General features: G+C 43.2%; 6 protein-coding genes and 1 pseudogene across 9 annotated transcripts; 4 read left to right on the forward strand and 3 right to left on the reverse strand.

Annotated features, from left to right (window-relative positions):
• Positions 1 to 9036: 9036 nt before the first annotated feature.
• LOC110510130 (RNA-binding protein 4) lies at positions 9037 to 17285 on the reverse strand. Of its 2 annotated transcripts, none has more exons than XM_021591476.2 (4): positions 17142 to 17285; positions 16134 to 16503; positions 14475 to 15372; positions 9037 to 14389 (listed from the first exon to the last, which is right to left on the reverse strand). In XM_021591476.2, exons 2-4 carry the CDS (start codon positions 16489 to 16491, stop codon positions 14104 to 14106), a joined length of 1542 nt encoding a protein of 513 aa, XP_021447151.1. In that variant the 5' UTR covers positions 16492 to 16503; positions 17142 to 17285; the 3' UTR covers positions 9037 to 14103. The 2 variants fall into 2 exon arrangements, with proteins under 2 accessions (XP_021447151.1, XP_036823352.1); XM_036967457.1 differs by lacking the exon at positions 17142 to 17285 and adding an exon at positions 17111 to 17135.
• A 425-nt stretch (positions 17286 to 17710) lies between these two features.
• On the forward strand, positions 17711 to 26296 carry LOC110510132 (annotated as a pseudogene). The gene is made up of 10 exons (XR_005040405.1): positions 17711 to 18292; positions 19972 to 20166; positions 20398 to 20512; positions 20626 to 20698; positions 20789 to 20880; positions 21190 to 22254; positions 22382 to 22690; positions 22817 to 22948; positions 23044 to 23210; positions 24778 to 26296. The product of XR_005040405.1 is annotated as a ras and Rab interactor 2-like (transcript).
• Positions 26080 to 41069, reverse strand: LOC110510131 (dipeptidyl peptidase 3). Its single transcript, XM_021591478.2, has 18 exons — positions 40970 to 41069; positions 35736 to 36066; positions 35355 to 35444; positions 35123 to 35260; positions 34906 to 34980; positions 34557 to 34650; positions 34307 to 34437; positions 31312 to 31442; positions 31152 to 31210; positions 30848 to 31042; positions 30173 to 30285; positions 29851 to 29943; positions 29528 to 29590; positions 28036 to 28160; positions 27792 to 27912; positions 27385 to 27564; positions 27090 to 27252; positions 26080 to 26901 (listed from the first exon to the last, which is right to left on the reverse strand). The coding sequence occupies exons 2-18, from the start codon at positions 36003 to 36005 to the stop codon at positions 26759 to 26761; spliced, it is 2184 nt and encodes a 727-aa protein (XP_021447153.2). The 5' UTR covers positions 36006 to 36066; positions 40970 to 41069; the 3' UTR covers positions 26080 to 26758.
• Positions 41070 to 48219: 7150 nt separating this feature from the next.
• Positions 48220 to 58889, reverse strand: il2rc2 (interleukin-2 receptor gamma chain-2). Its single transcript, NM_001281317.1, is given in 8 exon segments — positions 48220 to 48986; positions 49113 to 49197; positions 49348 to 49447; positions 49546 to 49717; positions 49853 to 49989; positions 50149 to 50315; positions 50555 to 50648; positions 58801 to 58889. Coding segments are annotated over 8 exon segments (1047 nt in total). The 5' UTR covers positions 58871 to 58889; the 3' UTR covers positions 48220 to 48764.
• Positions 58890 to 70015: 11126 nt separating this feature from the next.
• LOC110510134 (sodium/hydrogen exchanger 6) lies at positions 70016 to 80958 on the forward strand. 2 transcript variants are annotated; one of them, XM_021591480.2, is made up of 16 exons: positions 70016 to 70459; positions 70722 to 70921; positions 71302 to 71379; positions 71491 to 71567; positions 72383 to 72495; positions 73406 to 73511; positions 76303 to 76444; positions 76696 to 76801; positions 76917 to 77005; positions 77149 to 77262; positions 77394 to 77505; positions 77625 to 77778; positions 77904 to 77934; positions 78113 to 78201; positions 78873 to 78978; positions 79047 to 80958. In XM_021591480.2, exons 1-16 carry the CDS (start codon positions 70189 to 70191, stop codon positions 79401 to 79403), a joined length of 2145 nt encoding a protein of 714 aa, XP_021447155.1. In that variant the 5' UTR covers positions 70016 to 70188; the 3' UTR covers positions 79404 to 80958. The 2 variants fall into 2 exon arrangements, with proteins under 2 accessions (XP_021447155.1, XP_021447156.1); XM_021591481.2 differs by having other exon boundaries at positions 70021 to 70459; positions 78116 to 78201.
• A 9330-nt stretch (positions 80959 to 90288) lies between these two features.
• On the forward strand, positions 90289 to 93751 carry LOC110509380 (four and a half LIM domains protein 1-like). Its single transcript, XM_036968117.1, has 5 exons — positions 90289 to 90441; positions 90566 to 90740; positions 91317 to 91489; positions 93314 to 93488; positions 93583 to 93751. The coding sequence occupies exons 1-5, from the start codon at positions 90292 to 90294 to the stop codon at positions 93735 to 93737; spliced, it is 828 nt and encodes a 275-aa protein (XP_036824012.1). The 5' UTR covers positions 90289 to 90291; the 3' UTR covers positions 93738 to 93751.
• Positions 93752 to 119584: 25833 nt separating this feature from the next.
• On the forward strand, positions 119585 to 126145 carry LOC110510136 (pinopsin-like). The gene is made up of 4 exons (XM_021591483.2): positions 119585 to 120341; positions 121176 to 121504; positions 124864 to 125097; positions 125233 to 126145. The coding sequence occupies exons 1-4, from the start codon at positions 119924 to 119926 to the stop codon at positions 125395 to 125397; spliced, it is 1146 nt and encodes a 381-aa protein (XP_021447158.2). The 5' UTR covers positions 119585 to 119923; the 3' UTR covers positions 125398 to 126145.
• The last annotated feature ends 2415 nt before the right edge of the window (positions 126146 to 128560 follow it).

Consider the following 128560-nt stretch of genomic DNA (forward strand, 5'->3'; position numbering starts at 1 on the left):
GCTGCTCTTCCTGGGGTCCAGACAAAACATGAAACATGACATAATACAGAACATTAATAGACAGCAACAGCTCAAGGACAGAACTACATACAATTTTTTAAAGGCACATGAAGCCTACATATCAATACATAAACACAAACTATCTAAGTCAAATATGGGAGAGGAGAAGTGCCACGAGGTGTTGCTTTATCTGTTTAAAAAAAAAAACAGGTTTGCTGTTTATTTGAGCAATATGAGATGGAACGGAGTTCCATGTAATAATGGCTCTATGTAACACTATACGCTTTCTTGAATTTGTTCTGGATTTGGGGACTGTGAAAAGACCCCTGGTGGCATGTCTGGTAGAGTAAGTGTGTGTGTCAGAGCTGTGTGTAAGTTGACAACGCAAACAATTTGGGATTTTCAACACATTAATGTTTCTTATAAAAAGAAGAAGTGATGCAGTCAATCTCTCCTCAACTCTTAGTCAAGAGAGACTGGCATGCATAGTATTTACAATGAAGAGCAAGACGTGCCGCTCTGTTCTGGGCCAGCTGCAGCTTAACTAGGTCTTTCCTTGCAGCACTGGACCACACGACTGGACAATAATCAAGATTAGACAAAACTAGAGCCTGCATAACATTCTTTTTGGAGTGTGGTGTCAAAAAAGCAGAGCATCTCTTTATTACGGCCAGACCTCTCCCCATCTTTACAACCATTGAATCTATATGTTTTGACCATGACAGTTTACAATCTAAGGTTACACCAAGTAATTTAGTCTCCTCAACTTGTTCAACAGCCACACCATTCATTACCAGATACAGCGGAGGTAAAGAACTTCGGGCATGATTTGTACAAAATACAATGCTCTTAGTTTTAGAGATGTTCAGGACCAGTTTATTACTAGCCACCCGTTCCAAAACAGACTGCAACTTAGAGGCTTCACTGACTTCATTAGCTGTGGTTGATGATGCATATATGGTTGAATCATCAGCATACATGGACAGACATGCTTTGTTTAATGCCAGTGGCATTAGCGGAATTACTTAGGCTTCCCTCCAGGCCCGAGGACAAAGACTTCCCTCTAAGGCTCAGATTAAAGATATGACAGATAGGAATGGCTATAGAGTCAGCTACTATCTTCAGTAGCTTTCCATCTAAGATGTCAATGCCAGGTTTGTCATTATTGATAGATAACAATAATTTTTCAACCTCTCCCACACAAACTTGCAATGCTTTTCTTTCGTTACTAGTTTTTTTATGCATGATTACGATGGCTCACTGTTCGTTGTTGGCATTTCCTGCTTAAGTTTGCCCACTTTGCCAATTAAGTAATCATTAAAATAATTGGCAACATCAAATGGTTTTGTGACGAATAAGCCCTCTGATTCAATAAAAGATGGAGTTGAATTTGTCTTTCTGCCCATAATTTCATTTAAAGTACTCCAAAGTTTTTTTCCATCATTCTTTATATCATTGATATTGGCTTCATAATAGTTTCTTCTTCTATTTGTTGAGTTTAGTTACATCATTTCTCAGTTTGCAGTAAGTCAGCCAGTCAGATGTACAGCCAGACTTATTAGCCACTCCTTTTGCCCCATCTCTTTCAACAATACAGTTTTTCAATTCCTCATCAGTCCATCTAGCCTTAACAGTTTTAACAGTCAGTTTCTTAACAGGTGCATGTTTATCAGTAATTGGAAGAAGAAATGTCATAAATTAGTCAAGTTCAGTGTCTGGATGCTCCTTATTAATCACATCAGATCAACAAATATTTTTTACATCATCCACACAAGAATCATAGCAAAATCTTTTGAATGATCTCTTATACACTATTTTAGGCCCAGCTTTTGGAACTTTGTCTTTCCTGGATATAGCCACTACATTGTGATCACTGCATCCAATGGGTCGGATACAGCTTTAGAACAAAGTTCTACAGTATTAGTGTAAATGTGATCGATACATGTGAATGATCTTGTTCCTGTTGTGTTTGTAAACACCCTGGTAGGTTGATTATTAACCTGAACCAGGTTACAGACACTGGTTACAGTAAGCTTCCTCTTGAGTGGACAGCTTGATGAAAACATGTCAATATTCAGGTCCACAAGAAAGTAGACCTCTCTGTTTACATCACATACACTATCAAGCATTTCACACGTTATTTAGATACTGACTGAATGTTCGCACTTGGTGGCCTATAGCAACACCCCCAAAAGAAAAGGCTTTAGATGTGCCAAGTGAACCTGCAACCACAACACTTCAATAACACTTAACATAAGATCTTCTCTAAGCATTACAGGGAAATGGCTCTGAATATACACAGCAACACCTCCCCCATAAGCATTTCTGTCTCTTCTATAGGTATATCCTTGTACTGCTACTGTTGTATCATCAAATTAATTATCTAAGTGAGTATCAGAAATGGGTAATATATGAATGTTATCTGATATTAGCAAGTTATTGATTTCATTAACCTTATTTCTAAGGCTACATATATTATTATGGGTTATTTACTTTCCTGGGTAGCTTATCAGAGATAGACATAATACTGGAAACAGCAAACAAAGCAAAATAAAAAATATATACATTCAGCAGTCCATTAATCAATTAGTGTGTGTGTGTGTGTGTGTGTGTGTGTGTGTGTGTGTGTGTGTGTGTGTGTGTGTGTGTGTGTGTGCTGCGGGGTTGAAGCTACAAACCCATAGGCTTGGCTCTCTCATTCCTTCCAGGCTTCTGGGAGGGAGGGTGGACAATGAGTCTGTCATAGCAGATGTAAGCAATGTCTCCATGTGCTCTGGCAGCTTTCATGGCAGGAATAAGTTCTTTCCTCTTCTGGCGCACAGCTTCAGGATAGTCCTCGTTGAGGAAGATATACATTCCTCTCAAGTTCTTGGCTCTCTCCAGAACAGCTATCTTGTCCTTGAACCTCAGAAACTTCTGAGATTCTGAAATTCCGTCCACAACCATGTTGTTCCGCCTTGATTATCCCTTGAAGCACTCTCTCAATGACTTGCATATTGCTGTCATCTTGCCGTTCTCCAGTTTCAACTCATCGAGCTGACCCTGGTAGAACAGCACACTGTTCTTCAGGTCCTGGACCTCTCTGGTCAGGTCGTCCATTATTTTATTAGTCGAATTCATCAGTGTTTGTACAAAACACTTGAAGCTGTTTTCTTGTTGTTGTAACAACTGATTGTAGAACTATTTTTGTTAATTTAAAAGATCCTTCACGTGTGATAGACACCACTGCCCTCAACAGTACTCCCACAGGCTTTGGCCTTTGTCATGGTAGCTAGCAACGTATGTTAGGCTGTTACTCCTTGCAGTTCCAGACAGGGCAGGTCACAGGGAAGATTGAAAACAACAAACAGCAGGGACCTAGACAGCCACAAACCTGGGACAATCCACAGTCCCAGCCACAATGCCTAACCGCGTCGCAGACAGATCAAGCCCTCAAGAAAACCCTGCTAGTTTGATATGCAGCTAGCTAGCAGCTAGGCTTGCTGCAACGCCAAACAGCTCCTCAGACCCATCCTTGGTAGGGAGCATCACTGGACAGAGACTAGCAGTCCCCAGCAACTGACCAGCAATCCGGAGTCGCCTCTTCACTGTTGACGTTGAGACTGGTGTTTTGCAGGTACTATTTAATGAAGATGCCAGTTGAGGACTTGTGAGGCGTCCGCTTCTCAGACTAGACACTCTAATGTACTTGTCCTCTTGCTCAGTTGAGCACCGGGGCCTCCCACCCCTCTATTTATTCTGGTTAGAGCCAGATTGTGCTGTTCTGTGAAGTATGCAGCGTTGTAAAAGATCTTCAGTTTCTTGGCAATTTCTCTCATGGAATAGCTTTAATTTCTCAGAACAAGAATAGACTGACGAGTTTCAGAAGAAAGTTATTTGTTTCTGGCCATTTTGAGTTTGTAATCGAACCCACAAATACTGATGCTCCAGATACTCAATTAGTCTAAAGAAGGCCAGTTTTATTGCTTCTTTAATCAGAACAACAGTTTTCAGCTGTGCTAACATAATTGCAAAAGGGTTTTCTAATGATCAATTAGCATTTTAAAATGATAAACTTGGATTAGCTAATTAAGTGATGGTTGCTGATAATGGGCCTCTGTACGCCTATGTAGATATTCCATAAAAGATCTGCTGTTTCCAGCTACAATAGTCATTTACAACATTAACAATGTCTACACTGAACTTGTGATCAATTTGATGTTATTTTAATGGACAAAAAAAATGTGCTTTTCTTTCAAAGGACATTTCTAGGTGACCCCAAACTTTTGAACGGTAGTGTATGCTGAGCACTTGTTGGCTGCTTTTCCTTCACTCTTCAGTCCAACTCATCCTAAACCATCTCAATTGGGTTGTCGGGTGATTGTGGCCGGGTCATTTGATGCAGCACTCCATCACTCTCCTTGGTCAAAGAGCCCTTACACAGCCTGGAGGTGTGTTTTGGGTCATTGTTCTGTTGAAAAACAAATGATAGTCCCACTAAGCCCAAATCAGACGGGATGGCGTATCGCTGCAGAGTGCTGTTGTAGCCATGCTGGTTAAGTGAGCCTTGAATTCTAAATAAATCACAGACAGTGTCACCAGCAAATCACCCCCACACCATCACACCTCCTCCTCCATGCTTTACATTGGAAACCACACATTCAGAGATCATCCGTCCACCTCCTCTGTGTCTCATAAAGACACGGCGGTTGGAACCAAAAATCTCAAGTTTGGACTCATCAGACCAAAGGACAGATTTCCATTGGTCTAATGTCCATTGCTCGTGTTTCTTGGCCCAAGCAAGTCTCTTCATATTATTGGTGTCCTTTAGCAGTGGTTTCTTTGCAGAAATTAGACCATGAAGGCCTGATTCACGCAGTCTCCTCTGAATAGTCGATGTTGAGATGTGTCTGTTACTTTAACTCTTTTTGGGGGGGCTGCAATCTGAGGTGCAGTTAACTCTAATGAATTTATCCTCTGCAGCAGAGGTAACTCTGGGTCTTCCTTTCCTGTGGCGGTTCTAATGAGAGCCAGTTTCATCATAGCGCTTGATGGTTTTTGCGACTGCACTTATTGAAATGTTCAGTATTGACTGTATTGACTGACATTTCATGTCTTAAAGTAATGATTGTTGTTTCTCTTTGGTTATTTGAGCTGTTCTTGCCATAATATGTACTTGGACTTCTACCAAATAAGGCTATTTTCTGTATACCTTGTCACAACACATCTGAATGGCTCAAACGCAAGAAATTCCACAAATTAACTTTTAACAAGGCACACCTGTTAATTGGAATGCATTCCAGGTGACTACCTCATGAAGCTGGTTGAGAGAATGGCAAGAGTGTGCAAAGCTATCATCAAGACAAAGGGTGACTACTTTGAAGAATCTAAAATCTAAAATCCATTTAGATTTGTTTAACACTTTTTTGGTTTATTATTTTTGTGTTGTTTCATAGTTTTGATATCTTCACTATTATTGTACAATGTAGAAAAGAGTCAAAATAAAGACAAACCCTGGAATGAGTAAGTGTGTCCAAACTTTTGACTGGTACTGTATGTCTGCCAGCATTTGTGAGGGCTCCAGAAACCCCAATGACTATTTATAACTGCTAAAGGGCTAACATCATCAGCATAATTAGTAGGTATTTTGGTGTCCAAAGTACAGTGAGTCTTCTAAGACTGTACAGACAGACTGAGGCTTCCATCCAGTGATGGATGACGCTTCATGGTGTCTACTGAAAGGTACACACGGATTTATAAATGCTGCTTACAATGTCATCCATTTCGTATTGAATATTTTGTTTGTTATTATAATCATTTTCTTGCAATTCGTATGATATGTTACAAATTCCAATTCACACGTTACAAATTGGTAGACAGTCCTGCAGCTGTCAGGATCCAGAGACCACAGGCAGGATCAGACAGCCCTCCATAAACATTGACTAGGCCTAATCCCTGGACTACACCACTGAGCCAGGGGAACACCCAACTACGTGTTACATCATCAAACAGAAGGCTAAAATAGATAAACGTGGCGATCTACAGTACATACAGTGGGGAGATTTTCTGGATTTTTGTTTTAGATTCCGTCTCTCACAGTTGAAGTGTACCTATGATAAAAATTACAGACCTCTACATGCTTTGTAAGTAGGAAAACCTGCAAAATCGGCAGTGTATCAAATACTTGTTCTCCTCACTGTACATAGTGGAGTGGGCTCCGACAGGTAAATAAATAATGCCCAGAATTATTTTTACAGGTAAATACCACACAAATACCATTGCAAAAGGTGACCATACTCAATGCAATGAATTCTCAAAAGCCACAAAATAGGGGGCCCTAAGTGTTTACTAAGTGCAGTGTAACAGTCTATGACGATCATAGCTGATTTGGTTCTGGGTGCTGAGAACAATGCATTTCTATCCGAGCATCCTGACTATACAACTGGCAGCAACAACAAACAAGGATATTATAGAGCCCTCTGTGACAATAATTTCCCTTGGCTTATGTGGAGTAAGTTAGTAAGCACATTTGTTCTTGAGTATTTGGAACTTCTAGTCTTTCTGGTCAGATGCCTGCACTCCAAAATCAGGGATTCAGGCAGCTGTTCTAGAGTATTAAAGCTGTATGTTGTCATACCAACAAATGAGAAGAAAAAAAAAAAAAAGAAAAAAAAAAAAACTGTCAGAATCTAGAGGTTATTACCTCAAAAGTTTTAGGGCCATTTTTGGATAAGACAAGTCTACCATGGTGTACTCTCATAAAACCCCAGAGAACGATGAAGAGGCAAAATACTTGCAGTAGCAGTGGGATTGATGGGCTGTAGGAATATTATATGGTGGGCGGGTTAAGCATGTATAGTTCAATAGTCTATTTGGGGGTCTGAAATACAGTAAGCTCTCTTGCCACTCTACATCTCCCTGTCTTGGTGTTGTCATCTTCTGCAGTCTCTGCAATATAGGAATTGAGAGACTTATATTTGGCTCAACTACCCTCACACTGATGGGAAACCAATGTAGGCTAGGCTACCCCTGTCAATGACCACTGTAATACAGACAGACAGTTGAAAATAGGTTGAAGTACATATAAAAACTGGTATGTGCAATGAATCTTCCCAAATCAAGCAAGTGAATGGCCGGTATTCAATTAGATCAGCCAAGTTTAAATGTGATTCAGGCATCCTCCTTCCTACCTGTAGCTGGTCTACACTATAATGACCATTTTACCCATCCCCAAAATGGAATTGTACAAGCAATCATTTAATCAATAAGTTCACTGGCAACTCATTCAAATTGTTATCTGAGACCTTAAGCGGTACAACAGATATACAGTGTACAAAACATTAGAACCACCTTGACAGATTGACCAGGTGAACCTAGGTGAGAGCTAACATCCCTTATTGATGTCACTTGTTCAATCCACTTCAATCAGTGTAGATAAACGTGAGGAGACAGGTTAAGGATTTTTAAGCCTTGAGACAATTGAGACATGGATTGTGTGTGTGCCACTCAGAGGGGGAAAAGGCAAGACAAAATATTGAAGTGCCTTTGAATGGGGTATGGTAGTAGGTGTCAAGCACACTGGTTTGTATGTGTCAAGAATTGCAAGAACTGCAACTCTGCTGGGTTTTTCAGGCTCAACAGTTTCCCCTGTGTATCAAGAATGGTCCACCACCCAAAAGACATCCAGCCAACTTGACACAACTGTGGAAAGCGTTGAAGTCCACATGGGTCAGAATCCCTGAGGACAGCTTTCAACACCTTGTAGAGTCCATACCCCCAGCTCAGTTGGTAGAGTACAGTGCTTGCAATGCCAAGCTAGTATATTCGATTCCCGGTAACACGTCAAATGCATATGCATTGAATAAAAGTAAATGGCATATCATGTATATATTATTAAAGCAATATGGCACATCGGGGGTATATGGCCAATATCCCAGGTTCAGGGCTGTTCTTATGCACGACGCTATGTGGCGTGCCAAGATACAGCCATTAGCCGTGGTATATTGGCCATATACCACAAACCCCAGAGGTGCCTTATTGCTATTATAAACTAGTTCCAGAAGTAATTAGAGCAGTAAAAATAATTTGTCATACCCTTGGTATATAGTCTGATATGACACGGCTTTCAGCCAATCAGCATTCAGGGCTCGAACCAGTTTATAATATAACTATAATTGAGGATGTTCAAAGGGGGTCGGGTGCAACTCAATATTAGGAGAGCGTTCCTAATGTTTTGTCCACTCAGTGTATATCCAGAGGGGATATATCCTGCAGGCTACATAGGTACCAATCATTAATTTTGTAAATAGTAACGCCATGCTAAATTTGTGGGCCAAATCCCCTTGCGCTGCTGTTTCTCCCATGGGGGTCCAATAGAAGGTCCCTGTCCCAATCATCCTCTTGGTTCATGTAGACGTGCTCCGAGTCCGAAGTCATCATGTAGGAACCATATTGCACCTACATTTCAATTGCTGTCATTTCGATGTCTCCTTTGGGAGATGCTTATTCCCTCGACGTACTCAATTTAATTTGCACTTTTCAATTAAACATACACGCACTGAGCAGTCAACTCTTAAGCCCGCAAAATTGTAGGGACACTGGTGCACCCGCCGCACGAAGTAGACTGCACTCAAACCCCTGGTCAAAGCAGACACATGTAACAGCATCTCGTTACATATGACTGGCTTGACCTGGGGCTATAAGTGACACTAAAAAGACTAGGCAGAACTAGTGGATATGCATGTATGCCTCTTGCAGATGCATCGATCTAGACTGCAAGAGTTCTCATCTACAAATCAATAAGGGTCACAAACAGACATGTGTAAGATATTCATTCCAATCAAGTCCTTGATATGTAGCCAGCCATTTGTGACAGGTCTCGGTGGGCACTGCCATTAACCAGAGGTCGCAGGTTCAGGATATGTGAGAAATGATCAAAATCAATGTGAAAGGCTTTATTCCACATTCACATAATGCAGAGCATTGTGTCATACTTCTTAGTTCAGTAAACATGTCCCTTCATGCCCATTAAAAAGTAGCCTCTTCAAAACAAATGAGTTGTTTCAATGTCATTTATTGAGACTTACAAAGAACAACGTGTCTTCATTGAAATGAATTTGACAGCTACAAATTAAAACAAATTCTCAATTAAGCATCAGGTGATTCATTTCTATTTCTTTCAATAAATGGTTCTGCAATCAGCAACCTGTCTTTCATTTTCTGTAATGGACAAATAACAGTAATCTACAGATGTACAGTATTTTCCCTGATTTCTCATAAAGCTTGATCTTACATATAGTTTTCAGTCCTAATCCACATGCGTTCAAACAAGTCTCTGTAAAAATGTCAGGAATTCCAATGGATGAAAGATTGGGAAACTGGAAGAAAAACTGTTTAGTAGTGATATGATTAGTGCCAATTCGAAACTATAACGTGACAGATAGGTAAGGGGACTTTGATTGAAACCGTGCACGGTGTATCGTAGGCCGATATAGTCCAGCTCTCATTCATTGAGGGAGACCACTGAAGTCCTCAATAAACAAAGCAATACAAACTTAACAAAAACAATATGGTGGAATTTTTGTGTTTGGCTGCATTTACACGGGCAGCCCAATTCTGATCTTCTGCCCAAGTATTGGCAAAAGATCCAAATTGGGCTGCCTGTGTAAAAACAGCCTAACATATCTTACATCAACCACATGATTACATTAAGGTTCCCAATCAATGTTTGAAAATTGTAATCAGACAATTTAACAGGTTGATTAGGATATGTACAATTTACTTAAAACTAGACAGGGAACGTAGAATACTGAATGTTGTCCTCTTGACATCCATGTCTTCTAAGCTAACGCAGCTGTGGAATGTTCTCGAGGGGACGGTGTTGTAGGCCTGTAGATATACTGGTTATGGGATCAGAGTGAGAGGGTTTGGGCGTTGTGCTGCAGATTGAAGGGGGGGAGGGGGGTAGGTAGGTGAATTTGAGCGGGGCAGTGGTGCATTGGTTACTCACCCAGCATGCGTGGGACAGAGGTCGATAGCCCTACCTCCCTCCCTCCGTTCATCTGGCCTTTTGCGTACCACTGCGTCCTTAGCCGTTCAAAGCACAGCTGGAACGCCTCAGTTTTGAGCGTGAATGCACATCTTGTCTCACTGGAAATACCTCAGAAAAATATGCCACAACACAAGCATACGCAACAACTCCAGCATTCCCCAATCTGACCACCCGTAATTACAATAACTTAAGTTTCTTAAATCTGTTTTGAGTACAGGTTTAAAACCCATTTCTGTGATTAATTGAAGATTCATTTAATGACAATATACAGTGTGATTCATTTCAATTTGGCAAAATTATTCCTTTAAAAACATCAATAGAATTAAAGAAAATAAGAAAAATCCATGACTACTGTTGATGGGGGTCGTCTAATTTCGGAAAGGAAGATGGCCTCAGATAGAGCCATGACTGGACTATTTTACAGGCACATCTAGCGTCAACCCAGATCAGTTGGGTCTGCAAAAGGCTCAATAGTGTATGTGCCTTGTGGGGATTACCCTTATCAACCATACTAGTAGCAGTACTACAACTACAATGAGGGGAGTGTGGCCTCACTAACCCATTGGACAAGCCCTGACATTCAGGCCCTAGGTTCTTGTAAACTAGTTGTCTTGTGATAGTTTGTTGGGCTTCCAGCATCACAGACCTTAAATAAATAATAAAATGGGGTGCCTCGTTGTGAAGGAGGAGTGGGGTCAATGAGGGAAGTGTATGGTCGAAGTGCAGGCGTGGTCGGGGGCAGAGGGCTTTACCTTTGTGGGGACTGCGTCCACGGCATTGCGCGACTAATTTTCTTCCCCCGTCACACACAACATGGCGTCCAGGGACCCAGGAGCCATTTTAGCTGTAATAATTAGCGAGAAGGGAAAACGTAGCTGGAAGAGCAATAACAGTAACAATGTCATGCACTACAGTTTTAAAACATCACAGAAAGCCATATCAACGAATATACGTGCAATAAGCAGGTGCATGTTGTCATGGTAACCAGAAAGAATGAGATAACGATTACATTTTTTCCTATCAGAAATTAAAACCAATCCATAACCAACTGTAGTCTACAGCTCACTTCTACATCCAAATACTGTGACGCAGCAAGGCAACAAACATTTGTCATTCTAATGATATGATTGCCTTCAACTGTTCTTCTGACACCCACGGCGACAAACTAACAAACATTGCCATGAGGTTTGTCGCATGTTCTGAGGTAGGTGTAATGAAGAGCTAGGCTGAGACCAAGTGGTAGAGCCCAATTGAGAACTGTTTGAAATGATCTTGTCATAGTTCACAGGAATGGGATAATCTTTGTTTAAGGTGTTTCCCTTCAGACGTGAAAGGTTGAAATAATTAGTAAATCCTTTGGGAAAAAAAACATGGAAACGATTTAATATCATGTTTAATCGCATGTCTAATAATTAACCCGATAGGGAAAACATTTCCTAGTTTAAATTATAAAAAAATACAGCCGCATGTTGTTTTATTCTCAAACCAAATCACTCCTACTTTTATTACTTAAGCTTGAGGCTTAAGGTTTCAATAGGTTACATACTGAATAATAGAAACCAATGAGTTTCCATCAAACCTGGACAGCCTAATGGCTCCATTTAAGACAATTCATTAATCTGATGGTCCAATTGAAGTAAATACTCTCACAGAATATTATGATCAGGATCGCACAGGAAGTTCACTTAAACCAAAAGAAAACAAAGAAAAAGAACATGTTTGTCCTGTACAAGGTCAAACCACACAAAGTACTGTGTGTGAAAAGCCCACTAGTTTTTGTCCTTTGGAGAAAAGGTGAGGCCCAAAATGGCAGTCGATTACCCTCAGATCCTGAAAGGCATGCTTAAAGGAAGCCCTCTGCATGCACTTGCCACCAGCAGGGCTTTCCACATTTCCATTTTCCATTTAAACCAAACAGAGGTGAAACCAGTTAAGTCACTAGGCTAGTATTCATGGTATAACAATAGAAAGCATTCATGCATCACTGTCTGCAAATAAAAAAACGAGTCCCCCAGAAAATGCGAGTTTAAAGCTAGCCTGTCTAATCTTAAAGTGGTTCGCTTGGTTGGATTTCTATCTGATACATTTGATCAGTTCCAACGGGAGGTCATGTGAGACGTGGGGAAGGACTACATTCCCAGAGGCCAGAGAAAAGGGAGTTTTGCATTTCACTCCAGCAGATGTGTACTGTTGTTGCAGCAAAGCGCCTGGGTCTCGCTCCCAAAGCCCCAGACATTATGGAGAGAAAGTTTGATGACTGAGGTGTGAATGTGTATTCCTGTGATTGTTATAAAAAGTGAAGGCATCATGCTTAAATTGATCCCCTAGAATGTTCACAAGTGTCCACACATACAGTCACACTGGTCCTCATGTCCAAATTAGCCTATATGTAAAGATACTTTGCCCCTTGCTTTCCATTTTTTTCTTCTTTTTTTTTCTAAACACAAGCTCTAAAACCTTTAACCATTTTATTAACCAAAGATCTACATACGCTGGAACATATTGGAACAGTGACTTTTCATATCAAGGTCTTCGATGAAGGCAATATAAATTTAAAAAACTAAATCTGGCCAATGGAAAAATTAAGCTCTAAACTATATACACTACATGGCCAAAAGTATGTGGACACCTGCTCGTCAAACATCTTATTCCAAAATCATGGGTATTAATATGGAGTTGGTCCCCCCTTTGCTGCTATAGCAGCCTCCACTCTTCTGGGAAGGATTTCCAGTAGATGTTGCTTCTATTCAGCCACAAGACATTAGTGAGGTCGGGCACTGATGTTGGGCGATTAGGCCAACATCCCAAAGGGATGAGTTAAGGTCAGGGCTCTGGGCAGGCCAAGTTCTTCCACATCGATCTTGACAGACCATTAATGTATGGAACTCTGTGCACAGGGAGCTTTGTCATGCTGAAACAAGAAAAGGCCTTCCCCAAACTTTTGCCACAAAGTTGGAAGCACAGAATAATCTAGAATGTCATTGTATGCTGTAGCTTTAAGATGTCACTGGAAATAAGGGACCTAGCCGGAACCATGAAAAACAGCCCCAGACTATTATTCCTCCTCCACCATTTGAGCAGGTAGTGTTCTCCTGGCATCCGCCAAACCCAGATTTGTCCGTCGGACTGCCAGATGGTGAAGCATGATTCATCACTCCAGACGTGTTTCCACTGCTCCAGAGTCCAATGGCGGTGAGCATTACACCACTCAAGCCAACGCTTGGAATTGTGCATGGTGATCTTATGCTTGCGTGCGGCTGTTCGGCCATGGAAACCCATTTCATGAAGCTCCTGAAGAAACAGTTATTGTGCTGACGTTGCTTCCTGAGGCAGTTTGGAACTCGGTAGTGGGTGTAGCAACCGAGGACAGATGATTTTTACGCGCTTCAGCACTCGGCGGTCCTATTCTGTGAGCTTGGGTTGACTACCACTTCGCGACTGAGCCATTGTGTGAGCTATTTTATACACCTGTCCACAACGAGTGTGGCTAAAATAGCTGACTCCACTAATTTGAAGGGCTGTCCATATACTTTTGGACATGTAGTGTATGTGAACTAATGGCTAATTTGGATGAGCTAAAGTCACCTTGAGGACAGAGGCAAGGCTCTGATTTAAAAAATGCATGGATCGATTTGGGTGCTTCCTTCATCGCTCAAAAATATACACATTTATTTTACACAATATATTTCAACTAGGCTTTTAACAAGGCACTCCTCTGGTATGGATTAATATTCTCGCATATTTGACAGATTATGGGACGGGGATGTGTAAGGAAGAGCAGTCATTACAGAGCCCCCAGTACACATCACAACCATACACTTCCTTAAAACCATAACGACTTCACAATATAGATTACTGCATTATGGGGCAGCGTTACTATCAAAGCAAAACCAGGCATACTATAAAGTGAAAAATAAACTAGTCAGAATTGTGTTTAGAAAAGAGAAGATGCAAAACAGGGGAATTATAAATGGGCAAACTTGCAGTGATGCACATTTGGACCACACAACTACATCACTCAAAACCCACACATTCACACACACACACACACATTCACACTGCAATGTAAAGGGTTATCGGTGCTCTGGCATGTGGGAGTAGTCAGGGCGGCGGAGGAGGGGCTCCTTGTGTGATGGAGGCGGATCATACGCTCTAGCTGGGGCGTAGGTAGCAGGCGCTTCCAGGTTGTGGGCCTCCGTCGGGGGTGGGGCCTGCATGGGCATCTGGTAGTTGGGCATTGTGGGGGGCATCTGGGTCGGGGCTGGAGGAGGGTAGCCATATTGGTACTGCTGGTACTGTTGTTGGTACTGCTGGTACTGTTGGTACTGCTGGACCTGCTGATAGTACTCTGCATAGCATCTGAAGTTAAGAAAAGAGAAAGCCTGTTGAACACGTTTGATCTGCTTCAAAATAACTAAAACTGCCCCAAACGTGCATCATGTACCTGGCAATGGGGTCTCTATCAGCAGCAGGGTCCTCTGGTCGGCCGGGTGGCGTTGGGAGGAGGGCGCGGCGTTTGGGGCGTGGCTGGGGGAAGGGCTGGGGCACAGGGTCAGGCAGCAGTGGAGTGGAGCGGCGTACTGGGCTGCGGTCCCTGTCCCCTGACTTCGTCCCCATCTGCTGCTCCGCTAGAACCTGCTGGCCCTGCTGGAAGAAGCGGGCCCGTGCTGCCTCAAAGATGGCCTGGGCAGTGGGTTCTGCACCCCCCATGGAGCCATAGGCTGAGCTGGCGTTGTAGAGGGCCGAGGCTCCACCATAGGCCGGGTTGACAGCAGCCTGGGCTGATGGTGCCTCTCCAGCTGTGGGGTCGTACTGGTTACTGTAGCCTTCTGCGTCCGATGTGGCTGAATTCTGATAGCTGGCGGCCTGGTTGGCTATAGAGTCGTATACCTGATCCGCTACAGAGCCGTACACCTGGCTGGCGAGGGCACCGTAGACCGCAGGGCTCACTGGAGTACCATCTGTGGCGCTGGCTGCCGTCATGCCCTTTAGCGCAGCGTATGTGGGATCAAAGCTCGTTGTGTTGTAGACAGAGTTGTGCAAGCTCTGCTGCACCTGAAGAGGCAGACCTGCAGCTGCAGCAACGGCAGCAGCCAGTACAGCAGCCTGACTCTGGTGGTGCTCCATATGAGGGTTGATGGAGGGGCTTTCAGTGGCATAGTGACTCATGATGGGGGCCTTTGCTGTAGTCGTGGTGGGATTACTGGGCTGCACATTGGAGAGCTCCACAGAGAGCGGTCGGCCTTTGAAGGTGGTCCCATGGAGAGCCTCAATAGCCTGCACTGCATCCTCCTTCCGCTCCATGTGTACAAAGGCATACCCCGCAGAGGAGGAGAGCCTCGCTGTAACCAAGCACAGGATGATAAGACAGTCAGCTAATGAAAGTAACCACTAACCATGTTTACCATCCATTCTGATGAGTAAAGTACAGGTTTGATAAAAACTCACCATAGGCCTGATGGAAACGAAAATTGTCTTAACTTTCCTAAATGTTGACAAAACACGTTCGACAGGATTGTATAAAAACAATTTTATGGTGAAATATAATGCGATAAACTGTGGTGGATATGCTTTTTTTTGCATAGTTGTTGCTAGAATAACCATCATATGGAAGTAAATTTGCACTCATGCTATGTTGCGCGGTCCTCCTACTACGAGGTGAAAAAAATGCAGTTTATTAACAGATAAAATAAGTTATGATGAACCTGATGAGCTTGATGCTATTTCCAATACATTTAAACGGTCTTAATTTGGATGCTGGTGACAAAGTTATCAGTGATTGGCTGTCGATTACATTTAATTGACCAATAAAAATGATCTTCCTCTTAGCCATAATCTCATGTACCCTGTGTGTTGTATCTGCGAGCTATAGGCTAGAGTGCACGTTCCAAGACCACCATGGACAAATGTACTGTTTATCCCAAGACTTTGTGACAAAACCATTGACAAGAGTTAAGATACAGAACAGAGTGCATGACGTCATTACACACAGTTTTGTATCCTCAACAGAACAATTTGGTGAAAATACCCCTATCAGTATAATTTGAATACCAGTATTTGCTTAAAAATCTTTTGACAAATGGATGGGAGGGTAGAGACTCACCTTTGACCTTATCACACTCCAGAACTTTCCCAAAGGTCTGAAAGAGCTCTTGCAGGTCTTCAGCAGAACACATGGCACTGAGATTCCCCACAAAGACCTTGGTGGAATGCATGGGCCTTCCGCGGGACTCTTCAACCACCAGGTTGCGGCCACGGAACTCCCGTCCATTCAGTTCCCTTATGGCTAGATCAGCAGCACCATCTCCCTGGAGATGGATGAAGGCAAACTGCCGGAGTACACTGCAGGTGACCACCTGTCCGTATGGCCCAAAGAGCTGTGTCAGGTCCTCCTGAGAGGTGTCCAAAGCCAGGTTCCCCACAAAGAGCTTTATAGCTTCGTTCTTATCCGTTGACTCCATGGTTGGGTACACCTGGGGAAGGAGCAGGGTGTCAGTGACCTAGCTAGCTAATTTAAGTTTACATTTTGGCTGATGACATAACTGTTATTAAGGGGCGTCTTAAGAAAAACCGCATGCAACCACTATAGGCAAATCATGAATATAGTAGTTTAATAAAACGTGACAAGTAACTAACAATAGTTTAACGCATAAAGCTAAAACTAGTCCATAGTCAACATTAGAAAACCTAGCTAGCAAGCTAACGTTAGTTTCCCCCTCCCTTCTCGAGTTGAGGTGGCATCAATTCGGTGATGCTTGGCAACACCCGATCGGGAAACACGAGATGCTCATATCGTTACATGAAATTGCTGTACTATACACATATTAGTTGGTCGAGGTGTGATCAGATTTATCCTGGCTCGCTAGCTGGCTAGCTAAATGATCAATTCGGCGCGGATTAGAGTTAGCTTACTGGCTAGCTAAACTAGCCATTTTGCGGTGTTGAAAAATAATGTTCAGAAGCAGTTTAACTAATTACATCTATTTGCAACTATTCAGAGCATTATGCACATTTTTATATCACATTGTACATTCATAAAAGTTGCCAAGCTAAACAAATATTACTCAAGTTTACACATACAAAAAATAAGCACACTGTGCATCCATCTTACCTAACGTGGTGCAATATTTCCAATGACCACCTCCGGTTCCGATCTTTGAGAGAGTGACGTATGATATTTTCAACAAATCACTAGAGCAGAAGTCTGGTTACATGTAAACGTTCATGGCAGGCGTATTACACAATGTCAGCTACAATCTTTTTCTACGATGTAAATGACCATGTTGTTTGAGAGAAGTGAGTTTTGCTTATCACTCCAGCAGACGTGTAATGTTGTTGCAGCAAAGCGCTTGGGTCTCGCTCCCAAAGCCCCAGACATTATGAGTGTTACAACCATAGTGATCCTTGTGTTCGAATTCCTAATGTTATGCTTTCAACCATTCCTTCTTGTTGTTGCATTTGCCTGGTAAATGATGTCAATCCTTTTCTCTAAAGTATCAAATTAAACAGACATTTACATTTCAATAAATAGGCTGTGTATGTCTGTAAAATATGTTAATAATTGCAACCTAATTTGGTTGCAATTGGTGGTGACCACTCGGAAGTTTAAAAATAATTGAGGCAGATGAATTGTCTAGCCCTCCATCACAAAGTACAGGATACAGATAGATTGTAATTGTTTTGTAGAGGCGAATTTCCCATTAAAAATACTGTATTCAGGGCCTGCATTGTAATTATGTTTAAGAGGCGAATTTCCCTTTGAAAATACTGTTTCAATTGAATTTCCGCAACGTGGTGACGGGCGCAGGCGTATTTAACCTTGGTTCAGGTTTGTTTCTCTCCCAAGTGTGAATGAAAAATATACGGAAGACAGCAGAGGAGTGCCAGGAACTTCTGAACTACAGCTTCACAGAGACTGGAGAGTCCCAGACAGACATCATGACGTATCCAGAGATCTAGGACTATTACATTCTCTATACTTTTGAAGTTTCAATGACATTTGGAAATTCAGGGATCAGATGGGATTTACAGTAGGCTATTTAGAATAATCTCTGTCACATTTTAAGGACGACAGGGGATCGGGAGATGAAGGTAAATTATGTCATGTCATTTATTTGAAAGTGTAAAACAAGGAACAGTTGCGAATATTTGTATGATTAGTGAAATCACGAAACCTGGCACTCGTTAACTGAAGGTATGCAAGAAGACCGCAGATCAAAGAAGTGCCGCGCACAGAGTGGTACAGATCGAGCAGCACGCAAGGTATGTTGGAAGCTCATAATACCATGTCCACAAATAGGATGCTGTAATGTTATTATTTATACAAATAAAATACAAAATATTTTTTTTCAATTTACTGAATGAAGTACCCTTTGATATCATGGTCAGTTATTACAATATAGTAAACTGTTATTTATGGAAGAAGAAAAAATAATCACTGGTTCCACAACATAAGAGCTGTATAACGCCATTAATGACCTCATTTTAAACTACTCGTTTGGCACTACACCTTCATGTTATTCTAGTGATACTGTATATTCAGGTCCTGGCAGGTCATTCAGTACACCTTCATGTTATTCTAGTGATACTGTATATTCAGGTCCTGGCAGGTCATTCAGTACACCTTCATGTTATTCTAGTGATACTGTATATTCAGGTCCTGGCAGGTCATTAATTACACCTTCATGTTATTCTAGTGATACTGTATATTCAGGTCCTGGCAGGTCATTCAGTACACCTTCATGTTATTCTAGTGATACTGTATATTCAGGTCCTGGCAGGTCATTAATTACACCTTCATGTTATTCTAGTGATACTGTATATTCAGGTCCTGGCAGGTCATTAATTACACCTTCATGTTATTCTAGTGATACTGTATATTCAGGTCCTGGCAGGTCATTCAGTACACCTTCATGTTATTCTATTGATACTGTATATTCAGGTCCTGGCAGGTCATTCAGTACACCTTCATGTTATTCTATTGATACTGTATATTCAGGTCCTGGCAGGTCATTCAGTACACCTTCATGTTATTCTATTGATACTGTATTTTCAGATCCTGGCAGGTCACAGTTGTTTTTTTGTCAGTTATACAATTGTCTCATTGGGTCAGTCTCATGAGGTTCAATAGCAGGCTTCAGAATAGTCTATTCATTCTGGACATGTTTTATTGCATTAAACATATGAATACGCATTTAAGCTACTGGTTTAAATTTGAGATCTGTACCTCTCAATTGTTTGCTGGGTTAGATTAGCATTTTCACACACTTCTCTGTAGGTTTGGAGAGTGTTTTCACCAAGTCTAAACTTGCCAGGCTTCTACGGAGACTTGGGCAGCCAGCCCTACATCCACCTCTTCTCTAGAATGGTGTTTTAGGCTCAGGGGCATATATACAGCAGCAGCCAATCCCTGGAAGGAAGTTGGAGGTGATAACAGCCTGTGCACATAACTACCTCTATCAAAATCTAGCCACACCTTCTCATATTCAAAGGGTTTAAAAAGCTAAGGCAAAATTATACTTCAGTCCCAGCAAGTTCACTGTTGAGGGTCGGATCCTTAGGATATGTGCACACACTAGAGCCACACACACTAAACACCCTCACGTGTGGTGAGTCGTACTCAGTTGATGACATACACCCTCCAGATTACTCAGAGGAAGGAATACGGTTTGGGAGTGTCCCAAAAGGACAGAGAAGTAGTGGTCAGCACGGAACACAGAACACAAGACATGATGCATGCTGGTGTTACCAGAACGGAACGGGAAGGGTACTGATTATGAAGCATTAGTCTGCGGAAGAGCAGAACCTCAAAGAATGTGTATTCTCTTGCTGGTGTTTTACCTTCGATGGGAAGCATCATTGTGGCAACATAAAGCATAACCACATGGTGTACAGATACCATATAGTACCCGTGCTATATACTGTATGTCTCTGTTCCCCAGATGCAGGAGGACCCGGTGTATGATTTCCCTGAGCCGGTAGGGAAGCCGATAGGAGAGAGGCGGGCTTGTCTTCAGCGTAGCTCCCTGAAGAGCATCAGTGTGCTGGACCGTCTGCTTCTCACACACTCCGTCTGGCTGCAGCTGTCCATCAACTCTGCTACCGCTCTGCACATCCTACAGAGGGAGCCGCCTGGGGTGAGACCAGTAGAGCTGCTGAGGGGAGGATGGCTCATAGTAATGGCTAGAATGGAGCAAATGGAATGGCATAATTTTGTTTGATGTATTTGATACCATTCCACCTATTCCACTCCAGCCATTACCACGAGCCTGTCCTCCCCAATTAAGGTGCCACCAACCTCCTGTGGGTGAGACACAAAACCGCACACAAACCACAACCTAAGTTTGCATATATCTGTCTCTCTGCAGACCTTTCTAGTGCGCAGGTCCAACACCTCGCAGAAGAAAGTGCTGTGTGTCAGGCTTGCAGATGACTGCCTCCCCTCCTTTTTCAAACAATTTGTCATCCAGGAATTGGACTCCAGTGAGTGTTGAAAGAGAAAGCCAGAGATGTTCCTTCTACAGCCCGTTGCAGTGAACGATGAGGGTCTTACTAATGATCTTATCCTTGCATCCCCATTTCCCTTCCATTCACAGCTTTCTCCTTGGAGAGAGCTGCTATCAGTTTCCCTGACCTCTGCCGGCTCATCGCCTTCTACTGTGTTAGCCGGTATGTTCCCCATCACAGTAGAATAGGTTCAGGACCTTTAGACCAATCAGACCTGTCTATAAAACCTACTGTATGTGCTGTATATTTCAGGGATGTGTTGCCCTTCCCCCTGGAGCTCCCTGAGGCCATAGTCAAGGCTTCATCCCACAAACAGCTGGAATCCATCTCCCACATGGGAGTGGGTAGGTACCACAGAGTGGCTCAGAGGTCTGATGATCCACCAAGGTCTTGGCAATTGTTGAAATGCTAGCTTCCATTGTGTGCTGTACACAACTTCTCAACAACTCATCTCTAGGTTTCTTCCTTGGTTTCTGCCTTCTATGGGGTTTTTCATAGCCACTGTGCTTCTGCCTCTGCGTTCCTTGCTCTTTGAGGTTTTAGGTTGGGTATCTATCTGTGACAACTGCTGATGGAAAAGGGACATTCGATTCATTGATCAAGGATAGCCTTGAAGAATAATGCTGACATAGTTTTGCTTCTTTTTCATTCAGAGTTCTGGAGCTCGCCGCTGAACTTCAGAGGTCCACGCAATGGGCCCCCACCAGTGGAGGAGGCACCGCTGCCCCCTAGCCCCACCCCTGAGGATTGTGCCACACCCGAGGAGAGCCCCACCCTGTTTCAAGAGTTCTGCTCCATCCAAACACGCAGCCCCCGGGAGCTGAACTGTGGGGCAGCAGGCCAAGGGGCTCTCTGTTTCATCAACCCACTCTTCCTGCAGTTCCAGACTGCACTGCACAGACGCCGCCACCAGTTCAAACGCAGCCTCAAGGTGCGTGTCTCCACTGAGAACTCTAGCCCATTGTCCCCACCATTTGCTCCTCCCCCTCCCCCACCTCTGCTGGCCAAGAAAAAGAGCAAGAAGGTCCATCAGGCCAGTAGAGCAGTGGAGGCCAGAGTGGAGGGTGAGGGAGGGACAGCACCCGTTCAGGAGGACTCAGACTACTTGCAGCCATGCTTGGTTCTCCCAGTTCTTCCAAAAAAGACCAGGGTCACACCCACACTGTCTCCCACTGCAGAGGAGGAGGACTACCATGTGCCCATAGGTCTCCTGCAGGGACTGGGCCAGGAGAAATGAGGTGAGGGGGAGGAGGTGAGTGAGGAGGTGGATCTCTTGCTGGAGCAGAGATATGCTCCCTCCCTGAGTGAGCTGGACAGCAGCAGTTCCCTCAGCAGCTTGGAGGAGACAGAGGAGAACCCAGAGCGACCTCCCCTCACCAGGGGAACAAGTAACCCCTCTCCCCCATGCACCTCTCCCGCTCGTCAGCCCGTCTCAGCCTTGCGCAAGCTTAGTGCAGCTTTTGTGTCCTTCTTTGTGCCTGAGAAGCGTGTGGCGAGGCTGGTGGAGGACCTGTCCCGTGACAAGAGGACTGCGTTTGGTGTCCTGGTGCAGGACTTCCTCAGGCAGCAGCGCGAGGTGATCAAGCCTCAGTGCCAGAGATCTGGCATAGAGCTACTGCACGGCATCCGTCTCTTCCTCTCCCAGGCCAAGACCTTCCTGCTGGACTGTGGAGACCTACAGCCCCCCATTGAGACCATGGTGCATGATGATGAGAAAGGTACAGCAGACATTAGTCAAATGAACTGTCAAAATCTGCTCAGTCACTTTAAATACAACCAGTACTAGCATGTGTCCCTAGTGATGATGACATGTGACATTTTATGAATGTGCTTGTTTGTGTGCAGACCTGGTGCTGGAGAAAGCCATGTTCCGCTGTGTGCTGAAACCTTTGAAAGGACAGATAGATGGGACACTGCAAACTTTGCATGAGCGAGACCGCTCCACCCAAAGCATGGCAGAGAGCCTGGCTAAGGCCAGGGGAAAGACCCCGTTGGAGTGTTTTGGAGTGCGGGTGGGAGTGCCGGATGCTGCCGATGTGGAGAAGGTGCTGCAGAAGTTAGCTGTCATGAGGCGGGCATACTCTCCCATTGACAAGGTTGTGCTGCTTCTGCAGGTCTGCAAGCTCATCTATAAAGCCATGAAGGACAATTCAGGTGAGGGCTTTTCTTTGAGTGAATGTGATAGAGAAATAAACATTACAGAACCAACAGCTGTTATCCCTACCATCGTTGGTCTTGTCATGTCTTGTGTCAACATGGTTGCTTTGTCTTCATGAGCAGGCCAGGAGTTCGGTGCAGATGACTTCCTGCCAGCCTTGTCCTATGTCCTCGTACAGTGTAACATGCCTGAGCTGTCTGTGGAGGTGGAGTACATGATGGAACTGCTGGAGCAATCATGGCTCAAAGGGGAGGGTAAGGTTTTAAATGTGAAGTATTTATACTTTAAATGTGAAAATATTTTGAATAGTATGCGATGCCAAATAGCCATTTTGTAATGCTTGTACCAGGTGGGTACTACCTGACCAGTGTGTATGCCAGCCTGTGCCTGATCCAGAGCAAGCCTGAAGTAGTACCCTCCAGTGGGCTGACCCGCGAGGCCAGAGACTCTTTGAAAGACTGGAGCCGGCGCCGGAGCCTCCAGGCGCAAAGCCAGAAAAACTTACGACAGCAACTGGTACGGCTCAATTCATTGATTTATTAGCACCAATACTGTATAGCAGAGGTAGGAAACTATACTGAACAAAAATATAAACGCAACATGCAACAAATTCAAAGATTTTACTGAGTTACAGTTCATATAAGGAAATCAGTCAATTTAATAACATTTATTAGGCCCTAATCTATGGATTTCACATGCCTGGGAATACAGATATGCATCTGTTGATCACAGATACCTTAAAAGGTAGAGGCGTGGATCAGAAAACCAGTCAGTATCTGGTGTGATCACCATTTGCTTCATGCAGCGCAACGCATCACATCTCCTTTGCATAGAGTTGATCAGGCTGTTGATTGTGGCCTGTGGAATTTTGTCCCACTCCTCTTCAATGGCTGTGCAAAGTTGCTGGATGTTGGCAGGAACTGGAACACGCTGTCATACCGTAGCATAGCATCCCAAACATGCTGAATGGGTAACATGTCTGGTAAGTATGCAGGCCATGGAAGAACTGGGACATTTTCAGCTTGCAGGAACTGTGTACAGATCCTTGCGACAAGGGGCCGTGCTGAAACATGAGGTGATGACAGCAGATGAATGGCACGACACTGGGCCTTAGGATCTCGTCACGGTATCTCTGTGCATTCAAATTTTCATTGATAAAATGCAATTATGTTCATTGTCCGTAGTTTATGCCTGCCCATACCATAACCCCACCACCACCATGGGGCATTCTGTCCACAACGTTGACATCAGAAAAACTGCTCGCCCACACGATGCTATACACATGGTCTGCAGTTGTGAGGTTGGGTCTACGCACTGCAACATTTTCTAAAACAATGTTGGAGGCAGTTTATGGGACATTCCTGTAGTCAGCATTCCAATTGCACGCTCCCTCAACTTGAGTCATCCCTGGCAACAAAATTGCACATTTTAGAGTGGGCTTTTATTGTCCCAACCCAAGGTGCACCTGCGTAATGATCATTCTGTTTAATCAGCTTCTTGATATTCCACACCTGTCAGGTAGAGCATTATATTGGCAAAGGAGAAATGCTCACTAAAAGGGATGTAAACAAATTTGTGCACAATATTTGAGAGAAATAAGCTTTTTGTGCGTATGGAACATTTCTGGGATCTTTTAATTCAGCTCATGAAACCAACACTTTACATGGTGCGTTTATATTTTTTTCAGTGTAGATTCAGCCACGGGATGATTTTAGTCAGCGGAACAGTTGTAATTTGAATACTGCAAATTTACCACAAGTAAGCCCAAAAAGAGATTAATTTTTGATATTTTCAAATACAAACTCATTTTTAGCTTAATTCCTTTTGACTTTACTGCCCTTTTTTTAAACCAAAAAACTGAAATAACCCCTTTCCCCCCTTGCAGGCTAATTTCTGCCTGTTTCCGAACCCCACTGTAAAGAATCCCACATCTAGCAGTAATACCAAATAGAAATTAACACACACTCATCATAACAGATGTGGAATAATATGCCACAGTAGAATATCTCTGTACCCCAAAGCAACCATAAGGAATGCTTGATACTGTTCTCCTGGGTACATCCCTTTTCATTCTGTGTTGCAGAGGTGTGTCAGGGTTCTGTTTCAAGACGGAGAGAACAGCTGGATGAAAACCCTGCAGTGGAGGGCAGGAGTTAGTGGGGGGGCCCTGACCCAGCTCTGTGCTGCTAAATTTGGGGTGGACAACCCAGAACTGTACAAACTGTACTGGCGGAGTGAGGGGGAGATCAAAGACCTCCCAACACAGGCCCAGATCCAGGACCTACAGGGCCAAGGCAGCAGTGGGACACCCCTCATATACCAGCAAGCCAACCAGGATCAACTCAAGACTCGCAAACAGGAGACGGTGGACCTTATGGGATTACCTTGAGAGGTCCACTTTGGTATCCACACATTATTGACCGATGTTCTTAAACCACTCAACTGCTAGAAATAATTGCTTTGTACTTTATTAAACTATTTAAATGAAAAATGCCAACATAGTCTAACTTTCCAGATTACCAGAAGCGCGCGGCCCATTGGAGATTCATCTCGCAAATCTAGTGCGAAGGCATTTTAGAAACATTGCCCCTATAGCTAATACCGGACACTCATTCATTCTTCATCGCGCAGTCTTCTAAACTCCCGACTCCATTTAATGCCAAGATGTTTATTTTTATTTGTGATTATACTTTTGTAATGCTTTTTGTGACGTAGATCATAATTAGTTAGTCTCAGGTTGCGTGAACCTCGTAATGTTACGTGGAAAATGGGATGCAGAATTAAATGTATATCACACTCGAACAAATGCGACCAGTTATTTTTCGTATTTGCATTTCTATTCACTAACAAATGCGAGTGAACTGCTGGCACGTTAGAGCCCACTGAATGTCCGCCAACGTTAGCTTGAAACAATTTGTGTTTACCTTTCCACAACACACGGAGTCGAAAAGGGATTTGTCCATGTTGAAGTAAAACTGACAGTCGGCAAACTCAGCATTTCAACAAACAGAAAGGGCAGACACGGGATAGCTACGTCGAATAATGATATATTCATCTCCATGTCCGTTGACACAAACTCCGTATATGTCTGTGTTGCAGCTCGAGAATCGGGATGTTAGATTTACTCAGTGGATTTATTTTTTATTAAAATGTAACAAAAATCAGGCCCTATTCATTTCTACGTACTTTCAATTCGGACCTCGTACATGGACAGAAAATGTCGTAGTTGGTACGCAAAATGCGTGCATGTTGGCAGGTCTGAGATTGCAAGGCAATGAAAAATAAATACAAAGCTCTGTGTAAATTATATTCCAATGTGTACCAGTTTAGTATGCAGCTGATTACACAAGGTATCTGAGATATTTTTCATAACAAAAAACAGACATCGGTCTTATTGTTTTAATCACATGTATTTTTGTATAGGTTGTTTCTCAACAACCTAACCAAGAGAGAGACTTATAGTACTGTGGACCCTTTGACAATGCTTTGCCTTTGACCATGTCACAGTGGTGGCTTCAAGTGCCCTGGACACAAGGGACAAAAAGCTTATCATATGATTAATATTATTTGGAAGGAGTTCTATAAAAAGAACATTGTCAAGACAAAGAGCAATTGAAATGTGTCAACAAAAGCTTAATAAGACTGTGGTTGGGATTTGATTGACACAGTTGATGGTGAACCGTGTAGTCACCCTTAAGTCACTTAGCTTTTTTTAATACTCTGGCCTTGTTTCAAACTGACTTCAAGCTCCTACCACTAGGTCCTTTCAACACCAGATTGTTTACACTGTTCCTATCCTTCCTGATATTGGAAGGGGGAAATAACTGTATAATGATAGGGACTTAACGTAGTTTGAAACTGTGCCTCGGGGTTGAATGTCTCCCAATTACAGCCATAACCACATGTGCATTCTACCCTTGACTGATTTAGGCATTTGACAGTGAAAGATCCTTTTTTATGACAAGTCCACACAGACCAGGGATGTTTCAGTCAGAAGCAGGCATGGGCAGGGCAGTAGCATGTCTGGGTCTTAGCAGTGCTTTGACTGTATCTGCACTGTTCACTCAGCACCAGCAGGGGGCATCCCTCTTGTTCAGCTCTAGCAGGTGGGCCTCCACCTCCTCGGCGTCATCTGCAAACCGTTCTGTGAAGGAGCGGATCAGTCCGGCTGCACTACCCTCGTATTCCACCAGCTCCACACTTTCACCTGCATCACACAATACATCAAGTCTTAGAACAACAATGGCGTATGTGCCAGTAGAATGGTTTAGGCTGGGTGATAAAAAAAAAAGTCTTATTATCAAGAAAGTAGACCACTTAGTAGGATATGATATGATGGGCCATTTAAAATGTAGACGTGTGTCTTGGCTTTAGGACAGGGGGAAAAAGACTGACCTTTGACCCTTGTGTTGGCCTGAACAAACATCTTGCGAGCCTCTTTGCGCAGGAGAACAGTCTCCCGCAGGCGCAGGAAGTTGTGAGAACCAGTGTCTGACACAGCTGAGTAGCCCTCATACAGAGCTCTGCCTCCCTCCACATCAGCTGTGGACTTGATAACCTGCAGGGACATGGATTATAATGGGTCAAATAGGAGACTTGATTAGATTTTTTAATTGAATATTGATGCTGGTAATTTACCCCTGTAATCCCAGCCATGACCAAGACATTTTCTAGGCTTCTACGACTGTACCTGTAGTTTGCATAGGAACCTCTCGATGGCAGCTTTGCCCACAGTGTGGACCTTGCTGCGGTCCAGCGTTATGAGGGCATCTGGGCGCCCATCCTTTCCTGTGCTCTCCTTCAGGGTCACCAGCCCCTCGCCAGCCTCCAGGAGCACCCGTAGGATCACAAAGCGAGCCTGCATGTGGGCCTGAGACAGAGACAACAGGAGGTTCCGTCAAACAGATACAAGGGGTCTCATATAGCCTCATACTACCAGACTGATTAACACTGCAGCGAACCATTCATGTAAGCACGTGAGATCATGCTGGCTCACGGGACTAGCGCTCAGTCAGTGGGAAAGCAATTCAAAAGAGCTTTAGAGTAAGAAAGACAGCATGATAGGCTGTACTATACAAAGGACTGAACTCCGCTGACCTGTCTCCAGCTCTTGCTCTCAGGGGTAAAGAACTCCAGGCCCAGTAGGCCAGCTCGCACCATGTTGAGCCAGTTGATGTACACCACCTCATTTGCATCCTCGTCCTCATGGCCAAAGATACTGCAAACCCACAGGGACATCCTCCACGTTAGAGCATCCTGACCCATATAAGATCACTGTTTATATATTCATGTAGCTTCAGTGAGTAACAGAGTATGTGTGTGTGCACTTGCGTAAAGATACCTGAGCACGTGTTTGTTGAGGCAGAGGTAAAGCCCCACACACTCGGCCCTGCACTCTTCATAGGAGCAAGAAATAGTGGAAAATTTGCTGTCCCACGTTTCATTGCCTTTGTACCAGGTGGTGATCTGAAGCACATAAACCATACTTTAGACAATACTTAAACCAGAAATTTCAAGACTTAAATCAAGATCATAGATACACTATATATACAAAAGTATGTGGACTCCCCTTCAAATGAGTGGATTCGGCTATTTGCTGACAGGTGTATAAAATCGAGCACACAGCCATGCAATCTCCATAGACAAACATTGGTAGTAGAATTGCCTTACGGAAGAACTCAGTGACTTTCAACGTGGCACCGTGATAGGATGCCACCCTTCCAACAAGTAAGTTTGTTAAATTTATGCCCTGCTAGAGCTGCCTGGTCAACCGTAAGTGCTGTTATTGTGAAGTGGCAACGGCTCAGCCACGAAGTGGTAGGCGACACAAGCTCACATAATGGGACCGCCGAGTGCTGAAGCGCATAAAAGCGTCTGTCCTCAGTTGCAACACTCAGTACCGAGTTCCAAACTGCCCCTGGAAGAAGCATGGGGAGCTTCATGAAATGGGTTTCCATGGCCAAGCAGCTGCACACAAGCCTAAGATCACTATGCGCAATGCCAAGCGTTGAGTGGAATGGTGTAAAGCTCGCCGGAATTGGACTCTGGAGCAATGGAAACGCATTCTCTGGAGTGATGAACCATGCTTCACCATCTGGCAGTCTGATGGATGAATCTGGGTTTGGCGGAGGCCAGGAGAATGCTACCTGCCCAAATGCATAGTGGCAACTGTAAAGTTTGGTGGAGGAGGGATAATGGTCTGGGGCTGTTTTTTATGGTTTGGGCTAGGCCCCTTAGATTCAGTGAAGGAAAATCAATGCTACAGCATTCAATTATATTCTAGACGATTCTGTGCTTCCAACTTTGTGGCAACAGTTGAGGGAGGGCCCTTTCCTGTTTCAGCAAGACAATGCCCCTGTGCACAAAGTGAGGTCCATACAGAAATGGTTAGTCGCGATCAATGTGGAAGAACTTGACTGGCCTGCACAGAGCCCTGACCTCAACCCCATCGAACACCTTCGGGATGAATTGGAACGCCGAATGCGAGCCAGGCCTAATCGTCCAACATGAGTGCCCAACCTCACTAAAGCTCTTATGGCTGAATGGGAGCAAGTCCCCGTAGCAATGTTCCAACATCTAGTGGAAACCTTCCCAGAAGAGTGGAGGCTGTTATAGTAGCAAGGGGGGGCTGGTCATGGCTCACGGGGGGGGGGGGGGGGGGGGCAACTCCATATTAATGCCCATGATACTGGAATGAGATGTTTGACGAGCAGGTGTCCACATTTTTCTGGTCATGTGCTTTACCCCGACAATAAATGATGCTGTCTCAGAATCAGTCCAAAGCAAAGAATTAAGAAAACTTATGATACCAAATGACTGATGTATAAACTCACCTGTTCTCCAGTCTCAGGATTTCGAACATTATCCTGCTCGAAGTTGAAAGTCCCCTTCTCATCCTGTACACGTGACAGCACATAATGATACACTTAATCATTCACAATGGCTGTAACTGAAAACCATACATTTAGATATTAAAGGAGCAATGTGCAGTTCAATCAATAGCAAAGCGGTCACCTGGCCACTGTTATGGTAAACAGCTTGGGGGGGGGGGTGAGCTGGAGAAATGTAAGCACTCAAATGCATAGACTAGGCTATGGATGCAAAGACTGACCATGCATGACATGAGCATGGATGGAGAGGACTCGCTCTCGCTCACCTGGACAAAGAGCTTCCCACTGCCATGGCCCAGCAGCTCATGGAGGCCAACCTGCACCTCGAAGGAGGGCCCCTTCCACTTAATGTACATATCCTGAAAGACAGAGAGCGACCATTGAAGGAACTGAAAAAGATCCGACTGAGACATAAATTGTATCTTTGATAGGGCCCTGTGTTCTGTGCAATAATGCCACATGACCTGGATTTGAACATTTATTTAATGCTTTTCCATAAATGTATCTAGCTTTTTTTCATGTCAGATAGTCCAGAACCATTCCAAGACAATTGCTTTCAGTTTTGGTCATAGTGAGCTTGTCGTTTACCTTGTCTTCCTCATCCAGGAATGTGAGCTTGTCCTTCTGGGTAGCGTAGGCCACAGCAAGCACATTGCCCAAGGAGACATTCTTAAAGCCCTCCGACTGTCTGATGTCATCATCTGGACACAGATCAGACACACAGAGTTAACGTTTAGCTGAAGTCGTGCTACCTGTCCCAGACCTGCCGTTTTCAACTCTCTAGAGACAGCAGGAGCGGTAGAGATACTCTTAATGATTGGCTATGAAAAGCCAACTGACATTTACTCCTGGGGTGCTGACTTACTGCACCCTCGACAACTACTGTGATTATTATTATTTGACCATGATGGTCATTTATGAACATTTGAACATCTTGGCCATGTTCTGTTATAATCTCCACCCAGCACAGCCAGAAGAGGACTGGCCACCCCTCATAGCCTGGTTCCTCTCTAGGTTTCTTCCTAGGTTTTGGCCTTTCTAGGGAGTTTTTCCTAGTCACCGTGCTTCTACACCTGCATTGCTTGCTGTTTGGGGTTTTAGGCTGGGTTTCTGTACAGCACTTTGAGATATCAGCTGATGTAAGAAGGGCTATATAAATAAATTTGATTTGATGAGTAAGAGATTCTTCCACGACCATAAGAAACTGTGGATCAGTCATGTCAATATTAAAGAGATAAAGAGTCCGTTGGAAGTGGCACTCACAGTTGGGAATGTTAATGCCAGCTGGAATGCCACTGCCAGCGAACGTCAGTACGTCCAAGGAGGTGAAGTCAGGCAGGAGGAAGCGGTCCTTCTCAAAGTCTTTTGGCCATGGCAGCTCTGGCAGCAGCACCTCGGCTGAGCTCACCAGCTTAGCAAAGCGTTCACTCATGGCCTTGTTCACCACAGCCACAAAGCCTGAGGGAAGCAAAGACAAACCCCAATAAGATCACCAAGGAGTCTTCCAAAACATGTTGTGATAAAAGGGGTGATATTGATGACACATGCTTTGCCTCTTCATTTGTACCTTCAAACTCTCCCCTGGAACCAAAGGGATCCCTGTAGCTCTCGATAAAGCCAATATAACTAGGAGAGAAAGGGGAAAAAGAAGAACAGAAAATTAAGGAATTGCTACTTCTATTTCATCCTGAGTGGAAGGCCAAACGTGGAGGGCAGTGCTCTCTCACCTCTCAACGATGGGTCCCTTGTCTTTGATCCAGAAACGAGAGCCCTCCTTGTGCGCCTCTATGGACCCAAAGGTGAAACTCTGTGCATATTCCTCCAGCATTCGCTTCTGGTTCTCATTGGCAGCATGCTCCTGTCATCAAGGACAAGACGTTGACACGAGACCAAACACACATTTCTAAGATGCACTAGTAGTTTTGAAACACTTTTTAATTGATAAAGGGACAAAAAAAACAGTGCATTCAGAAAGTATTCAGACCCTTTGACTTTGTCTACATTTTTGTTACATTACATCCTTATTCTAAAATATATATTTTTTTCTTGATATTTTTTTCCATCAATCTACACACAATACCCATAATAACAAAGCGAGAATAGGTTTTTAGAAACTTTTGCAAATGTATTAAAAACAGAATTACCTTATTTACATAAGTATTCAGACCCCTTGTTATGAGACTCGAAATTGAACTCAGGTGCATCCTGTTTCCATTGATCATCCTTGAGATGTTTCTATAACTTGATTGGAGTCTACCTGTGGTAAATGTTATTGATTGGACATGATTTGGAAAGGCACACACCTGTCTACATAAAAAAGGTCCCACAGTTAACAGTGCATGTCAGAGCAAAAACCAAGCCATGAGTTCAAAGGAATTGTCCGTAGAGCTCTGAGACAGGACTGTGTCGAGGCACAGATCTGAAGAAGGGTAACAAAAAAATGTCTGCAGCATTGAAGGTAGAGGTCGACCGATTAATCGCAATGGCCGATTAATTGGGGCTGATTTCAAGTTTTCATAACAATCGGAAATCGGTATTTTTGGGCTCCGATTTTATTTATTTTTTACACCTTTATTTAATCTTTATTTAACTAGGCAAGTCAGTTAAGAACACATTCTTATTTTCAATGACTGCCTAGGAACTGTGGGTTAACTGCCTCGTTCAGGGGCAGAACGACAGATTTTTACCTTGTCAGCTCGGGGGATCCAATCTTGCAACCTTACAGTTAACTAGTCCAACGCTCTAACCACCTGCCTCACGAGGAGGAGCCTGCCTGTTACACGAATGCAGTAAGCCAAGGTAAGTTGTAAACTAGCATTAAACTTATCTTATAAAAAAACAATCAACGACTGTCGTTGCTCCAATGTGTACTTAACCATAAACATCAATGCCTTTCTTAAAATCAATACACAAGTATATATTTTTAAACCTGCATATTTAGCTAAAAGAAATCCAGGTTAGCAGGCAATATTAACCAGGTGAAATTGTGTCACTTCTCTTGCGTTCAGTGCACGCAGAGTCAGGGTATATGCAACATTTTGGGCCGCCTGGCTCTTTGCAAACTAATTTGCTAGAATTTTCCGTAATTATGACATAACATTGAAGGTTGTGCAATGTAACAGGAATATTTAGACTCATGGATGCCACCCGTTAGATAAAATACGTAACGGAATAAACGTTTTGTTTTTGAGGTGATAGTTTCCGGATTTGACCTAAGGCTCGTATTTCTGTGTGTTTATTATAGTGAAGTCTATGATTTGATATTTGATAGAGCAGTCTGACTGAGGGGTGGTAGGCAGCAGCAGGCTCGTAATAGTCAAAGGTATATGGTTTAGAGAGAGAGAGCGTTATAAATCCTGTAATAACTTGTGGCTGAACTTGAAAGGGGTTCCTTCATTATTTTACCGTTCATGTCTTCCATAGAGAATGTCTTGATCTACTTCAGATAAGGTCTGTGTTTTGTGCTTAAACCACCTCGGCGTTCTGAGACCCGTGTAAATCTCACTAGGATAAGGTGACGTTTGTCAAAATATTTTCATAAATCCACTCTACAAAAAAACAGTTGAGAGTATTTGTCTCCTAAGCAGACTCTTCAGTATCATTGTCACTTCAGAGCTGTGTGTGTGTTTTACAGATGGCAGAGAAAAGCAGAGCACCAGTGTGGGACTATTACATGGAATTGGCACCAGGGAAAGCAAGGTGTCTTATTTGTGATAAAGAGGTAAGCATGGGGTCAGCAACGGCTAAATCAAAAAATACCACCAACCTGTGGAATCACCTTAAGAACACCCCTCCAAAAGCCCATATGTATTATATTAAGTTAAAATAAAAGTGTTCATTGTTCATTCAGTATTGTTGCAATTGTCATTATTACAAAAATGTGTGTGTGTGTATATATACATACAATTTTTTTTTTTTAATCGACCGATTAATCGGTATCGCCTTTTTTTGTCCTCCAATAATCGGTATCAGCGTTGAAAAATCATAATCGGTCGACCTCTAATTGAAGGTACATTCTTAAAAATGGAAGAAGTTTGGAACCACCAAGACTTCTCCTTGAGCTGGCCGCCCGGCCAAACTGAGCAATTGAGGGTGAAGGGCCTTGGTCAGGGAGGTGGTGGTCACTTTGACAGAGCTATAGAGTTCATCTGTGGAGATGGGGGAACATTCCAGAAGGACAAGCATCTCTGCAGCACTGCACTAATCAGGCCTTCATGATAGAGTGGCCAGACAGAAGCCACTCCTCAGTAAAAGGCACATGATAGCCTGCTTGGAGTTTGCCAAAAGGCACCTAAAGGACACTCAGACCATGAGAAACAAGAATCTCTGGTCTGATGAAACCGCGACGCTCCACATCCAACCTGACAGAGCTTGAGAGGATCTGCAGAGAAGAATGGGAGAAACTCCCCAAATACAGGTGTGCCAAGCTTGTAGCGTCATACCCAAGAACACTTGAGGCTGTAATCGCTGCCAAAGGTGCTTCACAAAGTACTGAGTAAAGGGTCTGAATACTTGTATACATTTATTTTATTTGCAAGAATGTCTAAAAACCTGTTTTTGCTTTGTCATTATTGGGTAGTGTGTAGATTGAGAGGGAAAAAAACAATTTGATCCCAATGTTGAATAAGGCTGTAACGTAACAAAATGTTGAAAAATTCAAGGGGTCTGAATAGTTTCCGAATGCACTGTACATTTGAATTAGAATATTGCCTTTGAACTCACCTTTGCTTTCTCCAGATTTTCACTCACTTTCTTCATAAGGTAAGCATAGTCTCCCCTGGACACCATGAAGACGCAGTCCTCAAAGTCATATCTGCCACACCTGCTTTCTCCCTCCCCATCCACTGCACAGTCTACAGCAAAGACAAATACAGGGGATGTAATAAAGAGAATGCATTACTGACATTGACAGAAAAATAACTAGTGTTTCCTCAATTAGCATAGCTTTTTAAAAAGGACATGGCACTCTCACCCTTCTGCACAGCTGACGCCAGGCGCACCTCATAGCTGGCCTTCCCTTCTTCTGATTTGTTCTTGAACAGTCGTGTGTTGTAGGCACTCAGGTTCTGTAAGGGAGACACTTATATAAATGTACATTTTAGTCATTTAGCAGACGCTCTCATCCAGAGTGACTTACAGGAGCAATTAGGGTGAAGTGCCTTGCTCAAGGGCACATCAACAGATTATTATTCACCAATTTGGCTTGGGGATTCGAACCAGCAACCTTTCTGTTACGCCCAACGTTCTTAACCGCTAGGCTACCTGCCGCCTAAATCCTAAAATACTAATAACACAGACATAAGACAAACTTGAATACATACCTTTGAATCCAGGAATTTCTGGGCCAACTCTGCATCCTCCAAGCAACAGTTCCCTGAGAAGTATGTGGTGACTCCCTGAGAACAAGAAATAAAGTAACATCATTATCAACACCTAGGCTACAGTATACAATATTTATTCAAACAACTAAGGCTGCCAATAAGAGAACCCATCACCACATAAGGCATGAGTGAGATAAGGCATCATGAAGTCTCTCACTTTGTCCCCCAAGCCCAGCTGTTTCTGTTGGTCCTCCAGGGAGAAGAGGAGGGTGGAGCAGCTGTCCCACAGGGCCTCCATCTCACTGGGGCTGTCCTGGAAAGCCTGGCTCTGCCACACAAGGGCCTTCAGCTTCTCCTATACCGCAATGAGTGGTTATTAAAGGCCACCGCTGTGATTATGTCAAGGCTTTTTTATAATACATTCAGTTATAAAAGCGAGGATGATCTACCTTGGGGAGGTTGGGAATGAACTTGGTGTCTCCAAATGACTTGTAGTTTCCCATGTTGGCATAGAGACCAGCAGCATAAACAAGAAAGGCCTGTAAATACGGAAGAAAAAATAGCTATTATTGTCTAGTCAGGCGGAGTTACAGAAGACATGTTTATTACAACAGGTGTGAGTGGCTGGGAGTATGAGCAGGTGGAGTGGATGTGTGACATATTCAACACACGGTGTAGTTTGTACTCTAAAGCCTATATTCTAATGGAACTCTAAGCCTCTACCATCACTGTGTGTGTGTGTGTGTATACACAAATTCGAATTCTATGGTGAAAACATTGTTTGACTCAGTTTTTCTCTCAAGGCTCTGTAGGCAGGTGCATTACTTGACCTGGTACTCTTCAGGACTAAGTCCAGCTGCAGTGGCCATGCTCTCCAGCTGTGCTGCTGGCTGCTTGCGGAACAGCCTCTGTAAGAGAACGAAGATGGAGGCAGACTCAGGCGAGGTCTGCAGCAGCACAGCCAGTCCTCCGTACCAGGCAGACCGGGAGAGGTAGTGCGCATAGAGCTTTTCTCTAGGGGACAGCAGGCGAAAGGCTTCAGTACAGTCCAGCGCAGAGATCCCAATGTCATTGGGGAGGAAGTACTGAGAGTCCACCATGGTGAACAACAATCTGGACGCTTGCAGCTGCCTCTTTAACACAACACTCACTGTTGAGAATCTGTAGATGTAAACGAAATGCATATTATTAGCTGCAAGAAATGTTTCTACATGTATAGTTACATTTCCACACTAACATTATGTCTCAAGTCATCAGGTGAGAAGTTCTGAGAATCCTTCCTAGCTGTAACTTTAACTAAATACATCGCATGATAAAGCAATCAATACTAGCTAGACAGCTACATCACGTTTAACAACGAAGAAGCAGATTGGCTGACATTGCCATTCCATGGCTGCTGTGGCTTCTGCTACTTAGCAGGAGGACGAAAAGGACAGTTTTACGGAAAGACTAGCGGTCTTTAAATCTTCTCAGTGTAACAGTTGGGAAAAATGGGACAATTAGGAGTACAATGCATTTCTCATCCCACCGGCTCCGCGTTAACTCAGGCCATGTCTACACTTGACAGATCATGCAGCTTTTGATTCTAATCATGCGAGTTGTGATCATGAAATTCCGAACATCATGCGTCAGCTACATTTAAATGTGCACCATGTCCACATTGTGTCCTGATACCTTTTTCCAATGCCTGTATGCATTCTGCAAATGGTGGAACATGCTAAATCTGATAACACAACTTGATGGCAAGTGCTTTATCCAGCTAACAGGTTAGCATTACACTAGCCAAACAAAAATATATATTTTTGATATAATTTATTTTATGAAGCCAGCAAACACGTTCCTCACACACTAGGAACGTATTTCATCCAACATTTAATGAAAAAAGGTGCCTCTTGCTCCATAAACCACGTTTTATGGAGACTTGTGTGCAGAGCACTGCTGACGTCGCCCACTGTATGTGCTTTTGATAGCCTGATTGCGTCCAGACTGAGGAGAAAGCTGGACACAATGTGTCCCTGACCACTACCTGAAGTTGTCAACCAGATCTGAACAATTTTTTAAAAATGTTATATTTCTTTTTACATTTAACTAGGCAAGTCAGTTAAGAACAAATTCTTGCCTTGTTCAGGGGCAGAACGATAGATTTTTACCTTGTCTTCTCGGGGATTCGATCCAGCAACATTTCGGTTTCTGGCCCAACGCTCTAACCCCTAGGCTACCTGCCACTCTGATCCAACCACAATGTGTCTAGACCCGATCTTCGATTCTAATTGTGGAAGTCATATGTAAGTGTCAAGTGTAGACACACCCATAAATCTGCAATATGTAACTTTTTGGGTGACCTGACCAAATTCACATAGAAATGTGAGTTATAAATCTGTCATTCTCATTGAAAGCAAGTCTAAAAAGTGGTAGATCTGTTCTATGGGGGCTATTTCTATGCTTCCTGTTTTTAAGTTTAGATTTTACTTTCAGTTTTGTACACAAGCTTCACACAGCTGAAAATACAATATTTTTGGTTATGTAAAATATATTTCACAGCGGTTTGGATCGGGGATGAGTAACTTTGATGGAGGTGGGCGCCACAAAAAAATGGAACCCCCACCTTCCGAGAAAAACATTTTGAAAGCTCCTCTCGTGACAGCAAAGATTTTTAAAAATGTTTTAAAGTTAATTTCCTGCAATTGTACACATTTTGCAATGGGGCGGAAAGAAGATTTACAATTTTTCTAACGGATTTCATGCAATTCTACTCATTTTTCCACGGAGTAGAGAAAAATGTGCAGTTTTTCAGCTAATTTCCGGCAATTCTACACATTTTGCAAAAGGGTTGACGAAACTGTTCGCCGTTTTAAATATAACGGATTATCAATGGGCCCCACTCAGGTCTATAATTCAACCATGCTTACTACAAGTTTAGATAGCTGGCCCCTAGACTAACTTAGCAATCCATTTTTTTTTGCTGACAATGGTATTGGGTAACTGCTGATGCACAACCACATTTCTAAATTGCACCCTGTGTATTCTATTATTTTAACTCTCAAAAATTGAGACCCAGACTGAGTTCCCAAAAATAATAATAACATATAGATAGATATATATTATATATACACACACACACACACACACACACACACACAGTAAAAAAAGAAACGTCCCTTTTTCAGGACCCTGTCTTTCAAAGATAATTTGTAAAAATCCAAATAACTTCACAGATCTTCATTGTAAAGGGTTTAGATCCCGTTGCCCATGCTTGTTCAATGAACCAAACAATTTATGAACATGCACCTGTGGAATGGTCATTAAAGACACTAACAGTGTAAGCTGTAGGCAATTAAGGTCACAGTTATAAAACTTAGGACACTAAAGAGGCCTTTCTACTGACTCTGAAAAACACCAAAAGAAAGATGCCCAGGGTCCCTGCTCATCTGAATGAATGTGCCTTAGGCATGCTGCAAGGAGGCATGAGGACTGCAGATGTGGCCAGGGCAATAAATTGCAATGTCCGTACTGTGAGACGCCTAAGACCGCACTACAGGGAGACAGGACGGACAGCTGAATGTCCTCGCAGTGGCAGACCACATGTAACACACCTGCACAGGATCGGTACACCCGAACATCACATCTGCGGGACATGTACAGGATGGCAACAACAACTGCCCTAGTTACACCAGGAACGCACAATCCCTCCATCAGTGCTCAGACTGTCTGCAATAGGCTGAGAGAGGCTGGACTGAGGACTTGTAGGCCTGTTGTAAAGGCAGGTCCTCACCAGACATCACCTGCAACAAACATCGCCTATGGGTACAAACCCACCGTCGCCTGACCAGACAGGACTGGCAAAAAGTGCTCTTCACTGACGAGTTGTGGTTTTGTCGAATTCGCGTTTATCATCGAAGGAATGAGCGTTACACCGAGGCCTGTACTCTGGAGCGGGATCGAGGTGGAGGGTTTGTCATGGTCTGGGGCGGTGTGTCACAGCATCATCGGACTGAGCTTGTTGTCATTGCAGGCAATCTCAACGCTGTGCGTTACAGGGAAGACATCCTCCTCCCTCATGTGGTACCCTTCCTGCAGGCTCATCCTGACATGACCCTCCAGCATGACAATGCCACCAGGCATACTGCTCGTTCTACGCGTGATTTCCTGCCAGACTGGCATGTCAGTGTTCTGCCATGGCCAGCGAAGAACCCGGATCTCAATCCCATTGAGCACGTCTGGGACCTGTTGGATCGGAGGGTGAGGTCTAGGGCCATTCCTCACAGAAATGTCCAGGAACTTGCAGGTGCCTTGGTGGAAGAGTGGTGTAACATCTTACAGCAAGAACTGGCAAATCTGGTGCATTCCATGAGGAGATGCACTGCAGTACTTTAATGCAGCTGGTGGCCACACCAGATACTGACTGTTACTTTTGATTTTGACCCCCCCTTTGTTCAGGGACATATTATTCCATTTCTGTTAGTCACATGTCTGTGGCACTTGCTCAGTTGTTGTACCTTGTCATGTTCATACAAATATTTACACGTTAAGTTTGCTGAAAAAAAAGCAGTTGACAGTGAGAGGACATTTCTTTTTCTTCCCGAGTTTATATACACTGAACAAAAATATAAACATTAAAGTGTTGGTCCCATGTTTCATGAGCTGAAATAAAATATCCCAGAAATGGTCAATACAAACAAAAAGCTTATTTCTCTCAAATGTTGTGCACATCCCTGTTAGTGAGCATTTCTCCTTTGCCAAGATAATCCTTCCACCTGATAGTTGTGGCATATCAAGAAGCTGATCAACAGCATGATCATTACACAGGTGCACCTTGTGCTGGGGACAATAAAACACTAAAACAACACAATGCCACAGATTACTCAAGTTGAGGGAGCGTGCAATTGGCATGCTGACTGCAGGAATGTCCACCAGAGCTGTTGCTAGAGAATTTAATGTTCATTTCTCTACCATAAGCCACCTCCAACATCATTTTTGAGAATTTGGCAGTATTTCCAACTGGCCTCACAACCGCAGACCACATGTATGGCTTTGTGTGGGCCACAATCAACAGCCTGATCAACGCTATGCGAAGGAGATGTATCGCGCTGCATCAGGCAAATAGTGGTCCAGATACAGATACACCAGATACTAACTGTTTTTTTTTGTTTTTTTTAAAGGTATCTATGACCAAAATATGCATATCTGTATTTCCAGTCATTTGAAATCCATAGATTAGGGCCTAATAAATGTATTTAAATTGAATTATTTCTTTATGAACTGTAACTCAGTAAAATCTTTGCAATTGTTGCATGTTACATTTATATTTTTTTGTTCAGTGTATAAATACTTTTTTATTTTGGCCTACAAAAGGTCCACGAGTCACAAAATGTAAACATAATGTATGCACAAACTGTTTCGGATGGGGAGCATGCTGTGGCCTTCAACCTAAATATAAAGTCTCTCTGACCCTAGTGCAACTGTAATAAAGCGGGTCGGTTCTGCTGGCTACTAGCCATCTAGCTAGGTTAGCCAGTGGGAGCGAATGGGTTGGTTCAATAAAACATTAAGGTACTAGCTAGCTAGGATAAACTCCAGATTTTGCAATATAGATTGCCGCGAAAAGAAAATTCGTAACGCCGGTGTTCATTCGAAAACATACACTTTTTAACTTATATAACGTTTTAGTAATAGTGGAACATGGTAGCAGCCGGTAGCTAGTTATCCAGTTACCGCTATGTATTGGGGTGTAATCATTACGCCGATTCTGTTGCAAAAGTTTCGTCTATTAACAAAACGTTTTGTGAATGCAAACGAGAGTTTAGGTCCCTCTCTGCTTCGTTCCATTTTCTCGGTTTGGTTCTTAAACAGTAAACGGTTTCCGTAATGAATACACCCCTGGCTAACAGCTAACCTTAGCTAGCTAGTCAGCCGGCTAGCTAACGTTGAGTGAGTAAATCCTCTGTCGCTTGCTACTGTACATTCACAATACGCAAGCCTTTAATCAGGTTACAAAGAAACATCCAGCAGTGATTATGGTGTATTTTTGTTGCCGTTAAATCAAGTTTGTATTAGGCTACACTACCTGATTATTTGTGGACACGTCTGAACGTCAAATTGCAATCTCACTCTCAAATGCACTTCCTATGTTCCTTCAATGCCAAGCCCGCCTGTCTTCTTCTTCGGTGGGGGGGGGGGGGGGGGGGGGGGGGGGGGTTATCCAAAGTTATGGTGCATTACCGCCACCTGCTGTACTGGAGTGTCGGACTAAGGACATTGATCAACACTTTTTTATTTAACTAGGCAAATCAGTTAAGAACAAATTCTTATTTACAATGACATTCTGCCCTGGCCAGACAACACTGGGCCAATTGTGCACAGATCGGGACTCCCGATCATGGCCGGTTGTGATACAGCCCGGGATTGAACCCAGGTCAGTAGTGACACCTCTAGCACTGTGATACAGTGTCTTAAACCACTGCCCACTCAGTCCCCCAAACCAAATCCTACCTGCCAGCCCAGTTGCTCTTAAAAAAGAAAAACAACATTTTTGAGACTATATCTATTCAATATACTCTAAACAAATTTATTGTATCCTCTTCTCCCTCATTCTAGATCTCAGCCTATCTTTTCCCCTCTGATACTGCCCACACTGTAGCAATACATGCTCCACAGTCTCTATTTCCTGACATTAATCACAATTTCCTGTTGGATGCTTTCCTACCACATTTAAAGTCTTATTCAACCAGCTTGTCCCACCTTCTTGTAAAAATAGCCCCCTCTCTTCTGTCCCTTCTTGCCGCCCTCCCCAACTTTCCTCTGTACTTGAAATAAATGCCTGCTCTTAGTATCTCTATTCCACTGCTCCTGCCATCTCTGCACCATCACTGTCCATATCAGGCGTATTGCCTCTGCCTTTCTCATTGAAACTACAACAACATCCCCACTACTAAGTGCTTGTTTAAAAAGTACATCAACTGCCTCGTTCCTCTCTAACCCACGTTCCCCTTTATCTGTTTACCCATCTGTCTAATCCTGCCATGGGTTTGTAGTACATCACAAAGCAGGTCTTGTCTGCTACGTGAGCTAAAGGACTGCAGACTCATCAACACTGCACATGAATCAGAGCAAATAACTACTCTGTCTGGCTTGACTTCCTCTACCCACTACAAGGCCAAAAGTATGGCCATCAGCTCCGCCGTATATACAGCCAGGTGATCTGTAATACGTTTCCTGACTGCCACCACACATTCCTGCACTACAAATAATGACCCAGTACGTCCTGTCCTTACTCATCATCCCAGCATGCCTGTAAAATCACTTTCGGCAGGATGAGACACCCCATGTCCCTGTAGGTATACCCAATAATTCAATGCCAGCTGTTGTCTACTAATCTGCAAAGGCATATCCCCCATCTCCACCTGTAGTGCAGCCACTGGGGACGTTCGAAACGCCCCACTACATATTTTGTCACACCCTGATCTGGTTAACCTGTCCTCGTGACTGTCTCCACCACCTCCAGGTGTCGCTTATTATCTCCGGTGTATATATCCCTGTGTTTCCTGTCTCTCTGTGCCAGTTCGTCTTGTTTTGCCAAGTCAACCAGCGGTTTTCCTTGTTCCTATTTTTACCAGTCTCTGTTTGTTTCTAGTCCTCCTGATTTCGACCCTTGCCTGTCGTGACTCCGAACCCACCTGCCTGTTCTGACTATCAGCCTGCCTATCCCCTTGTACTGTTTTTGGACTCAGATTTGGTTTCTGACCCCTGCCTGGCCTGACCTCGAAACAACCTATCGTCTGGTACTGTTTGGACTCTGACCTGGTTTATGAACTCTCGCCTGTCCCTGACCTACTCCCTTTGTTATAATAAATATCGGAGCTCTGCCTCCTGTGTCTGCATTTGAGTCTCGCCTTGTGCCCTTATATATTCTGAGTCCCTGCCCCTGTATGACAATGAGGTCTGGGCTGCTAAACCATACTGTATACTGCCATAGTCTATTACAGATCGGATCAATGCAACATACATGGTCCTCAATGAGGAACACCCAGCCCCCCACTCCTTCCCTGTCAGACAGAGCATCACATTTAGCACCTTCTTACACTTTCCCACCACTCTCTCAATGTGTTCTGCCCAAGTCAGTCTAGTGTCAAAGTATACCCCAAGGAACCTGAATTTCCCCATCATCTCCAAGTTTCTCCCATATAACCTCAAGCATACCTCATTTCCCACCTTCCTCCTGGAAAAAAACACTGTGTTTTCTCTACAGAGAACCTGAATCCCCACCGTTTTACCTCATCAATTGCTTCCTGTCCCTTCCTGACTATGTATGGCACATTTCTTCCCCTCTCCCATAAGGTCCCATCATCTGCAAATAACAACCTCCACAATATCCATCTGTACCTGAGAGTAAACATCATTGATCATGATTGAGAACAACAGAGGACTAATCACGATCCCCTGTGGTGTACCGTTATCCACCCTCACCTGGATAGACCTTCCAAACAGGAAATCCTTTATCCAGTTGTACGTTCTTCCTCCTACCCCCATAATTTCAAGCTTGATTAACATATCATATGCCTTCTTCACATCAAAGACAGCTTCAACAGTCTCCTTGTTCAACTGAGCCTTCCTGACCTTTGCTTCTAAGCAGAGCACTGGGTCCATAGTTACACTCCCACTCTAATGATACTAGCCCCCTGCTCTCCAGGAAGTAATCATACTGTACGTTCCATAATCTTACATACATATGATGTTAAAGTTACTGGCCGATAGCTTGTTGGCCTAGTTGGGTCCTTCCCTGGCTTCCAGATTGGTACCACTACTGCCTCCTTCCAGCTGTCTGGTAGTTTCTCCTCCTCCCACACTCTGTTGTACAACACCAATACCTTATCCAGTACCTCATCACTAAGATGGGTCAGCATAACATAGCACACCTCATCTATCCCACGTGAAGTTAACCCAGCCATACCTATTGCCCTTTTCATCTCTTCCATGGCAAATGGTGCATTCAACGCATCATTTACATCCTCTCTCCTATCCAGCACTCCAGGGTGCTCCTCTCTCGTTCGCTCTCTCCCGCTCTGCCCCTCCTTTGACCATTTTTCAGAGCTATGCATTTGGACAAAGGCTTTGACCATCATCTCTGCCTTCTCCTCATCTGTTACTGCCACATCCTTCCCACTCATCAACACTGGATAATCCCACAACCCTTGTGACCCCACTCATCCTCTTAATAATCCCCCATAAATGTTGCCCTTCCAATGGTGTCACATAACCTGACACCAACATGACCTCATTGCCTGACGGATAGTTCTCCTCACAGGGGCCTGGGCCGCTTATACTGAATCAGATGTTGGAAGTTATGTGTCCTTTTCAGTACTCTAAATGCCCTGTTCCTACTCCTCACCATTTCCCCTCACTCCTCCGTCCACCATGGGACTGTTTTCCTCTTCCTCCTCCCTGAACTCTTAGGTATAGCCTCAGTAGCTGCCCCCACTAACGCTGTTCTCACCGTTATTCATACTATCCACATCCCCTCTCATATCCACCCATCACCTGCTCACTGAGCTGCTGAAACTCATCCCACTTTGCCCTAAAAAACAACCACCTGCCTACTCCATCCACTGGCACCTCATCCTCCCTCTGGCCTACTGTGCATACTATGGGGTAATAATCACTCCCTGCTGTCGAATCCTCCCTTAACTACCACTCAGATTCCTGCCATTGCACTAGATACCAGAGTGAGGTTCAAGGCAGACTCTTTCCCTGTGGCTACATCATTCCTGGTCCCTTGGCTGTCATTCAGGCTTACCAGAGATTTCATTTCTATCTGATTTTCCATCACTTTGCCATTTTCATTCATCTGTTACACAGGTAGTTGAAGTAATTGAGGTAATATGTACATGTAGGTTAGGGGTAAAAGTGACTAGGTAATCATGATATATAATAAACAGAGTAGCAGCAGCTGTCACGACTTCCGCCGAAGTCGGTTCCTCTCCTTGTTCGGGCGGCGTTTGGTGGTCGACGTCACCGGTCTTCTAGCCATCGCCGATCCACCTTTCATTTTCCATTTGTTTTGTCTTGTTTTCCCACACACCTGGTTTACATTCCCTCATTATTTGACGTGTATATAACCCTCTGTTCCCCCCATGTCTGTGTGTGGAATTGTTTGTTGTAAAGTGTTTGTGCACTTCGGACTAGTTTTGCGACGGATTATTTTCACCCGTATTTTGTTGTTCTGGGTGCAGCTTGTTTTTCTCTTTCATTATTAAAGTTCTCCAGTTGTCACGCCCTGACCATAGAGAACTGTGACAGTGACGAGGGTGGGTTATCTAGGTGATTCATTATCTATGTTGGCCTGGTATGGTTGCCAATCAGAGGCAGCTGTTTATCGTTGTCTCTGATTGGGGATCATATTTAGGCAGCCATTTCCCCATTGTGGGATCTTGTCTAGGTATAGTTGCCTGCGAGCACTACTTTGAGCTTCACGTTTCTCTTCCAAATAAAAAGGATGTAAACATACCACGCTGCATCTTGGTCCACTCCTTATAACGATTGTTATAACCAGTTGTTACCCATTTCTACTCTCCCGCACCTGACTTCCCTGCAGCCAGTTGCGCACCGCTTACAGCAGCGTATGTGAAGAGTGCGAAAGTCTGTCTATGTGTGAGTGAGTGTGTGTGGCATCAATATGTGAGTGTGTGTGTGTATGTGTGGGTAGAGTCTAGTGAGTGAGCATAAAGCCAGTGTAAAATAGTCCAAAATTAAAGGGGTCAATGCAAATAGTCTGGGTAGCCACTTGATTAACTGTTAAGCGGTCTTATGGCTTGGGGGTAGAAGCTGTGCAGGAGCCTTTTTGTCCCAGACTTGGCGCTCCGGTACCGCTTGCCGTGAGGTAACAGAGAGAATAGTCTATGACTTGGATGGCTGGGCCTTCCTCTGACACCGCCTGGTATAGAGGTCCTGGATGGCAGGGAGCTCTGCACCAGTGATGTACTGGCCGTATGCAATATGCTCTGTAGTGTCTTACGGTCAGATGCCAAGCATTAGCCATACCAAGTGGTGATGCAGCTAGTCAAGATGCTCTCGTTGGTGCAGTTGTATAACTTTGAGGATCTGAGGCCCATGCCAAACCTTTTTAGAGCCTCCTGAGAGGGAAGACCTGTCCTCTTAATGACTGTGTTGGTGTATTGGGACCATGATAGGTCCTTAGTGATGTGGACACAGAGGAACTTGAAGCTGTCGATCCCCTCCACTACAGCCCTGTCGGTGTAAATGGGTGCATGCTCAGCTCCTTTATTTTCCTGACGTTGAGGGAGCTGTTGTTGTCGTAGCACCACACTGCCAGGTCTCTGACCCCCTCCCAATAGGCTGTCTCATTGTTGTGTCGTCGGCAAACTTAATGATGGTGTTGGAGTCGTTCACAGCCACGCAGTCAAGGGTGAACAGGGAGTACAGGAGAGGACTAAGCACTCACCCCTGAGGGGCCCCCATGTTGAGGGTAACCATGGAGGATGTGTTTTTGCCTACCCTCACCACCTGGGGGCGGCCCATCAGGAAGTCCAGGATCCAATTGCAGAGGGAGGATCTATGCATATTCGTGAGGCTACCATAGCGTCTCACTCTTCATTGTATATACAGGCGGTTGACGTCAACGCCCCTCATCTAATATTTTAAAAAGTATTCAAAGAATGAGATATATCCATCAATCCAAAAAAGAGGAAGACAGGGGACCGCAAGAGCTTGACAGTCCGCCGTTCTGCTCTGTGGACAACAGTTAGAGTGGAAACACAAGCGTCTCATCATTCTATTTTAGTGACTATGGTGATGGGTATGCCCAGAGTCTATATTGCTCTGGGTCTGGGTATGCCCATTCTGGATTCAAACACCTCAAACATCAGATGAAAATGTTTCTACTGTGGTCTACTGATATTTTTGTCTTTGTCAGAGCCCAGTCTTGTCTGACATTCTCACCCCTGGGGAGCCTCAAGAGAGCAGGGAAAAAGGATACAACTAACTAAATATAATATAAAGGACACAGTTTGAACTCAAACACAATTCACAGAGAAATGTTTTGAAATTTAGGAGTAAAATAACCAAACAAATTAAGCCCAATGAAACTTATAACAGTATGAAAATGTATGCATTCACTTTGGATCTGAGGTTGATAGCTAAGCATGTGTGTCAAACTCATTCCACAGAGGGCCTAGTGTCTGCAGGTTTTTGTTTTTTCCTTTCGATTAAAGACCTAGACTATGGAGGACCAAGATGGCCGAAATATATTTATTTATGTTTTCATTTATTTTTGATTTGGGTCATCTTGGCCCTCCATACAAGACACCAAACAGCAACATCACGCGCTCAGATCATGTTCGAGCCTCAGATTGGACAGTCAAACACACTTGCACATGCCATCATGGCTGAACAAATAAATACTATTTGTGTCCAGGTTAAACGTGCAACGTCCCTCATTATAAACAAACAGTCGGTTAATGCATAATTTTCAGATAATTTAGAAGCGATTGTCAGACGAAACAACAATGTCATTGAACCAATTGACAGAGATCTGGACATTCATCAGCAAAGACGCAGTGTAAACTGATCGTATTTGTGACAACCAAAGTGAAGTCAAAATGATTGATGAAATCGAAGTGTGTCAGCTGTATGGTGATTTGCGATTCGTAACTTACATTTTACCGGTACTACCAGTAGTAGTAGGCAAACCGATAACCCCAAGACGGAATGCGTTTGAAGTAACACCAAGACGTAATGCGTTTGAAGTAATGATGAGCTGCGGAGAACAGCTAGCATGTCCAGCAAAGTACATCGCCAGTTGCACGCACACACTTCGTGCAGATCAGCAGCTCCACAATGATGTTATCGACTGTCTCCAAGGTGGGAGTTTTTCGTGGCAGCCAGACGAGACAATCAAAGGAGGATGCGGTGAGCAAAGTTACTGGGCTCGAAATTAGTTAAGCTTGCTCTAATTGTGTTTGAGTTCTAATTGTGCATGTTAACGTTTTTATTTTGATGATGATAGGCTATACTCTATGGCTGGATTTATGTTTTTGTTTTTTTGGCTGACCTGAAAGATTGACCCTCTTTCTACTAGGCATAATAGACTGAGAGGCCTAATCATATCAGTATTAATATTTTGTTAACGCCTATAGGCTATAGAGATGCTTTCAGGTAATGAATTAATTATACAAAAACATGTTTAATTTCATTACAATTGTCAAGCATTCTTGATTGACATTACCCGATGCATCACATTCAATTACGAGATTGGATTGCACTTTTATTTTCCAGGAATAAAGAAACTGTCACAAGCTTCTCTTCCCATTGTTTCATTTCTCATGGTTATAACAACATTGTAACATCTGCATTCTTTTCGCATGTAATGACTCTTGAAGCCACATTAGGCCTAGAACCTGCACAAGCACCTAGGACAATGTGATAAAGTGCTGTTATTTCTTATCCACCAGTTTGTTCTTTTTTTGCTCACTCGCCTCACTTTTCTGGGGGGAAAATCCATTAAACAGTGAATACATTTTGTCTGGCTTAACAATTTATTCAGTATCCCAGGGGTAGGCAACCCTGGTCCTGGATCATGTCTTAGATTTAACTGAGTTGGAAGATCAGGTGTGTTGAATTTGGGCAATCATTGAACTAATCAATTAGCTCAGTTGGTCAGGCGTGGTGCCTAGTTGGAACAAAATCCTTCAGTACCTGTGGCACATGTGGCAGAGAGTGATGCTGGAGGTGTTGTCTGGGCAGGGGTGATGTTGTGGATATTTGTGTGTGTCTGTATGTTGTAGTTTATATGTGGATGTTTTGTATTGTAAAACAAATTATAAAGCATTATTAGACCTTTGGAACTATCATTCAATACCAGCTTGTTCATTTTCACTTGTGGCAGGAAAAGTGGAAGCTAAGGAGGAACACGTGGACAGGAGATCTGACTGGTCTGTTGGGATGGAGAGGTTGCTCTCAGATTCACTGACGCTGCCAGTTTGGGGAACCAGACTGTACTCACGAACAGGACAGGCAAGCTCAGTGAAGTTAGACTGGAAGCAAACACCTTCGGAGATGTGAAGCCAGGCCTTCAAAGGTAGAGGTTATGTAATAAGAGATTTGATTTACACTGTAGATAACAGTACCACTTGTAAGATACAATGATTATAATGAAGTGCAGTGAATGGTAAAGAGCAATCAGTGATAAATAGTACCTCTACAGTGTCCTTGTCAAGAAGGTCCTTCAGGTTCTTGACTGGATTAGGCACAATGGGAATGAGGATTAATCTCAGTCGTTCTCTACAAAGAGATAAGGTCAGTTCAGAATATCACTTTTTTCAGAGGAAGAATGGAGGAGACTTTGATTTTTTTATAATGTAAACTATACCCCTTGATTTTAGTCTTTATTTGGGGCCTAAGTGTGGCGTTAATTTCTGTTGGCAAACTCACCTTTCCCTGTAGACCAGCATGCAGGCCAATATGAAGAGTGTCATGGTACCCACTAATGACAGCACTGGCTTCCACACAGACATTGAGCTGCCAGATATGTCTAGGCCAAAGAGAAAGGTTGACATAACAAAGTCCTGACAGAAGTCTGAGCACAACTTTATAACCAAAAAGCAAAGCAGAGATTTTGTATGTATTTACCTGTGATGTTATTTCCCTTCATGAAATCCCATTGAATTGGCTGACTCCATTCACTCCAGAACTCGGACTCGCCACACATGTCGTTTACTCGTGCTCTCACTTGAAACTCATACCGACTGCTCTTTAACGGGAAAGCCACAGCATACTTCTGTTCCTTGCTTGGAGTAGATGTCTGAAGAAAGGAACAAAGAGAGTGGAGGAGAGAGAGAGAGTTCTTTCAAAGATTTGTCCAGCATTTTGTTGAAAAATGACCAGTAGGCTAGTGTCCAAACAGTGGTCCAACTCCTGAGTCCTGACCCATGCCCACCTTCCACTTGTCGCTGTTTATTCTGTAGCGAACTTCACTCTCAATACAGAAGGGGTTCTTGCTGTTGTTCCAGTACAGATTCAGCTGTGGGTCTTTGTTCATCTCAACTGACAGGTTGACAGGAGGGTAAAGCTTCACTAGAAAAAGCATTAAGGAGGGTCAAATGTTAACGACACATCAAATGAAGACTGAAATAGGAAAAACACAAGTTAAAAAGCCTAAAGATGACTATTGCTCTTCATGTTACATGCTGTTCTGTATGTAAGGTTCTGATTTGATTGAGAAAAAGAACCTACCCATGCTTTTCAGGTTATGGTCCTGCACATAACTGTTGTTCTGATGGACCAGCTTGGTTGTCAGTGTTCTAAACCTGTCAGACTCGTCATAGGACAGTCTACATCCCACAGCATAACTCTTCTCCTGGAGATATGTTGTGCACTCCTCCATATTCCTTTTGATGGACCTAAACACATACCATGTGGAAATGATGGATGAGAATTAGTACCAAAGATTTGACAGTCACTATCACATCTCTCTAGGTCTTGAAATCCCTTTCAAGGAGGAAACTCACTCACTTCAACCTCAACCAATGTGTAGCATCCATCACATTGATGCACGGCAAGCATTTTGTACCAAAGAGCTCAACACCCATCGCCCAACACATATGTTGAAAGTAAGACAGGGTACTGCCATTGCACTAACCCTTTGTGGAAGAAGGTGTAGTTGACCTCTGGACTCCCCTGTTCACTCCAGGTGCAGTTGACATAATCCAGGTTAATGATCAGACAGTTTACATCTGCAAAAGCATCAGAAATGTCCATTAAAACCTCCTAAGGTCGATTTCTGCACCCGCGTGGACATCTAATTAGCGTAATACAAACATCCTCAATATAAATATCTCTCAATTTAAGCTAGAGATATCTGTTTTCTTTTCATTGGATGCATTAAAATCCACCGCATCCGCCTATGTAACACTTCCGCATCTTCGGTGAAAGGTGACAGAGCTAGAGTGGTGTTTGTCAGACCTGGAGACATCCCATCTGAGGTGAAAGGTGACAGAGCTAGAGTGGTGTTTGTCAGACCTGGAGACATCCCATCTGAGGTGAAAGGTGACAGAGCTAGAGTGGTGTTTGTCAGACCTGGATGTTACGGTGCGTGAATGAGGACCCAAAAGCGAATTAACGTAAACAGAGCTTCTTTAATAACAAAACAAAACGTAGGCTCAGATGGACCGGCAGGTTCCGACAGGACAGGACAAGGTTGCAGCAAACATGACGATAGTCTGGTTCAGGCATGAAACACAACAAACAAGAATCCGACAAGGACAGGAGCAGAAACAGAGAGAGATATAGGGACCTAATCAGAGGGAAAAAGGGAACAGGTGGGAAAAGGGGTGACGAGGTGGTTAGGAGGAGACAAGGCACAGCTGGGGGAAAGAGGGGGAGAAAAGGTAACCTAACAACGACCAGCAGAGGGAGACAGGGTGAAGGGAAAGGACAGAGACAAGACACAACATGACAGTACATGACAGTACCCCCCCACTCACCGAGCGCCTCCTGGCGCACTCGAGGAGGAAACCTGGCGGCAACGGAGGAAATCCTCGATCAGCGCACGGTCCAGCACGTCCCGAGAGGGAACCCAACTCCTCTCCTCAGGACCGTACCCCTCCCAATCTACGAGGTACTGGTGACCACGGCCCCGAGGACGCATGTCCAAAATTCTACGGACCCTGTAGATGGGTGCGCCCTCGACAAGGATGGGGGGGGGGGGGGGGGGAAGACGAGCGGGGGCGCGAAGGACGGGCTTGATGCAGGAGACATGGAAGACCGGGTGGACGCGACGAAGGTATCGCGGAAGAAGAAGTCGAACTGCGACAGGATTAATGACCCGAGAAATACGGAACGGACCAATGAACCGCGGGGTCAACTTGCGAGAAGCCGTCTTAAGGGGAAGGTTCTGAGTGGAGAGCCAAACTCTCTGACCGCGACAATATCTAGGACTCTTAGTTCTACGCTTATTAGCAGCCCTCACAGTCTGCGTCCTATAACGGCAAAGTGCAGACCTGACCCTCTTCCAGGTGCGCTCGCAACGTTGGACAAAAGCCTGAGCGGAGGGGACGCTGGACTCGGCGAACTGAGATGAGAACAGCGGAGGCTGGTACCCGAGGCTACTCTGAAAAGGAGATAGCCCGGTCGCAGACGAAGGAAGCGAGTTGTGGGCGTATTCTGCCCAGGGGAGCTGTTCTGACCAAGACGCAGGGTTGCGAAAAGAAAGACTGCGTAAGATGCGACCAATAGTCTGATTGGCCCGTTCTGCTTGACCGTTAGACTGGGGGTGAAAGCCGGAAGAGAGACTGACGGAAGCCCCAATCAAACGGCAAAACTCCCTCCAAAATTGAGACGTGAATTGCGGACCTCTGTCCGAAACGACGTCTGACGGAAGGCCATGAATTCTGAAAACATTCTCGATGATGATTTGTGCCGTCTCTTTAGCAGAAGGAAGCTTAGCAAGGGGAATGAAATGAGCCGCCTTAGAGAACCTATCGACAACCGTAAGAATAACAGTCTTCCCCGCTGACGAAGGCAGTCCGGTGACAAAATCTAAGGCGATGTGAGACCACGGTCGAGAGGGAATAGGAAGCGGCCTGAGACGGCCGGCAGGAGGAGAGTTACCGGACTTAGTCTGCGCGCAGACCGAACAAGCAGCCACGAAACGACGCGTGTCATGCTCCCGGGTGGGCCACCAAAAACGCTGGCGAATGGAAGCAAGCGTACCCCGAACGCCAGGGTGGCCGGCTAACTTGGCAGAGTGAGCCCACTGAAGAACGGCCAGACGAGTAGGAACGGGAACGAAAAGAAGGTTCCTAGGACAAGCGCGCGGCGACGGAGTGTGAGTGAGCGCTTGCTTTACCTGCCTCTCAATTCCCCAGACAGTCAACCCGACAACACGCCCCTCAGGGAGAATCCCCTCGGGGTCAGTGGAGGCTACTGAAGAACTGAAGAGACGAGACAAAGCATCAGGCTTGGTGTTCTTAGAGCCCGGACGATAAGAAATCACGAACTCGAAACGAGCGAAAAACAGCGCCCAACGCGCCTGACGCGCATTAAGTCGTTTGGCAGAACGGATGTACTCAAGGTTCCTATGGTCAGTCCAAACGACAAAAGGAACGGTCGCCCCCTCCAACCACTGTCGCCATTCGCCTAGGGCTAACCGGATGGCGAGCAGTTCGCGGTTACCCACATCATAGTTACGTTCCGACGGCGACAGGTGATGAGAAAAATACGCGCATGGGTGGACCTTGTCGTCAGAGAGGGAGCGCTGAGAAAGAATGGCTCCCACGCCCACCTCTGACGCGTCAACCTCGACAACGAACTGTCTAGAGACGTCAGGTGTAACAAGGATAGGAGCGGATGTAAAACGATTCTTGAGGAGATCAAAAGCTCCCTGGGCGGAAACGGACCACTTAAAGCACGTCTTGACAGAAGTAAGGGCTGTGAGAGGAGCTGCCACCTGACCGAAATTACGGATGAAACGACGATAGAAGTTCGCGAAGCCGAGAAAGCGCTGCAGCTCGACGCGTGACTTAGGGACGGGCCAATCAATGACAGCTTGGACCTTAGCGGGATCCATCTTAATGCCTTCAGCGGAAATAACAGAACCGAGAAATGTGACGGAGGAGGCATGAAAAGTGCACTTCTCAGCCTTCACAAAAAGACAATTCTCTAAAAGGCGCTGGAGGACACGTCGAACGTGCTGAACATGAATCTGGAGTGACGGTGAAAAAAGCAGGATATCGTCAAGGTAAACGAAAACAAAGATGTTCAGCATGTCTCTCAGGACATCATTGACTAATGCCTGAAAGACAGCTGGAGCGTTAGCGAGGCCGAAAGGAAGAACCCGGTATTCAAAGTGCCCTAACGGAGTGTTAAACGCCGTCTTCCACTCGTCCCCCTCCCTGATGCGCACGAGATGGTAAGCGTTACGAAGGTCCAACTTAGTGAAAAACCTGGCTCCCTGCAGGATCTCGAAGGCTGAAGACATAAGAGGAAGCGGATAACGATTCTTCACTGTTATGTCATTCAGCCCTCGATAATCTATGCAGGGGCGCAGAGACCCGTCCTTCTTCTTGACAAAAAAAACCCCCGCTCCGGCGGGAGAGGAGGAGGGGACTATGGTACCGGCGTCAAGAGCTACAGACAAATAATCTTCGAGAGCCTTACGTTCGGGAGCCGACAGAGAGTATAGTCTACCCCGGGGGGGGGTGGTTCCCGGAAGGAGATCAATACTACAATCATACGACCGGTGTGGAGGAAGAGAGGTGGCCCTGGACCGACTGAACACCGTGCGCAGATCGTGATATTCCTCCGGCACCCCTGTCAAATCACCAGGCTCCTCCTGTGAAGAAGAGACAGAGGAAACAGGAGGGATAGCAGACATTAAACATTTCACATGACAAGAGACGTTCCAGGAGAGGATAGAATTACTAGACCAATTAATGGAAGGATTATGACAAACTAGCCAGGGATGGCCCAAAACAACAGGTGTAAAAGGTGAACGAAAAATTAAAAAAGAAATGGTTTCACTATGATTACCAGAAACAGTGAGGGTTAAAGGTAGCGTCTCACGCTGAATCCTGGGGAGAGGACTACCATCCAGGGCGAACAAGGCCGTGGGCTCCTTTAACTGTCTGAGAGGAATGTCATGTTCCCGAGCCCAGGTCTCGTCCATAAAACAGCCCTCCGCCCCAGAGTCTATTAAGGCACTGCAGGAAGCTGACGAACCGGTCCAGCGTAGATGGACCGACAAGGTAGTGCAGGATCTTGAAGGAGAGACAGGAGTAGTAGCGCTCACCAGTAGCCCTCCGCTTACTGATGAGCTCTGGCCTTTTACTGGACATGAAGTGACAAAATGACCAGCGGAACCGCAATAGAGACAGAGGCGGTTGGTGATTCTCCGTTCCCTCTCCTTAGTCGAGATGCGGATACCTCCCAGCTGCATGGGCTCAGCACCCGAGCCGGCAGAGGAAGATGGTAGTGATGCGGAGAGGGGGGCAACGGAGAACGCGAGCTCCTTTCCACGAGCTCGGTGACGAAGATCAACCCGTCGCTCAATGCGAATAGCGAGTTCAATCAAGGAATCCACGCTGGAAGGAACCTCCCGGGAGAGAATCTCATCCTTTACCTCTGCGCGGAGACCCTCCAGAAAACGAGCGAGCAAAGCCGGCTCGTTCCAGCCACTGGAGGCAGCAAGAGTGCGAAACTCAATAGAGTAGTCTGTTATGGATCGATTACCTTGACATAGGGAAGACAGGGCCCTGGAAGCCTCCTCCCCAAAAACAGATCGATCAAAAACCCGTATCATCTCCTCCTTAAAGTCCTGATACTGGTTAGTACACTCAGCCCTTGCCTCCCAGATTGCCGTGCCCCACTCACGAGCCCGTCCAATAAGGAGAGATATGACGTAGGCGACACGAGCAGTGCTCCTGGAGAAAGTGTAGGGCTGGAGAGAAAACACAATATCACACTGGGTGAGGAACGAGCGGCATTCAGTGGGCTCCCCAGAGTAACACGGCGGGTTATTGATTCTGGGCTCCGGAGATTCGAAAGCCCTGGAAGTGGCCGGTGGATCGAGGCGGAGATGGTGAACCTGTTCTGTGAGGTTGGAGACTTGGGTGGCCAGGGTCTCAACGGCATGTCGAGCAGCAGACAATTCCTGCTCGTGTCTGCCTAGCATCGCTCCCTGGATCCCGACGGCTGAGTGGAGAGGATCCGAAGTCGCTGGGTCCATTCTTGGTCGGATTCTTCTGTTACGGTGCGTGAATGAGGACCCAAAAGCGAATTAACGTAAACAGAGCTTCTTTAATAACAAAACAAAACGTAGGCTCAGATGGACCGGCAGGTTCCGACAGGACAGGACAAGGTTGCAGCAAACATGACGATAGTCTGGTTCAGGCATGAAACACAACAAACAAGAATCCGACAAGGACAGGAGCAGAAACAGAGAGAGATATAGGGACCTAATCAGAGGGAAAAAGGGAACAGGTGGGAAAAGGGGTGACGAGGTGGTTAGGAGGAGACAAGGCACAGCTGGGGGAAAGAGGGGGAGAAAAGGTAACCTAACAACGACCAGCAGAGGGAGACAGGGTGAAGGGAAAGGACAGAGACAAGACACAACATGACAGTACATGACACTGGAGACATCCCATCTGAGGTGAAAGGTGACAGAGCTAGAGTGGTGTTTGTCAGACCTGGAGACATCCCCAAAATCGATCTTATCATAAAATCGTCTGTAGGGTCCGAACGGTTTGGCCGGTGGGGTTAAATACATGTATATCTCTCAGATATAGGACAAACACTTCAGAACAAATTTCCTTTAGATTTTGTTGTTGTTAAGGGACTGTTGTTCCATGTAGGGAATCTGTTATTCAATGTGTTTGTATGGGCTAATAGCAGTAAGGCCCCAAATAATTATTATCTGAGTTTTTTTTGCCCCTGCCTACTGGAGTCCTCCTTGCTAGCTAGCTGGAGCGACACGGGTAGAGAACATCCTTCGTGCCCACCTGCCCTCAGCGTCATTAACAGAACTGCGGGAAAACAGTGCCCGACAGGCAGGGAGGGGTGAAGGACACTGTCGACCGTTGTACGGCTAGCTAGCTACAGTTGTCGCCCTTGCCCCTTCTGTGGGGTTTATCGGCGGCTGGTATCCAACATTACTGTGCATTAACGCCACCTACTGTACTGGAGCGCCCCCACCTCCTGCCTGTCCTAACTTAAAAATGGACCAATAGATGAATAAAGAGGGGTTCCTGCACCTGCAGGAATGCTCACATGTATGAACGCCTCGAATTACATGCCACAGTTGGGCGTAAAAAGGTCACATACTAAACGTTTTTTATTCTCTTGCAAAAACCACTCTTCAGTAACCACGTTTCGTTCTAACCATTTCATGCGGATTAATTACCTGACACATAAAAAGCCACGAAGGGGCTGATGGAAACATGAAATACCAGTACAATTTTAAAATGCAGACAGACAATTTGTCAGATACACATGGTAGAATCTTTGTGAGTCTGGAAAATGAATTATGTGAGAAACGGCTGTGGAGACGCGTTTATGCGCAAATTTTGATATAATAACCATCATATCGAAGTAAAATTGGGAGTCACGAGATTATATGTTCTGTGATCCTCCCACTGCGGCTCGGGAAAGCATGTAATTTATAAGGATACAGATGAATTAAATTATGATAAACTTCACAAGGTGGTGAATGTGCAAGGTGATGAGCTTGATACTCCTTTCCTTTAAATATATAGGGTATTATTCTGGTGACATGATGATCGATGCTTGGCTGCCGTTTGACAAATACAAATATCGTTCTTATCCATAATGAACTCATGTATCTACCAGCTGTTGGCTAGACCGCATGTGCCAAGACCAGAGTGGGCACATTTGCTATGTAATGCAACCATTTTTGTGACAAAACCATCAGTAGAGTTGACAATGTGATGGAAACCTTGTATTTTTCATTCGGTACATGTGCATTTAAAGGAAAACTTCATTTTTATATGCATTAGGTCATACGCACAGACTTTAATCTTCAAAAATTCAGTTTGATGGAAACATATCTCTGGTGGGAAAATGCACATATTTTTTTAATGAAGATTTTTTAGAATATTCACATGAAGATCTGTTGCAAATTGGATGGAAACATAGCTCGTTTCTAATAACATTGAAGTGGTTGAAGTGTTTCCATGACCCATTTAGTTAAATTGTGCATTATTAAACTGGTGAAAGCCTATGTGCCCTCCCACATATCTGTTTCATGTCTCAGGTATATCCTATGTCTCAAAATCCACCCCTGTTGAACAGATAAAAATGTTCATCTTTAGATAGTTTCTCCGATATCTGCCATTTTCATTACATTGCTTTAGTCAAATAAACCTGGGTCAATGGAAACCTGCCTATTGAAAACCTATTGAATCCTTTAAAGGGGAGCTTCTAAGATTGCAGAGTACTTTTCCACCATCACATTGAGTTAAATGAATAATTTTATCAGTATGTGAATGTATGAGACGAGATGGATGGCCATGTCAACCCTGGGTTAGGGTTAGGGGTTAGGGGTTAGGGTTAGGGTTAGGGGTTAGGGTTAGGGGGTTAGGGTTAGGGTTAGGGGTTAGGGTTAGGATTAGGGGTTAGGGTTAGGGGTTAGGGTTAGGGGGTTAGGGTTAGGGGTTAGGGTTAGGGGTTAGGGTTAGGGGGTTAGGATTAGGGGTTAGGGTTAGGGTTAGGGGGTTAGGGTTAGGGAAACCACAAAGTAGTTGACGTCAATCTCAGACTAGCGGGGGACTTTTGGTGTCACAGCAGCAATAGAAATGGCACATGAAACAGTCTTTAGTTCCCGTTTCTAAGTATTTTGTGTTTCCAAGAAGAGGCCATCATTGGAAAAAAACGTATGTTTCCATATATAGGTTATGTAATAGTTTGATCACATTAATTAATAGAGTACCTGGTATGAAATGGCATTGGCCTATAAAAGAGTAGGCCTATAATTACTATAACTTACATATGTTGCCATTTTACTATGTAATTCAGAAGTTAAGAGTAGGTAAATAGTAATAAACTAAATACATATAAAGTTGAACCAAAAACATGACAAAAAATTACAAATACAATAACAACAAATAATTGTCAACTGAGAGGCATGAAACCACCAACTCACAATGAGAGTAGGCCTACACCAAATCAAGGGACAAACTAAAACTCATTCCCTGATTAACACAATAAATTATAATAAATCCTCCCATGACAAGGTCAAAAACAGTATCAAAAGTTGAGGGCACATTGGCCAGATGTGTTTTCATTGCACCAGGTCTTAAACATGTTTAATAAACTAACATTATTCATAAATATTTAATATCACAGGTGTAGCATCCAACAGGACAATCTTACTGGGGGTGGAGGGAGCCTCATATCCTTGGAGAGAGACGAGGAGAAACAACCAGCTTCCAACCATCTTCATGTCAAAATGTGTCTTCCTCTTCACTCCCCTTCACTTCCTCTCTTTTATACAGCTACGGTAGGCCTACATATGTGCTACATTTCCTGTGGCAGTGGCCACATCATCTACTCTATAAAAAATACAGGAAATGTCTGACAATCAAAGCAGCTAAATAACAAGCAAACAATGTTATAACACATATATTAACTATCTATAAACTGATATATAAACATATATAATCTGATCCTTCAATTAAAGTGCTTTAAAGGGTTACCCATAATTGTTTCTGACAGTTTTAAAGAATGAGTGGAACACCTTGCATTCTGGATGGGGTATGCATTATTCCATAAAGCAATTTATGACATCCATTGTGGATATTGAGAGAGAGAAAGAAAGAGAGAGAGTATTTCACTTTTAGCTTCCCGATCAAAAAAAACCCCCAGAAAACCAAAGAAAATTAACAACAATTACAAATGGTTTGATGAAGAATTCAAAAACCTAAACAAACAACGACACGAAGAGTTATCTATCCAAAATGGAGATGTATGGTTAAATCACTTCTCCAATCTTTTTGGCTCTATAACAAAGAACAAACAGCAAAAACATATACATGATCAAATGCAAATCTTAGAATCAACTATTAAAGACTACCAGAACCCACTGGATTCTCCAGTTACCTTGAATGAACTACAGGACAAAATAAAAACCCTCCAACCCAAAAAGGCTTGTGGTGTTGAAGGTATCCTCAATGAAATTATAAAATATACAGATAACACATTTCAATTGACTATACTTAAACTATTTAATATCATCCTTAGCTCTGGCATCTTCCCCAATATTTGAAACAAAGGCCTGATCACTCCAATCTGCAAAAGTGGAGACAAATTTGACCACAATAACTACAATGGGATATGCGTCAAGAGCAACCTTGGGAAAATCCACTGCATCATTAACAGCAGATTTGAACATTTCCGCAGTGAAAACGATGTACTGAGCAAATGTCAAATTGGCTTTTTCCAAAGTATCGTATGACAGAACACATATTCAACCTGCACACCCTAATTGACAAACAAACAAACCAAAACAAAGGCAAAGTCTTCTCCTGCTTTGTTGATTTAAAAAAAGCCTTTTCACTCAATTTGGCATGAGGATCTGCTCCACAAATTGATGGAAAGTGGAGTTGGGGGGGGGGGGGGGGGGGGGTGCAGCTTAAGCCCCACCCCCCTCAACAAGTATACAGTTGAAGTCGGAAGTTTACATACACATAGGTTGGAGTCATTAAAACTCATTTTTCAACCACTCCACAAATGTATTGTTAACAAACTATAATTTTGGCAAGTCGGTTAGGACATCTACTTTGTGCATGACACAAGTAATTTTTCCAACAATTGTTTAGAGACAGATTATTTTACATATAACTCACTGTATCACAATTCCAGTTGGTCAGAAGTTTACATACACTAAGTTGACTGTGCCTTTAAACAGCTTGGAAAATTCCAGAAAATGATGTCATGGCTTTAGAAGCTTCTCACAGGCTAATTTACATCATTGAGTCAATTGGAGGTGTACCTGTGGATGTATTTCAAGGCCTACCTTCAAACTCAGTGCCTCTTTGCTTGACATCATGGGAAAATCAAAAGAAATCAGCCAGTCTGGTTCATTCTTGGGAGCAATTTCCAAACGCCTGAAGGTACCACATTCATCTGTACAAACAATAGTACGCAAGTATAAACACCATGGGACCACGCAACCGTCATACCACTCAGGAAGGAGACGCGTTCTGTCTCCTAGAGATGAACGTACTTTGGTGCGAAAAGTGCAAATCAATCCCAGAACAACAGCAAAGGACCTTGTGAAGATGCTGGAGGAACAGGTACAAAAGTATCTATATCCACAGTAAATGAGTCCTATATCGACATAACCTGAAAGGCCGCTCAGCAAGGAAGAAGCCACTGCCCCAAAACCGGCATAAAAAAAGCCAGACTACGGATTGCAACTGCACATGGGGACAAAGATTGTACTTTTTGAAGAAATGTCCTCTGGTCCGATGAAACAAAAATAGAACTGTTTGGCCATAATGACCATCGTTATGTTTGGAGGAAAAAGGGGGATGCTTGCAAGCAGAAGAACACCACCCCAACCGTGAAGCACGGGGGTGGCAGCATCATGTTGTGGGGGTGCTTTGCTGAAGGAGAGACTGGTGCACTTCACAAAATAGATGGCACCATCAGGAAGAAAATTATGTGGATATATTGAAGAAACATCTCAAGACATCAGTCAGGAAGTTAAAGCTTGGTCGCAAATGGGTCTTCCAAATGGACAATGACCCCAAGCATACTTCCAAAGTTGTGGCAAAATGGCTTAAGGACAACAAAGTCAATGTATTGGAGTGGCCATCACACAGCCCTGACCTCAATCCTATAGAAAATTTGTGGGCAGAACTGAAAAAGCGTGTGTGTGCAAGGAGTTCTACAAACCTGACTCAGTTACACCAGCTTTGTCAGGAGGAATGGGACAATATTCACCTTATTGCGGAAGAATGTGGAAGGCTACCCAAAATGTTTGACCCAAGTTAAACAATTTAAAGGCAATGCTACCAAATACTAATTGAGTGTATGTAAACATCTGACCCACTGGGAATGTGATGAAAGAAATAAAAGCTGAAATAAATCACTCTCTACTATTATTCTGACATTTCACATTCTTAAAATAAAGTGGTGATCCTAAGACAGGGAATTTTTATTAGGATTAAATGTCAGGAATTGTGAAAAACTGAGTTTAAATGTAGTTGGCTGAGGTGTATGTAAACTTCCGACTTCAACTCTATCAACGAATTGGCGAGGGCACAGTCTGCAGCACCCAGCCTCACCCTGCTAGAATCTGAAGTCAAATGTCTACTGTTTGCTGATGATCTGGTGCTTCTGTCACCAACCAAGGAGGGCCTACAGCAGCACCTAGATCTTCTGCACAGATTCTGCCAGACCTGGGCCCTGACAGTAAATATCAGTAAGACCAAAATAATGGTGTTCCAAAAAAGGGCCAGTCGCCAGGAACATAAATGCAAATTCCATCTAGACACTGTTACCCTAGAGCACACAAACAACTATACATACCTTGGCCTAAACATCAGTGCCGCTTTTAACTTCCACAAAGCTGTAAACGATCTGAGAGACAAGACAAGAAGGGCCTTCTATGCCATCAAAAGGAACATAACATTTGACATACCAATTAGGATCTGGTTAAAAATACTTGAATCAGGTATAGAACCCATTGCCCTTTATGGTTGTGAGGTCTGGGGTCCACTCACCAACCAAAAATTCACAAAATGGGACAAACACCAAATTGAGACTCTGTATGCAGAATTCTGCAAAAATATCCTCCGGGTACAACATAAAACACCAAATAATGAGAGCAGAGCAGAATTAGGCTGATGCCCACTAATTATCAAAATCCAGAAAAGAGACATTAAATTCTACAACCACCTAAAAGTGAGCGTCTCCCAAACCCTCCATAACAAACCCACCACCTACAGAGAGATGAACATGGAGAAGAGTCCCCTAAGCAAGCTGGTCCTGGGGCTCTGTTCACAAACAGACCCACAGAGCCCCGCAACTAGACCCAACCAAATCAGGAGAAAACAAAAAGAGAATTTCTTGACACATTGGAAAGAATTCACAAAAAAACAGAGCAAACTAGAATGCTATTTAGCCCTAAACAGAGAGTACACAGTGGCAGAATACCTGACCACTGTGACTGACCCAAATTTAAAGAAAGCTTTGACTATGTACAGACTCAGTGAGCTATTGAGAAAGGCCGCCGTAGGCAGACCTGGCTCTCAAGAAGACAGGCTACAGTGGGGCAAAAAAGTATTTAGTCAGCCACCAATTGTGCAAGTTCTCCCACTTAAAAATTTGAGAGGCCTGTAATTTTCATCATATGTACACTTCAACAATGACAGACAAAATTAGAAGAAAAAAAATCCAGAAAATCACATTGTAGGATTTTTAATGATTTTATTTGTAAATTATGGTGGAAAATAAGTATTTAGTCAACAACAAAAGTTTCTCAATACTTTGTTATATACCCATTGTTGGCAATGACAGAGGTCAAACGTTTTCTGTAAGTCTTCACAAGGTTTTCACACACTGTTGCTGGTATTTTGGCCCATTCCTCCATGCAGATCTCCTCTAGAGCAGTGATGTTTTGGGGCTGTTGCTGGGCAACAACTCCCTCCAAAGATTTTCTATGGGGTTAAGATCTGGAGACTGGCTAGGCCACTCCAGGACCTTGAAATGCTTTGTTGCCCGGGCGGTGTGTTTGGGATCATTGTCATGCTGAAAGACCCAGCCACGTTTCATCTTCAATGCCCTTGCTGATGGTAGGCTTTGTTGCTTTGGTCCCAGCTCTCTGCAGGTCATTCACTAGGTCCCCCCGTGTGGTTCTGGGATTTTTGCTCACCGTTCTTGTGATCATTTCGACCCCACGGGGTGAGATCTTGCGTGGAGCCCCAGATTGAGTGAGATTATCAGTGGTCTTGTATGTCTTCCATTTCCTAATAATTGCTCCCACAGTTGATTTCTTCAAACCAAGCTGCTTACCTATTGCAGATTCAGTCTTCCCAGCCTGGTGCAGGTCTACAATTTTGTTTCTGATGTCCTTTGACAGCTCTTTGGTCTTGGCCATAGTGGAGTTTGGAGTGTGACTGTTTGAGGTTGTGGACAGAGGTCTTTTATACTGATAACAAGTTCAAACAGGTGCCATTAATACAGGTAACAAGTGGAGGACAGAGGAGCCTCTTAAAGAAGAAGTTACAGGTCTGTGAGAGACAGAAATCTTGCTTGTTTGTAGGTGACCAAATACTTATTTTCCACCATAATTTGCAAATTAATTCATTAAAAACCCTACAATGTGATTTTCTGGATTTTTTTTATTCTCATTTTGTCTGTCATAGTTGAAGTGTACCTATGATGAAAATTACAGGCCTGTCTCATCTTTTTAAGTGGGAGAACTTGCACAATTGGTGGCTGACTAAATACTTTTTTGCCCCACTGTATGTGCACACTGCCCACAAAATGAGGTGGAAATTGAGCTGCACTTCCTAACCTCCTGCCAAATGTATGACCATATTAGAGACACATATTTCCCAAGGGATTACACATATCCACAAATAATTCAAAACCAAACTCCCTTATCTACTGGGTGAAATACCAGTGTGCCATCACAGCAGCAATATTTGTGACCTGTTGCCACAAGAAAGGGGCAACCAGTGAAGAACAAACACCATTGTAACTACAACCCATATTTATGTTTATTTAATTTCCCTTTTGTACTTTAACCATTTGCACATCGTTACAACACTGTATACTGGATATATACATAATATGACATTTGAAATGTATTTATTATTTTGGAACTTCTGTGAGTGCAATTTTTATAGTTTATTTCACTTTTGTTTATTATCTACCTAACACATGTTTCCCATGCCAATAAAAAGCCCTTGGGAGAGAGAGAGATCTGGAAGCATGCTAGGCTATTTTCATAGTCCTTTAAGTATTTTTTTTATTTTTAAAATTGTATTTATGACGAGCAAAACATATTTTTGCGTTCAATAATTAGATGGGCACATCATGGAACTTTTATTTAGAAGAATTCAAAGATTCTGTTATCAAGTTTGTTTTACTGGCAGAAAGACACGAACTTGCAAGCTAATAGCCAACTAGCGTTACCAAAGACAGTGACCTTTTCTCAATTAACTTTGCTCAACTCCTGCATCCTCTCTCGCCTCCTTTTGAAAAAATGTCAAAGGTTTCAAGAATAAGTTGTGAGGAGAAGGAATGTGGACGAAAATGCGCTTTTATGAAATGAGGCTCCTCTCTCCTCTCCCGCATTATCAGGCAAATAAAGTTTACAGTGGAATCACAAAATACATTTGTAAAGTGACAAAACACATTTAGCTTGTGCAAGACCTTTTATAGATAAAATGATAATTAGTATATAATTTTAAATGTTTGCTTGCATTTCCCCGTCGATAAAACAACAACCACTTCAAAGGGGGTGTGGCTGTTTGAGGTTGTGGACAGTATATAAATATAAAAAATGATTCTGCGAAGGACTCAGGCAGAAGGATAAACATGACTATCCTCGATGAAAGGTGACTATTGAGGAGGGGAGGACTCTCCGGTTTACCTACTAACAAATTGACACTCTCTTCGACCACGTATCTGGTCACGGAGAACGGACTTCTCGATTTTATCCAAATTACTGAGAAAAGGGCAGTGAAACCACTGTGGCCATGTTCGAAACACTCATGTATACGAACGTTCAAGAGCATCAAATACATGATGCATTGTGAGTAAATAGTGACTGATTTAAAAAAATAATACTAGTTATTTGTGATGCAAGGTTTGATTTGAAGATCAGTCCGGCTGTGGCTTGCACTGTCAGCTCCAATGTCGAACTACGGCATTACACTTCCGCCCAAATGCGCAATAGCCGAGAAGCCAGTGATACTAAGCCTGGGGACAAGATTACTGGTCTTTTAGTAGAAGGATATTATGCTGGCAGCACGATTGAGAATTTCTATTCTTCAAAATAAAAGTCACCCTGCAAAGACATGCTACATTTTGGGAATCTCGATTTGTTCTAGCACTCTAGTGCAGTACAACTGTTTTTCACAGCATTGCAACCACTTTATGTGATGTGTATAAAACCCAGTAGCACTTTATATTCCACCCATTCCATTGGTCCAAATGGAATACACTGGAGGCCCATAAATCACATATTGGCTAATAGAGAAAAAAACTATTTTGTGCCAAGGTTAAAAGTGGGGTTGGGATTACTCAGTAGGGTCTGTATTAAGACTGTCTTAATATCCAGCAGCAATTTCTACCCCAATAATTCAATAGGCCTACTGTGTAATGCATTGGGACCAATGGAATGGGTGGAGTAGAATGTGCTGCTGGCTATTACAGTGGGGCAAAAAATAATTTAGTCAGCCACCAATTGTGCAAGTTCTCCCACTTAAAAAGATGAGAGAGGCCTGTAATTTTCATCATAGGTACACTTCAACTATGACAGACAAAATTAGAAAAAAAATCCAGAAAATCACATTGTAGGATTTTTAATGAATTTATTTGCAAATTATGGTGGAAAATAAGTATTTAGTCACCTACAAACAAGCAATATTTCTGGCTCTCACAGACCTGTAAATTCTTCTTTAAGAGGCTCCTCTGTCCCTCCACTCGTTACCTGTATTAATGGCACCTGTTTGAACTTGTTATCAGTATAAAAGACCTCTGTCCACAACCTCAAACAGTCACACTCCAAACTCCACTATGGCCAAGACCAAAGAGCTGTCAAAGGACACCAGAAACAAAATTGTAGACCTGCACCAGGCTGGGAAGACTGAATCTGCAATAGGTAAGCAGCTTGGTTTGAAGAAATCAACTGTGGGAGCAATTATTAGAAAATGGAAGACATACAAGACCACTGATAATCTCCCTCGATCTGGGGCTCCACGCAAGATCTCCCCCCGTGGGGTCAAAATGATCACAAGAACGGTGAGCAAAAATCCCAGAACCACACGGGGGGACCTAGTGAATGACCTGCAGAGAGCTGGGACCAAAGTAACAAAGCCTACCATTAGTAACACACTACGCCGCCAGGGACTCAAATCCTGCAGTGCCAGACGTGTCCCCCTGCTTAAGCCAGTACATGTCCAGGCCCGTCTGAAGTTTGCTAGAGAGCATTTGGATGATCCAGAAGAAGATTGGGAGAATGTCATATGGTCAGATGAAACCAAAATATAACTTTTTGGTAAAAACTCAACTCGTCATGTTTGGAGGACAAAGAATGCTGAGTTGCAGAAAACGTTTGACCTCTGTCATTGCCAACAAAGGGTATATAACAAAGTGTTGAGATAAACTTTTGTTATTGACCAAATACTTATTTTCCACCATAATTTGCAAATAAATTCATTAAAAATCCTACAATGTGATTTTCTGTATTTTTTCCCCCTCATTTTGTCTGTCATAGTTTAAGTGTACCTATGATGAAAATGACAGGCCTCTCTCATCTTTTTAAGTGGGAGAACTTGCACAATTGGTGGCTGACTAAATACTTTTTTGCCCCACTGTATATACGTCAAATTAGGTGTTTGCAATGCTGTGAAAAACAGTTTTACTGCACTAGAGTGTTAAACAATCGATATTCCCAAGCTTAGCGTCTTTGTAGGGGCACACTTACTGTGAAGAATACAAATCCTAGATTGTGCTGCCAACATAATATCCTGCTGCTCAGTATTTAGACCTCAGTCCCCCATGAAATAATACCATAAATAGATTCTACAGATATATATGGTACTAGTCAAAGGTTTGGACACACCTACTCATTCCAATGTTTTTCTTAATGTTTCACTATTTTCTACATTGTAGAATAATAGTGAAGACACACTATGAAATAACACACATGAAATAATGTAGTAACCAAAAAAGTGTTAAACATATCAAAATCTATTTTATATTTGAGATTCTTCAAAGTAGCCATGCTTTGCCTTGACGACAGCTTTGCACACTCTTGGCATTCTCTCAACCAGCTTCACGAGGTAGTCACCTGGAATGTATTTCAATTAACAGCTGTGCCTTGTTAAAAGTTTTGTGGAATTTCTTTCCTTTTTAATGCATTTGAGCCAATCAGTTGTGTTGTGACAAGGTAGGGGTGGTATACAGAAGATAACCCTATTTGGTCAAAGACCAAGTCTATATTATGGAAAGAACAGCTCAAATAAGCAAAGAGAAACGACAGTCCATCATTACATTAAGACATGAAGGTCAGCCAAACCGAGAAAATTTCAAGAACTTTGAAAGTTTCTTCAAGTGCGGTCGCAAAACCCATCAAGCGCTATGATGAAACTGTCTCTCATGAGGACCGCCACAGGAAAGGAAGACCCAGAGTTACCAGCCTCAGAAATTGAAGCCCAAATAAATGCTTCACATTGTTCAAGAAACAGACACCTCAACATCAACTGTTCAGAGGAGATCGTGTGAATCAGGCCATCATAGTTGAACTGCTGCAAAGAAACCACTACTAAAGGACACCAAAAAGAAGAAGAGACTTGCTTGGGACAAGAAACATGAACAATGGACATTAGACTGGTGGAAATCTGTCCTTTGGTCTGATGAGTCCAAATTTGAGATTTTTGGTTCCACCCGCCGTGTCTTTGTGAGACACAGAGTAGGTAAATGGATGATCTCCGCATGTGTGAAGCATGGAGGAGGAGGGGTGATGGTCCGGGGTGCTTTGCTGGTGACACTGTCTGTGATTTATTTAGAATCCAAGACACACTTACAGCATTCTGCAGCGATACGCTATCCCATCTGGTTTGCGGTTAATGGGACTATCATTTGTTTTTCAACAGGACATTGACCCAACACACCTCCAGGCTGTGTAAGGGCTATTTGACCAAGAAGGAGAGTGATGGAGTGCTGCATCAGATGACCTGGCCTCCACAATCACCTGATCTCAACACAATTGAGATCGTTTGGGATGTTGGACCGCAGAGTGAAGGGAAATCAGCCAACAAGTACTCAGCATATGTGGGAACTCCTTCAAGACTGTTGGAAAAGCATTGCAGGTGAAGCTGGTTGACAGATTGCCAAGAGTGTGCAAAGCTGCCATGTGTAACCTTTATTTAACTAGGTAAGTCAGTTAAGAACAAATTCTTATTTACAATGACGGCCTACACCGGCCAAACCCATATGACGCTGGGCCAACTGCATGCCACCCTATGGGACTCCCAATCACAGTCAGTTGTGATACAGCCTGGATTCAAACCAGGGTGTCTGTAGTGAGACCTCAAGCACCGAGATCAAATCAAATCATCAAATCAAATCAAATGTATTTATATAGCCCTTCGTACATCAGCTGATATCTCAAAGTGCTGTACAGAAACCCAAACTGCTGTTGTGCCGTAGACCGCTGCGCTACTCAGGAGCCCCTGCCATCAAGGCAAAGGGTGGCTACTTTGAAGAATTTAAATTATAAAATATATTTTGATTTGTTTAACACTTTTTTAGTTACTACATGATTCCACATGTGTTATTTCATAGTTTTGATGTATTTCTTCACTATTATTCTACAATGTAGGAAATAGTAAAAATAAATAAAAACCCTTGAATGAGTAGGTGTGTCCAAACATTTGACTGGTACTGTATATTTTTTATTTTTTTATTTTTAAAGGGGTGGATCAGCTAAATATTGCGGAAAGAAGATACAGTATGTTCCATCAATGTAATTGTCTGCATCATTTCCAATCCCCCATATATTTTTGGGGTAAATATATTTATCCATACACACATGCATACATATACACATATATACATACACATACCTATATAGACATACATACTTTTTTAAAGAATATACCTTTATTATTATTTCCCGCAAACCCTACCACCGATCCCCCAATTGGAGTAAACGAATAAACATTTAGACTTTTACCTTCAATTATACATCTTAATACACATTTTACATTCACAGTCTATTTTACAATAGTTATTTTTTGTTTGTTTTTAGTCCTTCCTCTATTTCTGATGTCCATCCAGTTTGATTTCTATTTGTAACTATGCTATTTCACAAAAGTTCTGAACATATATACATTTTACAGACCCCGTATGTTCTACATGTTTTATCTTGCCATTAGACCCTTCAGCTCCATTCAACCTCTCCCATCTATCTCACAACATCATCCATTTTTAATTTCTATTTGCCATATATTTTTCAACTGTGCTGTGATGCTTCACAAAAACGACTTGAGCCTTTCTATTCTCATAGCTTCTACAGATTGTAAATTAAAAATAAACATTTTTGCTAAAATAATTATTATATTATTGATTGATTGACAATGGCTTTTCAAATCACCCAGTATTGCTGTCTGCAGCGTTAGTTCTAGGCAAATGTTGCAATTCTTCAGCCATTCCTGGACCTGTGACCAAAAACGAGCTAAATATGGACAATACCAAAATAAATGATCTAATGACTCTGCCTCCTCACAGCAGAATCTGCAGAGCTGGGAAGATACTGTATATATTTTTAATTATTTTCATAAATTCCTTTTTGCATATGCTTATAGGCACCATAAAAATGGACTTTGATTAAAATTGAATATCTTTTAAATGAGTTGTTCACATTGTAATGTTTTGAAATGTGGGCATTTATTTTGAAGGTTTCATCATTACCATACGACAGTGACGTCATATTTTTTTTCTGCTGTCGGACTACTAGTCCAGCCAGCTAGCTACCAACTCAGCTATCTGGTGTCTGATAGTCATCACTGTCTAATCATGGGACTAAAACCAAATTCTGCTCTAAAGGCGTCGAAGACATTGTTTGTTTTACCTTCTCTGTTTACATTTCTTTTAGTGGGTAGTCAAGGCGAGAATACTGCTATGGACAATGTTGCTACTGAGAGGAGGGCTGAGGAAAGCCATAGACAAGACAGTGCCAACCTTCTTATTTTCATAATGCTCTTAACTCTCACTATTTTAACCATTTGGCTGTTTAAACACCGTCGCTTCAGGTTTCTACACGAAACAGGACTGGCAATGATCTATGGTGAGGACCTTCGTGAACTCTGTAGCTAGCTAGCTAACGTTAGCTATATAATGCAGAATGACAACACTGAGTGCGCTACATCCTACAGTTCATGCCACATCGTTGCAAGATGGCAATGAAATAGCATGCCTTGGCTTACATGCATAATGCCCATATTAACGTGTACTTGCTATTTCTTGATAAGATGTATTTGACACCCCTTTTCATCTGTATGTCTGCCTGACCTGTATCTGACTGGCCTCTATCGCTGTCCACTCCTCAGGTCTGCTGGTGGGGGTGATCCTTCGTTTTGGGGTTCATGTGCCACGAAATATGAACAATGTGACTATGAACTGCAGTGTGAATGCCAGCCCAGCAACTCTTCTGGTCAACGTCAGCGGGCGCTTTTATGAGTACACACTGAAGGGTGAAGTCAGCACCGTCAAGGGGCATGACGTGCAGGATGATGAGATGCTCAGGAAGGTACAGTACTCTTTCACTCACTGTCAATTTACACACACATTACCAGCAGACTGGATGGTCCTAGACCTAGATGGTAGTCTACTCTGAAATGGTCTCCTTTCACTGTCTCCCAATCATGACCACTGATGGCTGAAAATACTTGATAGCCATCATATTGCTTTTTCCCATTTCCATTTTTCCAGATCAGTGGTGTAATGAATGAGGAGTAGGAAAGGGAGCTATTTAATAGTTGTGTGACAAAGTCTACAATCATTAACACGGGCTGGATGTTGTCTGATAAGCTTTGAGCTGCCTGCAGAGGAGTGATTCGGCATAGATTGTGTTTAGATTGTTACAGTATGGGTTGATTAGTTTTCTAACTTTTCATTATTTTCTGCAAGGTGACCTTTGACCCTGAAGTATTTTTCAACATTTTGCTGCCTCCAATCATCTTCCATGCTGGCTACAGCTTGAAGCGGGTAAGATAATTCATGGCTTGAAGACTGTGTGCCGGCACCATAGAAAAGTCTTCTGTGTACTTAACTGGAATACTATTTTGTTGTCTCCCCTACACCTCCATTGTGTTTCAGCGACACTTCTTCAGGAATCTGGGGTCCATCCTTGCCTATGCTTTCATGGGGACAGTCATATCATCTTTTGTCATTGGGTGAGCCCATTTCTTTAAAACGATCAAAATGGTGTGAGCATGTGCTCACTCTGTGTGCAATAATAGTGTTTTAACATGGTTTTTGAATGACTACCTCATCTCTGTACCCCACACATACAATTATCTGTAAGTTCCCTCAGTTAAGCAGTGAATTTCAAACACGGATTCAACCACAAAGACCAGGGATGTTTTCAATGCCGCGCAAAGAAGGGCACGTATTGGTAGATGGGTAAAAAAGAAAAAAAGCAGACATTGAATATTCCTATGAGCATGGTGTAGTTATTAATTACACTTTGGATGGTGTATCAATACACCCAGTCACTACAATGATACAGGTGTCCTTTCTAACTCCGTTGCCACTGCTAAGTAAATATAGGGGAAACCCAGGTTATTTTGGAGTGGTTTCAGCTTTGTGTTATAGTACAGTGGTTCCCAACCTTTTTTGGTTACTGAATTTTGCTCTGACTAGAATACCCCTGAAGTACCCTCTCGTGCATTTTGGGAACCTCTGTTGTAGCAGACGGAAGTAGACACACATTTGTGGGTGATTTGCCATCAACTAAAAGATTCAAACCTGTTGAAATGATGAACTAATAACGGTCTTGGGTGAAACATTATGGAGTCTTAAAGGAGGCCTGGTAAACTTTGATAAATAATTCATTTCTTAATTATGCTTTTAGATACACATTTCAAATATATGTAGACAATCCTTTCTACAAAGGACCTTTCTATGGATTACATTTGGCGAAATTCCCCCTAATTGTGGTCTTGTTTTGTTCTGTTTACGTGATTAATCACTCTCTTTTCTCTTACAGGCTGGTTATGTATGGCTGTGTGACATTAATGAAGGCGGTTGGGCAGTTGGGAGGGGACTTTTTCTTTACTGACTGCCTCTTTTTTGGTGCCATTGTCTCAGCCACAGACCCAGGTAATCATCCCCACCCTGACTAGCATAGCCTATACCAGGGCTATTCAACTCTTACCCTACGAGGTCTGGAGCCTGATGGTTTTCTGTTCTACCGAATAAATAATTATGCCCACCTGGTGTCCCAGGTCTAAATCAGTGCCTGGTTTTAAAGACATCCGCATGCTTCCCATCCAAATCAGTTCGGAACAGTTTGTGCGTATATTGTGATGACATTTTGTGAAGTTTTTGGTCTTCGACAAGGGTTTTTCCAGCTGTTCGTGCGCACAACATTTTTTCTTGAGGCAAGCCGAAGTTTGTAGCCGAAGTTGGTAGCCGAAGTCTATGCCCCTTCGTTTGTGATTGGTCAACAGTAGGAATTATTCAAGTGTTTGTTGTCATTTAATGAGAGACTCATTTTCATGCACATTTTTTCACTTGAGAATTACTGCACCAGACATCTGTTAAATGTAAAATTGCGCGACTACGATCTCCTCGGCACAAACGTCAAAATTAATGACAGCTTTCTTGAGTTATTTTAGATTAATTCTGACTCTTGAGGAAGTGTATACTGGCTACGGCATCTCAAGAAGGACAAACGGTACTAATGCCACTTTTTCACATTTTTCAAGCGAATGTCTTTTTAAAGTGGTATGCGAGCACATGTTCGCCTTGCCGAATCGAAGCATGCTGAATCCTTTAGAGGGGAACAATGGGAAAAAAAGCAGTTGAACTGGCATTGAGGTCTAGAGTTGAGTTTGAGGGGCCTATTCTGTACACAGTGCTACAATATGCTTTAGCTGTAAACTCCATTGAACAGTCTTATTAACTACTTTAGCATTTGTGTTAGCGATTTTAAGCGTTCTGATTAGCCTACATTGCAATCATATGGAGTATGAGTATGTATGTGACGTTCCTGCTGTTGCTCCCACAGTGACAGTACTTGCCATATTCAACGAGCTGAAGGTGGATGTGGACCTGTACGCCCTGATGTTTGGAGAGAGTGTACTCAACGACGCTGTGGCCATAGTTCTATCTTCGTAAGTCTCTGTCCTTTTCAACATCACATTGCGCACCTCTCCTCATCTTCTTGTCTATGTTGTCCAATCCTGTCACTTTCATTGGTGTTTAGAGATGTGTTGACTTTGTGCAGACACTAACCGCACCCCCTCACATTTTACTGGCCACCTGTATACAGAGTTCTTCTGCATTACGAAAAGCAGAGCAGGCAGGCCCGGCATGGCCATGGAGAGACCACAGCATTGGTAGAGGAACAGGGGATCCCCCCTAGGTGGGCTATGGTTATAGTCTGCCTCACCCAGCTTTACTATACCACACCCCCCCTGCTACTTTAGGTTACTGTAGGCTCAGCAAATTACCAGCTAATGAAAACAGGTCCTTGAGTAAGGCCTAAGTGGTTACAACAACGGACTGTTCTTATGTTGTGACCCCTACTGAAGACCTGCTCAGCACCGCAGATGGCATTGTTTTTGGTACCTTGTGTACTTATTGATAGTAAATACCAGGTTTAAAAGTGGGCGTTGTGGAAAACATCATTCCTCTTGAAAGGGAGTATGTGCTGGTGATTTGCTGTTCAGGTAGAACGGGTATAGCCTACTTGTTGGTTGATGACCTTTTTTCAGTGTGTGTAATTCTCTGTTAAGTTTCTCTATATTGCTCTTGTTTGCTGTGCAGGTTATTCGCTGTTGTGGTCATTAAGAGTGTGTGGAACCCAACTGCAGTCCCTGTAGGGTTTACAATCAGCATCTTTCTTAATTAGCATCTAGATTAGCAATTTAATTAGCCTATGCCAAGTCAGACCTTTTAATCAATCTGTTCTCACACCATTCAATGATCAAGAGACCTGTGTGGAGTGGAGTTGGGTTCCTATAGGTTGGGATTTGTTTGACAAATGATAATTTCCCCCTCAGTTTTGGAAGGAGAGGCTCTTATAACTGTGTTGTAGGCATAGCTGCTAGCTATGTAGACATGGTAAGCACCTCCCCAGACTTTTGTGCTGTAAATACAAAAGTTGTGGGTCGTTCCACGAAATGAGTCCCTTTTGGGTAGTGTGACTTGGTTGAGACAAAATAAACATTTTAGTAAGTGCCAAATAAAGTAACAGGGTTGATGATTTCATCTTCCATTGTCCATAAATCCCCTTGTTACAGGGGAATGGAAGCTTGTGTGCTACAGGAGAGAGCAATTACATTGCTAAAAAAATGTCTTACCTGACTACGGTATCTATGGGTAACACTGACTACGGTATCTATGGGTAACACTGTTGACGTGTTATGCTCGACTCACTCAGTTTTTCACGACAAAACACTAGAAAATGTCCAAAAAGATTATAACCAGCTCACCTGCTTTTACACTATGATTTGACTATTGTTTCACCACATCAAAACGAGAGTTCTATTTCAAATAATCGCTGAGTCACTCAGTATGGGTAACGCCTTCATTGGGCGTAAACATTAAGGAACTCCTATCACACAACGCCTGTCATAGACAGACTGGAGCGACAGCCAATAGGGGGGACCCCGCACCTTTAAGGCGGTGTCGCTCCCTCACCTCACTTCAGTTCTTCCTTATGAGGTCGTAATACTTCTTTATACTGTCCTTAGCATCGACTTTGGACTACTGCTTTCCTGCTAAACTGTTCATAGGCGAACCCGTGAGGATTCACTGCTGAGCGTAGGAATTCAGCTACTTTTTTGGGGGGGATCATTCCCTTTCTTTGCTCTGTTCCAGAGGCTCTCTGCTTCTACAGGACAAGGGAACATCTTTTTCCACTATACAGGTGTATTTGGCTGCCATCTCTGCCTGCCGTATGAAGGGCGCACGTCGCCTACGCCCAGTACCCAAACAGCTAGTCCCACCCTGGGAACTTTCTGCTGTACTTTAGGTACTTTTACAGTCACCGTTGGGAGCCTCTGTAAAGCGAGGACATTTCCTTAGTCATTACATCCACAAAGTGGGTGAGTGAGCCGCACGCTCTGTCAGTTTCACCACTCGTGCCTGTACCTTGCCCTGGGATTATCCAAGGTTACTTCAACCTAAACCCTTTTTTGTGCCTACCACTGTTTTTCCCCATGAAGGAACAGTGATTCCCCATGAAGGAACAGTGATTCCCCATGAAGGAACAGTGATTCCCCATGAAGGAACAGTGATTCCCCATGAAGGAACAGTGATTCCCCATGAAGGAACAGTGATTCCCCATGAAGGAACAGTGATTCCCCATGAAGGAACAGTGATTCCCCATGAAGGAACAGTGATTCCCCATGAAGGAACAGTGATTCCACTGCTTGTGTCTTGCGCTTGTTTTGCGCTTCTACATGAACAGGAAGAGAGACCAGCTTATCACATTAAATAAATAATTTCATGAAATTACTTTGTCAAAGCAACAAAATAACTAGGGCTTTACGATGATGGTGGAAACTTGGAGAAATGTTTGGGTTAAGTGGGCTAAAATCTTCCTAGAAGTCAGAGGAGGCACAGAGAGACATATCAAAATGCAGAATTTTGGCACTTTAGCAAGTCTTTATTCAGATTTATTGGAAATTCCATATATTAAAGGGCACTTCATTTAATATAAAATGCAGACTTCAATATTGGTGCACAATTTCTACTTAAAATATAAAAGGGACACAAAAGGGACTTATTTTGTGGAATGACCCATGTACAGATGTTGCAGAGATACTGTATCTTACTGATGTCTTCACATTTTCTCTTTCATTTTCCCTTTTGCATTGTAAACATGTGCGTTGTTAGTAGTAGAGCCTCCTAACGCTTACACCTGTCTTTGGCTCCATGTGTCTGCACTGGTTACAGCTCCATAGGTGCCTATCAGCCAGCCGGGGACAACAGCCACACATTCGACGCAACAGCCATGATCAAATCTTTTGGTGTGTTCCTTGGGGTCTTCAGTGGATCCCTTGCCCTTGGTGTGGCCACCGGAGTCATGACTGCACTGATATCCTTTTGTGTGCCAGAGGATGGCATTCATTCAAAAGAAAAGAGTGTGAATTTTATAGACAAAAATAATTGAAAGTCTGCTAATCTGCTTTATCTAAGGCAATTTGCTGTTTTTTAAAGGCATTACAGCTTCTATTCTCCAGGAGTAACGCATTTGCTGTGTTATCGTATTATCTCATCCTTGAATGTTGCGATGTTTCTGTGATGGATTGAAGTTCTCGATCTGTTCCTTGACCTGTCGCTCGTCACGTCACCAAGTTCACTAAGCTGCGTGATTTCCCCCTGCTGGAGACGGCCCTCTTCTTCCTCATGTCCTGGAGCACTTTCCTGCTGGCCGAGGCCTGTGAAATGACTGGTAACTAATGCAGTGTTTACATACACACGTACACACACACACGTACACACACGGTTTCAAGCTTGCATAGGTGAGTCCCCATCACATGCTGATCTGTGTGGACTTTCTCGTGCAGGTGTGGTGGCCGTGTTGTTCTGTGGGATGACCCAGGCTCACTACACGTTCAACAACCTTTCTCCTGACTCTCAGGACAGGACCAAACAGGTACGGGAACACATACCGGTCTAGTTGCTTTAAACCATGTTGTAGGTTTTTGTTAGACAATGCCTGGCCTAAAATTTGAATATACATTTACACTATTAAATTGTTTATTTTGGTTGATATTGTTTTTGTCTCTCGTCCCAAAGCTATTTGAGCTCCTGAACTTTCTGGCGGAGAATTTCATATTTTCCTATATGGGCCTGACACTGTTCTCCTTCCAGTCCCATGTGTTCAACCCCTTGTTCATCATTGGAGCATTTGTATCCTAAAAAACAGAGAGAGAGAGAGAGGCAAAAAAATAAATAATTATACAGCCAATGTAATATCTTTAATTATAACTGTAGTTTTTCCCATCCAGAAGCCACTTTCCTTAACTGCTGTCCCCTACCAGATTGCAGTATTCCTTGGCAGGGCAGCCAACATCTACCCCCTCTCTTTCTTGCTCAATTTGGGCCGTAAAAACAAAATTGGATCTAACTTCCAACATGTTATGATGTTTGCAGGTAGGAGCCTGTCTGTAGTTGTCCTGTTCTAGAAGGACTTGGATGATTGATGTCTGTAGATCATGTTTGCGGTGTAGTTTTCTCTCATTTCACTGTCTTCTCTGATATCTGTTGATCAGGCCTGCGGGGGGCTATGACCTTTGCCCTCTCCATCCGGGACACGGCCACATACGCCCGGCAGATGATGTTCTCCACCACCCTCCTGATCGTCTTCTTCACTGTGTGGGTGTGTGGAGGCGGCACCACCCCAATGCTCTCCTTCATGAGTATACGGTGAGTCTCACCTAGATGTCCCAACTTTCACCACTAGTTTGATCATTATGCCTCGATTAGATAGATGGATGTATACCTCTACTGTATGTTCTTCTTACACATTCTCATCCTTGTTTTTGTGCTAGTGTGGGAGTGGACTCGGACCAAGACAGCTCAGTAAGTAACCAACGATCTGATTGTCCATGATTCTGAGATTTGCTTCTAAAGGACAGCAGAAGTCTGTTTGCAGGGTAGCGTTGTGTGGACAAAAGAATAGGAATAGTGCACAATTGGAGATTGTGGTTGTACCGCTATGGTATTACAAAAGTCACATGCTCACTTTTATGTCTTTGAGCAGGTGACTGTTTCGGATGGAACGCAACATAGGAACACCAAACACGAGAGTGCCTGGCCTTTCAGAATATGGTACAATTTTGACAATACGTATCCTTTTTCTGCTACATGTCACACCTGAAGCCTTTAGAATGTGGCTGTGAGGCATTAGATGAAGCCATGACAATCCAGTCTTCAACTTGAACCAACCATTGAGGAAACACTGTTCAGTGGTGATTATCTGCGGTATATTGGCCATATACCACACCCCTTCGGGCCTTGTTGCTTAATTATACACTAGAGGCCACTCTTTGAATTTCCTTTGAAAAGTGAAGGCAAGTCAGTTCATGTGATACACATTCCTCAATGAAAATATGACAAGGCACTAAATGCCTTTTATAGAGGTTATTCCTTCATTAATGGTGATTGGGTTCAGACTACTATAAATAAGCAATAAGGCCCGAGAGGGTGTGGTATATGGCCAATATACCACTGCTAAGGGCTGTTCTAATGCACGATGCAACACGGAGTGCCTTAATACAGCCCTTAGCCGTGGTATATTGGCCATAATATCACAAACCCCTGAGGTGCCTTATTCCTATTACAAACTAGTTACCAACGTAATTAGAACAGTAAAAATACATTTTTTGTTATACCTGTGATATACGGTCTGATATACCACGTCTGTCAGCCAATCAGCATTCAGGGCTCAAACCACCCAAGTTTGTAACAGCGTTTAGAGTCCCCTGAGGATTAGATCCCTTGACTGCAGCCTTCTCCAGCTACCTGAAACCCCTGTTGACTCACAGCGGCCCACCCCTCACTGCCACCCTACCTGCCTGCTGTGGCCCCTTGGCTCGCTGTCTCACCAGCACTCAGGCATATGAGGTGAGTACACGCACGCACGCACGCACGCACGTACGTACGTAGTGGTTCATGATTCCTTCTCTCTCTAGAATGAAGGGCACCAGCACAATGATGATTCTGACGAACTGGTCCTGAACGACGGCAATGCAACCATGTATGGTGATGTCACAGTGAGCACCGACGCATCGGGCACCCTCACCACCAACCATAAACACCTGTCTGCCTCCACCATGGGCATAACCTCGGAGGAGGCCCTGGACCAGGAGCTGGCGTTTGGGGAGCATGAACTGGTCATCAGGGGAACACGTCTGGTCCTGCCCATGGACGACCCCCCTGAACCCACTGTGACCCTGCCACCTCCCCCCACCTCCCCCCCGCCTTTCTCAGATCCCTTCTCTGATCCCTTTTCAGATCCTTTCTCCGATCCCAGACGCAACAGACTCTAGAGGCCAAGGGCTCTCCTTTTCTGTCTAGCCATCCCTTGGTCTTGAACAACCCCTGCTTTGAAAAGCAAAATTGGTTGTGTTATGTGGTGGTCTTTACCCATGCCTGCCTCTTTCTCCTCTGCCCATTCATGTATTTGTATATTTTAAAAAGTACATCCTATATTTATTTATGTATTTATTTACTCTGTATTTATATGTCGAGGTCTTCATTGTTGCCCTTACCCCACAGGGAGTCGTCGGGGGTTTCAAGAGCCATGCTTCCTTTCTTTTTCAAAACATGGAAACATAAATATGAATTTCAGTGGTGATTTTTATGTCATGGGAGTAGTTTAGAGTGTACTTTAGTTGCTAGTAAGTTGTGAATAATAAGTTTCACTCAGTTCTCCTACCTGACTGCTACTGGCTGATGTGAGGGTCATTATTTAAGTCAGAGGCATCTGTATTGGGGGCTCCAGGATGCTGAACTGTTTTTAACAAGTGCCTAATTATATATATATTTTTCAATTTATGCAGATTTGTACATATTCATTAATAATTTACAGTAAATCATTTGGATTATTCTAACTTGGAACCCAGCTCAGTGTTATACCAAGACCCTACGGAATACAATGCAATATTGTACTATGAACCTTTTTCCCTACATTGTAATATTCATTAGTTGTAGTTGATTGATATACATTTGCAAATGAAGCCTGGTGGAAATGATTAAGATATGTCATTACTTTAAATGAAATATTGACATTTTCATAAGCAGATTTCTAAGTCTGGAGATTCCTGTCACCTCCACTCTTGCTCTGTGAACGACAAGGCCCTTAACTATAAGCAGATGCCTTGATACTGAATCTAACGACCTGAGCAGAAAGCTGTGGCGAAGGGTTTGGTACAATACTGTACAGAGCTGCTTTCTATGGACTCAGTCCAGTCCAGGCTGAATGTGTGTATGGGCTCTAAAGACAGCTAGCTGGAACTGTCACTCTCTGAGCTCCTGCTATGCAGGATTAGTTTTTGTTTTCAAAGAATTATACCTGCCGAACCCTTTCTTTCTCAGTCAGGTGGGCAGCAACTATGAACAGATTTTTGCGCTTTATTACATATAATTTGTTTGCATTGTGATCTTTATTTAGATTGAAAGACCTGACTAGAATTCAACCCTACCACCGACAGTAGCTAGAGTAACCACATGTTATGCAGGCGATGGTTCATATAGTCTAAACTCTAACTGGAACTAATCTAGTCTGTAAATGGGATTGTAGTTCAGCTCAGATATTTATCATAGTAACTTAAAGCTCAGTTGTTAAAGTAGCAGAAAATTCAACCTGAAAAGGTGAGGCAGCCTTTACTTGTTTCCAACAGTATTTGGATATATGATATTGATGTAGCTATATTTTGTGAATAGTTTGTTTTTGTTAATGAAATGTGAATTCTACAAAATACAGTTAATTTGGATGTGGGGAGAGACAAACTTATGAAAAGTCTCAATGTACAGTAGCCTAAATACTCAATATGTGAATCTAATGTGAATGAAAATAAATTATTCTATTCGGCTACAAAATTATTTTGGATGTTGTTTTTTTTTCCTGTTTCAAGAACCAAATCCATGTAACTTTTGTATTTATTTACAAGTATGTTATATGTGTAACGTGTAGTATTTCAAAAACACTTCCTTTCAGTACACAACGTATAAAGAGTAGTGGTAGACACATTTTAAATGGACTGATCAATCAATATTTCACCCCAATAAGTGGTTAATCGTTAATTCAACCTTTTCCTGAAGACTTGGCTAATAATATTCTGTGTGGAAATACAATACAGTTGGGTTGATTGGAAGGCAGTCGTATCCTGTCCTGATTTTTTTTTTTTTTCTTCCTGATATCCTGCCTCCGGATGAGCGGTTTGCTTTTGTAGAGTACATTTACTGTAATAGGCTATATCCTGTTCAGAAGAAAAGTGGCGATTGTGCAGATCAGGGAGTGCGTGCGCGTGTCCCACAACTTTCTTTGAACTTGGTTTGAACTTTGAAGTTGCATGGACAGATCCGAATCTTGTGTCAGAATGAATTAATACAAGGACATTAGATACAATTTGTATAGCTATTGGTGCGGTATGTTTATCGAGTATCCTAAATTGTAAACACGAATGTACAGTAAAGTCATTCATTATAATACAGTTGAAATCGGAAGTTTCCATACACCTTAGCCAAATACATTTAAACTCAGTTTTTCACAATTCCTGACATTTAATCAGAGTAATAATTCCCTGTCTTAGGTCAGTTAGGATCACCACTTTATTTTAAGAATGTGAAATGTCAGAATAATAGTAGAGAGAAGGATTTATTTCAGCTTTTATTTCTTTCATCACATTCCCAGTGGGTCAGAAGTTTGCATACACTCAATTAGTATTTGGTAGCATTGCCTTTAAATTGTTTAACTTGGGTGAAAAAGTTTCCGGTAGCCTTCCACAAGCTTCCCACAATAAGTTGGGTGAATTTTGGCCCATTCCTCCTGACAGAGCTGGTGTAACTGAGTCAGGTTTGTAGGCCTCCTTGCTCGCACACGCTTTTTCAGTTCTGCACACACATTTTCTATAGGATTGAGGTCAGGGCTTTGTGATGGCCACTCTAATACCTTAACTTTGTTATCCTTAAGCCATTTTGCCACAGATTTGGAAGTATGCTTGGGGTCATTGTCCATTTGGAAAACTCATTTGCGACCAAGCTTTAACTTCCTGACTGATGTCTTGAGATGGTGCTTCAATATATCCACATAATTTCCCCTCCTCGTGATGCCATCTATTTTGTGAAGTGCACCTGTCCCTCCTGCAGCAAAGCACCCCCACAACATGATGCTGCCACCCCGTGCTTCATGGTTGGGGTGGTGTTCTTTAGCTTGCAACTCTCCCCCTTTATGGCCAAACAGTTCTATTTTTGTTTTAATCAGACCAGAGGACATTTCTCCAAAAAGTATGATCTTTGTCCCTATGTGCAGTTGCCAACCGTAGCTTTTTTATGGCGGTTTTGGAGCAGTGGCTTCTTCCATGCTGAGCAGCCTTTCAGGTTATGTCGATATAGAAGTTGTTTTACTGTGGATATAGATACTTTTATACCTGTTTCCTCCAGCATCTTCACAAGGTCCTTTGCTGTTGTTCTGGGATTGATATAGTAGATGTCCTAACCGACTATCCAAAACTATAGTTTGTTAATTAACAAGAAATTTGTGGAGTGGTTGAAAAATGAGTTTTAATGACTCCAACCTAGGTGTATGTAAACTTCCCACTTCAACCTTACATGGCAAAATTGACTGATATCAGGCTGTTGCTGATTTGCACCTTCGACTTCTGCATTTCATGTCTGTTTTTATTTTAGAATCAGCACCAGGCTACATACCCCCCCATTTTAACAAGCCTATTATTAATAGTTTCCAGTTTGCCCATGAATTGGGTGCAGGATTCCATAGCCTATCTACTGTACTCTGGCGACTTCAGTTCACTTAAAACCAGTGTTCAGAAAAGGCCTATGCCTACTTTAATAGATGTCATCTTTTTGTAAACACCTAATTATATTTAATTTGAAACAATTATAGACTTAAATAGTGTAAGCCTATATGCAATAATGTGTTGAGTTGGCTGGGGCGTTGGCTGAAGTATCAAAAAGTTAATAAATTGAGTCTCACTAAGACATATTGCCTGTTTTGGCCTCTTGGGTACTTTCAACCTTTTTACAAGTTACTGTGAAAGTTACCATAACTTATGACACAGATGCCATACAGAGCCCATTTTAAAAGGCCCATATTGGTTTGTGTCAGTCAGCTGCTGATAGATAAAAAAATAAATGACTGATTATTGTATGGGACAAAATACAGACGTTTTTGAGAAAGATCATTTAAAAAATACAACTATGTTAAGTAAATATATGTATTGGTTCTCTTAATAAGAACAATCCAAATGCCATGAATTTAATGTTATTTGTTTTTTTTCATTAGACTTTTGCGATAAAGAAAAATGTGGTTCCCCTGCTGAAAAAGTTAGGGTGAGGTAAAGCACCAAGCCCCTTTTCATGGCCAGAAAGATAACGACTGCTCCAGCTCTGTTTACCTTGGCTGTAGCCCTCCACTACCACCCGACTGGGCTGCAGATGCTGGCAGAGATACAAGACTGTGCCACTCTATTTCCCAATAACCCTTCTTCTTTTCACGGAGATCAGATACATTCAGATAACAAGGTTTGTTTTCCTCTGATATCGCCAGAGTCATGGTTAAGAGAATAGCATTGAGCCCAGAGCAGGATGGCTGTCCTATGAATGGTGACCATTGTTCGGTGAGTAGCTCAACTTACCTCTGAGGGCCAAACCTCAGAGATAAAACAATGAAATACAAGTAATTTCAATGTTCTCTCTGGTTGTGGCTTAGCATAGATACCAGTTACCCTTTTAGGAAATGAAAGCAACATATGAGGAAGGGAAAATGCGGCTAACAGAGGGTAAGAGAGAGAGAGATCGAGAGAGAGAAAGCGTGTGAGAGAGATCGAGAGAGAGAAAGTGTGTGAGAGAGAGCGTGCGAGAGAGAGAGCGAGTGAGAGAGAGAGAGATCGTGCGAGAGAGAGTTGCGATGGTAGATTAGAAGAAAAACACAAATGAAGTGAATAGAAAAGACAGAGGGGGTGTGGCCTTATATATAATAAACTCTGGATGAGATAAATGAGATTTTGGAAACGTTCTGTGGTCCCGGCCCCTAATGTTTTGTTTGCTCATGTGCATAATGTTTGAGTCTTTCACAGGTTGCTACAGGAGATAAGGAGATGTTGGGAAACAAAGGTAGAAAGAACATGTAACATGAATGATCTCCAATTTGGTTTGTGCATTCAGGAAGTAGTAAAGTGTGTGTGTGTGTGTGTGTGTGTGTGTGTGTGTGTGTGTGTGTGTGTGTGTGTGTGTGTGTGTGTGTGTGTGTGTGTGTGTGTGTGTGTGTGTGTGTGTGTGTGTGTGTGTGTGTGTGTGTGCGCGCGCGCGCCAGTACAGTGAAAAGAGCCATGCTATTTTTGTCTGAGGCAGTGGCAGACAATTCCTTGGTTCTGATGGCTTTATACTGCACTTACAACAACAAGCTCTTGGAAATAATGTACATTTTTCAGACACCAAGGGTCCTCCTATTGTAAGTGTTTGTATACAGTATATGGATTTTGTCATATTGAAATATTTTTCTCATAGCAACAATGGAATAACCATACACATTGTAATGGGTAATAGTCTAGCTGGTGTCTAGTGGATCCTCAGTACCTCTTCCACTTCACAGAGGAGGTCCAAAGGGAGGAAACAGTCCGCTCACTGGGTCTGTCAAAGAGCTGGCAACAGTCCAGATCTCGCCACACTTATAACAGGCATTCCTTCACGAATACACCCCACTGCACAAACACAGACTGTTCCCACACCCTCACTCCAAGTACATGCATAAGAACAGCTGGATGTATTAAGGGATGTATTTATGTCGGCTACAATCAGTCTCGGTTGTTTGGGTTGTCATATGGGTTTTATTTATTTTTCTTTAATCCTAACCCTACAATCTAATATTTATTTATATTTAATCCTAACCCTACAATCTAATATTTATGTTATTTAATCCTAACTCTACAATCTAATATTTATGTTATTTAATCCTAACCCTACAATCTAATATTTATGTTATTTAATCCTAACCCTACAATCTAATATTTATGTTATTTAATCCTAACTCTACAATCTAATATTTATGTTATTTAATCCTAACCCTACAATCTAATATTTATGTTATTTAATCCTAACTCTACAATCTAATATTCATGTTCTTTAATCCTAACCCTACAATCTAATATTTATGTTATTTAATCCTAACCCTACAATCTAATATTCATGTTCTTTAATCCTAACTCTACAATCTAATATTTATGTTATTTAATCCTAACCCTACAATCTAATTTTTATGTTATTTAATCCTAACCCTATAATCTAATTTGTATGTTCTTTAATCCTAACCCTACAATCTAATATTCATGTTATTTAATCCTAACTCTACAATCTAATATTTATGTTATTTAATCCTAACCCTACAATCTAATTTTTATGTTCTTTAATCCTAACTCTACAATCTAATATGTATGTTCTTTAATCCTAACTCTACAATCTAATATTTATGTTCTTTAATCCTAACTCTACAATCTAATATTTATGTTATTTAATCCTAACTCTACAATCTAATATTTATGTTATTTAATCCTAACCCTACAATCTAATATTTATGTTCTTTAATCCTAACTCTACAATCTAATATTTATTGTTCTTTAATCCTAACTCTACAATCTAATATTTATTTTTCTTTAATCCTAACCCTACAATCTAAGATGTATGTTCTTTAATCTTAACCCTACAATCTAAGATTTATTTTCCATCTATTTGTGATCTACAGCAGTGGTTCCCAAACTTTTTATAGTCCCGTACCACTTCAAACATTCAACCTCCAGCTGCGTACCCCTCTAGCACCAGGGTCAGCGCACTCTCAAATGTTGTTTTTTGCCATCATTGTAAGCCTGCCACACACACACTATAAGATACATTTATTAAACATAAGAATGAGTGTGAGTTTTTGTCACAATCCGTGGGAAGTGACAAAGAGCTCTTATAGGACCAGAGCGCAAATAATAATATAATAATAATCATTAACTTTGCTCTTTATTTAACCATCTTAAATATAAAACCTTATTTGTTCATCGAAAATTGTGAATAACTCAACACAGGTTAATGAGAAGGATGTGCTTGAAAGGATGCACATAACTCTGCAGTGTTGGGTTGTATTGGAGAGAGTCTCAGTCTTAAATCATTTTCCACACACAGTCTGTGCCTGTATTTAGTTTTCATGCTAGTGAGGGCCGACAATCCACTCTCACATAGGTACCTGGTTGCAAAGGGCATCAGTGTCTTAACAGCGCCATTTGCCAAGGCAGGATACTCTGAGCGCAACCCAATCCAGAAATCTGTCAGTGGCTTCTGACTAAATTAAATTTTCACAGAACCGCTTGTTGCAATTTCGATGAGGCTCTCTTGTTCAGATATCAGTAAGTGGACTGGAGGCAGGGCATGAAAGGGATAACCAATCCAGTTGTTTGTGTCATCCGTTTTGGGAAAGTCTCTGCATAATTGCGCACCCAACTCACTCAGGTGCTTCGCTATATCCCATTTGACATTTTCCGTAAGTTTGAGTTCATTTGCACACAAAAAATCATACAATGATGGAAATACCTGTGTGATGTCCTTGATAATGCAGACAGAGAAGAGCTCCAACTTCTTAATCTTAGCCTCAATTTTGTCCCGCACATTGAATATAGTTGCGGAGAGTCCCTGTAATCCTAGATTCAGATCATTCAGGCGAGAAAAAACATCACCCAGATAGGCCGGTCGTGTGAGAAACTTGTCATCATGCAAGCGATCAGACAAGTGAAAATTATGGTCAGTGAAGAAAACTTTAAGCTTGTCTCTCAATTTAAAAAAATGTGTCAATACTTTGCCCCTTGATTACCAGGGCACCTATGTATGTTGTAAACGCGTTACATGATCGCTGCCCATATCATTGCATAATGCAGAAAATACAGGAGAGTTCAGGGGCCTTGCTTTTACAAAGTTAACCATTTTCACTGTAGTGTCCAAAATGTTTTTCAAACTGCCAGGCATTCCCTTGGCAGCAAGAGCCTCTCAGTTGATGCTGCAGTGTACCCAAGTGGCATCGGAAGCAACTGCTTGCACGCTCGTTACCACTCCACTATGTCTCCCTGTCATGGCTTTTGCGCCATCAGTACAGATAACAACATGAGCAGCAGCTACGTTTGACTACATACAAACCGCTAGTGAAATTCCCTCGTGAGAGTAACTGTTAATGTGATTGAATGTTAATTATTTGACTAGGCTACCTGTATTTGACATTGTGTTGTTATTTCGCTGAACACTAGATGGTTTAATTTGATTTTTGGCAGTGAAACGAGGCTACTCAGGCGAGAAAAAAACCTCACCCAAATGTATAGCCCTGTTAGAAAATATAAATGGAATGTTTGAAAATGTGAAGATAATTTTTTTTTTTTATCTATATTTTTACATATACTTGTAAACATATTTTTAAAATGTGAATCACATTTTTAACGGCATTGTGCGTACCACCCCATACCTGAACTATGGTGTCGGGGAGCATGGGGATTGACTACAGACTTTTTTATGTCCTCTCAACCCTCAGTCACAAACTATTCTACATTTTACAACACCACTGCCTGTCATATCAGCTCATATAAGCTCCATGAATGGAGGAACATGCCCAGTACACCTTTTGTTTGGCTGTGATTACACATCTAAGCAACCGTGCTCCATACCAGTCCAATGTTCTTCCTTGTTAACCCTCCTGCTGTGTTTCGGTCGAATTGGACAGATTTACAAGTTTCTCTCTGGAAAATGTAGTTCATTTAATCTGATTGTCATAAGGTTCCATGACTTTGTCCACACAGGGCATCTGAACACACAAAATACATTTTGATGATTTTTATAAAATTTAGGGTGTTTTATTTAACTTTTGTGCACTTGTGGTGTTCCCGGTCAAAAAAGGCCGGTCATTAGAAATGAATGGGTGAGACTACGATTAGTGTATAAAATTGAGTTCAGGCACATGCCCATTCATCAGATGGACACACTTCCTCTCCCAGACCCCCACATGCATGTGTGTTTGAGCACACACACACCTCACTCCCCTTCTTGGCTTCCATGGCAACCCCCACAGGAACCTTTCCCCAATAGAATCTTTCCCCCACGGGAACCACACCTGTTGGCATTCTCACAAATAATCGCAGCTCTGGTATATAAAGCTTTTTTGAGGCCTTGCTCACAATAAATTCTGTGGCAGCACTATGACCAAACAATATACTGTATGTGAGGCTCTTGATCATATCTTTGATCATGACACTGGTGAGGAGGAGAGAGTCCTTGTTAAACTTTGACACAAAGTAGTCTGTGATAAATAGCACAATATGTTTCATCTGAGTATTTGTCATAGTCAACATAATCCATACATTATGCTTTTTTTAAAACTCAAAAACGAGTTGTATGAGCTTAGGTCAATGAGGCCTACAGGCCACAAATAGCAAATAGAAGTTCAAAACTTGTAATTTTCACAATAATTTAAGTTGATAAAAAGATCTTACACAACATTAGGTGATAATACATGTATTATTATGGATTTATAATCAGCTATAATGGGGCGGTCATTTTGGACCGGGAACACAGAAGGAATTAACATGAAATGAACACAACAGGAAAGTTAAAAGCTATGGAACAAATAGCATTTTATCAACACCTCAGTAAATACTACAGCATGTTTTCCCTGGTAACTCACAATGTGTTCTTAACCTGTTTATGCCCAGACACAGATTGTGATTGAATAGTGTTCAGTCTCTCTTTGATCACAGTTCCTTTTCATCCCCTCATATCGTTAGAGCTACAGGACTAGAACTAGCTAGAACCCGAGTCATATACATTGAGTATACAAAACATTAGGAACACCCGCTCTTTCCATGACATACACTGACCAGGTGAACCCAGGTGAAAGCTATGATCCCTTATTGATTTCACTTGTTAAATCCACTTCAAATCAGTGTAGATGAAGGGGAGGAGACAGGTTAAAGGAGGATTTTTAAGCCTTGAGACAATTGAGACGGATTGTGTATGTGTGCCATTCAGAGGGGGAATGGGCAAGACAAAATATTTAAGTGCCTTTGAACGGGTATGGTAGCAGGTGCCAGGGGCACCGGCTTGAGTGTGTCAAGAATTGCAAGAACTGCAACTCTGCTGGGTTTTTAGGCTCAACAGTTTCCCCTGTGTATCAAGAATGGTCCACCACCCAAAGGACATCCAGCCAATTTGACACAACTGTGGAAAGCATTGGCGTCAACATGGGTCAGCATCCCTGTGGAACAGAAATTCGACACTTTGTAGAGTCCATGCCTGACCAATTGAGGCTGTTCTGAGGGCAAATGGGGTGCAACTCAATATTAGGACAGTGTTCCTATTGTTTTGTACACAGTGTATATATATAGAGAGTTGGGTCAATTCGGTTTCTATCTGAACGTTCTGAGAGCGTCACTTTCTCCTCCATAGCCGTTGCTAAGTGATCGATGACACTTCCCCATTGTGCTGTTTATTTCTAATAGTTTTCAAAACCTATGAAGATGTCCAGTGAAAAGCAACACAGTACCGACTTGGATACACATTATCCTGAATGCTAATCAATAAAAACGTCTGTTAAATTCGCTGCTCTGTTTTGCGTGTTTACAGTGGGTCGTTTCATAGTGAACTGTCGGAAGCGCTCTAGTATTGTTACATCACCAAAATGTTTTTAGAATAAAGGCGCTAACATGGCAGCTGTTCTAAAACATGGCCAAACTCTGGATATAGTGTATGTGGCTTTGGCTAGAAATTGATTTTGTAAATATGATTTAACCTTTATTTAACTAGGCAAATCAGTTAAGAACAAATTCTTATTTATAATGACGGCCTTCACCGGTAAAACCCGGGTGACACTCGGCCAATTGTGCGCTGCCATATGGGACACCCAATCACAGCCGGATGTGATGCAGCCTAGAATTACACTGCCCCTCTGTGGCAATGAGAAGTAATGCAAGTGTTCTCTAAACACATACAGTACACCACCACTTCCAATAGCTTTCAATTGTATTGTTGTACTCTGCAGGACATAAAGTTTAGACCTACACCATTATATTCAGACAATGGTTCCTGAAAAATACCACTTGTTATAAACAGAGCAGCAGCTCAATATATATATATATATGCACACCTGTGCGTTTTTCAGGTGTTTGCTGCCCTGCTGCTGCTGTCATGACTGACAGTATGAACTGCAAATACTGCCGGGAAGACCTAAGTGGGAAGAAGTACGTTAAACAGGAGGAGAAGCCTGTCTGTGTCCGATGCTGTGACCGGTTCTGTGCCAACACCTGCACTGAGTACCGCCACGTATTGGACTCCAAGGTGTGTGTTTTCATGACTGACTGTCGAGATGTGTTTATGAGTGCACACTGTCTACCAAGCATCTGAGGAAGAAAACTGTTACTCTCCTTCCTTCCTTCCTTCCTTCCTTCCTTCCTTCCTTTAGGAGCTGCAACATAAGGGCCCCTATTGGCACACAGACTGCTTTCGCTGCTACAAGTGCTACAAGTTGCTAGCCAAGGAGTCTTTCAGTGCTAAGGAGGACGGCATCATATGTGGGAAGTGTAGCTCCCGAGAGGATGCCCCTCGTTGTCACATCTGCTACAAATCCATTCTAGCCGGTAGGGGGCACTATGGGCTAAGACTCACTGTCACTGATATGAGTTAACATGATATTTATACCCACTGTACGCTTCATTTTATAGACACTCTCCATTATGTGAACTTAGATGTAATTAGTAAACACTTTCTTAATAAATTACAGTTAAGTTCCATTAAAGGGGCAATCTACTGTTCAAACAATAACAAAGAGGCACTCTGCCACTGTGTTGGTAAATAGCTGATGGATAGAGCTGGAGAAATGTAACCACTTTAAAATTAGACATAACTTAGGATGGATGGATTGACCATCCATAAAATTGATGTTTTGAGGGTATACAGTGTTTGATTACAATTATGTTTACAACCAATTGAGTAAAACAAGCTTATATTTTGGGTTCTTAAGGGGAATGACTGAGGCATGAGGCATTTATAAGTTCTATTCTTCAAGAATCAATGGATATACATAATCAATTTAAACTTCAAGAATCAATGGATATACATAATCAATTTAAAAGTCCCAAAATGGACGTACTAATAGCAGATTGCCCCTTTAAACCTTCATTGAGACTAATGTGAATATTTTTCTTTTACTAAAGGCTCTGAGAATGTGGAATATAAAGGCGACGTGTGGCACGAGGACTGCTTCACCTGTTTCCACTGTAAAAACAACAACATCCGCTCTCAAAGCTTCCTGACCAAAGGCACGGACATCAACTGTAACCTTTGCCATGAGAAGAAGTTTGCCAGGATCTGTGTCAGCAATAATCAGGTTACGTAAAGGTTAGACTTTTTTCAACAGGATCAAAATCCTTTGATATAATTGATGGATGTCCATTTTAAATAAGCCAATTGGACCAAAGTGGTTGGTTAGAAATCAGTTGTTCTGCCCTATAAATAACATCCTGTTTACGGTATGCAAGTGATGCGTTGTTTCTCAGAAAGTAGCCTTGTAGTTTTTGAACTTTTTTAGACTTTTTGAATATTATTCAATGGGCAAAAACGTAGCGCAATGGTCTTCAGCGCAGAAACGTCATAAAAGTAATCTGGCAGAAGTACATTAATCTACAAACACAAATGTAATTTTATGTACACTACCGTTCAAAAGTTTGGGGTCCTTGTTTAAAGATAAGCAATTTTCCCCCCCTTAAAATAACATCAAATTGATCAGAAATACATTGTAGACGTTAATGTTGTAAAGGTGTCACGAGGGACTAAGTGGGTGAAGGAATCAGGCGCAGAGAGTTCCAGTTGTGAAAAGTGCTCTTTAATACGGCACACAAAAATGATAAGCCCAACAACACAGGGCGCGCACAACAAAGTGACTACTCAAAAACACAAGGTGCCAAGTTCCGAAAATATACCCACCTCTACCTAAACCGCACACACGTAACATAAAGACAATCCCGCACAAAACAAGGGCGAGTACACGTACTTAAAATAGGGAAGCTCATTATGCCGTACAACAGAACACAGGTGAAACTAATAAGAAAAAACAAACAGACAAACGAAAAAGGGATCGGTGGCGGGTAGTAGGACGGTGACGACGACCACCGAGCACCGCCCGAACAGGCAGGGGAGCCAACTTCGGCGGAAGTCGTGACAAAAGGACTATTGTAGCTGGAAATGGCTGATTTTTTTATTGAATATCTACATAGGCGTTCAGAGGCCCACTATCAGCAACCATCACTCCTGTGTTTCAATGGCACGTTGTGTCCAAGTTTATAATTTTAAAAGGCTAATTGATCATTAGAAAACCCTTTTGCAATTACAGTTGGAGTCGGAAGTTTACATAAACATAGGTTGGAGTCATTAAAACTCATTTTTCAACCACTTCACAACTTTCTTGTTAACAAACTATAGTTTTGGCAAGTCAGTTAGGACATCTACTTTGTGCATGACACAAGTAATTTTTCCAACAATTGTTTGCAGACAGATTATTTCACTTATAACTCACTGTATCACAATTCCAGTGGGTCAGACGTTTACATATACTAAGTCGACTGTGCCTTTAAACAGCTTGGAAATCCCAGAAAATGATGTCATGGCTTTAGAAGCTTCTGATAGGCTAATTGACATCATTGAGTCAATTGGAGTTGCATCTGTGGATGTATTTCAAGGCCTACCTTCAGACTCAGTGCCTCTGCTTGACATCATAGAAAATCAAAAGAAAAAAAATTGTAGGGAGCAATTTCCCATCCTTGGGAGCAATTTCCAAACGCCTGAAGGTACCACATTAATCTGTACAAACAATAGTACAGAAGTATAAACACCATGGGACCACGCAGTCGTCATACCGCTCAGGAAGGAGATGGGTTTTGTCTCCAAGAGATGAACGTACTTTGGTGCGAAAAGTGCAAATCAATCAAAGAACAAAGAGCAAAGGACCTTGTGAAGATGCTGGAGAAAACATTTCTGGGAGTTTTTATTTCAGTTCATGAAACATGGGACCAACACTTTACACGTTGCGTTTATATTTTTGTTTAGTGTAAATAAAAGTTCAAATCCAGGCATATCAAATGGTTGCGCAAAACACACTGCCCTAATGAGGATTCCCCTCTAAATTTGACTTGACTCTCTCCTGCCCCCTATCTAGGCCCTCACCACAGGGGGCCTAGATAGGGGGCACTCGGAATGTTTTGTCTGCTGCTCCTGTCAAAAGCCACTGGCTGGGACCCGCTTTACCTCCCATGAGGAGAAGGCTTTCTGTGTGGACTGCTACAAGACTACTGTAGCCAAGAAAGGCAGCGGCTGCCAGAACCCCATTACAGGTCAAAACAAACACACACGCACACACACACACATTCCACTATTGAACGATTGTACACATTTGTAATTGTTTGTTGTTTATTCTCTGTCCTTCAGGTTTCGTCAAAGCCACCAATGTGGTGAATTACGAGGGCAGCTCCTGGCATGAGTACTACTTCAACTGCAAGAAGTGTTCCCTGAGCGTGGCTAACAAGTGCATTGTGGCCAACTCAAGGGATATCTTCTGCTCAGAATGTGCCAAGAAGCTCTGAGGTGAACTTGGAACAGAAACAGTGTGTCACGCCCTGACCTTAGTTATCTTTGTTTTCTTTATTATTTTGGTTAGGTCAGGGTGTGACGAGGGTGGTTTGTGTAGTTTTTGTATTGTCTAGGGCTTGTTGTATATCTAGGTGTTTATATGACTATGGTTTCCTAGATTGGTTCCCAATCAGAGGCAGCTGTTTATCGTTGACTCTGATTGGGGACCATATTTAGGTAGCCATATTCCTTGGGTATTTCGTGGGTTATTGTCTATGTGTAGTTGCCTGTCAGCACTCGTGTCTTATAGCGTCACGGTCGTTTTGTTAGTTTGTTTAGTGTTTGTCGTGTAAATAAAGAAGAATGTATTCATATCACGCTGCGCCCTGGTCTTCTCGTTATGACGAACGTGACAAAATAACCCACCAAACCAGGACCAAGCAGCGTGAAAAGGAGGAACAGCGCTTAATGAGGAGATGGACCTGGGAGGAGATATTGGATGGAGCAGGACCCTGGACACAGCCGGGGGAGTATCGCTGTCCTAAGGAGGGGTTAGAGGCAGCGAAAGCGGAACGGCGATATTACGAGGTGCGTGTCCTGAGGTGTGTGTCCCCAGCCCGGTACCACCAGTGCCGGCACCATGCACCAGGCCTACAGTGCACCTCAGCAGTCCAGAGCGTCCGGTGACAGTACCCAGTCCAGAGCGACCGGCGACAGTACCCAGTCCAGAGCGACCAGCGACAGTACCCAGTCCAGAGCGACCGGCGACAGTACCCAGTCCAGAGCGTGTACCCAGTCCAGAGCGTGTACCCAGTCCAGAGCGTGTACCCAGTCCAGAGCGTGTACCCAGTCCAGAGCGTGTACCCAGTCCAGAGCGTGTACCCAGTCCAGAGCGTGTACCCAGTCCAGAGCGTGTACCCAGTCCAAAGCGTCTGAGACAGTACCCAGTCCAGAGCGTCTGGCGACAGTACCCAGTCCAGAGCGTCTGGCGACAGTACCCAGTCCAGAGCGTCTGGCGACAGTACCCAGTCCAGAGCGTCTGGCGACAGTACCCAGTCCAGAGCGTCTGGCGACAGTACCCAGTCCAGAGCGTCTGGCGACAGTACCCAGTCCAGAGCGTCTGGCGACAGTACCCAGTCCAGAGCGTCTGGCGACAGTACCCAGTCCAGAGCGTCTGGCGACAGTACCCAGTCCAGAGCGTCTGGCGACAGTACCCAGTCCAGAGCGTCTGGCGACAGTACCCAGTCCAGAGCGTCTGGCGACAGTACCCAGTCCAGAGCGTCTGGCGACAGTACCCAGTCCAGAGCGTCTGGCGACAGTACCCAGTCCAGAGCGTCTGGCGACAGTACCCAGTCCAGAGCGTCTGGCGACAGTACCCAGTCCAGAGCGTCTGGCGACAGTACCCAGTCCAGAGCGTCTGGCGACAGTACCCAGTCCAGAGCGTCTGGCGACAGTACCCAGTCCAGAGCGTCTGGCGACAGTACCCAGTCCAGAGCGTCTGGCGACAGTACCCAGTCCAGAGCGTCTGGCGACAGTACCCAGTCCAGAGCGTCCGGCGACAGTACCCAGTCCAGAGCGTCCGGCGACAGTACCCAGTCCGGTACCTCCGGCGACGGGCCACAGTCCGGTACCTCCGGCGACGGGCCACAGTCCGGTACCTCCGGCGACGGGCCCCAGTCCGGTACCTCCGGCGACGGGCCCCAGTCCGGGACCTCCGGCGACGGGCCCCAGCCCGGGCCCTACAGGACTCAGTGTAAAGAAGGGGGGCGGTGTCCAGAACCAGAGCCGCCACGAGGTTAGATGCCCACCCAGACCCTCCCATATAGGTTTAGGTTTGCGGCCGGGAGTCCGCACCTTTGGGGGGGAGATACTGTCACGCCCTCACCTTAGTTATCTTTGTTTTCTTTATTATTTTGGTTGGGTCAGGGTGTGACGAGGGTGGTTTGTGTAATTTTTGTGATGTCTAGGGGGTTTTGTATGTCTAGGGGTTTATATGTCTATGGTTGCCTAGATTGGTTCCCAATCAGAGGCAGCTGTTTATCGTTGTCTTGTTTTGTTAGTTTGTTTAGTGTTCTTTGTGTAAATAAAGAATAATGTATTCTTATCTCGCTGCGCCTTGGTCTCCTCGTTTTGACGAACGTGGCACAGTGGGCCTACTATGCCAGTGTGTCAGGTAACGCTGAAAGTAATTGTTTTACATTTAATTTTACAGCGATAGTGTGGGATACAAATATCTGGGTTAGAATCAGTTGATTCAGTGGGGTAGTCAAGTATCTTTGTTAAGATTGGTAATATTCAATAGGAGACATTTCAACCCTGGGGTACATCATAACTGTAACTGTCCATTCAAAGGTCTTAAAGGGGAAGACAATGTCCCATAGCGATTACTTATAATAGCTATTGTGAACGGTATGGCATTTGTGTGGGTTTGTTATCAGGAATAAAATAACATATTATTTCCACAAAACATTGCGGAGGTCTCTGCTTTTCTTGTCATCATGATAGTTGTAATTAAATTGCATTGTCATATATTGGGCTCAGTATGTACTATTTTATTTTCATAAACATGAGATTCAGATGCTCATCAGCACCATGGACAGCTGCCTAATCAATCCAGTAACAGACATTTCACTTTACAGTGTGGTTGACATCAAAACTAAGAGTTTGAAAATGTAACAAACATGCATTAATTTCAAGGTTGGAAAGAGCAGTAATCTGGGAAGAGATCTTACACCCAGCCTACAGGCGAATTCACTGACACACCATGTAAAACAGAGGTAAGAAGTGAGGGGGTGGAGCCACAGTCATATATGGGGTTTCAAGGTGTGTGTAGACAAATTCAGGTCTCACTGACACCAGAACACTACAGGTCTCACTGACACTAGAACACTACAGGTCTCACTGACACTAGAACACTACAGGTCTCACTGACACCAGAACACTACAGGTCTCACTGACACTAGAACACTACAGGTCTCACTGACACTAGAACACTACAGGTCTCACTGACACTAGAACACTACAGGTCTCACTGACACTAGAACACTACAGGTCTCACTGACACTAGAACACTACAGGTCTCACTGACACTAGAACACTACAGGTCTCACTGACACTAGAACACTACAGGTCTCACTGACACTAGAACACTACAGGTCTCACTGACACTAGAACACTACAGGTCTCACTGACTCCAGAACACTACAGGTCTCACCCATCCATTTAGGAATTGATACAAAGGTTAATAGCACCATCCATTAAGTGACTATATACCAGGATCATCTGCCTGTTGCAGGCACCTAATTATTTGGTAAGTCAATTGACCATTTATATCATAGACTTTATACTTTAACTTCACTTTAATGATGTTGACCAAGTTTTTCAGTAATTGTACATTTATTTGTGATTAAACAAAAATGTTAGTTGAATCCAAGACAGCATATATAAAATATATGTCGAACTCAGTTCAGTTCAGTTTAGTATATTCATTTCCAACTCAATGTCATGGTAATCATAATGTCATCTCTCATGTCATAAATTGTAATATTTTATGGTTGTCTAATTCTGCTGTAGATTATTCTAGATGTTCATTACTGTAAATATGGCCAGTGTCATGTTGAGTTACACACTGGACAATGAAGTGTCATTCCATATGATTCCAATCCCTTTCTGACTTCATCCTTTTTGATTTGAACAAATCCTTCCATACATGTTGTCCCACGGTAGAAGTGGTCAGAAAGTTACTTTTTAGACCCGAATAGCCATTTTGCATTCCCCACCCTACAATGAGACAGCCATGTCTTCATCACTGAAAAATATAAATGGTGGAGTTTGATATCATTTGAATTGTGGTCAAACTATTTGAACATTTCTTGAAAAAAATATCAAATGTCAAATAAATTAAACAGTTTGACAAGTGTTTGTAAGCTTTTTAAAATTATTTATCTTTTCCAGTGATGAAGACATGGTTGTCCCGTGGTAGGGTGGGTTATGCAAAATGGGTCAACATTGAGCATCTCTGAATGTTTAGTCACTCTCTGACCACTTCTACCGTGGGACAACATGTATGGAAGGTTTGGTTCAAATGAAAAGGGGTGGAGTCAGAAAGGGATTGAAATCATATGGAACAACCTTAAAGGCTTTGGGAACAATGATAACCAAAAGTCAATATGCGAACACATAACAAAGTGCAACAGAGTTGCTATATTCTCTCAGATATTGTATTGTGCTGGTTAATAGCAGCTTAGAAAACTGTCCTTTGGAAAGTGTTTGTCCAAATGTAAAGCATGTACAATGATTGATAGGCTTTACACAGAAGAACATTTTGCCCTACAAAATAAGATCTTCAAATATTACATTTGAAAGATGTATATAAAACACCAGAGTAGAAGCTTGAGTGCAGGTCTTACTGTTACTGATGTTTATTTCAGAGCTGTGATGAACGTCTGCAAGAAACTCCTCCATCTCCTTCTCAGTGTGTCTCTACTAAGCTGTGCCTCTCCCCAGGACCCAGGTAAACAGCTGGCCACAGCACTGCACTGCACTCACACTCATTTACACACACAACTGATCAATAACAAGCCATATGCTGCCAATTTCCGGGGAGAAATACTGTATCTGGAAGAGAGTGAAGAAATTAATGGAGATATGGAAGATAAGTACGACCAACAACGATTGACAAAATAAACAGTTCTTGCTCACGGTGGTCCATGTGCCCTATGTACACCAGAGTGTTCCAGCGTGAGCTTGTGGGGGAAGATGGCTGACTTTACAGGGGATTGCAGCTACTGGCAGCTGAGTCCCGACCTCTCCATCCCTGCCCTGGAGGAGCTCAGTGTGTGTGTCCACCTCCAGCAGCACATCAGCACGCCAGCCTGGACAGCCTTCATGTACCGACACCCTGACGGGCTGCAGGCTGAGCTGGGCCTGGCGGGTCAGCAGGGCCTGGTCCACACCTGGCTGTTTGGGATGAGGTGGTCAGCCCCCCTCCACCTCCCCCTGGGCCACTGGACCTACATCTGTATAACCTGGTCTGGGGCGTCTCACCAGCCAGCCCTCTACGTCAATGGGACCAGTCTGGATGTTACAGCCCATACTAAGGGATCCCCCCTGTCCCCCTCCTGCTGCAGGCTGGCCGCGCACGGGACGCTCACGCTGGGCGTCTCACACTACGTAGTTCAAGGGGAGATGCATGTGAAGAACGGTACCAACTTCAATGGGAGTCTGTCTCTGTTCCGCATGTGGGGACATGCACGCACCCCTGAACAGGTGTCTGACCTGACCTGCACAGAGGGGGATGAGGTGCGCTGGGATTCTATCGACTGGCTTACCCTGAGGTGTCCTCCAGTCCCAGACTCCCGTCTACAGTGTGGTGAGACAGGAGGCCATTTATATTTTATATAGATTTTGATTGTCTGTACATTTATTTTTAATGTAATTCTCTATGGAAAAACTGATTGGTGTCAGCTATGAGCAGCCATTTTGTATTTCTCCGGTGTCCTCTGCTGTTCCTGTTATGTATCTGGACCCAAGTTCAAATATTGATCTCGTGTCCAATGGTGCAAACACAGGGTGCATCATTAAACATGTGTTAAACATCAAACTCAAAGCTCTCTGCAGTGACTTTAAGGTCGTTAGAGATGGTCCTTCTGCAGTGCATTCGGTAGATATGTAGATGATAAGTAGTCACAAATCAGAAGGTAAATGGTCTAAACACCAAAGCTATGTTTTGTATCTTATACATTGCTTCTGATCAATTACATCATTTTCATAATTTCTGTCAGCCTGGTCTCTGTATGAAGTTAAAGTCAAGATTGCCATCATCTGCTACGATGGAAACAGTACAGATAAATACAAAGCCAGAGACCTTGCACATCAATGGGTAAGCTACTGGGTCACATTTCACTTCCTGTTGCACAGTGTTTAGAATAATTCCAGTATTACTCTCCACATGTAATGTTCTCTATTTTGATGGATCAATTACCTTTATCTACTTGCAGCTCAGACAAATATTACCATCCAACAAATATTATTTGTACAGAGTCTCTGTGTCTGTGTCAACCGGGTAAGAAAATACCCAATTACAAATTTAATACAGGTATATCATGGATTTATTTATGCAATACAATTATATCATCTCTTCCTCTCATGTGTAATCTCTACTGCAGGCCATATCACACGGTTGACAGTGTTGGTGAGACATACGAGGAAGAGGTCCAGGTAAGTGTTGAACTCCACGGAATGATGATACTACAATATACAGTAACAACAATTACAAAGTTAAACATTTATTCTGATGATGATCAGTGCACCTTTTTGAGCACAGATGATAGCATGTATTACGATTTTAATTCCCCAGGACAAACCGACATTTCGGGCTGAATTCAATGTTAACAAGTAAGAAATACTTTATTCTGGTGTTATTCATAAGTTTCACTTTTTGAAAATGGTCTCTATGACACTACTACAATTGGCAAAACATTTACAAAGAAATATACTCACTACCTCACATTTCCAGGAGCTGATTGAAGCTATAGGTTTGGGACTAAAAGGACTTGTGCTTGTTGTTGTTTAATCATTGTTGCATCACCACACAGCTTTGACTGCCTGGTCCACCTCAACGTGATCCCCAGCTCTGATGTCAGTACAGTGCAGAAACAGGTCTCTTTTTTGCTGAACACCCATCAGAACTCTGGATATCTCATACTAGTGGCTGACCCCCACAGCATCCAAGTGAACGCTGTAGGTAAGACACAAATCATTTCAAAAGAAATCCCTCCTTTTGAAGAGAAAATAATGACTAAAGAGGAAGTTGCTAAGTGATTAGGGCCCTGAGTTTCTCCTGGTCTGGAGGACAAACTCTTGGTCTTATAGATGATCTAGACGTGTGATGTAAATGTTCTATGGTTCCACTGTGATGAGGAGAACCAATACAGGTCTATGAGGAGAGTGATTGTCTTTTTCCACAGAGGACTTCCCCCAAGCCACACACATTCCTCCCATTGACATAGTCACTGAAGCCTCTTCTGACACAACCACAGACCTTAGTGTCACGACTGGTGGCAAACTCTCAGGTTAGTGTGTTCCTCATCTGTTTCAGGAAAGGATCCAGTCCATCCCTTCTTCCATCCACAACCAAACAAATTACTGCATGTGATAGGACTTTTGACTTGAAATATAGTTGTTTTAAAATGTCTCCCGTCCACCAGATTTATATACCTTTTCCGTACTTGATGCACATGTGCTTCGCTTTTCAACTAGCTAAAAGCTAGCTCGTTGGAGTCTGTGTGTCTGTACTTCCATTTGTACCACAACACGGTAAAGCAAAACAAGTGTTGAAAATATTGAACTCGTGTGGTACACAGAACACACTGCAGCCTAGTGCTGCACCCCCAATGTAGAGCTGCTCCATTGACAATGAATGACTACCACCGGAATGCAACGAGTTGATGCATCTGGTGGACATGAGGCGTAAACTGTCTTTCATTACAGACATATATTTTGAGGTTGATGCGAACGTGACCCTTACTGGGTCCTGTGACGATCCGGGACAGACCATCAGGAACTGGGTATGTGTGCTGATAGGACAGCATTTCTTCATTCAAATGCTTGTTTTCCTGATTAATCCAGTTTACTAATTATTCTGCCTGTTCTCTGACACTTTCAGCTGCATGGCACTCTACCTGCTGAGATGTCTGTTCTGACCTTCCAGCTTTTGAGAAAAGCATACAGGTACGTATCAGTAAAACGCTCACTATATCACGTAAATAGAATCATGGGAGATTTTGTCTAGCTCTTAATACAAACGTCTTAACCTCTACAGGATCGGTCGTCGTGTGTGTGTGTGTGTGTGTGTGTGTGTGTGTGTCGGACAGTTGAGCTAATGTAGCTTAATGTTATTAGCATGAGGATGCAAGTAACAAGAACATTTCCCAGGACACAGACGTATCTGATATGGGCAGAAAGCTTAAATTATTGTTAATCGAACTGCACTGTCCAATTTACAGTAGCTATTACAGTGAAAGAATACCATGCTATTGTTTGAGGAGAGTGCACAGTTATGAACTTGAAAATGTATCAATAAACCAATTAGGCACATTTGGGCAGACTTGATACAACATTTTTAACAGAAATACAATGGTTCAGTGGATCAGTCTAAAACGTTGCACATACACTGCTTGCATTTCAAAGATGATGGAACAAAAAACATTATATTTTACCAGATCTAATGTGTTATATTCTCCTACATTAAGTTCACATTTTCACAAAATTCAAAGTGTTTCCTTTCAAATGGTATCAAGAATATGCATATCCTTGTTTCAGGTCCTGAGCTACAGGCAGATAGATTTGGGCATGTCATTTTGGGCGAAAATTTGAAAAAAAAAGGGTCCTATGCTTAAGAGGTTTTTAAAGAATAAACAGATACAGTGAATACAAAGTTGCAGCTAAATCAGTAGGTGTTCTGTGTTTCAGTGTGCACCATCCATCTCCACGATCAAACACGACTCATTCTGATAGGGTATGTATCGGCCATGGACATACAAATGACTCTCCTGGTAGTTGAGGCAGAAAGAAATGTAATTGGGAGAGGTTAACATATCCACATTGTAAAATGAAAACGACTTTAACCTGCGGGTATATTCAGGGTCTGTTAGCACTTAACACTGTCATTCTTTCTTGCAGCCTTCCTTGCTCAAAACGTCAAGGTATGATCACAGAAAATAATCACAGAAACATAGAAATAATATTACAAGAGAGTCAGACACACTGAGGACAACTAAACACTGCATGTAATTTATAATAAAATTGAGTGAACAATATGTAACTATTTGGTTGGAGGATTTTAACTAAGAAGTTTCCCTATCCATCCACAGACACGGCTGCCTGTTCCGAGTGAAGGTGACAACGTCATCAAGTCAAGAGGCGACAACGACAAGGATCCGCACCCTCCTGGAGAAGATATACACCAATGGCCTTATAACCATAGAAACCAAGTCCAAGGACATCAAGATTCGTCATATATGTAAGCTTTGCTTGAATGAAACAAGACCCATAAACTGAAACTGAAAGGACTCTGGTACTGTCTAGGAAAAAAGAGGCTTGAGGTTGAAGAAAAAAAACGGTAGAAAATGGCTTTCCCTTTGATATGAATGATTTGAACTTATTTGATGTGAAAATATAGCATGTGTTCCTATGAATTGTGCAGGCGTTGATGCCTTGTGTTCCTTGTTTGCCCCACCACCAGGGAGTTGTCTGGAGCACCGTCACCAGACCAGACATGGCCTGTTTGTGTGGCCGGTCACCTGGGCCCCCCAGACTGCCACGCTGCCATGTCAGGGAGACCCCAGCAAGACAGCTAGTAGGCTCTGGTGAGACAAGCTGTCAAGTTGACATACTGTGGTCCATTATGATTATTTATGACAAATTACCAATGATGAAGGGCTTTTGTGGTCTCAAATTTGTTTTGTGTCTCTCGTGCCATCGCACAGTTTAGTTTTAGAGTTCTATTGTTTCTGGCTCATTGATTTTATAGCCTATTTCATCTTGCTGTCAGAGACTGTGTGCTGTCTGAAACATACTGACCAAGCTGTCTCTCTTTAACACTGGAAGAAGGATATTTGCATTGAACGATTATAACCAAATCAATTGATGACTACATCTGGAACATGTCCTGCAATAAAAACATGAATCTGTTAGACATCATGAGCAGAGCTAATATTTAAATAATTGCCATGATAAATTTTATTATGTGTGTTAAGCATGGAGCCTTACTGTTTGCGAGGGATGTGATATTGTTTGTCTCTGAGACACCTGTTTGCCTCCATTGAGATAAATATGTGATGGCTAACAACACTGTTGTACAACTATTACTGAGCCTTCTAAAATGCCTTGTGGCTTGAGTTACGAGGCAGCTAACACAAATATATTCCATTCATTGACTTGAATCTTCCTGTCTCTCATCTGTTTGACCATGGGCGGATGACTCCTGCCACACCTGGACTATGGGCGGATGACTCCTACTTACAGTCTGTTGGGTATACCAGTCAGTTGGGGCATCCCAGATCTGCACCAGTGCCCATTTGTGGTTGAGACCATTCCAGACCTAGACAACATTGATGTCACTCCTGGTGGGTTCCTCAATAGTTCTGCTATGTCCATTTAGAACACAACTTTACTGTCCATATGATACCCCCCCCCCCCCCCCCCCCCCCACGGGGGCCCAGCCTAGGATTCGAAACCGTCTACCTTTTTGGCTTTTGTCTGTGGCCATGAAAATCAATGTATTATGCTTTTGATGTTTTCAGAGAACGCAATGGATGTGGTAGAGATTATAGAGAGCCTGCTGCAGGACCATCCAGAACTCAACTGCACTGAACTTGATACCGTTCTGAAGAAACTCAAAACAATTGTTTTCATCAGCTGGATGACCCCATCTCTGGGCAAAGCTATAATCAGCATCATCTCAGACATGTTGGAGTCTAAGAGCTACCTGCAGCATGTCACCAACCAGTGGGTGTTTTCTCTCTGTTCCACTCAGCCCTACCACACAGATCAGGTGGTTAAAGAAATGGAGCGGGGATCAGGAGGCTTTCTCAAAACCACACAGACGAACACGATAGACCTTGGACCAAGTCCAGTATCCACACTAACATACCACTTAGAATGAAGGAATGTACTGGGCTAATGTTAGTATGGATATTGGACCGTAGCCCTAGTCTATTGAAGCTGTACGAATTGATAACATGCTCTCTCTCTCCCTCTCTCTCTCTCTCTCTCTCTCTCTCCCTCTCTCTCTCCTGTATGCTCTGCCATCACTCTTCACTGTGTCCTCTTCTCTGCCTCCTTCTCTTTGCTCTGTAGAATATTGAACATTACAGAGATGGTTGGGGACAAGATGTCTTGTTTTAACCAGACAAATTACACTTTGGTTGCTCCTGCGATGGCGATCTCTGTGGTGAATGTTGACCCTGACCAGTTTCAGAGCCTCACCTTTGGCGTTTCGTCTGCTGCCGGGGGCCTGAACCCTGAGGTTAGCACTAATTACAGTGCCTTGCGAAAGTATTCGGCCCCCTTGAACTTTGCAACCTTTTGCCACATTTCAGGCTTCAAACATAAAGATATAAAACTGTATTTTTTTGTGAAGAATCAACAACAAGTGGGACACAATCATGAAGTGGAATGACATTTATTGGATATTTCAAACTTTTTTAACAAATCAAAAACTGAAAAATTGGGCGTGCAAAATTATTCAGCCCCTTTACTTTCAGTGCAGCAAACTCTCTCCAGAAGTTCAGTGAGGATCTCTGAATGATCCAATGTTGACCTAAATGACTAATGATGATAAATACAATCCACCTGTGTGTAATCAAGTCTCCGTATAAATGCACCTGCACTGTGATAGTCTCAGAGGTCCGTTAAAAGCGCAGAGAGCATCATGAAGAACAAGGAACACACCAGGCAGGTCCGAGATACTGTTGTGAAGAAGTTTAAAGCCGGATTTGGATACAAAAATATTTCCCAAGCTTTAAACATCCCAAGGAGCACTGTGCAAGCGATAATATTGAAATGGAAGGAGTATCAGACCACTGCAAATCTACCAAGACCTGGCCGTCCCTCTAAACTTTCAGCTCATACAAGGAGAAGACTGATCAGAGATGCAGCCAAGAGGCCCATGATCACTCTGGATGAACTGCAGAGATCTACAGCTGAGGTGGGAGACTCTGTCCATAGGACAACAATCAGTCGTATATTGCACAAATCTGGCCTTTATGGAAGAGTGGCAAGAAGAAAGCCATTTTTTAAAGATATCCATAAAAAGTGTTGTTTAAAGTTTGCCACAAGCCACCTGGGAGACACACCAAACATGTGGAAGAAGGTGCTCTGGTCAGATGAAACCAAAATTGAACTTTTTGGCAACAATGCAAAACGTTATGTTTGGCGTAAAAGCAACACAGCTCATCACCCTGAACACACCATCCCCACTGTCAAACATGGTGGTGGCAGCATCATGGTTTGGGCCTGCTTTTCTTCAGCAGGGACAGGGAAGATGGTTAAAATTGATGGGAAGATGGATGGAGCCAAATACAGGACCATTCTGGAAGAAAACCTGATGGAGTCTGCAAAAGACCTGAGACTGGGACAGAGATTTGTCTTCAAACAAGACAATGATCCAAAACATAAAGCAAAATCTACAATGGAATGGTTCAAAAATAAACATATCCAGGTGTTAGAATGGCCAAGTCAAACTCCAGACCTGAATCCAATCGAGAATCTGTGGAAAGAACTGAAAACTGCTGTTCACAAATGCTCTCCATCCAACCTCACTGAGCTCGAGCTGTTTTGCAAGGAGGAATGGGGAAAAAATTTCAGTCTCTCGATGTGCAAAACTGATAGAGACATACCCCAAGCGACTTACAGCTGTAATCGCAGCAAAAGGTGGCGCTACAAAGTATTAACTTAAGGGGGCTGAATAATTTTGCACGCCCAATTTTTCAGTTTTTGATTTGTTAAAAAAGTTTGAAATATCCAATAAATGTCGTTCCACTTCATGATTGTGTCCCACTTGTTGTTGATTCTTCACAAAAAAATACAGTTTTATATCTTTATGTTTGAAGCCTGAAATGTGGCAAAAGGTCGCAAAGTTCAAGCGGGCCGAATACTTTCGCAAGGCACTGTAAATCCCATACATAACAATAGTTTTCCAGCGTTATCCTTCTAAACACAAGGTAATATAATATAAAGCCAGTTTAACCATCTGTACTGTCATTGATATTGAGATGGCATTCTGGTCATGGCCTTAATTCATCTTGGTGTTTTAGATTTATATCAACAAGGATCCATTCAAAGGAACGGTTGCATTCATCTCCCTACCCTCAGCCTTGAAGTATAGCTTTCCTCAACACAGTGGTGCCCAGCCGCGGGTTCAGTTTCAGTTTTATGGAATCCCAACTCTCTTCATGGTAACAGAGTTGCACCACAGCAGGGTTAATTATGTCAGAACTGTATTGTATTCAAGGACAGAAGTAAATCCCAATCCTGTATACTTTCGCTTTCAGAACAACCCGAGTGGGAAGATCCTGAACACGTATGTGGTCTCAGCCAGTGTCACCAATAGCAGTGGCCCCATCAAGGACCTAGAGGAGGATGTTGAGGTGACACTGCATCACCTGATGTCCAATGAAGTATGTGGAACACTTACTGCCCTTACAAAAAAATATTTACGCTTTGAAACTGCAGTAAAAGTGCAGTAACTGCAGTCGACTGTGGTATTCTGGACACAGTAATTGCAGAACAACTGCAGTGTATTGCAGTTGATCTGCAGTCATACTGCACTCTAACTGCAGTTACACTACAAAATTACTCCAGAAAAAAAATAGTGTTATTTTGGATGCAGTATTTGCAGCATACTGCAGTTGTACTGCACTAAAACTACAGTGTCATGACATGGCCCTTTCTGGGTGTAGATCATGGACACTTAAGGGACAGTTATGACGAGTGTGTTTCATTTGGTGATCTCGTGAAGGACAGGAAACACACATAACTGTATCTCTTAAAGTGTACATTTCCCAGCTGTCAGGTTTACATCTAAATATTGTGAAACGTGATTAAACATTAAACTATTTGTGAGAATATGTAATGTGATGTTAACCTTCTAAATGAGAGTATGGATTTTCATATAAAGATGAACTAGTCAGACACCCCCGCGAGCCCAGACGTCACATTAGGCGTCATGGACCGCTCTTTTCTCTGAAATGTGTAAAACCACCCGTGATGAAATGTACATGTCATGCCAAAGAGACCCACGGTAAGCCTGATGTCTCGAATGGTTAAGACCACGCAAACCACGGTGTAAACTGAGGTTGCAAATGGTTGAACTACAATACTACCTTATTAAATTTACATGAGACAAGATAACGTGGAGGTGACAAGCCCCACGTTGAAATGGTTAATGTTCTACTACACCAGCCAGAATGCAGCTCAGCCTCAATATGGCAAAAAAAGTTAGCAAATCCTAATCATCACGGTTATCAGTCTGCAGCTGAGAACCTAGGACGAGGACACAGACAATCCTCTGAGCACTACAGGGTACTCCAACGTATCCGCTCTAATCAACACTACGACCAGAGAGATTTTTACCAAGGAAAAGGGCGATCTCTACTGGGCAAACCAGAGTTTTACATCATCAACCCATCTATCGAAGCCCAGCTCAATCATAAATATATATATTTTATTTTTCCCGAATGGGCGGTTATTAGAATGCATATGCTTTTGTATTTACGTGAGCATAGCTTCCCAAGATACGAATCAGACTCATTCCTTTGTCTCTCCTAACCCTGCTCTTTCTTCCATTATGGAAACTAGGGTTCGTGCAGATAACCAAGCATTTTACGACGTTTGGAATGAGATTAATGAGGTAACAATTAATAATCATTTATGGACGACTAATTGATAAGATATGAAAATATCTGAAGAGTCGATTCGGGAAATAGACACTATAAACATTTATCCCCTGGTGCCCCGACTTCCTAGTTAATTAAAGTTTTACATGATTAGTTTAATTACGTAGTAATAATAATTACACAGAGAATTGATTTGATAAAATAACAATCTTCACATTAAGGATACTAAAGACACGACAACAGTTATACTGCACTCTAACTGCAGTCCATTTTCATAAGGGTGACAATAAATTAATTGAACAACCACTTGTAAAATGATCAATCAAACCCATATTTTACTGCCTGATCCAATGATATTTTCTCTTGAAGCTTGGTAAGGAGGTGCAGTGTGTCTACTGGGACTTCAATCAAAATGGTGGGTCCCACTATAAATCACTGAAGAATTATCAAACAAATAAAATCAGAACATTTTGGAAAGAGTATACTTCAAGTTGATTTGTGTGTGTGTGTTATATCAGTGGTAGATGGAGTATTTTGTTTAAATTACTACAGATGGAAAGGGAGGATGGGAACAGCATGGATGCAGGAAGCACAACACGAGTGCTGACTATACCACATGCCTGTGTGACCACCTCACTCATTTTGGAGTACTTCTGGTAATGACCCTCTTTTAAACGCACCAAGGCCGGTCACCTTACAAAACTTTACAGAAGCTTTGTTGTCACCATGATGTCATTCTCTACCCCACTGTCCTCACTTGTATTGTAGGACGTATCCAGGACACCCATCGACGTACCAAATGAGGAAATTCTGACCATCATAACTTATCTTGGCTGTGGTGTATCCTCTCTCTTCCTGGGAATCACTGTGTTGACATACACAGCATTTGAGTATGAATCAATCTAGTTAAATACTGTACACCCGGCATCCTCCGTTTTTTAGAGTGTTACCTTCTTCCTGTTTTCACACTATCATCATTTCGTCTTTTGTAAATGAACTTATTCTTTCCACAGCCTCCTCTTTTCATACACTTTATACAGTCTACTTGATTCTTACCCTCTCTACTTTCTCTCTGTCTCACACCCCCCCATCTTCCCTCACAGGAAGCTCCGCAGAGACTATCCATCCAAGATCCTCATCAACTTGTCTCTGGCGCTGCTGGGGCTCAACATGGTTTTCCTGGTCAACTCCTGGCTCTCCTCCTTTGGCAGCTATGGGCTCTGTGTGGTGGTGGCTTCCACACTGCACTACTTCCTGCTGGCCTCTTTCACCTGGATGGGCCTGGAGGCTGTGCACATGTACTTTGCCTTGGTCAAAGTCTTCAATGTTTATGTACCCTCCTACATCCTAAAGCTCTGCGCCCTGGGATGGGGTGAGATCAATCTCTCAGTTCATTTAGAACATCAGTAAAAAATACTTCTTTATATATATATTTTTATTAGTTATGAGTATTCCCTGTTACTTTTATAAATTGAACCATATCACCTGTTCTCCATCTTCCTACCCTCTTGCAGGAACCCCCCTGGTTATGTGTTGCCTTGTTCTGGTTGTAAAGAGAGATTCTTATGGCAGTTCCCTTGGCAGTGAGTCCATGGAACCACTGGATAACTCTGAGGCATTGTGGGTATTAGATTCATCCTGTGGTAGTTTATCGTTCCCGATCATTAGATGATCAGCACTTTTTTTTATGACACTGAATGACATGTATCTGACACTCTCAATGTCAACTCAGTCAAAACGTTATACAGTTAAATTGAGATATGTGTAGATAATGGATGACCATTGTGTGGTACTAGTGTCTGTATAGTATATCTGTGTATTGTAGATTCTGGACTGAGGTTGTTATTCAGATGCGTAGATAAATCCTACTCTCTCCTATTATCAGCTGCTGGATCCAAGATGAAGTGGCTTTCTATGTGTCTGTGGTGGGCTACATTTTGCTAGTGCTGCTGTGCAACATAGCTACCTTCGTTGTGGTCCTGGTCCAGATCCGCCACATGCGGGTCAATCAGCCAGCCGGCGTCCACAGCGGACTCCTTTTGCAGGACCTGAAGGGGGTGTCCAGTCTCACCTTCCTGCTGGGTCTCACCTGGACTGTGGCTTTCTTCGCCTGGGGGCCAGCCAAGGTTCCTTTTCTCTACGTCTTCTGTGTCCTGAACGGTCTGCAAGGCAAGTGACTGCTGCCAAGCAACAGGCGTTTGTCTGTTTAAGTCATAGTGTATAAGGTATAGGGTATAACCTGATGCCAGTTCATCCCTTTAACCTTTTACTGCAGTGGGCTAAATCAGGGTCACATCAGAGTGATTATTGGTAGTCTTAAACAAATCTACTTTGAAAACAAAAGTTTACACCTCACACACATATACGATGTCAGATATAAGAGTTCAATTTTGAGTTTGCATCCCAATATTACACTTTATATACTATACATCACAGAAGACTGAACTATAACGAAACGGTTTGATGTAGAAACACCAGATTTTATTTGTTTTTTTAAAAATAATCTTTATTAATGATGCAATTATGAAAAATATGAATAACATTCCACCCATGAGGCCAAAGAGGGTGCTTTTGTTATTCAAATCAAATCACATGTTATTTGTCACGTACACGTGTTTAGCGGATGTTATTGCGTGTGTAGTGAAATGCTTGTGTCTGACGACAGGAAAGGGCTACGTTATAGGGTATTGGTTATATAGGGTATAACCTAACGTCAGTCTCACCACTGTGTTTCAGGGTTCTTCATATTTCTGTTCCACTGTCTGATGAAGGAGAATGTGAGGAAACAATGGAGAATCCATTTGTGCTTTGGCAGCTTAAGACTCCAAGAATACTCTGGTATTTACAACCACATATCAATATACCTTCCTACCACCAAAATTAGAAATGAAACTACTCAGTTTGACCATTGTCATATTCAATTAAATATATACAAAAAATAAATGTTGATGTCGATGTGAAAATAAAAAGTTATAAATGTATAACTTGTCTTGTTCAGAATGGAGCCAAACTGCCACAGTTGGAGCCAAATCCAGGCCTAGCCCTCTGGTGCGCATGCCCTCAGTGAGGTCCATCAAGTCCAGTGCCACAGATAGCACCTCTGCCTCCTCTGACTCCAGTCAACGACAAGTCTCCATCAGAAGACCTAACTTGGGTGAGATCCCATTTTCTCCAAGTAAGAATCATTCTGATTTATCATTATTCTATGACTCCTATTAGGACATTATCATGAGTGATTAGAGAGAAGGTGCTTATGTTGTAATGATATGTTCTTCCTGTTTCGCCCTGGTTGGCAGACCTCGTGCATGAGAATTGCTTGGCACTACCACGCGTCCAACTCAACCACACTCCTCTTCCTCACAAGAGCACCTCTTTCCCAGAGGAGGGGAACTACGAGGGGCCCACTTGGCAAGATGGATCGCACCCAAGACATCGGCTACCCATCCCTTAACACCTTTCAAAATCAGCAAGGAGGAACACCTTTTCAGTTGTGCCAAATGAATGAATAGAAAAACAAAGATTGTAAGTCAACAGTGTGTGTGTAATCTGAAATATCTGACATAGCTTGCTTCTGTGTAACATGGCAGCTTGTGCTTTGACTCAATTTGAATGGGAGATAAACGCACTTGTCAAGGAAGTCTCCCTAAGAGAGTAGCATATGCACAGTATGATAAAGCAAATGATTTGGCTCATACTATGAATTGTGTTTTTAATTTCTTCTTACGTTGGAACACATAAAAATGCAGTTCTATCTGATGAGTGATGTCCTGATGTTCATCCTTACTGATCTATTCATTGTACTTAAGGTGTGACAAATAAGACTAGTCTGTAAACGTGTGTAAAACTGACAATAAATGACATAGACTGCGATCGTTTTTTAAATATCAGTATTTGTGTCAGCATCAAAGTATTATGTGAGATTAAAAATACAAGTATGCGCCTGAGTATTTGGGATGGGAGCACTGACACCAGATATTTGGTTGATTTGTGGCGGGTTGGTGCTCTCTACTGCCCCCTGCTGCTACATTCAATATCTACATGGGCAAATATGATCTGTTAGCCTATTTTGACAAGATATTCGCCTGACCGCACTAACAATGGAAATACATGTCCTCAAGGATGGATGGCAGACGTGATCAGGTGGAACGATTCTTGCACATATGAGACAATGAGCCAGGCATTTCCACTCAACACCAATGTGGATGAGCATTAGAGGGATAAAGAGAGAGACACAGCTGCATTTGAGCTCTCACATTTTTCAACTTGTTTTTAAAAAACAAAATAATAGATTTGGAGTTAGCTAAACTTTGATGTTTTGGCAGAGACATATACAGGATGCTACCCTGGCATTCGCTCCAGATCAAAATTCCAAACCTACAACCTAATTTTGGACAAAATTACCTGGAGGGATTACTGGTACCAAGGATTCCTTTTACAAGCTATACGGAGGGTGCTCTAGCAAACAAACAGCAGAGACCTGAGGACACCACCCAAACTGAAACTGAGTGAGTAGTTGGAGTAGCAGAGCCCTCCAACTCTCAGAGCCAGGAAGCAGGGGTGAAGGTAGCAGAAGACCCAGGGGTGGAACCAGAGACCTCTGAGGGCTCAGAAGTAGGTTCTAATGACAACAGCCTGACAGGAAGTGATGAAGAGGACACGTAGAGAGATGGCTGTCTACACCCCACTTGTTCAGGATATACAAAGGACACTGATGAACTGCTCCACACCTCCCAGTTTGATTGGTGGAAAGTGACACATTGAGAATTGAGGAATTGAACGGTCGGCATGGAAGTACTCTGTTCTTGAATACTTGGCGATTTTAATAAAAATAAATAAAAGTGATTTATATATTTTTGATTATTTCCCTTAAAAACACATCAAAAATGTGCAACATCGCTTTAATAATGTATTTTATACTAAGAATTTGTGTAATGAACTAAATGATCTTGGTCTTGATATGAGTCATCTGGAATGGAAACACAATTAGGGACTAAGCCTTGGAGAAGTGTAAAACTGAAAGGGTTTACATCGGTGTTTCTCATTGGCTCTCTCGTAGTGGACTCGATTTCAACTTTAAAACTGAAACTCAAGTGTCTGTCTTGTCATATGATTTATTTTGAGATGGAAAATCAATTTGACCATTTTACCAATGGCAACCATGCATGATATTGTGTTTATTCTTTCACCTGTATTATTGATTGCTTGTAGATGTTGCCATAAGGCAGCAGATTGGTTTGTGTGAAAAAGTAACCACACATTAGAGCCACTGGGCACAGACATCTATTCCAAGTTGATTCAACCAGCGTGTGCCCAGTGGGAGAGTTGTGGAATGTTCGAAAAAGCAGCAGAGACTGGGGAAGTAGTGGGAAGTGTTTCTGGCAGTGTGGACGTTTCAGCCAGTGCAGTGTGGACGTTTCAGCCAGTGCAGTGTGGACGTTTCAGCTTGTGCAGTGCGGACATTTCAACCTGTGCAGTGTGGACATTTCAACCTGTGCAGTGTTTACATTTCAGCCTGTGTGGACATTTTAGCCTGCGCAGCATGGACGTTTCAGCCTGTGTGGACGTTTCAGCCAGTGCAGTGTGGACGTTTCAGCCTGTGTGGACATTTCAGCCTGTGCAGTGTGGACGTTTCAGCCAGTGCAGTGTGGACGTTTCAGCCTGTGTGAACGTTTCAGCCAGTGCAGTGTGGACGTTTCAGCCTGTGTGGACATTTCAGCCTGTGCAGTGTGGACGTTTCAGCCAGTGTGGACATTTCAGCCTGTGTGGACGCTTCAGCCTGTGTGGATGTTTCAACCTGTGTGGACGTTTCAGTTTGTGTGGGAGGGAAAGATTGATATTCGCCTACTCTCCGTAGCTGGCTGGCTGTGCTGGATTAAGTCCTCTGGGGAAGGTAGATTCACTTACGTCCAGGCCACCCACACACATCCAACTTCCAGACAAGCTCACGTCCAGCCTCTTAATCATGTGCACAGATCTATCACTAAGGTGCTGTTATACCAATAGCCATCAACTCCCACACATTGTCTTTCACACACAAAACTCTGCTGCACAAATCCTCTAACTGTAACAGATCTTCCACCTCCAAGTAATGGTTTTGGGCACATTGCGCTTTCCAGGCGTTGCTGACGCATGCCAGGTCTTACTACATCTGGTCTGGATAGGTGTTTTACATATCAGCTAACCACAATGGGCGTGTTCCTCTGCCCAGGGGTTGCTGACGCATGCCAGGTCTTACTACATCTGGACTGGATAGGTGTTTTACATATCAGCTAACCACAATGGGCGTGTTCCTCTGCCCAGGGGTTGCTGACGCATGCCAGGTCTTACTACATCTGGACTGGATAGGTGTTTTACACATCAGCTAACCACAATGGGCGTGTTCCTCTGCCCAGGGGTTGCTGACGCGTGCCAGATATTGCAACGCCTGGATAGGTATTTTAAGTATCAGCTAACCACGTTATAGCAATCTGCCAGTCTGACTCAGTCAATGATGTGGCATACAACCATTTGGAATGCAACCTTTATCTAAGATGCCAGAAGTTCATGTCACAATCCCCCTCCACTGTGTGTAGATGGGAAGCGTGCCTGGTGAGACTGTGAACATGATATCAGTTGTTGTTGTATCCTCGACACTCCTTGCCCACCGTCAAGTATTTCAGAATGCCAACCAATTACAGTAGCGTGAAAGTGTCTATTCCTCAATACTTTTGATTAGATGTGAACCCACATGGAATCCTGCGTCACAGTCCTGCAAGGTTAATGAAGAAAAGAGGACAGGGGAACTAAGTGTGAAACGTGAGTTCCTTTTCCTCATACACATTGCCCCCAGACCTACTGGGGAGGGGGACAATGTGATACTGACACCCGGGAAGTGCCTTATTGTCCGTCATTTCTGCATGCTCTGTGGGGAATGGGGAATGCATGACTTTAAGTCAGACAATAACTAAACTCAGCAAAAAAAGTAACGTCCCTTTTTTAGGACCCTGTCTTTCAAAGATAATTTGTAAAAGTCCAAATAACTTCACAGATCTTCATTGTAATGCTTGTTCAATGAACCATAAATAATTCATTAACATGCACCTGTGGAAAGGTCGTTAAGACACTAACAGCTTACAGACGGTAGGTAATTAAGGTCACAGAAAACTTAGGACACTAAAGAGGCCTTTCTACTGACTGAAATACACCCAAAGAAAGATGCCCAGGGTCCCTGCTCATCTGTATGAACGTGCCTTAGGCATGCTGCAAGGAGGCAAGAGGACTGCAGATGTGGCCAGGGCAATAAATTGCAGTGAGACGCCTAAGACAGCGCTACAGGTAGACAGGACGGACAGCTGATCGTCCTCACAGAGGCAGACCACATGTAACAACACCTGCACAGGATCGGTACATTCGAACCTCACACCTGCGGGTCAGGTACAGGATGGCAACAACAACTGCCATCCTGGAACTGAGTTCCACCAAGAACGCACAATCCCTCCATCAGTGCTCAGATTGTTCGCAATAGGCTGAGAGAAGCTGGACTGAGGGCTTGTAGGCCTGTTGTAGGCAGGTCCTCACCAGACATCACCGGCAAAAACATTGCCTATGGGCACAAACCCACCGTCGCTGGACCTGACAGGACTGACAAAAAGTGCTCTTCACTAACAAGTTGAGGTTTTGTCTCACCAAGGGTCGGATTCCCGTTTATCGCCTAAGGAATGAGCGTTACACCGAGTCCTGTACTCTGGAGCGGGATCGATTTGGAGGTGGAGGGTCCATCATGGTCTGGGGCGGTGTGTCACAGCATCATCGGACTGAGCTTGCTGTCATTGCAGGCAATCTCAACGCTGTGCGTTACAGGGAAGACATCCTCCTCCCTCATGTGGTACCCTTCCTGCTGACTCATCCTGACATGACCCTCCAGCATGACAATGCCACCAGCCATACTGCTTGTTCTGTGTGGGATTTCCTGCAAGACAGGAATTTCAGTGTTCTGCCATGGCCAGCAAAGAGCCTGGATCTCAATCCCATTGAGCACGTCTGTGACCTGTTGGATCTAACTTGCAGATGACTTGGTGGAAGAGTGGGGTGACATCTCACAGGAAGAACTGGCAAATCTAGTGCAGTCCATAAGGAGGAGATGCACTGCAGTACTTAATACAGCTGGTGGCCACACCATATACTGACTGTTACTTTTGATTTTGACCCCCCCTTTGTTCAGGGACACATTATTCCATTTCTGTTAGTCACATGTCTGTGGAACTTGTTCAGTTTATGTCTCAGTTGTTGAATCTTGTTATGTTCATAGAAATATTTACACATGTTAAGTTTGCTGAAAATAAACTCAGTTGATAGTGAGTCTCTTTTTTTGCTGAGTTTGTTTTAGGAACTATAGCAGCGTCTGTTCGGCTTATTAGGCATTATCCATGTCTATATTAAAGATAATCTAAGAGGAATAACATATATATATATATATATATATATATATATATATATATATATATATATATATATATATACTGCATATATTAGTAAATCATGATTCTGGATTTGCAATGGTTACTTGAAGGGACAGCATCCCATAATAATTGGTTACTGCAGGTTTTTAGTTTTTCCGTTCAATTAAGACCTAGACAACCAGGTGAGAGTTCCTTACTAATTAGTGACCTTAATTCATCAATTAAGTACAAGGGAGGTGCGAAAACCCACAGCCACTCAGCCCTTTATGGAATGAGTTTGACACCTGTGCCGCAGAGCTGCCCCGCACTGTATCTGCAAGCTGTTGGCTAGAGCAGGGTTCGTCATCAATCATTGATTATTTGAATCAGCTGTGTAGTGCTAGGGCAAAAATCTAAACGTGCACCCGGGGGCCCAGGACCAAGTTTAGGAAACCCTGGGCTAGAGAGCAAGTGCCAAGACCAGAGTAGGCACATCCGCTATTTAACAAAACAGTTTGTGACAAAACTATTGGTAGAGTTGAAAATTAGATTTGTATTAGGCACATGAAAACATATGGTAAGCGAAAAAGTACATTTTGTGTGCACTATGTCATCACACACTGAGTTTTATCTGCAACAAGTCAATGGGAAATGTGCATATTTGATTTATGCATATTTTTTTTATATTTCCATGAAAATCTGTCACCAATTGGATGGAAAGCTAGCTCATGACTAGAAGAAGAGATCTCTGTATCTAGGTTTCCATCCAATTGGTGACAGATTTTCATAGACATTTTCAAAATTCTGCATTAAAAAAAATAGATTTTTCCCACCAGAGTTGTTACCATCAAATTGACTTGTTGCATGATGACACAGTGCACATAAAAATACAAGATATATACAGTACCAGTCAAAAGTTTGGACACTGACTTATTCATGGATTTTTCTTAATTTTTTTCTACATTGTAGAATAATAGTGAAGACATCATGTAGTAACCCAAAAAGTATTAAACAAATCAAAATATATGTTATACCAAATTACAGATTTCCACCCGTCTAATGTCCATTGCTTGTGGTTCTTGACCCAAGCATGTCTCTTCTTCTGGACAGAGGAAGATTGGGAAAAAGTGTTATGGACAGACAAATCTAAGTTTGAGGTGTTCGGATCACAAAGAAGAACATTCGTGAGATGCAGAAAAACTGAAAATATGCTGGAGGAGTGCTTCACGCCGTCTGTCAAGCATGGTGGAGGCAATGTGATGGTCTGGGGTGCTTTGGTGGTGGTAAAGTGGGAGATTTCTACAGGGTAAAAGGGATCTTCCAGAAGGAAGGCTCTCACCCCAGTTTGCAACGCCATGCCATACCCTGTGGACTGCGGTAATTGGAGCCAATTTCCTCCTACAACAGGACAATGACCCAAAGCACAGCTCCAAACTATGCAATAACTATTTAGGGAAGAAGCAGTCAGCTGGTATTCTGTCTACAATAGAGTGGCCAGCACAGTCACCAGATCTCAACCCTTATTGAGCTGTTGTGGAGCAACTTGACCGTATGGTACGTAAGAAGTGCCCATAACCTTGTCAATGTCTTGACTACATTTCCTATTAATTTTTCAATTCATTTCATGTATGTTTTCATGGACAACAATGACATTTCTAAGTGACCCCAAACTTTTGAACTGTAGTGTGTGTATATATATATATATATATATATATATATATATATATATATATATATATATATTCTGGAGTGTGTGTATACATACATACACACACACTCCGGAATCTGACATTGCTGGTCAAAATATTTCTATATTCCTTAATTCCATTATTTTACTTTTAGATTGGTGTGTATTGTGAGATATTATTGCGCTGTTGGAGCTAGGAACACACACATTTCCCTACACCCACAATAACATCTGCTAAATATGTGTATGTGTAACAGTATAGACTTTACGTCCGTCCCCTCGACCTGGGCGCGAACCAGGGACGCTCTGCACACGTCAACAGTCACCCTCAAAGCATCGTTACCCATCGCTCCACAAAAGCCACGGCCCTTGCAGAGCAAGGGGAACCACTACTTCAAGGTCTCAGAGCAAGTGACGTCACCGATTGAAACGCCACTAGCGTGCACCACCGCTACCTAGCTAGCCATTTCACATTGGCTACATATGCAACCAATAAAATGTTATTTGATTTACAATTCATTACCACAGAGGAAGAACAAAGTAGAGAGGTGATCTAGAAGCTGCTCCAGTGTGACATCCGGCCTATTTAGGATTGCTCCCTCAATGGGAGCACTTTGCTGAGTCTTATAGACTGCTGAGACTGATGAGATCAAAATATCTCTCCAAGGGTTACATCCCAACCTTTGGATACAGCTTGAGAGAGTTATGGCTCGAATAATTCGATTTTCACAGATAACGATCTGAAAAGCTTTTGAGCAGTCCAATTTCCACACTCTCGGGCTCTGTAAATACATGCTTTCTTTACTCTTTAGATGACCAACATACTCAAAGCTATAGGCTAATAGCACCTGTTTACGCTGAAATGCAGTTCTGTGTGTCTCTGTATGGGGGAAGTGAGATGACCCCCTGGGATGGAACAATATCATGGCCCTTTCAACCACAGGAAGAAAAGCTCAATTTAAATATAAGCCTTGGGCTCCAGATCTTCATGCAGCTATTTCAATATTTACCAGAACATTGGTGTAACATTATCTAACAGTGAACAGTATGGCATATACAAGTGAGCAGGTTGTTTTGACTAATAGCATACTAGCCACTCAACAGAACCTATTGTATTCAGTCATGGACCATGGCTCTGCACACTGTGCATTAATGAAGCAGTCTGAAAGTACAGTATGTTGAGGGGGCAATTGTCCTAAAAAATGCAACTCAAGTGTTTGGCTGCGATCAATTCTGACCCTTTGCCCAATTATTGGCAAAAGAGCTGATCTGATTGGTCAAAATACTAATTAGTGGACAACTATTGTAATTGGCCTGTCTGTGTAAAGCACTCATTGTGTTACGCCAGTGTGCTTTGTATTCATTGAACAGAGACTGGTGTGGGTGCTTATCTAATTACATGAGTCTATTAGCCATAGTCTACCCTTGTTGGTTAATTCAACTATTTTAGTGTTTCGCCGACTTCCTCATCGCGTAGCACATTCAATTAAAACTAAGAAAAAACCCAATGGGAATGGGAGATAAATAAAGAGTTGGCGTTGAGCCGTCTGGGGCCGATTCGTCGATAGCCTGCAAGCGAGTGCGAGAGCAGTGGAAACTGAAATCTGCAGGCGAGTCTAAGATGTATTGCCCATGTCTGCACTGACAACGTGTGAGTGAGAGTTAAGGTCCAGAACAATCTTCCCCGGCCCCTTGAAATGTCTCATCCACCACCATTGACTCCGCAAGGCGCTACAATAGTTGTTGAAAGCCGCAACTTCAATTTCAGTACCGAGGACAGTTCCGCGATGAACCCCAACGTGAACGACAGTGTCCGTGACTCTCTCGTATACAGCGAGAAGTCCGAGCTCAGCAGGACAGGGCACACAGTGGTTGCAGTATTCCTCGGTGTCATTTTATTATTAGGATTCATCAGCAATTTCTTCGTCCTTCTCCTCTTCGCACGGTTCCAGGTGCTGAGGACGCCCATCAACCTCATCCTGCTCAACATCAGCGTGAGTGACATGCTGGTGTGTATCTTTGGAACTCCCTTCAGTTTTGCTGCGAGCCTCTACGGCAGATGGCTCATCGGAGACCAAGGGTGCAAGTGGTACGGTTTCGCCAACACGCTTTTCGGTTAGTTGGCTTGATAACCTATACGCTTCCTATCCTTTTCATAATGGTAAAGTTTTAGAGATACTGAAAACCGAGGAAGAAACTTGCATGTCAATCTCATGTTTCAACAGGTCCTCTCGCGCCATGCTCTCCGTCCTGTGTGAGAGATACATACCACATGCATCCTAGTCTTGAATTAACAGTAAATAAGCAAATAACATGTTTGATCTCTGAAACTCGCTACACAGTCAGTTTGACTGGTAAAGAGACACATTTTGAGTCAAACTTTCAAGTCAAACCAGTGTTTCTTGATGACTGTTAGTATTTTATTCTTATGTAAGCTTTCACTGTATCTTGTCCCTGGCTCAGCAATATACAAACTGTCACCTTGGTTACGGTGTCTGCTGACCAGTAGAATAATACCTACATCTTATTCATGAGCTGGATTTTTGTCCACAGCAGAAATGATATAAATTGCCCTCTTGTATGCTCTGCATGCCTTTCATATACCAAGCGGAGTAGACTTCTTGTCCACGATTTAGATTGTGGATTAAAAGGCTGACATCTGGAGGCAGAGTAATATATGTTATAGGTTCTAACTGCAATGCTGTGAGTTATGGTTTACAATGTGGAAACTTTTGCTTCCTCTGTTATTCTCACCACAGCTACTACTCTACCTCCACACTCACTCACTATCTGTGTGTTAGGTATGTCTACGATGAGTATGCCGTGTCTCCTTTTTAACGCCCAGGAAGCTCTGACTCAAACTCCCATTAGAGAGGAGACACTTCATGTTTATCTTATACATCTCTAACGCACAGAAACTGGGGCACCTCCATCCATTTCTCTGTGCAGGCATCGTTTCTCTAGCATCTCTGGCCGTCCTGTCCTACGAGCGCTACTCCACGATATTGTCTTACACAAAGGCTGACCCGTCTGACTACAAGAAGGCCTGGCTGGCCATCGGGGGAGCCTGGCTCTACTCCTTGCTGTGGACAATGCCACCTTTCTTTGGCTGGAGCAGCTACGGTCCTGAGGGCCCAGGCACCATATGCTCAGTGCAGTGGCACCAGCGCTCTTCTGGGAACATCTCCTATGTCACCTGCCTCTTCATCTTCTGCCTCCTGCTTCCCCTGCTGCTCATGGTCATCTGCTATGGGAAGATCATCTTTTTCATCCGTCGGGTGAGTCAGTGTGATTGGTTAATGCCAAAAACCGATTTATATTGATGATGGTGAGTATTTTGGTGATGATTGGAGGGCATGCTTGTACATGAAGATGGCAACAATGATGATCACGTCAAAGTTGGTTATGTGTCTCGACTGTTTGTCTTACAAAGGAAGTGAATGATGTGCTGAAGGCTTTTTTATAGCTTTGTTGCTCTGAGTAAACATCTTCAGTAAACATCTTCTTCCTTCTCTGATGGCAGCATCAGTCTCTCCTAAAGCATCTTTCACCTCCCTCCACACAGAGCCATCCACCTGCCATGGCCCTGTCCTGGACCACTCCCAACAGACTGCTCAGATCCTAATGTGTTTTGGTAATAATACAAGGGAGGATAAACTATGGTGAAATATGCAAGACCGTGACAATAATTGAAAAAGCAGGAAGTGGAAATGTCACAATGTATGTCCTAAATCTGTGAGATGTACAGCAGACCTTAACTAAAGATAATAGCAATAAAATGCCCCCTTAGGAAATTGCCCCCTTAGGAAATTTTCCCTGTGTTCATTTAGGAACACATTTCCTGAGTGTTGGGCCACAAATGCATGCCCTGGGTGTGAGGACAGATATAGGCGAGGCAATCAATAAAGTAATAGAGTCCAGGTGAGTCTCAGGAAGTGCTTATGAGCGTAATGATGGTGACAGGTGTGTGTAATGATGGGCTGCCTGGCGCCTAGGCGTGGGAGCCGGCCGAAGCGTGACGAGGTGGCCGAGGCGTGATGAGCCGGCCGATGTGTGACGAGGCGTGGGAGCCGGCCGAGGTGGCCGAGGCGTAAGAGCCGGCCGAGGCGTGACGAGGTGGCCGAGGCGTAAGAGCCGGCCGAGGCGTAAGAGCCGGCCGAGGCGTAAGAGCCGGCCGAGGCGTGACGAGGCGTACGAGCCATCCGAGGCGTACGAGGCGAGGGAGCCGACCAGTGGAGGAGCCGAGGCGTGGGAGCCCGACGAGCCGGCTGAGGCATGACATGGGATGGGAGCCTGCCGAGCCAACCGAGGCAAGGAAACCTCTCGAGCCAGCTAAGGCATGGAAGCCAGACGAGCCAGCTGAGACACCTGCAGTTCCTTAGGCAGGGGCACCCGGACCCGACGTCACCCCCCCCCCCCCCCCCCCCCCAAAAAAAAAAAAAACTCCCTGATGCTTCCAATATTGGTGTCTGCATTCTGTCAGGACAGATATAGGGGAGGCAATCAATAAAGTAATAGAGACCAGGTGAGTCTCGTGAATCACTGATGCACGTAACGATGGTGACAGGTGTGCGCCTAGCGCCTTCGAGTGCCAGAGAGGGGGAGTGGGAGTAGGCGTGATACTGCGTATGATTTTGAGCATCAGTTTTTCCATGCTTATTATACACTGTAGACCTACTGTGGTTTTATGCATTAGATTAGGAGGTCTTCAACACAGCTTCGACAAATAAGGAGTCTATAATGACCGCATGACTGCACTGTAGGTGGCTGACACAACGAGTTTGAATAACAACAATAATCTACAGTACATAAGGATGTTGACCCCCCCCCCCCCCCCCCCCCATTATTCAGATGAGAGATTACTTTTAATTGACCTTTAATCAAATTGAGATTTATTTTACTTTGATATCTTAGTTTCAGACATGTTTTTTTTTATTGTACAAAACATGCAACAAAATTAGTTACTAGATATTATACATCAGAGTTTCTAAATTGCAATTGATGGGGGTTTATCAATGCCTCTTCAGATGGTAGTGACCTTTAGATGGTAGGGGCCTTCTTTAGATGTTAGGGGCCTTCTTTAGATGGTAGTGGCCTTCTTTAGATGGTAGTGGCCTTCTTTAGATGGTAGGGGCCTTCTTTAGATGGTAGGGGCCTTCTTTAGATGGTAGTGGCATTCTTCAGATGGTAGTGGCATTCTTCAGATGGTAGTGACCTTTCGATGGTAGTGGCCTTCTTCAGATGGTAGTGACCTTTCGATGGTAGTGGCCTTCTTCAGATGGTAGTGACCTTTCGATGGTAGTGGCCTTCTTCAGATGGTAGTGACCTTTCGATGGTAGTGGCCTTCTTCAGATGGTAGTGGCCTTTAGATGGTAGTGGCATTCTTCAGATGGTAGTGACCTTTCGATGGTAGTGGCCTTCTTTAGATGGTAGTGGCCTTCTTTAGATGGTAGTGGCCTTCTTTAGATGGTAGTGGCCTTTAGATGGTAGTGGCCTTCTTTAGATGGTAGTGGCCTTCTTTAGATGGTAGTGGCCTTTAGATGGTAGGGGCCTTCTTTAGATGGTAGTGGCATTCTTCAGATGGTAGTGACCTTTCGATGGTAGTGACCTTTCGATGGTAGTGACCTTTCGATGGTAGTGGCCTTCTTTAGATGGTAGTGGCCTTCTTTAGATGGTAGTGGCCTTCTTTAGATGTTAGGGGCCTTCTTTAGATGGTAGTGGCTTTCTTTAGATGGTAGTGGCCTTCTTCAGATGGTAGTGGCCTTCTTTAGATGGTAGTGGCCTTCTTTAGATGGTAGTGGCCTTCTTTAGATGGTAGTGGCCTTCTTTAGATGGTAGGGGCCTTCTTTAGATGGTAGTGGCATTCTTCAGATGGTAGTGACCTTTCGATGGTAGTGACCTTTCGATGGTAGTGACCTTTCGATGGTAGTGGCCTTCTTTAGATGGTAGTGGCCTTCTTTAGATGGTAGTGGCCTTCTTTAGATGGTAGTGGCCTTCTTTAGATGGTAGTGGCCTTCTTTAGATGGTAGTGGCCTTCTTCAGATGGTAGTGACCTTTCGATGGTAGTGACCTTTCGATGGTAGTGGCCTTCTTTAGATGGTAGTGGCCTTCTTTAGATGGTAGTGGCCTTCTTTAGATGGTAGTGGCCTTCTTTAGATGGTAGTGGCCTTCTTTAGATGGTAGTGGCCTTCTTCAGATGGTAGTGGCCTTCTTTAGATGGTAGTGGCCTTCTTTAGATGGTAGTGGCCTTCTTTAGATGGTAGTGGCCTTCTTTAGATGGTAGTGGCCTTCTTCAGATGGTAGTGGCCTTCTTCAGATGGTAGTGGCCTTCTTCAGATGGTAGTGGCCTTCTTTAGATGGTAGTGGCCTTCAGATGGTAGTGGCCTTCCTTAGATGGTAGTGAAGCGATTGGTTGTGGGTTTGATTGGAGAAATTAGTCAGCGTAAGTAACTTGAATAAAATAGTCCTATGTGTCTGTAGCTCCATTGGTAGAGCATTGCACTTGCAACGCCAGGACAGTGGGCTGATTCCTGGAACCACCTGTATATCCAATGTATGAACAGTGTATGACTGAAAGTCGCTTTGAATAAAAGTGTCTGCTAAATGGCATATATTATAAAATGTCATATCTCCTCAGGTAGCCAAAACCAACCAGTTGTCTGCACATCGGCGGGAGACCCATGTGTTGGTGATGGTTGTCTCCATGGTGTCCTGCTACCTGCTGTGCTGGATGCCCTACGGGGTGGTAGCTCTGCTAGCCACTTTCGGCCAGGTTGGCCTGGTCGGCCCCACAACAAGCATTGTCCCCTCCATCCTCGCCAAAAGTAGCACGTTTCTCAACCCTATCATATATATCCTGTTAAACAACCAGGTAACAGCCTGTCAGTGGCACACACACTGGCCATTGTTCTTACCTGTCAATGGTTTGATGATGAAATTGAAACTTTTACATCAGTACTCCATTATCACACAGGATATATTGCATTGACGATGTCACGTGTCACAGTTTTACAGGTGCTTCCTGGCCTTCATGAGCTGTGGGTCAGAGCCAACTGGCAGCCACACCCTCTGCGCCCTGCCCAGCAGCCGAGTCACTGGCCCTAACGTCAACTCCCCTTGCCCAAGAGGAGCCTGGTACATTCCCTGGAACATGCAAGCCCCTGGACAGTAGTGGGACCACACTCTAGGTCTCAGCAGAGAGAGAAACCTGACAACCTGGTTGTGCACTACACCTCCTTAGGAGCTGGGGTATTTTTGGCCAAGAGTCCACTCACCTGCTCACAGGAGCCAAGACACATGGTGCCCACACTGAAATATGATATGATAAGAGGTTGTCTAGGCTGCTGTGAACTTACAGTAACAAACTATCTCTATTTTCATTAGATTATGTGTTGTCACCTGGATGTGTAAATGCCATTTAGAGTTGCCATCATAATGTAACAGTAGCTACGTTGCAGCAACCTTTCCCTTCCCCCTGTGGCTGAATGTGTCCTGTTTTAGCAGCCTGCTAAACATTAATCTTTCTTAGTTAGCCCAGTCCCTTGTACCCAGCAGATGGAAGATCTCTTGTATATCATTGATAGAAATATAATTATATTTCTGTGATATCATCTGTGTATCAAGCAGTCTGTGAATTGATGTGTCTGCAGAACTTGACCGGCTGTTTTCCTGTGTAGAATCAGAGAAAAAAGCCCATTCATCATGATGGGTTCTCTCTTTCAAATGTTACTATAAATCTGATGCTTTTTTGTGTATGCATGTTCAAACACAGTAACATTCACAATGCTATTCATGTCGAAAATCACCAAGATGGTTGTCACATTATTAGGAGGCTCTTCTGACGTTGACATTAGGTTATTATTGATGTAGTGAACTGTTCAATAAAGATGTTTTAGAAAGCTAAAGGGAAGATTCAGTATTATTTTGACCACCACCCTGCTGAAAGGCTGTTTAATGTATCTCCTCTTTACCACTAGATGGCACCAGGGCCATGTACACTGAACAAAAATAGAAATGCAACATGCAACGATTTCACTGTTACTGTTCATATAAGGAAACCAGTCAATAGAAATAAATGCATTAGGCCCTAATCTATGGATTTCACATGACTGGGCAGGGACGCAGCCATGGTTGGGCCTGGGAGGGCACAGGCCCATTTCCTAGGGAGCCAGGGCCCAGCCAATCAGAATTAGGTTTTTTTTCCACAAAAGGGACAGAAATAAATGTTGGGTTTATTTTTGTTCAGTATATATATATATTTAGAGACTTGGGCCAATGTGGTTTCTGCATTATGACGCATTTGCAAGACACTTCAACATTCTATGGCGGCATGTTAGCTCCTCATTAACATTACATGGGGAATATTTAACGCTATTTAACTGAATGACTAGAATTCTAAAATTCTAAAAGTTAACCTAACTTTCTAAATATATGTCTCTGGATGGCACCATTAGCCCAACTTGTTTTTTTTCTCTTCAATGTACCACACCTCACAAATATAACCCAATCTCCCACTAGAGTTAAGCCACTTCAAACCATATGATTCAGGATGTCTCCACCCTCTTTTTAATTGAAAGTCCTGTGGTTGAGTCTTCCTCTGCTTTCTGCATACACATACTATAAGAGGGGCTGACCATAATGACTGTAAAGATAAGAAAGTGGACAAAAATAGGGAACAAAGCAAAAGTCTGTAGAGGGAATGGAGAGGACAGCGAAGGAGATGGAGAGAGTCATGCTTGGGGCCGGGCTCTGAGCCCAGCAGGTGATCAGGGGTAGATGTGTACCCTACTGGGCAAGAAGCTTGGTCTGGCACTGAGAGGAGAGACTGCTGGGGGGAAAAAGTAATGAATGGGAGTAGACACACACGCATGCATGCACGCCCGGCGCGCACACACATACAGAGAAAAGGACTGACTGGAATCAGAAAATCGTAGCGACAGATTTTTGCTAATAAACATCTGATGATTACCTATATATCTTCTACAAATAGTTTCTGTTTCTCAGTCTGATATCTCTTCTGATAATCTACTTAAAGGAGACTGACTATAAACGGTTTTGTGAACACAAGGTAACTTCTAACTTCCCTCCTCTCCTTATCAACCCCAATTGTAGGTGGAATTTATGTTTGTTCATCAGTTTCTCCTGTCCCAAATTGTCCAAAGAGGTGGAAGATTAATTTTTGTTCAGCTGAGTGAGTATGTGGGATAGGAGATCAACCAGTAGGTCTAAATCTCTGACAGGTTAGGCTCCTCCTCCTCCCCTGGCTGTTCCCATGGCTGCGGGGCTGGGCCCCCCCTCCTGCTGGGCCCTGATCCCAGACAGGCCAGCATCTCAGCAGGGGCACAATTACTGCAGGCTCCAGCCTGTCACCACTACCACCACCATGGCTGATGGCTCCGCTCATATGACGGGTGTCCTCAGAAGGGTGCTACGGAGGGCAAAGAGGATGATTGTGGTGAAGAGGAAGGTGGAGAACAGGGAAGATGAAGATTAGGGGGCATTTTGGAAAAAAAAAATCTCTGTTAAAAATATGACAACCAAATTGGTGTGATATTACTGAGGGGAGTACTTGATATTGGTGAGGGTATCTACCAATAAGCAGGGCTAGAGCCGACCGGAAGTCAGTTGACATGGCTCTCCGTAGAAAACAACACAGGACCAGACTCTCACAAAGATGACACAGACATTTGCGTGACAAAGGGCCGTTGGAAACTGCTTATGGTTGATCCTCTTAGAACGTACTCCTAGCTAAGCCAGCAGATATAGACTAATAGAGCTGAAGGGTAGGCTGAAAAGGTGAGGAGTGTTGTGTGCCCGTTCATGGCGCACAGTAAAGTAAATACCTGCAAAAGACAATACATGAGTGGTGCAGTGCATGGGTTTAAATATAGGTTCTCTCTGCCACCATGCTTATCATCACAAGGCATTTTATTAACCCTCAAGCTACCGACTGGGGTCATTTTGACCCCAGAGGCATTTTTTTTAACATCATAGTCCAAAGGTGGTTTATTCAATTCTTCAAATTTTTCCTGATTTTGTCAATCAACTTGTTCTTAATAAATCTAAATCATTGTTTAGTGTTTTTGTATTAATTTGAACTGTATCAATAAAAATGCTCCTGATTCCGCCTATATAATATGATCAATTATATTACCTTTATTTGAATCTAGGTTTCTCTGGAGACAGAATTATATGTTATCCATAGCAGGAGAGGATAGTGATTTTGACCAGATAGACAGATAACCTGCAGCAATATAACGCCCCATGTACTCGCCTAAGGTCGTACTTCTCTTATGACTGTGTACAAAAACCAAACCTTATTTTTGTTCATATAA

Source organism: Oncorhynchus mykiss, chromosome Y (genome assembly GCF_013265735.2).
Source record: "Oncorhynchus mykiss isolate Arlee chromosome Y, USDA_OmykA_1.1, whole genome shotgun sequence".
Lineage (NCBI taxonomy): Eukaryota > Metazoa > Chordata > Actinopteri > Salmoniformes > Salmonidae > Oncorhynchus > Oncorhynchus mykiss.

Bases quoted from the DNA above. Each gene is read 5' to 3' on its own strand.
- LOC110510130 (XM_021591476.2), bottom strand. From the start codon at position 16,491: ATGGAGTCAACGGATAAGAACGAAGCTATAAAGCTCTTTGTGGGGAAC. The intron at 15,373-16,133 runs GTGAGTCTCTAC...GCTTGGTTACAG, and splicing joins GGAGTGTGATAAGGTCAAAG to CGAGGCTCTCCTCCTCTGCG. The intron at 14,390-14,474 runs GTACATGATGCA...TCTTAACTTCAG, and splicing joins GATAGAGACCCCATTGCCAG to ATGCTATGCAGAGTACTATC.
- LOC110510131 (XM_021591478.2), bottom strand. From the start codon at position 36,005: ATGGTGGACTCTCAGTACTTCCTCCCCAATGACATTGGGATCTCTGCG. The intron at 34,651-34,905 runs GTATGTATTCAA...TCTCCCTTACAG, and splicing joins AGAAATTCCTGGATTCAAAG to AACCTGAGTGCCTACAACAC. The intron at 29,591-29,850 runs GTGAGCGAGAGC...TCACGTGTACAG, and splicing joins GTGGGAAGCTCTTTGTCCAG to GATGAGAAGGGGACTTTCAA.
- LOC110510134 (XM_021591480.2), top strand. From the start codon at position 70,189: ATGGGACTAAAACCAAATTCTGCTCTAAAGGCGTCGAAGACATTGTTT. The intron at 70,922-71,301 runs GTACAGTACTCT...ATTTTCTGCAAG, and splicing joins ATGATGAGATGCTCAGGAAG to GTGACCTTTGACCCTGAAGT. The intron at 77,006-77,148 runs GTACGGGAACAC...CTCGTCCCAAAG, and splicing joins CTCAGGACAGGACCAAACAG to CTATTTGAGCTCCTGAACTT.
- LOC110509380 (XM_036968117.1), top strand. From the start codon at position 90,292: ATGACTGACAGTATGAACTGCAAATACTGCCGGGAAGACCTAAGTGGG. The intron at 90,741-91,316 runs GTAGGGGGCACT...CTTTTACTAAAG, and splicing joins CTACAAATCCATTCTAGCCG to GCTCTGAGAATGTGGAATAT. The intron at 93,489-93,582 runs GTCAAAACAAAC...TCTGTCCTTCAG, and splicing joins CTGCCAGAACCCCATTACAG to GTTTCGTCAAAGCCACCAAT.
- LOC110510136 (XM_021591483.2), top strand. From the start codon at position 119,924: ATGTCTCATCCACCACCATTGACTCCGCAAGGCGCTACAATAGTTGTT. The intron at 120,342-121,175 runs GTTAGTTGGCTT...TTCTCTGTGCAG, and splicing joins TTTCGCCAACACGCTTTTCG to GCATCGTTTCTCTAGCATCT. The intron at 125,098-125,232 runs GTAACAGCCTGT...CACGTGTCACAG, and splicing joins ATATCCTGTTAAACAACCAG to TTTTACAGGTGCTTCCTGGC.